Source organism: Pezoporus occidentalis, unplaced genomic scaffold, assembly GCF_034315485.1.
Source record: "Pezoporus occidentalis ecotype Australia unplaced genomic scaffold, CSIRO_AGI_Poc_V1 ctg16, whole genome shotgun sequence".
Taxonomy (NCBI): Eukaryota; Metazoa; Chordata; class Aves; order Psittaciformes; family Psittacidae; genus Pezoporus; species Pezoporus occidentalis.
Window position 1 is genome coordinate 5,142,898 of NW_026913425.1, and position 143,422 is coordinate 5,286,319.

The 143,422-nt window shown below is 41.3% G+C and overlaps 5 protein-coding genes across 5 annotated transcripts; 3 read left to right on the top strand and 2 right to left on the bottom strand.

The window, feature by feature from the left end:
• Positions 1-1,878: 1,878 nt before the first annotated feature.
• On the top strand, positions 1,879-41,287 carry FAM169A (family with sequence similarity 169 member A). The gene is made up of 13 exons (XM_062612437.1): positions 1,879-1,963; positions 17,715-17,852; positions 19,322-19,421; positions 23,176-23,261; positions 26,052-26,223; positions 27,509-27,688; positions 32,528-32,656; positions 32,902-33,011; positions 36,010-36,064; positions 36,439-36,568; positions 38,562-38,727; positions 39,666-39,869; positions 40,374-41,287. Exons 1-13 carry the CDS (start codon positions 1,943-1,945, stop codon positions 40,911-40,913), a joined length of 2,031 nt encoding a protein of 676 aa, XP_062468421.1. The 5' UTR covers positions 1,879-1,942; the 3' UTR covers positions 40,914-41,287.
• Positions 41,288-46,818: 5,531 nt separating this feature from the next.
• Positions 46,819-51,738, bottom strand: NSA2 (NSA2 ribosome biogenesis factor). Its single transcript, XM_062612276.1, has 6 exons — positions 51,158-51,738; positions 50,744-51,091; positions 49,532-49,682; positions 49,054-49,233; positions 47,696-47,888; positions 46,819-47,100 (listed from the first exon to the last, which is right to left on the bottom strand). Exons 1-6 carry the CDS (start codon positions 51,736-51,738, stop codon positions 47,033-47,035), a joined length of 1,521 nt encoding a protein of 506 aa, XP_062468260.1. The 3' UTR covers positions 46,819-47,032.
• GFM2 (GTP dependent ribosome recycling factor mitochondrial 2) lies at positions 51,618-68,290 on the top strand. Its single transcript, XM_062612398.1, has 22 exons — positions 51,618-51,713; positions 52,438-52,531; positions 52,840-52,929; positions 53,451-53,535; positions 55,672-55,717; positions 56,501-56,598; positions 57,797-57,922; positions 58,311-58,399; positions 59,594-59,682; positions 59,910-59,970; positions 60,066-60,251; positions 61,551-61,631; positions 62,379-62,527; positions 63,036-63,176; positions 63,259-63,358; positions 64,184-64,373; positions 65,040-65,116; positions 65,598-65,736; positions 65,902-66,087; positions 67,098-67,213; positions 67,467-67,649; positions 68,110-68,290. The coding sequence occupies exons 3-22, from the start codon at positions 52,867-52,869 to the stop codon at positions 68,236-68,238; spliced, it is 2,334 nt and encodes a 777-aa protein (XP_062468382.1). The 5' UTR covers positions 51,618-51,713; positions 52,438-52,531; positions 52,840-52,866; the 3' UTR covers positions 68,239-68,290.
• A 925-nt stretch (positions 68,291-69,215) lies between these two features.
• HEXB (hexosaminidase subunit beta) lies at positions 69,216-97,169 on the bottom strand. The gene is given in 17 exon segments (XM_062612278.1): positions 69,216-69,299; positions 69,334-69,455; positions 71,725-71,829; positions 72,045-72,135; positions 72,956-73,130; positions 73,760-73,832; positions 74,413-74,499; positions 75,592-75,772; positions 77,663-77,792; positions 79,386-79,487; positions 81,828-81,938; positions 82,137-82,183; positions 82,952-83,017; positions 88,570-88,727; positions 88,821-89,142; positions 89,145-89,303; positions 97,124-97,169. Coding segments are annotated over 16 exon segments (1,914 nt in total). The 3' UTR covers positions 69,216-69,299; positions 69,334-69,394.
• Positions 97,170-119,689: 22,520 nt separating this feature from the next.
• ENC1 (ectodermal-neural cortex 1) lies at positions 119,690-131,546 on the top strand. The gene is made up of 3 exons (XM_062612399.1): positions 119,690-119,968; positions 124,686-126,498; positions 130,205-131,546. The coding sequence occupies exon 2, from the start codon at positions 124,698-124,700 to the stop codon at positions 126,465-126,467; it is 1,770 nt and encodes a 589-aa protein (XP_062468383.1). The 5' UTR covers positions 119,690-119,968; positions 124,686-124,697; the 3' UTR covers positions 126,468-126,498; positions 130,205-131,546.
• The last annotated feature ends 11,876 nt before the right edge of the window (positions 131,547-143,422 follow it).

Genomic DNA, 143,422 nt, shown 5'->3' on the forward strand with positions numbered 1-143,422 from the left:
AGTTACATTATTTCAGACATGCATGTCATCATTATTAAGATCCTGAATCCCTGCTCCCCTGGATCTGGAGTGACAAACCTGCCTTTGGCAGAGAGCACTGAGAAGTCCATGTAATGACTGCTGTCCCCCTTGTGGGCAGTGACACCATTTTGTGCCAGCCTCCTCATTCCCACCAATATCACCACAGCTATATACCTAGTACTTTCCTGGCTCAGAGCAAAGGTTGATGTAGAGGCACATGGACAATAAGAGGGTGAATGATGACAGCCAACATGGCTTCACCAAGGGCAAGTCATACCTGAGAAATTTGGTGCCCTTCTATGATGAGGCTATGGCATGCATGGATAAGGGAAGAGTGACTGATGTCATCTGCCTGGATGTGCAAGGCGTTTGACACTATCCTGCACAACATCCTTGTCTCTAAATTGGAGAGGCATGGATTTGACAGATGGACCACCCAGTGGATAAGGAATTGGCTGGATGGTCGCACTCTTAAGAGTTGTGGTCAATGACCCAATGACCAAGTGGAGATCAGTGAGAAGTGGCGTTCCTCAGGGGTCAGTATTGGGATCGGTGCTGTTCAACATCTTTGTTAGTAACATGGACAGTGGGATCGAGTGCCCTCAGCAAGTTTGTGGACAACACTAAGCTGTGTGGTGTGGTCAACATCCTGGAGGGGAGGGATGGGATCCAGAGGGACCTTGACGTGCTTGAGAGGTGGGCCAGTGCAAACCTCCTGAAGTTCAACAAAGCCCAGTGCAAGGTCCTGCACATGGTTTGGGGAAATCCCAAGCACAAATGCAGGCTGGGCACAGACTGGGTTGAGAGCAGCCCTGAGGAGAAGGACTTGGGGGTACTGGTTGACAAAAAGCTCAACATGAGCTGGCAGTGTGCGCTCAGAGCCCAGAAAGCCAGTGTATGCTGGGCTGTGGCAAAAGGTGCGTGACCAGCAGCTCAAGGGAGTTGACCCTGCCCCTCTACTCTGCTCTCATGAGACCCCACCTGCAGTGCTGCATCCAGCTCTGAGGCACCCAACACAAAGGACATGTACATGCTCGAGTGAGTCCAGAGGAGGGCCAGGAAGATGATCAGAGACCTGGATCATGTCTGCTATGGAGACATGCTGAGAGAGCTGGGTTTGTTACACCTGGAGAAGGCACCGGGGAGACCTTAGAGCAGCTTCCAATACCTAAAGGGGCCTACAAGAAATGTGCAGAGGGACTTTATACAATGGCATGTAGGGATGGGATAACTGGTAATGTCTTTAAACTGAAAGAGGGGAGATAGCTATAAATTAGATGACAGAAAGTTCTTGACTGTGAGGGTGGTGATACACTCATAGAGGTTGCCCGGAGAAGCTGTGGCTGCCGCATCCCTCGCAGCGTTCAAGGACAGGTTGGACAGGCCTTTGCTCAACCTGGTCTCGGGGAAAGTTTCCCTGGCCATGGCAGAGGGGTTGAAACTGGATGATCTCTAAGGTCCTTTCTGACCCACAGCATTCCATGACGCTATGATATCCTGAAACTGGCACCAGGGCTGCTGCCGTGGTGAGCGATGGCAGCGCGGGCACCACTCTAGCTGCCACGGAGGGGAGCGATGGTGCAGGTACCCCACGTCAGCCGCCCGCAGTGCGCGATCGCGCAGCTACCGCACTCCTTGCCATGTCGGAGAGTGATATCACGGAGCTCCCGATAGCCGCCGTGGCGAGCGATGCAGAGCGAGCGGCGGCGAATCGAGGCACAGCGGCTAGAGTGCGTCAGCGGCGAGAGGCGGGGCGGCCGCCGCGAGATAAGATATCAGGCGCCGGCAGCCGAGCCGAGCTAAGCTGGAGCTGAGCTACTAAGCTGTGTGGTAGCTGCTAGGGAGCTCGGACGCCGCCTCGTTGTTGTCCTCCTTCTCTTCCATTCATTCTCGCCTGCTGCTCGCTGCCTGCCGCCGCGGTATGGCTGCCCGGCTGGCTGAGGTGAGCGGGGCACCGTGTGAGGGGTAACCTGGTGAGGCAGGCGGACGGAGTGACGGGGAGCCCAGCTGCAGCGGCCGGGGTCAGGGTGGCAGGCCCGGGCGGGCCCGGGGCGCGCTGCCCAGCAGGAGGCGGGTGGGCGGGCCGGGGTGCCTGCGGCGAGTGCAGAGCCGCGGGAGGGGGGAGGCAGGCGGGGGCGGCTCTGTCAAGCGGTGGTGCTGGGCAGGCTCCCGCGGCGAGGGGCTGCTTTGCTCGGCCTTCCCTCGGGCGGGCCCGCTACCCTTCGCGTGGCCTGGCCTCGCCTCGCCTCCCCGGGGTCCACCTGGGGTTAGAGTGGTATCAAGTTAGGTATGAGTTTTGGTCCAGACCACTCTGTGTTGCCTAGGGCCAGCCATTTTTTTGTGGGGGTATCTACTGTAGCTTTGTAATTTACGGGTTACAGCCACATACGTATGAAAAGATCCATATACATGCGTACACTTTTATGCATATCTATGGAAGTGATTTTGGCAATGCTACAGTACTCCCCTCCAAGATGGCTCTGTGCTTGCAAGTATGTGCAGATAAATGAGTACATGCACAGTGACACACACATACTCTTCTGTTTTCCTGTATGTGGTATGTGAGGTATTCTGAATTTTATTTTGAGGTGGGGTTGTTTCTTCCCTCTTAAAACAAGGGGAAACGCCATGTCTAAGATATCTGTTGACATAGCATTACTATCCTGCTTACAGAGTGTTAATTCCAGCCTGAGAAAGTGGGTTACTCTGTGAGCTAGAGCAAAAGATTTTACTAGCATCAATGGAAACCAAAATATACGATGTCGTTTATTTTATATACATATTAATGTACTTTTTAGAGGAAACCATTAAAGAGTGATCTTTAAGCTCCTCTGGGCTGTGGAGTTTTCAGTATTAATAGTGAGAAATTTGGAAAACTAGCCTGTGGTGTGAAGACAGTCTCCAGCTGATAGTAGTTTTCTTTTGTATGTGTGTGCAGGAGAAAGGAGGGAACTATTCTGCTTAAGTGCAGCTGCTTTTTTTTTGTGTGTGTGTTCGGCTGCACCACTGGTCATAGTCTGGGATATAACCCTCCAGATTTTAAGGGGAATAAGTATTGTGACAGCATGATCAGTATAGTAAAATCAGTGCTGCCTCATTGGAGGACCTATAAAAGATTGCTGTAGATGATTCATCACCGTCTCACTTCTCCTTCACACTCCTCTTGTACTGCATCTTCTCTCTGTTTTGTTAACTGCACTGGCACCTTTCTTGTTAAATTGACCTCTGATTGACTTAGATACTGAAGAACTTCTTATTCCTTGCCTTAATGATGGCTACCAAGAAAACATTTCTATTTCATAGAGGGGAAGGAAGCATTAGAGCAGAGAATGGTTTATCCTTTAAATGTTAAAATTCAGGTGATGTTAACCTCAATCATCTTCTCAATTTCGGTACTATTTTATGAACGAAAAGCTGCTGAGAGCTGTGTTATAGCAGATGGGTGTTGCTTACCCTTACCTTGAATCTTGCTTCACATCTGCTCTGTGACAAAACATGCCTTTCCTTACTCTTGTGGAAGATACATAATTAAAATGGGATTCTTCTGTACTTTTCCAATATACTCTCTCCAGTACTGTGTGATCAAGACACACAGTGCAAAGTCTTTCTGGAGTGTTTCATAACAAGCTTCTTTACAAAGAGGCATTACTCTGAGAATTTACTTGGAAAATACTTGTAATTTCTTCTGTATGCATATTTGGGTAAATAAAGTCTCTTCAATGTAATAATTAAAACCATGTCTTTTTGTGGGGGCTTTTTTTTTTTTTTAATTAGTATTGTGAAGATAACGCAACTCAGAATGGACTTTAAATTCTCCTTATTTACCTAAACATCCTATCTGTGCATTTTGCTTTAAATAGCTACCTATGTGTAACAGGGTAACAGGTAACTGCATACCTATTGCAGTGCAGAATCTTTGCCAGTGAAAGATGGAAATTCACTTCAGTGTTCAGGCTGACACTTACTGGTGCTTTTGTTTTCATGTTTAAATCTGAAAAGTGAAAATGTTTGATAAGAAATCACTGAAAGAAGAACATGGAAATTTGGGCTGTTAGAGAAACTCTTCGGAGTAGAAGAGCCTTGCTTACACTCTTAGCATTGTTATTAATCTCATCTCCTACCAATCAGTGAGTATCTAGTAGTAATCATTTAAAGGTGTTACCAATTATGATTCTAAACTTCAAATAAAAACATGACATTACAGCTGAAATAATGCATGCTTAGACTTATTTTCACATTGCTATTCCTGAAATATTTCTCTATTCAAGTTACTAGCTTCTCATTTCCTAAGCAGATAAATACCTTTCTCAGGACTTGCAAGGTTGTAACCTTGTCATTAAATTGTACCAGCTATATATTCTAGACAGCCATAATCATCCTTTGATTTGTGAAATGTAAAGTTTGGGGCAACAATGTTAGAGGTGCATGATTTCTTTGGAACTGCTTTCATCATTGAATGTCTCTTGAGTAATCATTTCATAGATTGTTTAGAAACAAAAAACCTTTTTCATACAGTAGAAACAGGTTCTGGAAAAAAAAAATTGGTCAAACAAAATTCACCCCTTCTCTCAAATGCTTGCTTTCTGCTGTTACAGCAGATTAAACAATCCTGAGTGGAAAAGCCTGTTTTCCCTCTATTGCATTGTTTTAAATAGGACTGAAATGGCACGTGCAGGGTCTTCTTAGATCTGCTCTGGCATTCCCGCATTTTATTTTTTTTTTGTCAGCTTCTGCTGAATTTAAAAAAAAAATAAAAAATTTGTACAATAGGATGTGACAGTGTGTATTTATATATATTTAGTTGGTGTTCTCCAGTGAGCCTCTGATTTCAAATAAATTTTTAAATACCTCTGTAAAATGTGTAAAAGAACCCTGTTCCAAAAGAGTGATGAGCTTTCAAATCTTCCCTAAAATTTCACTAGAATTAGTGAGAATAGTCAGGATTAATGTAACTTTGTTTTCAAAGTTAGCTGGAAAACTTATTAGTGTTTTAAATATATATGTGTATGTACTAAATGATTCTTTGGATTGAAAATCTAGGAAGATGTATTTGTCTGAATTGTGTACTGAACTGTGTGTTAGCTATTCAAAGTAACATTTTAGGCTTTTTTATTCCTTTTCAAATATTAGGTGTGCCTCTCTTGGTCTTATACTTCGTTTTGTTGTAAGGTAACATTTTATGAGCTTATTATAAACTGTAGAACAGGGGACCTGCGTATTTACAGTGCATTTAACCTTCTGCTCATGGTTATAAATTGTCTATAGGCCAGGATGAGTTGAATTCATTGTTACCCTTTCTTCTAGGCTTCATCAAAACAAGTAAGTTGGTTAGATAGGTTTCTTTAATTCTATGGATCATTGAAGAGAACAAATAATTGGAAAAGACATGGTCTCTGTCTAATCTTTAGCCCCTGAGGCAGTCCTGAAGATTGCACCCTGTTCAGAAGTTTTGAGTGTAGCAGTGGTTGTGAGCCGGCTGCTGCATCAGCCTTTCCCAAGCACTGAGTACTAATAAGCTTTGAATTGTATGGAATGTTGCATTAACCCTACCTGACTTTATACTTCTAATACACCAGCTATAAAAATAAGAAACATGTTCAGGTTAGCAAACGTATTGCTAAAAGACCAATCTTTTATTTAGCTATTCTGCAGGTAGCAAATCCTGCAATTGTAAAGGCTTTCTAGCTTGGATAATGTTTGTCACAGCTGTTGTAGAATTAGCCAACAATAGACATAACTTTGGGGAATTTGAATGATTTGCGAGTTGATAATGATATTGGGAATGTTAACAATAACAATGTAAATGTTATTACAGTGCAGCACAGACAACTTAAAAGGGTTTTAAAATGTTGGAGTATTTCTTTTGAAATCTTTGCAGCAGTGGGAGTTTGTTGTCAACCTTTACTCTGAAGCCGCAGAACGGAGTTAGAAGAAATGGGAGGAAACAAACTGATGCCTGCAACTGAGGCTTAAAGCTGAACACTAATTTAGGGCTAGTAGAACTAATTGGCAATGTTAATGCTGTTCCAGGTTTTTTTATACGGTAGTGTATGGTGATCTGTCCAGAGGTATGACTCGCTTATCTTTTTTTGCTAAACCCACTCCTAACAAGCAAGTAATGTCTGTTTTTCTGGAAGAGATTAGTTATTGAAGCTTTTAATGCACTTCTGGAAAAAAAATAATTAAGTACATCTGTAATAGGATATCTTAGGTACTTGGTGGTGTAGCTTAGAAGTCTGAAACTTGCGTATTATGTACATATTACAGTGAGAAGCAAGGGAGATGTGGTCCATTTACAGAAATGTGTAAGGTGGTTTTCAAAGGATGTCAAGATGGTTGATGATGGCTATAAGGACAGGATGACACCAGGGAGGTGTTTGTGTGTGAATTCCTTTCCACTACTAGACACATTCTTGTTAACATTCTCAGACATAGAACTTTAGACCTGTAGTAACATGTTTATTTATAGCTAGCGAATGCATGCTACCAAATGTTTGGGGCTTTCTCGTAATGCAACTGGGAAAGGTTGAACTAAACGAGCAGTGGCTGTATGCAGACAGCTGTGAGGAGCAATGAACCATCTGCAAGTACAAAACTGCTGAAGGCAAAGGCAAATGCAGAGCTGCTCAGGAATGTGCTCTCTCTACTAAGGATTTTGCTAAGTATTTGTTCTGACAGGAGTAAGTTTTGACAGTGGGGAAGGTGGTATGCTCTGAGCTGCTGCTTATGGTGTGATCCTGTTGGAAAGCTTAGAGAAGAGGGATGTAAGTCATCTGATGTCTAAACAGATTCTCGAGGGCTCTGAGCAATGAAATACTCTTTTGATGTTTTAGTCTTCCTTTCTTTTGCAAACAGGACTTCTACATAAACAAGAAATACCAGACCTTGATACTTGCTTTTTTCTTCTAGCTGGAATAGCCTACAAGATGCCAAACATTTTCTTAGCTTCTTGGGGGTCTTGATGTTAAGTTTGAATTTGTGGTTCTTAAATGCTTTGTTTTTTCAGAGGATGGAGTTTACTTCTAGTTTTGCAGTTTTAGTTCACCTGTGCTTTTTTTCTATCCTTCTGAAGATGGGATGAGGAAGGCAAATGTACTGCTGAGTCCAGTTGTGAGCTAGATTGGGGTAGTCTGTCTGTGTGGCCTTTGTAAAAGTAAGGAAGTAGCAGTGCTGTTTTGCGTAGACATACAGAAATGCTTACACCTACCCACTGTATTTGTGGGACTGGGATGGTAGCTTGAAATATCTCTTCACAAAGTGATCGGGCTCAGACTGACGCTCAGTAATGACTTCTTCATCATGTCTGTGGCCCAAGGATGGTGTCTGAAAGCTCTAATTACTTCATTTGAACAGTGTTTTTGATGTCTGTGGCATTCTTGTCATCTGAATTTTACCCTACCTTTCCCTTAAGAAATGTGACATAAAGGTCTTTGTGGTTACCTGTATACCTCGCTCCTCTGGTGTTCTTTGATCCCAGCCTGTGTTTGTAAGTCCACGAACTGCATTGCCTGGGAAGTTCATAATTTGGTTGTGCATTGTCAAGCCTTCAGCAGTGTGCAGGTGAAAGAAGCTGCTACTGTAGAACTCCTGATTGCAAATAGCAGGTAAAATTCAGAATTCATTTTTATTAAACATTATCATCTTCTGAAGATTATCTTAATATCTTCAAGATACAGGAGTTGGATCAGGAAGTTGGAGAAAGCTGCTTAGTCCCTTTTTGGAAAAAATGCAATTCTTAATCTACAATAAGATGTTCTTACTATAAAGAATTCTTTAAATTCTCACTGCTCCAAATACATTATACTTAATGTAGCACTGATTTCAGGATTCTGATCCTCAAGCTAGTGTAAATGGGGTGTAGGGCCATATAGTGAGATTCTGAAACTTCTCAGTTTTGTGTGCCTGCTGGTCTGCAAGCATTAGGGTTGATTGCCAGGCATCTATTTTTGCAGTCATCCTTATTTGTTTTCCCAGCTTCAGCTCTATGACTTCCTCCTGCTCCTGGGAAGATCCCGTGTTGGTTTCTATCCCTCTTTCTGCATTTTCATTTGAATCCCCCACAAAGCCAAGGCAACTGCTACTTTCTTAGTTATAGGTCTGCTGCTGCAAATGTTGTTTTTTTTTTTTAAAGGAAAAAACAGCTTGAATGCTACTTAACTCTTGAATTTCCTACAGCTTCTCTGCTGAAAGGTGTGATATCCACAGATTTCATGTGGCATAGTTGTAGCTCAGGCAACTGTTTTAGCAACTCCTTGGGTATGGAGGGTATGATTGCAAAATTTAATGATCTACTCACCATTTGTAACCATGGTCACCATCACATTTGAATGTGCATGTGGAAATTCCCGAAGCAGCCCTAAAGAGAGTTGCTGTTGTTTTGCTGATGAGCACTAACTCATTAGTCTGTGCTAATGTGTCACAATGGTCACAATGCCAGTCTCACTGTTTAGATAGTCCCCCATCTGTCTAACCATAGAAAAGCTTGCTTTATTGTTCTTATGTCTGACATTACTAGATCTTTTTGAGGTGGCCCTTCCAAACCGAAGGGATGACTTTAGAGGAAGGTACAAAGGTTTGAAAACTGAACCAGTTGCCAAGAAACATGAGTGCCAAGAGAGAGTAGGTGGTGGTCTGCTGATACCAAGTGGGAAATAAAGCTGCAGAAAATCAGAGAGGGGGCATCTCTTGTCACCTTGTTGAAGAGGTGGCTGGAGAAGCTGGAGGCAAACTTAGGGGTGCAGAGTTGTGGAAGATGAGCAGGGGCAAGAGCAGCATGGCTGGTTATGCCCTGAGTGGCCAGCTGGCCAGACACCTGAGGAGGGAGGCTGAGTGTGGACTACAAGTGCTGTGTGCAAAGAAGGCCTTTAAGATCTTTAAGAGCAGATGCTGTGGGTTATGAAGTGTAGGAGCAAAACTGGAGGGAACTGAGGATAGGGCTGAAGAACTGCAAACCAGCTGCTCTCAATGCTGAGGCATGGAAGGGAGAAAGAACAGTGAGCAGAGAGGAAAGGTGGGTTGTTGGGGTATCTGTGTGGGGTTTATCGGCGTTATTTTTCAAGAGTAAACAGTTCTGTCTTGTGTAATGAAGGGGAGATAGAAGAAACTGGGTATTAGAAGAGTGAGTGCTGAGCATAGGAGAGATCAGATACATGTCAAAGAGGCAGACTGAGGAAGAAGTAATCACAGTATTATATTTGTCTTTTAGATGTTAATTACTTTCAAGCACAACTGGAATGGATTTAATTTTGTGATATTGAATCTGAGAAGCTGAAAGAGAAGGCATGAATCCTTTAAGAAAAACTTTTTTTTTTCCTCCAGATTTATTAATTGTGGCTATTTTGGGTGGTCTCAAATACAAAATTTTAATTTAGTAAAGCTATAGTATGCTTTCCTTATAGGAAAGGCTTCTCATTAATTTCCCAAAACTCTCTGTTGGAGAAAGTGCTCTTCAAGAAACCAGATTATAATATCGTTAAAATGTGAGACTGTAGGAAAAATGTAAATACCATGTTAGTAGTTTGTATACCTAAGAACTTGGCCTTTAATTAAATAGGCTATCTAATCAAATACATAGTTAATCACTTGAGCAAAATGCTAGTTGTGGTACACAGGTGATGAATTGTGTATATGCTTAACAACCTCACCTACCTAAGATGGGTTGGAGTGTGAGGTTGCATAGTGTGTCTTTCTAATACTACTCTGTCACAGCCAGTTTTATAACTGGCTAGTTTTTTGTTCTGTTTTCATTAAAGGCATAGGTTTGTAGTTGTTAATAGAGATTGTTTTCTGCAAATCTAACTACCAGTTGATTAAAAGCACTCTTTAGTGTTTTTGCTAGTACTTGTATTAATAATGTGCAAATACTTTTTCTGTTTTTGTGTGGAGGATGTTTTCCTTTCCTGTTACATGTTTCATTCGACTGGAGATTGTTTGAACTCAGTACATAGACCTTTCTGCAATAATTGTTGCTGATCTCCACAGCAGTTATGTTTCATACTAGGACTGGGGAGTTTGGTCCTTTATGTAGATTTCATAATTGTGTTGTACAGCTAAAGTTAAATTAGGGTGGATAATTAATGAATGCAAAGGATTGATTATTTTTGTTTGTTTATTTGCATTCAAATTGGCAGCTTTGCTTTGCATCTCTGACAGAAAATCAAAGCTGCATAAGCTGATTCATGTAGATTACGGATAATGTGGTTGGCAGGTTAATCCAGAGCCCTTGGTGGATGTTTACAACGATTTTTTGGTCACTGGCCTGTGTTTCCTTAAGAACTTTCTATTTAGAATTTTATTAGGGTATGAGTAGATGTTATTTGGGATCCTATACTCCTTTTTTTTTTTCTTTCTTTTACAAAAAAAAACCAACTTTTTCCTTTTAGGAAAAAACCCTAAATTTATCTGAGTTGACAAGAACTTGTATTTAGGATGGATATGTCTATATTCTTTAAAAGTGTGAGCAAAAGCCAGACTGAAGGGAAATCTTATTTATGTGCCTTAGTGGTATGGTGTAGGTAATGGTTTGAAGACTAGTTAGGAGTATACAAAACCAAGCTTTTAATTAAAACCCAAGAAAATCTCCTTACTAAGTAGTTGTGAAAGAACAGTTAGAGTTGATCAAATAGTATATTATTGTAGCTTTCTCAAACCTTCAAGAAACATTAATATATACTCTATTATTTAGAAAAAATAACTTCCCTTTCATAAAATGCCTTTCTCTTCCTGCAGTAGACATACATCACATTGCAAATTAAAATGATTTTTTTTTAAGAATTGGGGATATTCATAAAACATAAAAGCTGTATTTTAGGCCACAGTAGTGGTTTAAATATGTAATTATGGGGCAGGTTTTCTCTATGTATTTCAAATTAAAAACCTCATAATAAGTCAGATGGTACTTTTATATGTATTTTAGAATAGGTTTAAAATCTGTTAATTTCTATACTGGAGAAGGATGAACAACCTTTTTACTTATTTAAATGTTTCAGATTATATTTGGATACAAACAAGATAAAACAACATTTAAAAACAACCCCTCCCAATTTAATGTATTTGTGAATAAAGAAGAAATAAAAGCAATGAAAATGTTTTGCATATAGGACAGCTGGTAGTCTAAGCAAAGAAACATTTACGTAATCTGCTGTTAATAGAATTACTGCTAGTAGATTTTAACAATTTTAGAAGTAGCAGATGTGATGCCTTTCTTGTAGTTGAGAAGACTGAAAATACTATTTCTAAATTTTTTAAATTTCTTTTTTCTTCCAGCTTTTATGTAGTTTCACAGTAAACCAGCAACTGCACATTGCAAGATGGTAAACTAATGTAAAAAAAAAAGGAAATTATGTTCCTGCAGCTCTGATTGAGAAGCTGGTATGGTGCATCATTAGATCTGTTCTGGAGCATGGTTTGGCACTTCTGCAGTCCTGGCTTTATTTTCTCTGGAACATCAGCAGCTAGTGTGTATATGGGGTATATATTTAATTCATGTGATTGTCTCATGATGTTACCCCAGATGTACCTTATGGCTAGTATGGGAGATCATGGTAGGATTATATTTTTAAAATAGAACTTGGTTCAAGGTCCATGATGAATAATAAATACCTGACAATCATTTAGGAGTTCTGTGAGCTGACATACTGCAGGCTGGGGCTGGATTGGTTGTCCTGGTTTAGCGGAAGAGTTCTGAAGATCATAGTTGAACAGCTCAGTGTCTGGTCTCTAAACTTCAAATTATAGTAAGAAAAAATAAAAAAGCCCAAACAAAAGCACAAAACAAACCCTGCACAAAAAAACCCTGCTCAAAACCACCCAACAAAAACCCAAACAAAACCCCTAGCCAAACAAAAACCAAAACAAACTAACCAACTAAAATTAAAAAAAAACCAAACAAACCTCAAACCCTGACTAATTAAATTACTACTATTTATTGTTAAACACAATCTGAAGATTGCTCACCTGCTTTAGTTTTGCACATATTTGTTATGCCAGACATGTTTATCCGTCCCAGTTATTTTAGGTTGAAAAGTCCTTGGTGGATTGGTTGTGATTCCTTTTTTTAAAAGGAAAATTATCAACACAGTGAGGTTGTGCTGTGTAAGTCTTCATCTGTTCCAGTACTGGACAAGGTTTGATACAACTTGTGTTTAAGTATCTCAATCTCTGTGAAGTATTTTTCATACTGGTGTCTCTGGAATAATTATTAGTGTTTTGTAGATGAGGAGTTTGGGCAGATCAGTCATATGACATCTGTGCTAGAGCTGGGAGTTCATCTTGATTGCTCTAAATCCTTGGCTGACAGCTTAGACTTCAGTTCCCTTAAGATAAAGGCACCTAGAAGGAGTTTTAAAATGTATTTAAGCCCTCTGAAATGGTGTAAGAAACAACATAGCTTTGGCTTCTTTTCTTTCTGCTATTTCATGGCACTCAGTGTTGCGGGTCTGCAAGGGGATGAAGAGATCTCTTGATTCCTCCTGAAATCCAAGTGTGGGCTGGAAGCTGCATGTATTGTGCATCTCTCCTTCACAGTATCACAGTATGCTAGAGATTGGAAGGGACCTCGAAAGATCATCTAGTCCAATCCCCCTGCCGGAGCAGGAACACCTAGATAATGTTACACAGGAATGTGTCCAGGCGGGTTTTGAATGTCTCCAGGGAAGGAGACTCCACAACCTCCCTGGGCAGCCTGTTCCAGTGTTCCGTCACCCTCACTGAGAAGAAGTTTCTTCTCAAGTTTAAGTGGAACCTCTTGTGTTCCAGTTTGTACCCATTACCCCTTGTCCTATCATTGTTTGCCACTGAGTAGAGCCTGGCTCCATCCTCCAGTCCTTCATGCACTTCTAAGATGAAATAGAGGTTGCAGCTATAATTTGTAATTAAATCAATTTTCAACATTGCACACTTACTCTACGTTTAATTGTTTTGGTTTTTTTTTAACCTTAATATGCTTATGGTAATAAAGACTTCATGAATAAGGAGCTACCTCAGTTGCACAGGAACGTGTTCACTCATCCTGTTAAATGTGGGGTTTGTTGGTGTTCCTTGAATTGATGTCTGTTACCCTCTGGTGCTGCAGGTGTTCCTAAAAAAGATGTGCCATTTTTTGCATAATAGTTTGCACAATGCTGGCAAGGGGGAAAGTCATATGATTCCTCATTAAAGCAAATGTTGCATATGTGAGTTTAATACATACAATCTTTAAGACTACTATGTGAAATGATACAGTTATGAAGAGTGTAAGATTTATTTTCTTTCACTTGAAACATGAAAAACATAATTTTCCTCATTTAATAAAATAGATTTTACTCCCCCTTTTCAAACACACGTCAATGCCTTCTGTAGAAACAGTCATGATGACTTTGGTTGCTTAAGGCTACATCACATGCACTCGGTCAACCTGACCGTCCTAACCAATTGGAGTGGTACCTCATGAACAGAGCAGAAAATCCCAGGGTGTGACAAGGATTTGACCTGACAGTTTTACAGTTGTGCAATGCATGGAGGCTTAGAGCAACAAGAAGGAGGCATGAGTAACTGTGGCAGAGACTTGTGTTGTTCTTGAAGAGACAATGCTCTTGTCAAGAAAAATTGAAAACCTGTATTCTCATTTTCTTCTTTTCCTCTCCTGCATTATATGACACTGGCTGGATGTGGGGCCATCTGTATTTCTGTCCTGGGTTCAGCAGTAGCAGTCATGTTTCTCCTTCTTGGTAGCTGGTGCAGTGCAGTGTTTTGACTTTTGGCTTGGCAACAGAGCTGATAACAAGGATGTTTTGGTTTGGCCAAGGACCTTGTGAGCCTCATGCTCTGCCAGGGAGGAGGGGAAGCCAGGAGGAAGCAGACAGGACACCTGACCCAAACTGACCAAAGAGGTATTCCATACCACAGCACGTCATGCCCAGGAGGTAACTGCGAGTTACCCAGAAGGGCTGGGAGACTGCAGGGTTGGAGGAGGTATCGGTCGGAGCTTGGTCGAGCTGGGGGGGGCGAGTTATCAGTCGGTTGGTGGTGAAGTGTTGTATTCTTTTCCCTTGTTATTTCCTTTATCATTGTTATTATTGGTGGTAGCAGTAGTGATTTGTGTTATACCTTAGTTACTAAACTGTTCTTATCTCAACCTGTGGGAGTTGAATTCTTTTCGATTCTCCTCTCCATCCCTCTGGGAGTAGGGGGAGGGAAAGAAGGAGGGAAGTGAGTGAACGAGTTACCTGACTGGGTTTAAACCACGACAATTTTTTACTTTAAAGACGCTGGCAAAACAGTTGTGGTTTTGTGAGGAAAATGTATTAATTCATTGCTATTGAAAGCCATTTGGTTTGTCTTTGGTAGGTTACTTTGCCTTTCAAAATGATGATTGCATTTTGGACTGTTGAATTACTTCCTTAATGCTTGGCTGTAGATTGGCATGTAACAGTCTCTTTTCATCACCTGTTTAATGCTTTTAATGTAACTTGATAACTTTGTGTATAGTTCCTAATTTCTTCAGGGATCTAATGAGATTACATGTGAAGTATTTCTGATCTTATCAACACTCAGATAAATTGTGTCACACAAGTGTTTGAGAGCTTGTGGTTTTACATACTTGGTCACTAGTCTGCTGCATGGTACAAATTAAGATATTAGCAGGGATGCCGAGTAGACTTTTTTGGTTCAGTCTTGATCTGTATTGGTTTTTGGGATGGTTTGTTGTTTTTTTTTTTCCTATGTAAACCATTCTCTGTAAGTGCTGTAAGATGAAAAGTCAAAAGTAAGTAACAGAAGTGAGTTGGGAGTGGATAAAATCAAAGTATGCTATATGAAAGTGTTGAGTAACTCAAACAGCTAAACAGAAAGGAGGTCTTTGATTTTGAGGGTAATTCAAAGAATTTCTTAATTAGCAGAATAGACATTTTTGTGTTCAGGTGTTCTGTTTCGCTTATAAAGCGAAGATAAGGTTGACGCTTTTATTTTTGTAGCGGTGCAGTAGATGGAATTCGGATGATCTGCTGAACTTTTGTGTGTTTTCTGCTCCAGTTCTACATTATTTTATTAAAAAAATGTCAGGAATTATTACCTAGGCTTCTAGTTATAGCTTGTGGCTTGTTTGTCATGTAGTAACAAAAGCTCAGCTCAATTTGCCTGTTATTTTCAGTTTTCGAAGTGCTTAGGAATTTCTTTAGTAGTGGAGGGGTTTTTCCCCCTTCTGCCAGCAAACAGAAAATAAAACTTAATGTTTTTCATGTGTCTGTATTCCATTATTCCAGAATTTACCTGGCCTGTTGCAGCTAAATGGATGCTAAAGCCTCACCTTCTTGTAGAAGCAGTGACATGTAGTATCACACTTTACCTCTTACTATGCCTCTTGCAATATACTTTTATCAGGCTAGTCCATTTACATCTACTACAGTGTTGCTGTTGTGTTTCAGAACTGTAAATGGGTGGATAAACCCTATCTGCTCAAGGTAAGTAGGCCAGCATTGGATGAATTTCTTCCTGGCAGCAGCTCCTCTTGCTGCTGTGCATTGTTGCTGGATTTGAAGACATACATGCTTCACCTTTGGCTCCTGAAGTCCTTTTGCTTGCAAGCTGTAGGAGCAAATGGAGCTGGCTGGTATCAGGTGTCTGTTGCCTGCTTCTGCCCTGTTAGCAAGGGCAGCATCTAGAAGGTGAGAAGAAACAGGTGGAACATTAAGAGATGCTGTTAAGTATATCTGAAAGAGATGAGCAATAACAGAAGGAATGTGAGAGACTGGAGGGGAAGGCAAGAGGAAATCGAAATAGTGTAAGGGGGAGGAATGAGCTGAATTCAAAAGGCTGTGTGGAATGTGTGTCTGATAAAAGGAAGGAATGAGCTGAATTTGAGAAGAAATGGCTGCGGGGAATGTGTGTATGTCTAAATAACATTCACAGAAAGCAGTAGTGTCTTCATCAGCAAAAGCAATGAAAGTAGCGGTTGTAAATTTCAGTGAAGTCATGTCGAAGTTTTTATATTTTAACAGAAAAAAAGCCCCACTTCTGTAGAAGGAGCTTGCTCAGCTGTTCAAGTACCTTAATAGTAATACATTATTGCTGTCAAAACAATTTTTAAATGCAGACTTTTTAACTGTTACTGAGTTAGTCAAAATAAAAAGTTCCTTTGCATTTGATTTACCTGTGTCAGTAGAACACTGGTGTATTAAAGGGGGGGACTGGATATAAAGGAAAAAAAATCCTAAACATTGGAAAATAATATTTAAAATTAAAAAAAAAAAAAGACTCTGTAGGGGAAACTAGGAACCATAGATTCCCTGTGAAAAGCTTTGCCATTATGAGAGTTGGGTGATACTCTGCTCTTGTGAGACCTCACCTGGAGTATTGTGTACAGTTCTGGTGTCCTCAACATAAAAAGGACATGGAACTGTTGGAACAAGTCCAGAGAAGGGCCACGAGGATGATCAGGGGACTGGAGCACCTCCCGGATGAAGACAGGCTGAGAAAGTTGGGGCTGTTCAGCCTGGAGAAGAGAAGGCTGCGTGGAGACCTCATAGTATCTGAAGGGGGCCTATAGGGATGCTGGAGAGGGACTCTTCATTAGAGACTGTAGTGACAGGACAAGGGGTAACGGGTTAAAACTTAAATAGGGGAAGTTTAGGTTGGATATAAGAAGGAAATTCTTTCCTGTTAGGGTGGTGAGGCACTGGAATGGGTTGCCCAGGGAGGTTGTGAATGCTCCATCCCTGGCAGTGTTCAAGGCCAGGTTGGACGAGGCCTTGGGTGATATGACTTAGCGTAAGGTGTCCCTGCCCATGGCAGGTGGGTTGGAACTAGATGATCTTAAGGTCCTTTCCAGCCCTAACGATTCTATGGTTCTATGTGTTCCTGGGAGCTGAGACGGATAAAGAGATTGCTGTGTTCCTCCAGAACATGGTCTTGTGGTACTTTATGCTTGTAGTTTGAAAGAAGCTGAGGGGTCTGTTTTGTGTATGGTTTTATAGACCTGGAAGAGCCTTAGCTGAAGAGCACACAGTGGATTCCAGGAGCTCTTGTTCATCTTAATTTTTATACCTCTTTGACAATGAAAATTTGAATCTAAGAGCTTTCAAATGAGCTGTTGCCACTAGGGTTGATCTTCAGTGCTTTAATTTGTCCTCTCACCTCCTCGAAGTGTCTATTTAGTCTATTGTGGTCTCTCTTTTTAACAAGCTTGTATAATCTTTTTCATAGTTGACATGCTTTTTGAAACAAACAGCTGGTAGGCACACTGGCCAGTCCTTGAGAAAAGTTTGAACATTGCTGTGGCTTCTTCGGAGATGGATTTAAATGCAGTCTCCAAAATAAATCAACTTCTTTTTTGTGACGTTTCACGCTGTTTATTTGACTGGACACTTATTGCCTAATATCAGCTGGGAGGGAGATAACTTGGCCTGCCACCTCAAGAGAGGATGTGATCTACTGTAGGTGTTCTGCAAACAGGGATTTGTATGTTGGAAGGCTGTCATGTTAGGGTCTAGGGGGAATCTATGGACTAAACCATTCTTTTCTGCTTATAAAAACAGGCTGGGTTCAGGGTTTTGTTTTGCTTTACAGACAGGGTATTAATCCTAATATAATGCTTGGAGTGTTTCTCCTTTCTGGTTTGGATATAAAGGGCTCTAGAAATTAGTAGAGGGGAATATGTGATAAAATGTGCATCATATCTCTCAAATTACCTACAGTAATAATCTTGTTTATTTCTCAAGAGGGTGTCATTCCCTGTGGATATATTGGTTAACTCTAGTCATGAAGACTTGAAGAACTCAGCAGACAAGTACTTGTCTAACCTGCGGTCTGCAAGTCCATACTGTCCTGAATTCTTGTCGCTGCCAGCCCACGGCAAAGTAAGAACCAGCCAATACCTTGCTCCCAGTTTTCTTGATATACCTGTAGATTTAAAAGATTTAAAATACCCAGTTCACAGCTATTGACTGACATAATTATTTTAGCAAAGCTTTTGTATTTTACAAATTCCTGTTTATTTTAAGCTATACCTTTTTTCATTCTGTAATTGGACTTAAATCTGGGCATTTAATCTGACACATTGTATCAGTGACTATTCGCTGCTTCTAGGCAATGGATCTCTGTGCATTAAGAAAAAAAAAAAAAAAACAAAAAACCCAACAAAAACCAACACTATCACCACCAGAAAAAGCCCAAAACCTTTTCAACTAATGATTCATTCTTTCCTAAAAGTCACAAAAATCTATTGTGAACTAATGAGTTCATGAGTTACTGAAGCTAACTGGCTGTTTTTGTGTATCAGTCCTTTGTGTTCTTCATGGTTGAGTTCAGTTCTTGATCAGCAAGTTTCACTAATTTCAGAAATGATTCTTTTCTTTTCATGTGAAATATTCTGTGACACTTTTTATCACTTGTGTGGTGAGTTGGTCAGTGCTGGTTTTGTCTTAATGAGCATTTCTATTAGAACTAGTACACTAGAATGGTGTATAGCATTAATGAGAAGTAACCTGAGAGGATTCTCTGTGGGAAAAGAGGGTCACTGCTGCAGATTCTGTGGCAGACACAGAGTCTTGAGTCCTTTCCTGCATTTCTGCAGGTGCTGTATGCCTAAATACTTATTATTGACATCCTAGTTTGTGGCATAGCATATCATAACCTTCTTAAACTGGGTAAGCAAGTTTATTTACCACACCGTCAATGTCTCTCTAGTCTTTATGCAGTAATTATATGTAGAAAAACATGTGAATTTAAATATCAGAATGCATTTCCACAAAGAAACTCCTGAAAGATGGATTGATTTGACCCTTCTCATGTTGTTCTTGAGGGGAAATCAAGCAGACAACTTTGGAATTTCTAAAATGTGTGCAGTTTAAGGGAAGAAGACCCTTTTGAATCCAGCCTTCCCACCGTAGCACATTAGGGGTAGTATTAACAAACAGTAGTTTTGCTGTGGCAGTTTGTTTCTGTGTTTGGCTGCCTTCTTCATTCTCCTGTTGGCTTCGACAGCTTGCATAGCTGGGACAGTTGAAGTGGAGATACTGCTGGCTTTTTGTACAACTTATTTCGGTTGTGCACATAAATGCAAACTGCTGACAGCAGAGAGCTGTAACAGTATAAATTGCTGTAGCTAACTGCAAGAGCTTGAGAGCCAGAGATCTTTATAATTTAGTCTGTCTTTAGGAAGAAATGTCTAAAGTGAGGCATGCAGGAATGCATGTCATTTACAGTTAACTTGTTAAGCAGTCTGGTTTTAACATTTGTCATGCTTATCCTGCTAAACAATCTGTGTGTGTTTTACTAATGTTGTTTTAGCAAGAGTCTATTGAAGTGTTGTATGCTTTTGTTTCAGGTTCCTATTAAGTTGTCAACTGTGGGCTTTGTTCCTCTTTATGGTGAAGAGCAGACACACAAAGTTCTTGCTTTGTTTTCACCAGGGGACTCAATCACAGGTTTCATTTTAAGATTTTAATCTGTGTTGCTGTTTATTTTTCTGTGACAGATAACCAAGTCCTTGTTCATTCCATGCTAGTGTAGTTCATAACTTTGCCGCTGTTGCATATGGTGTTCACTGTGTTCTTGTTCCCATACTATTATTTTTGCTGTGGATTTATATACACAAGTGATAGAACTTTGTATGCTAATGAGAGTAGAGGTGGACCCATTGAATTCAGAAGGTATGTAGCAAAATAGCATGGTGCTTGTCTGAATTCTAGTACAATGTGTATCTCTTGGTGTTTTTGTGTACATCTCATGTCTCCAAAAGGAATTTATTAAGCACTCATAGAATCTGTTAATTCTCTCATAAATTTAGAGGCACTTTATTAGCAGTTATTGGTCAGCATGAAGTATAAAATTGTCTTTAGCATTAGGCCATAACATAGCTTTAGCTAAGGGGGTCTGCTGCAGGCCATCTGATCAGGAAGACTGAGTGGATGAGGCCCTCTAGACAGATAGCCTCATGTTCACAAGCCCTGGTCCTCATGAGGGACTTCAACCACCCTGACATTCTGCTGGAGGGTCAAAACAGCAGGGCATAAGCAGTCCAGGACGTTCCTGAAACATGTTGACAATAATTTCTTTCTACAAGAACCAGTGAGGAGACAGGCTATGCTGGGTCTCGCCCTCACCAACAGGGAGGGGCTGGTGGAGAATGTGAAGGTCAACTGCAGCCTTGGCTGCAATGACCATGAAATGCTGGAGTTTGAGATCCTTAGGGTGGTGAGGAGTGTGCACAGCAAGCTCACTACCGTGAACTTCAGGAGAGCAGCCTTTGGCCTCTTCAGGGATCTGCTTGGTGGAGTGCCATGGGGTAAAGCCCAGGAGGGAAGAGGAGCCCAAGCAAGGATCACCTCTTCCAGACTCCGGAGCAGTGCATCCCAACAGAGAGAAAGTCTGGCAGAAACATGAGGAGGCTTGTGTGGATGAACAAGGAGCTCCTGAACAAACTCCAGTGTAAAAAGTAGGCCTACAGATAGTAGAAGCAAGGGCAGTTAGCCTGGGAGGAATAAAGAGAAATAGCCAGGGATTAGGTTAGGAAAGCTAAAGACCTGGTAGAATTAAATCTGACCAAGGACATCAATCAAGAGGCAACAAGAAAAATTTCTATAGGTACACTGTGGATAAAAGGAAGGAAAATTTTGGGGAAAAATTCCTTCACTTCGGAAAAATTTCTTCCTGGGAGAGTTATCAGGTATTGGAATAGGCTTCCCAGGGAAGTGATGGAATGCTTGTCCCTGGAAGTGTTCAAAAACTGTGTACATGAGGCCCTCAATGATATGGTTTAGTGGTGGTCTAGACAATCCTGGGGTAATGGTTGAACTTGATGATCTTAAAGGTATTTTCCAAACTAGTTGGTTCGGTGAAAAAGGAAAATGCGGGCCCTCTCTGGAAGGAAATGGGAGACCTGGTTACCTGAAATGTGGAGAAGGTTGAAGTACTCAGTAAAGTTTTTGCCTCGGTGTGCCAGTCTTTGCTGGCACACTGCCCATGTTGCAGAAAGCAAAGGCAGGGACTGGGAGAATGAAGAACTGCCTGCTGTAGGAGAAGATCAGGTTCAAGATGATTTAAAGAACCTGAAAGTGCACAAGTCTGTGGGACCTGATGAGATGCATCTGCAGGTCCTGAGGGAACTGGGAGCTGAAGTTGCCAGAACATTGTCATGTTTGAGAAACTGTGGCAGTCTGGTGAAGTTTCTGCTGACTGGAAAAGGGGAAATATAACCCTGCATCTTTAAAAAGGGAAAAAAGGGATACCCAGGGAACTGTCGACGGTTCAGTCTCATGTTGATTGGCAAGATCATGGAGCAGATCATCCTGGAAACTATGCTAAGGCATGTGAACAATAAGCAGATGATTGGTGATGGTCAGTGGGGCTTCATGAAGAGCAAACTGTGCTGGCCACAGTGGTGGTGAATAAGGGAAGAGAGGCTGAGGTCATCTACCTGGATGTGCAAAGCATTTGACACTGTCCCGGCACAACACCCTTGTCTCTAAATTGGAGAGGCATGGATTTGACAGATGGACCACCCAGTGGATAAGGAATTGGCTGGATGGTCACACTCAAAGAATTGTGGTGGCTGGCTCAATGTCCAAGTGGAGATCAGTGACAAGTGGTGTTCCTCAGGGGTTGGTATTGGGACTGAAGCTGTTCAACGTCTTTGTTGGCAACATGGACGGTGGGATTGAGTGCCCTCAGCAAGTTTGTGGACAACACTAAGCTGTGTGGTGTGGTCAACATCCTGGAGGGGAGGGATGGGATCCAGAGGGACCTTGACGTGCTTGAGAGGTGGGTCAGTGCAAACCTCCTGAAGTTCAACAAAGCCCAGTGCAAGGTCCTGCACATGGTTTGGGGAAATCCCAAGCACAAATGCAGGCTGGGCACAGACTGGGTTGAGAGCAGCCCTGAGGAGAAGGACTTGGGGGTACTGGTTGACAAAAAGCTCAACATGAGCTGGCAGTGTGCGCTCAGAGCCCAGAAAGCCAGTGTATGCTGGGCTGCAGCAAAAAGTGTGTGACCAGCAGGTCAAGGAAGGTGATTCTGCCTCTGTACTCTGCCCTTGTGAGACCCCACCTGCAGTGCTGCATCCAGCTCTGGGGCTCCAACACAAAGAAGGACATGTACATGCTCGAGTGAGTCCAGAGGAGGGCCAGGAAGATGATCAGAGACCTGGATCATGTCTGCTATGGAGACAGGCTGAGAGGGCTGGGCTTGTTCAGTCTGGAGAAGAGAAGGCTCCAGGGAGACCTTAGAGCAGTTTCCAGTACCTAAAGGCAGCCTGTAAGAAATGTGGAGAGAGACTTTTTACAAGGGCATGTAGGGTTGGGACAAGGGGGAATGGCTTTAAACTGAAAGAAGGTAGATTTGAGGCCCTGGCACAGGTTGCCCAGAGGAGCTGTGACTGCCCTACCCTTGAAGTGTTCAAGGCAAGGTTGGATGGGGCTTTGAGCAACTTAGTCTAGTGGAGAAGGCATTCCTGCATGTGGCAGGAGGGTTGGAACTGGATGATCTTTCAGGTCTCTTTCAACCAAAAGCATTCTATGATTCTGTGACATCTCATGGGTTTGGGTTTTTTTGTGTGTTTTTTTTTTAATTTTGTTTTGGGTTTTTTTCTCCCTTTCTTCCTTACCTTCCAGTCCTTCATGTTTCCTTTCTTTCCTATTTAGTGCTATGTGCAAATTTTTCATGATTGCTAATCACAATGCCAACAGCCTTTTTACATTCATCTGACTCCCTAAAACTTACACTGTTTCAATAACAGTATCTATTAGCAACCCAAAACTAAAATACATGTGTGAATGATACTCCTCTTGGCAGGCCCAAGTTCTAGTCTGAGGATGTGCTAGAGCACAGTCATGAAGAATAGTTCCTATGTCTGAAAAACAGGATTTCGTATGTCATACTGCAAAAATCTGTATTTGCTTTTATTGTTCTCAGTTTTCAAATGAGTTTTGGACTGGGGAGTATTGCATATGGGGGGTATATATAACAACATTTGTTGTGTTAGTGTAGTAAGAGCTGCATTAATGTAGTGTCAGCTAGAAGATGATCATTGTATACTTCATGGTTACTTTATGGCTACTGAACAATACTGTAGTAATGCCTGGTTACTACAGTGTTATTCTTAACTGTTTAGCAGCTTTAATGAGCGTTTCTCTTGGTATGGTAAGAATCACTAACTTTTTATTTCCCCTTGTTTCTTTCAAGCTATAGCCCTGTATCTTGCTGACAAGTGGTGGTCAATTGATGACATTGTGAGAACATCTGTCTCTGCTAGACAGGGGCTTCATCAGGTAAAGTGCTCCAGCATGCACCTCGTAATTATTCTTACCTTTCAAGGTAGTGAAAAGTAATGGCAAATAGCTACTGTGTGGGAGATTACATATTTTCATTTCATTTAAAAATGAGTTGGCTGGCTGAAGTCAAAAGCAAGGTCAGTGGGAATGGGAGAACAGGTAGTAGGGGGAAGGGAACTTGGTTGTGAAGATAGTGTCTAAAGCAGAAGTGCTTCATATACAGTAAATTCACATGTAGGCTATTTAGATGTTAATGATAAACAGGTTTTTTTCTTTACTTTTTAGAACACTGTGTATGTGGCTGTATTGAAACCTCTTAGGGTGATGCACTGTACAATAGTAGTACCTGTTGGTCTTAATGGGAGACTAGTAAGCTAAAAGTATTATTGGGAATGTAGTTGATAGAGGCGAGCTGGAGCTGGTGTCTTGCAGTGGCAATATATGAGGTTTGTAAAAGTAAGTTCCCTGGTATCTGCTTTATTGCTTGTCATTGACCTTTGTTACCATTACTGGCACTTATGTAGCATGGAGTTTTGAGGTTTGGTTTTGTTTGTTGATTTTTATTTTTTTTTTCCTGAAACTGGATATCTGTATTTTTCCAAGAGTGTCATTTATATCTGCTCATGGAATCTGGGCACTTGTCTGATTTGTTTGTTTTTTTTTTTAATTTAGTCTAGAGGTTTTCACAATCAGCCTTGTTTTCACAATCAGCCTTGTTTTCCATGTGCTTCTTAATGGTAGCATGGTGATTAAATCAGGAAAGCTGAATCCTTTACAGGTAGGGTAGCTGAGACTGAACATTAGGAAGAAAGCATGGTTCCTCCATTCTTCCTTCACAGTGGTGAACTTAAATTTCATGTGTAAGAGGAACCCTGCAGGACAGAGAAAAGGATATTGAGGTACGAAATAAGGAACTCAAACTTGTAATTAGCTTTTTAACTGCATCGTGTCCTTTTGTCTGCCATTCTATTGGCAGTGATTGAGTGTGCCAAGTCCTGCTATGTCATGGGACTCATCCTGCTTTGTGGGACTCCAGTTAACTGCTAGCCTAGGAAGTCTGAGGCTAGTGTACTGCTATTGTGTTTGTTGAATGTTCCTTAAAGCCAAAATTTTTTTTTGCATTGAAATCAGAACATTCCCCCCCACCATCACACTCCTATCACTTCTCTCAGCATTACCCATTCTTCTGTTACCTTAGGATCAGCATGGCCAAGTCAGATATGGCAATGCACTCTCTGAGCCTTTCCCAATAACCAGTGGCGTGAAACAACGTTGCGTTCTCGCAACTTTATTCACAGCCTTCTTCAGCATGATGCTCCAAAGGGCTATGGTAGACCTCGACGAACAAAATGGCATTTATATTTGACATCATACCGATGGGAACCTGTTCGATCTAAGGTGACTGAAGGCCCACACTAAGACCCTAAATCATCTTGTCCGTGAACTGCTTTTTGCTGACTATGCTGCCATTGTTGCCCACACAGAAGCAGCTCTGCAGCGTTTAACATCTTGCTTTGCAGAGGTGGCTAAAGTTTTTGGCCTGGAAGTCAGCTTGAAGAAGACAGTAGTTCTCTACCAACCTGCACGACAAGAAGATTATCATCATCCCAACATTACCATTGGCGAGTCAGAGCTTAAGTCAGTTCAGCTATCTGGGAATCGTATTTCCTCGGATGCCACAATTGACAAAGAGATAGACAACAGAATAGCAAAGGCATATAGAGCCTTCGGAAAACTCCGTAGAAGAGTCTGGTGCAATAAACACCTGAAGAAAAGTACAAAGATTAGTGTCTATAGAACCATTATACGGTCTACTCTTTTATATGGGTCTGAATCATGGGTTACCTACCGCCATCACCTGCGACTCCTCGAACGCTTTCATCAGCACTGCCTCCGTACAACCCTAAACATCCATTGAACTGACTATGTGTCAAATGTTACTGTTCTTGAACAGGCAGGGGTCACCAGTATCGAGGCCATATTGCTGAACTCGCAGCTGCGCTGGGCAGGGCACATATCTAGGATGAAGGATCACCACCTCCCTAAGATTGTGTTTTATGGTGAACTCACCACTGGTTGCCTCAAGAGAAGTGCCCCAAAGAAGAGATATAAGAGATATAAGGACTCCCTTGGCCATATTGACTATCATCAGTGGTCTACCTTGGCCTCCATTGGGAGACTTGAGACGCACCATACCTAACGCTGTTGTCTCCTTTGAGAACACATGCAGAATTAGTCTCGAGGAGAAAAGACAACATAGAAAGAATTGTGCCCCGCCTATACCACCCAAGGAGACCTTTCGCTGTGCTTTTTGCAACCAGATTTGCCTATCCCACATTGGCCTTTTTAGTTATCAGCGTGTTTGTAGTAAGCGTGGGTAAAGCACTTCCCAAATCTTCGTTTGTGAAGTCAAGCCATCGTGATGATGATGACTGCGTTTGGTGAATGTTTCTTAAATCCAGATTTTTTTGTTTGCATTGAAATCAGAACATTCCCCCCACCATCACACTCCCAGCACTTCTCTCAGCTTTACCCATTGTATTAGGAGTGATGTTGAAGTTGTGAAATATCCTCTGTCTGTGGTAGTCCTTTTACTTGACCTGTTGCTATGGCTTCCAAGCATCTTTGTGCCTTCAGAAAAACCCCAGAGCTTCATCCTGCTTTAGCACTTACAGCTTTTCTTGACTCCATCTGCAACAGTGCTAAGTGGAAGCTTTGAAAAATAAGGTCCTTGATATGCAAGTGTTAACTGATCTGACTACTCTTCTGTATGTTCTGTTTCCTTAGGTTAAGTCTGTTGGAGAGAGGATTGTTCTCTATGTTTTGAATCGAATTATCTATCGGACACAAGAAATGGAAAAAAATGAGATCCCATTTCTCTGTCATCGTAGCAATGAATATGCTAAGATCATGTGGAAAGGAGGAGAGGCTATTGGGTTCTATTCTGTTAAGCCTACAGGTAAAATGGTTGAGTATTGTGGGATTTGAAGGGGCTAAAGGGGAGGAGATAGCTTATTTGGAGAATATTGTATTTAGTAGACTTTGTAAGCCTTGCAGGCCTAATGAATTGGTGTTTTCCTGAAATCATAAGTGTTCAGGCAAACATCAGAATTTTTAACATCAAAATTTTGATGTTAAAATTTCTATCTTAAATGTTTACATGCTTTAGCAATCTTCACATTATACAAGATAAAACTGTAGGGGTTATGGATTAGGTAGATCAGAAAGATTTTTTTTTTTTTTTTTGTCTTCTTTCTGTAGAACAGTTGCTTGCAGTTGGCTTGGGCTGTGCTTGGTGTTTTCACAGTATCACAGTATGCTAGAGATTGGAAGGGACCTCGAAAGATCATCTAGCCCAATCCCCCTGCCGGAGCAGGAACACCTAGATAATGTTACACAGGAATGTGTCCAGGCGGGTTTTGAATGTCTCCAGGGAAGGAGACTTTGTTTTTTGGTTTGTTTGGGTTAGCTTTTCTTTGGATCTAGATCCAGATTGCAGAGATTTTCTTCCTAGTAGCTGGTGCAGTGCAATGACTATGTTGTATAGACAACTGTATGCTTCTCTTTGGCCTTGTTAGAGGAAAGGGCAAATGAGGTCCTGAAAATGGATTGAATAGTTGATGGGCTATCTTAGTGATGTTATGTGTCATCATCCCTTTGTCACCACTGAGTCCATAGCTACCTTTTGAATGCTGTGATACTGAAGTGCCTCTGTGTTATGACAGTCTGTTTCATCTTTTTTTGATTATGGATGTGTTGTTTATGGGAGAATTTCAGTGTAGTGTTGTAGGATTATTATTTTTTTTATTTAAAAAATTGGAATTACTGTTTCAGAGCTGAATTATGATCTTCATATTTGTCTTGATCTACATAAATTCAATATTTTTGTCTCCTTTTTCCTCCTCTGTCAGCTTCATTTTTATTAGTTTTCCTGTGGAATTGTGTAGTTAGATTTACAAAGTGAGCCTTTCCCCTGCTATTCTTTTCTGGTACTACAGATTTTTTCTAGCATATTAATCTATTGATGTATCTTGGCAAAACTATGAAGCTTGCCCAAAGAACCAGTAAAAGGCTGATAGCAATTACTTATTTTTAAGAGAAGACACAGATTTTTATCATTTTATATGACTAACAATTATATAGTTTGGTATAATTTTTATAAATGATGAAAGTCTGTATTTGAATATGCTAAAATCTGTGCTGCAGCATGCCAATGGATATTTTTCACTCTCTTGTTATTTCAGGAAGTATTTGTAGCTCTCATTGTGATAAGAATTATAAGCTGCCAGTGCTAGACACAGCATTTGTAAGACGCAGACATCGTGAGAGAGATTCTGGGCTAATCATTTTGGAAGACTTTGTGGATTCCTTCACTGAAAAATGTCTTGGCCTACGATACCCGCTGTCATCTTTCATGTACACAGGCAAGCTCTTTAATTTATTCTTTTGATCTTTGTGCTTTCTTTACATGTCCAAATGAGTGCTGTCATTCAAGTTCCATGTTTGTGGCTTCATCCTCATTTTCTGTATTAAATGTTCTGACCACTTGATCATGAAGTTCTGAGAAAGCATGAATTAAATGTACATACTAGGGTATGTTTTAACTTGGGTATAAGAAGGTACAGTTCTAATGTACAAGGGAAACATGGCTTTTCCATTAGCAACCCAAGAGGGCTGTGTCACCTAGGAAGTGATACACAGTTCTGGAAACAATGTGAGCTGGGGCTGTGTTCAGGCAAGGAGCATGATTCTTTGTCCTGTTTCTCAAGGCTACTCCTATTCTTAGGCCATCTGCCAGTCTTCCTTCTGTGAACATTTTCATCTGACTGCCTTAGCCACTGGAAATTTTCTGCTTTTTCAGGTACTGCTGTCTGTTGTCAGATCTCACTAGGCCTGTTAGGCTTAAACCAGCAAACTGTACTGCGCAGAAATTAATGACTAATCCATTTCCCTAGTCAAGGAATGATATGGCAGGGATCTTGTCCACTGAGATTATGCATCACTGCTGAGTTGAGTGAAAAATTGTCCTGGGTTCAGCAGTAGCAGTCATTTTTCTCCTTCCTAGTAGCTGCTGCAGTACTGTGTTTTTGATTTTTCAGCCTGGGAACAGCTCTGATAACACCAATGTTTTCAGTTGTTGCTAAGTAATGTGTACTCTGACCAAGGACTTTCTGAGTCTCATGCTCTGCCAGGGAGGATGGGAAGCCAGGAGGAAGCAGAGACAGGACACCTGACCCAAACTAACCAAAGGGGTATTCCATGCCACAGCACATCATGCCCAGTATAGAAATGGTGGGGAGTTACCTGGAAGGCCCAGATCACTGCTTGGGTCGGGCTGGGTATCGATCAGTGGGTGGTGAACAATTGTGATGTGCATCAGTTGTGTTTATTTTTTTCTTTACCCCTTTTAGTTTTATATACTCTCCCCTTGTTATTTCCTGTTACTGGTTTTAGCAGTAGTAGTTTTGTGTTATACCTTAGTTACTGGGCTGTTCTTAATCTCAGCCCATGGGATTTACATTCACAGTATCACACAGTATCACAGTATGCTGGAGATTGGAAGGGACCTCAAAAGATCATCTAGTCCAATCCCCCTGCCAGAGCAGGAACACCTAGATAACATTACACAGGAATGTGTCCAGGCGGGCTTTGAATGTCTCCAGGGAAGGAGACTCCACAACCTCCCTGGGCAGCCTGTTCCAGTGTTCCGTCACCCTCACTGAGAAGAAGTTCCTTCTCAAGTTTAAGTGGAACCTCTTGTGTTCCAGTTTGCACCCATTACCCCTTGTCCTATCATTGTTTGCCACTGAGTAGAGCCTGGCTCCATCCTCGTGACACTCCCCCTTTATATATTTATAGACGCTTATAAGGTCACCCCTCAGTCTCCTCTAAACTATAAAGACCCAGCTCCCTCAGTCTTTCCTCATAAGGGAGATGCTCCACTCCCTTAATCATCTTGGTTGCCCTGCGCTGGACTCTCTCCAGCAGCTCCCTGTCCTTCTTGAACTAAGGGGCCCAGAACTGGACACAATATTCCAGATGGGGTCTCACCAGGGCAGAGTAGAGGGGAAGGAGGACCTCTCTCGACCTACTAACCACCGCCCTTCTAATACATCCCAGGATGCCATTGGCCTTCTTAGCCACAAGGGCACAGTGTTGGCTCATGGTCATCCTGTTGTCCACTAGGACCCCCAGGTCCCTCTCCCCTACACTGCTCTCTAGCAGGTCGTTCCCCAACCTATACTGGAACCTGGGGTTGTTCCTGCCCAGATGCAGGACTCTACACTTCCCCTTGTTATATTTCATCCCGTTATTCCCTGCCCAACTCTCCAGCCTGTCCAGGTCTCGCTGGATGGCAGCACAGCCTTTTGGCGTGTCAGCCACTCCTCCCAGCTTAGTGTCATCAGCAAACTTGCTGATAGTACACTCAATTCCCTCATCTAAATCATTGATGAATATATTAAATAATACTGGTCCCAGTACTGACCCTTGAGGCACTCCACTAGTTACAGGCCTCCAACTAGACTCAGCCCCATAGACTACAACTCTCTGGCTTCTCTCCTTCAGCCAGTTCGCAGTCCACCTCACTACCTGGTCATCCAGTCCACACTTCCTCAATTTAGCCGTGAGGATGCTGTGGGAGACTGTGTCAAAGGCTTTGCTGAAGTCAAGGTAGACCACATCCACCGCTCTGCCATCATCCATCCACCGTGTTATTTCCTCATAAAAGGCTAAGAGATTGGTCAAACATGATTTCCCCCTGGTGAAGCCATGTTGACTGCCCCTCATAACCCTCTTATCCTTGATATGCTTTAAGATGGCACCAAGGACAAGGTGTTCCATCACTTTCCCAGGGATGGAGGTGAGGCTGACCGGTCTATAGTTACCCGGGTCCTCCTTCTTGCCCTTTTTGAAGACTGGAGTGACATTTGCCTTCCTCCAGTCCTCAGGCACCTCTCCCGTTTCCCAGGACTTGGTAAAGATGATGGCGAGTGGTCTAGCAATGACTTCCGCCAGTTCCCTCAGCACCCGCGGGTGCATCCCATCTGGACCCATGGATTTATGGATGTCCAGATTGCTCAACTGGTCTCTAACCCATTCCTCATCGACTAAGGCAAGTCGCTCCGTCGACCTGACTTCATCTAAGGTCTCAGGGGTATAGGGCTCTTCAGGACTGCCTGCAGCAGAGTAGACAGAGACAAAGAAGGCATTCAGTAACTCTGCCATCTCTGCATCTTCTGTCACCAGGGCACCCATCCCGTTCATCAGTGGGCCTACATTGCCTCTGGTGTTAGTTTTGTCTGCCATGTACTTGAAAAAGCTCTTTTTGCTGTCCTTGACCCTTCTTGCCAGGTTTAATTCTAAGGAAGCCTTAGTCCTCCTAGCTGCCTTCCTACATCCCCTAGCAGCAGCCTTATATTCCTCCCAAGTGGCCAGCCCCTCCTTCCATGACCTGTAAACTCTCCTCTTCCACTTGAGCATACCCAGCAATTCCCTATTTAGCCACACAGGTCTCTTGGCCCTCTTCCTTGACTTCCTACGTGTCGGGATGCTCCGATCTTGAGCACGGAAAAAGCAGTCCTTGAATGTCAACCAACTATCTTGGGCCCCTTTTCCTTCAAGCAGCCTTGCCCATGGGATTTCCCCTAGCAATTGCTTGAAAAGGCCAAAGTTTGCCCTGCTAAAGTCCAGGGTTGCAATTCTACTTGGTATTCTACTAGTCCTACCACACAAGATCCTGAACTTCACCATCTTGTGGTCGCTGCAACCAAGGCAGCCCTCTACCCTTACTGCTTCAACCAGACCCTCCTTGTTAGTGAGGATGAGATCCAGCAGCGCTCCTCTCCTGGTCGGCTCATCCACCATTTGCAGGAGGAAGTTATCATCCACACACTGGAGGAACCTCCTGCACTGCGGCTGGGTTGCCGAGTGGTCCTTCCAGCAAACATCAGGGAAGTTAAAGTCCCCCATGACGACCACGGCCTGTGACTGTGAGGCCTCTCTCAGCTGCCTGTAGAAGGCCTCGTCAACTTCCTCACCCTGATCCGGTGGTCTGTAACAGACACCTACAACAGTATCGCCCCTGCCAGCCTGCCCCTTAATTCTCACCCACAGACTCTCAACTCGCTCGTCATCTGTCCCCAGACAGAACTCGGTGCATTGTAGTTCCTCCCGCACATAAAGAGCAACCCCACCACCCTTCCTGGCTGGCCTGTCTTTCCTAAAAAGGACATAGCCCTCCATGACTATATTCCAGTCATGTGAGCTGTCCCACCACGTCTCTGTAATTGCCACCAGATCATAGTCTCCTGACTTAACACAGGTTTCCAACTCCTCCTGTTTATTTCCCATGCTGCGCGCATTGGTGTACAGACATTTCAGGGAGCGAGCTGAGCACACCGATTTCACCCTAGGATTATAGGAGGCCTCCCAGTCTTCATTAATTCTGGAGCGCTGCCCCACTGGGGCAAGCCCAGCAACAACCCCAGCAACAACATTCCTTTGATTCTCTTCCCCATCCCTCCAGGAGCAGGGGTGGTAGGGAAGAAGTGGGGGAATGAGCGGGAGATGCATGGTTCTGAGTTACTAGCTGGGCTTAAACCAAGACAAAAATGGTAGTTTTCCTGGTTGCTGCCACAGAAAAATGTTAAAGCACGCCTCTCCATGTGTATGGTTAATATGTGTATTTGAGAGAAAAAAGGTGGAAGGACAGCAGGGAAGAAAAAAATTCCAGCAGTGAACAGTGAGTAGATGATAAACCATGCAATGAGAACATGCGTACATTCCCAAAGAATGCTTTTCATGAGTGCCTATAATAATATGGGGTGACAAAACTCACTTGACTTAACCTGCCAAAGAGCTCCATTCCATTCTTGGCTGGGTCTTGTGGTTTGCATGGGCAGTGACCAGTAAAGTTGTAAAACTCTGAAGTGGATGCCTAGAGAAGAGGCATTTCTGTCTGGAGTTTAGGATAATAATAGAAAGTGTTTAAACCTGAAGAAAGGATTTACTGAGAATGATGAGTAGGGTAAAACAATATTATGTTTATTTCATCGAATCACAGAATAATTTGGGTTGGAAGGGACCTTCAAAGTTCATCTAATCTAACCCTTACTTCAGACCCCCCTTTTTGTTGAACAGTTCTTTCTGTGTTGGCTTATGGATATGATGGAAGATTGCAAATTGTTTATTTCAGATAAACTTGAAGAACTGAAGTACAGTCAAGTACATGTAATAGGGTGGGTTTTCTTATATTTGTTTAGCTTGTAAGCAGTATCTTCAGAAGTACCCTTCAGATGAAAGCCTTCTTTATGAAGTGAATGGACCAGGATATTGGTTCCAGAGAACATGTGTTGCAACTAGAGTGCAAAGGGAAAGGCTCCAATTTGCAGGTATGGATGCTTTGATTTGTTTTCTGGCAAGTGTCTCTGAGAAATGTTGCAAATGTTGAACGAACACTACAAGAACAACAGTGAATTCTGTGAACCCTGCCCATGGAAACTAGCAGAAAGATTTTTTTATTTATTTTTTTTTTTAACGTGTCCTGAGGTCTGTTACATTGTATCTGCAATGGTTAATTGATCTGTTAAGGTACTATAATTTTCTGTTTCCCATTTCCTCTTTCAAATCTCAACAGCAGAGGCTTCACAGATAGAAAAGAGCTGCCAAGCAAAGATTCATTTTCTGGAGTCTGCAGCAGTGTCTGAAGCAGGTGGACAGAAGACTGAGCTACAAACACAGTTAAGTGTAGGTACACAGACTATGACCTTTTTTTTTTTTTCTTTGATTACATTATTACTGAAAACCAGAGAAATGCTTTTGTCTGCCTCTAATTGGTTCAAGTACACACTATATATAAAATACAGATGCTTTTGTTACTTCTTTTGGGTGAATGTTATGTTTCCCATTGATTTAACACTGATGGGGTTAAAAAGACTGGATTGGGTTTTTTGGGGGGGCTGGGTTTGTGTTTTGTTTGTTTTGTTTTGTTGTTTTTTTTTTTTTCCCCAGTATTTCCAATAATGGGGTGTCCCCATGAATGTAGAAGGTCTGTGCCACAACTGTCAGGGTCTATAATTTGAACTGTTTGCTAGCAGATAAGAGAAGGGAGAGTACTTCAACTAGCTCTGAGATTTAACTGTCTAGAACAATAGAGTCTGGAACAAGAGAGTCATTCTCAACAGTAGAGAGGATGAAGAAAAGTGTTCATAAAAGTGCATATTTGCACCACATTTCAATACAATGGAGTGTTTGGTTGGCGTTCAGAGTTAAATATTGTCCATGGAGGAGGAATGCAGCTTTCTTTCTACAAATTATTATTTTTTTATTTCTACTTATTTGAAATATCAGTCAGATTTCAGCTACAGATGGATATGCGGTCATGAATATGTCTGTATCTTTTGAATATTATGAAGCTGTTCCTCTCACTCATTTGTGTTCTGAGGCCACACAGAATTCCCTTGCAAATAATCTGTGTGCTTTAAGACTGTCTGTAGTACTGACATGAGTATGCTCCTGTAGACCTCAGTGCTTTAATTAAAAATAGGAAATAATGGCTGTATCAGTACTCCCAGCTAATTGATATCTAAACTTCAGATTTTAAATGTAACTCCAGTGTCACTTTTCCTAGTTGAGAAAATTAGCATTTCCCAAAGCAAAACTGACAGCAAAGTAGTGGTGTTTTTAGTCTCTCTAAATGACCAGAAGAAACAACTCTTAGTTGTCTGTCTTTTGTAACAGTGTCTTGACCATCATTACTGACTTCTCGATTTGGATTCCAATAATGATCAGATTGGCAAAATGATCTAAAACATGTTGTGGTTTAAGCCCAGCTGGTAACTCGGCATCATGCAGCCACTTGCTCACCCCCTCTTCCCTTCCACCCTGGGTGGGATGGTAAGGAGAATTGAAAGAATGTAAAACCCACGGGTTGAGATAAGAACAGTTTTAATAACTAAAGTACAATATAATACTAATAATGATAAGGGAAATAACAAAGGGAGAAAATATAACACTAAAAGAAGAAAGGGGAAAAAAGCCCAAATAAACACAAATGATGCATGATACAATTGCTAACCAGCTGCTGAGTGATATCCAGCTTGACCCGAGCAGCAATCTGCCCTTCTGGGTAGCTCCTCCTGCCATTTATATACTGGACATGATGTGCTGTGGTATGGAATCCCCTTTGGCTAGTTTGGGTCAGGTTCCTGTCTCTGCTTCCTCCTGGCTTCCTGTGCCCCTCCTCACTGACAGAACATGAGAGACTGAGAAGTCCTTGATCAGGGTAAGCACTGCTTAACAAGAACTAAAACATTGGTGTGTTACCAGCATTCTTCTTGGACTAAAGCCAAAACACAGCACTGCACCAGCTGCTGGGAAGAAAATTAATGCTATCCCAGCCAAAGCCAGGACAAACATGCATGTTTTGGTTGTAGATAACTGATATACTTGGAGAAGATAGCAGAAGAACAGTAGTTCTTAGGAATTTTGTTGCTGTGAGTTAGGAACTCTAGCCCTGTCTCTACCTTCTTCCAGAAGAGAAAGAAGGTAGATTCCAAAGTGCTTCAACTCCTCATAGTTTGGTAGAATTGCTGACAGCTCTCTTGTTGGCATCTTCACTGTCTACCAGCAGTTCTGCAATGCTTTGAAAACTGTTGGACCGCCAAACAAAAAATACCCTACTTTCTCATGCACCAGGAAAAAATACTCTATTCTCCAGCTTTCATTTTTGCTCTTTACTTAGTGTTTCTTATTTTATGTGTTTTGATGCTAGAATAACTTGTCATTGGTCTACAAATTCTTACATATTTAAAACCCACTTGAAACTACTTCAAGCAGCAGAATGTAGATGCGGCTGTTTCCTGCTGGCCTCCTTGGGTGGCACTGGAAGTGAGGCTGGAAATGCAGCAGCATTATGGGTGCTGATTGTTGCCAGTTCTAGACTACTTCCAGCAGCTGAGAGCAACGTGCATATCATTATGTAAATGTGTAAAGCTTGTATCCACTTTAGAGTATGAAGTGCTTGACCACTGAGTCCTCAGCTACTTGCAGGAAAAAAATTGCAGCATTGGGAGGGTGGGGAAGAACAAGAGGCAAAAGAACTCTAGGGAGAGGGAACTCTGAAATAAACAGTGTCTTGTGCTGGCTGTGCATATAACCTGCAGTACTGCTGATTCACCCAGTTCTGTAGGTTGTTTCTCTGTTTGGTTTGTTGTGGTTTTGTTTTTGCTGTTTGTTCTTTATTTATGTATGAACTGTTGTATTCTGTTGCATGCCACAGTAAAAAATAGAGTACAAATGTAAAAAGTAAACTTTCCTGCTATATTTTGTCAAATACTGTAGTGTATGCCCTTGTGTTTATACTGAAAGGGGAAACAAAAAAAAAGACTTCTAGCATTTAATTACGTGGGCACCTGCTATAAATAGAATGGTTAGGAAAAAAAGTTTGGCATCATTGTTTATAATGGGATGTTACTTTGGAGTCTTGACTTATGTGTTGAGGCCAGAAGTAAAATGCAGAAAAAAACCATCATCCTTGTAATAAAGGTAATTAAAAAAAAAAAAAATCTCTTGAGATAAAATAAATACATGGAAGTATTTTAAATTATGAATGCTTGTAGCTGCTCTTCCATAGGATCTTTACTACAAAATAGTGCTTTAGAAAGATGCAGATAGAGAGATGAAGGTATTTCAGTCAGTTCCGGAAGTTTTGGAGTAACATTAGTTTTTATTTTTTTTTTCACAGTCTGCATCTCAAAAAGGTAAAGAATCAACAGATGTCTATGCAAGCACATCTGAAGGTAAAAATAACCTTGATTACCAGTATTGTGATTACTGTGGATTAATAGGTTAGCAGGCTCTTTTACTGCTTTCAATCTCCACATAATCATCTGCAAAATGTATAAAAACATACTTTCCTCCAAGGTTCTGGGGCTCAACTCAAACCTTTCAGAGGACTTTGGATAAAATTGTTATGAGTCTTGGTAAAGACACTACGCATGCGTATTCAGAAAAGAAGTACTACAATGAAATGCTGTTCTACTTGCACTCAGCTTTAATGAAGTACTCGGGGGAAGAATTATATGCAGATCTTATACTGCATTGTTCACTAGCATTTATTTTGGTGTTTTATTTTGGTGGTGTTTTTGTTTGTGGTTTTTTTTTTCTTCCAAAGACCCTAACACAGCTCCTGGTTCCATTCGAACTCGAAGCAGTCATTTAAAACGTCCCAGGATAGGAAAGATGAGACAGGAATCTGGAACTTCCCAAGGAAACGAGGAAAACGCTTTTGTGTCAGAAAGCAGGTAGAGAAGCCTGTACTTTACTGATTTCTTACTTCGTTGCTTGGGCCATCATAAGCTACATCAGTGTCTCACAGTGGACTACTTAATATTTCTCCTTTCTTCTTAACTGTCCTTGCTTGATTTTAAAATAACTAAAAATAATGCATGATGTGGGAAAGAAAATAGAGATACTACTTGAAGAGTGATTGTCCCAAACTGTATGTCTGAAAGCTCAGCAAATACTGGAAATAATAACAGTGAAGGTTGAGGGTGTTCTGTTAGAACTTAGTTTGCATGAAGGTAAAAATATCTGTATTCATGCAGCATAGTCTCTTGTGATAATATAACTGAACAGGTATCCACAGTGCTATGTGTGATCTTTGGAGACATGTCCAACTGTTTAGTCTGGGAGCTGGTTACTGCATGTCACTTAGTAACAAAAGTTACAGGAAGCCACCTGTCTTCAAAGTAAAGCCCTTTTACACAAATTCTGATTTTTAAAACCATCCTATCCAAACTTACATCAGGGTACTGGGGAAGTCATCTCCAGTTATCCTGTGCAATATGGTCAGCTGGGGATATGAAGAATTATACTGCTTGCATGCAACAATTCATACAAGACAGGGCCTGAAGTACTAATTTGTGATGTCTTCCAGAAAGCAGAACTTTGGCTATTGTAAATAAATTACTGCTTCTTTCCTGTGTGAGTATGTACTCTTCATAGACATTTACGGTTATCCTCACTGTGTGTGTGCCTCTCAGCCTTTGTTGTTCACTTGCAAAAAAAAAAACCAAAACTCAACACTAAAAGCCTCTTTTGAAGAACTGAAGATAACATAATTATTTTCTAGGAAATCCCTCAAACTTGTTCACTTAGCCTTCTTCAACTAAAAGTAGTTGTGGGTTTGGGTGGGGTTTTTTGTGTGAAGCTGTCTTCAGCTAGATACAGCCTAATTTTTGTGCTTGAATTCCTCTGTGGATCTGCAAAGATACAGCACTGATGTCCTACACTTGTCAGTGTGCTGCCCAAAGCTGGTTCAGACAGGCCAAATGGCATGGTTTGATACTGCCACAGCCTGAAAAATCCTTTGTCCTATTACTACTATTTTGCTAGTTGATATTTGAGATTGTTTGTTGTTGAATGTTAGTATTTTGGGACTTGCAAAATGAAGCCAATGAGGTGCCCCAGCTCCTTTGAGTAAGATACGTAACACTGTGTTTATGAGCAGATCTAAGGGAAATCCTGATGGTAACAAGGCAGGATATCAGCTTGGTTCTCTCCTTTCATGCATGTTAGCAAATACAGCAGGGTTTTACGTCAGGGACTTTCTCCTGTAAAGTGCCTTCATCTCAAGACTGACATCTGATATAAAACCCTCCAATACTGCCTTTACTATGAAATGGTAAAGTAGCCTCCTGCAAGTCTTTTGCTTGTATGTAATACTAAATGTAAGTTTTATGTTGAGATGGTATTACTACCTATCACGTGCATCAGCTCTTCATCTTCAGCTATTTGCTAATTCAGTCTCAGGCTCGTTAAATCTTCAGACATGATATATTTATTGCCTTAAATCTTTTCTGGTCATGCTCTTTGTAATATTCAATAATTATACAAACATATTTGCTTTTATAACTCCATAATTTTCAATTATTTCTACAGTGGGGGTGGGAAAAGTTGCTTTCTTTCTCACCCTTTTGTGGCTTCCAAATATGCAGTGGATTACTGCTTTCTAACTTTAAAATAACAAATTTCAGACTTTCATCTTATTCACAGGCATGAGATAGAAGTCTTCATTTTTTAATTGGCAAAGCAATTTTTCCTAGTGGCTGTTTTTTTTTTTCCCTAATGAGTTAGTCATTTTTAGATGCATTTAGTTTTCTGGGCTCTTATTTTGAATGGCAAGCATGTGATACAGCGTTTCATCATTGGTCATGAAAGAATTTCCCTGCTGAGATCACTAAAATCATGTATTAATATAAAAGATTAAAAGCTGTATCTTAATACCTGCTGCAGGCTGGAACCTCCTGCCCACACATCTGAAAGCTCTGAAGGTTTAGTAGAAGTATCTGAGGAGAATACTGTTGAGAAGAATGAGGAAAAGACTGATGAAAATGAGGGCCAGTCTTTATCACAGGCGGAACTGCATTTATCAAACCCTGAGAAGCGGAGTGAGGAGGAGGTGAGCTTGGATGTCATAGTGATAGCAGATAAGTTTGCAATACAGCTACAGTTTCTGTTAAATATGGCGCTTGCTGCCTTGATCCATGTGACTGTCAACTCCTTGATTTTCATATTGATGTTATGTTGAGAAAGATAGCTGAGAAACTGAGGCTAATACGGAATTAGTTTTAAGGAATATTCCATTATATTTATTTTGAAAAATAGAGCTCATAGGATCCTCATAAAGAGAATTTCTAGCTTGTCTACCAACATAATTTCTTCATTGATTTTCCTGCTTGCATATTCCAGAGAACTGGAGTAAGGTCAAGATCTGATCCAGTATTTCTGATTTATTAAAAAAAAAAATATGTCTTTGAAAAAGCCAGTAGCTGATATGCTTTGGTTACTACTGTTGGCTCTTCTTACTACTTCACATAGAGCTTGACTCCTTTGCTGTTTAAATGCAACTTTTATCTGCACCTTGTTAACAGCTTGAATTTAAATCCAAGTACCCTTTGTGCATAGTGATGCCTCTAGGGCATGTTCTTTCTGATGGATGAGAAAGTGAATCTTACACTGTATTGGGTTCAAGGAATGACTGCAGTAGGTGTACTTGTGGGATGCTTAAAAACTGCTTGGCTTGGCTCCTAATGCTATAACCTATGGTTAGAAATTTAGTGCAGGTGACACCACCAGATTAATAAACTGGTTACATTTGCTACTCTGCTCTAAACTCTGCCTTCTTTGTACACATATCTAGGTATCTGAGCTATCTGCTTCTCACATTAATTCTCTACAAATTTAGATCACAGATACATCCACTGTATTTGGGGAACAATGGCTGACTGTAATCTTGACATAGAAATGGTGGGTGGTTGTGGTTGTTTTTTTTTGTGGTTTTTTTTGTTGTTGTTGGTTGGGTTTTTTTTGGTGTGTGTTTGTTTTTTTTTTTTTTAGGAAACTCTATCAGAGCCTCTAAATGGTGAAATAACAGAAGAAACTCGTAAGACTTTTCCTGTGGTTGAAGAGGAAACAGCAAATGAAGATCGAAATAGTGAATCAAAATTGCAGTCTGAGAGTCAAGAAGAACCCTTAATGCTGTTTGTTCCGTTAATCCTTGAGTCTGCAGCAAAGCCTTCAGAAGACACTATATCGGAGAAGGTGAGAAAATTGAAACAAAATCTGAAGTAATTTTTCTTTCAGAGTAGCCCCCACCGTCATATGAAATTCTTGGAAAAAGTAATTATTAGACCAGATGATGTGAATCTTTGAACAGAATAGACTAACGTTTGTTTTGATATGCAGAAGTGGGTCAAATATCCATGTGATACCAAAAAGAAGGACATGTTGCTCCAGTTTGCCTTGACAGTAATGAAACAGCTTTCTCACTAAAATATTAGTTAGATATGAGTGAAAAGCCACATCCTTATTTTGTCTAGCAATTTCACCCTGAAGTGTGCAAGCAGTTAATAGTAAAATACCCTTCTAGAAAGAGATTTTATTGGGTTTTGCTTATAGTGCAAAAGCAGATTATTATATACTACCAAAATCATAACTGTATATGTCCAAAATAAAAACTGCCTTCCCACCCACACCCTGGGATTAATTTCAGAATGTTTTTATTGTACCTGAGTAATCCTTTGAATAATTTGAATTTGAAAACAGGGAGCAACTGTGGGTGATTCAGAAATGCTGACTGAAGAAAGTACATCGAAAGAGGAGGGCACTGAAGAACAGCAAGAACCTGAAAAGGCTGCCACTGAAAATACAGCTGCTTCAGCATCAAAGGAAGAGCCCTCTGACAGTGGCCTGCCCAACTCCATGGTAACTGAAGCAGCAGAAGAGTCTGTTTCTGAAAATGTCTCTCCCAAAACAGCTTCCTCATTGGAAGATCAAAATGAGGAAGCAGGGCACAACTCACAGGAGGCCCCTGTTGCCCTGAGTCAGAGTTCTTTGATAATGGTTGAACTTGATGGGGTTTCTTTTCAGCAGCCTTCTGGACAGGAAGCACAGAAGAGCCAGCTGGAAGAGCAGTCGGAAGAGACTGAGCAGGTGGATCACTACATGCAGACAGGAGCAGAGCGGGCTGCTGACAGCAGCTCTGAGGAAGCAGAAATTGAGGTACCTGTTGTAGATCGGAGAAGCTTGCGAAGAAAGGTGAAAAGCTACAAAGGTCCACCCAAGAAAAAAGGAAAGCCACTTTAGAAACGGAATACTGATTGTCATCTATTTATAAGAAAGTTGTTTTGTGTAAAACACTAGGGCTTAACTAAACCATATGGGACATGGGACACACGTTTAAAATTCAGGGTTGGACATCCTTTGGGGATTTATCAACTTTCATGAAGTTTTCTTGAATTTTTAAATACTAGACATTGAGCTTCAGATTATGGAAGTAAACAGCCTGTTTCCTCCTTTCATAAAGGATACATGCTGAATACAGTTGTGCTAGCAAAGGGAACAATTGGCTTATTTGAGGTAGTAGTCGTGCAAGAAAAAATGTAGCCTGAAATCCTGGCCCTGTTGAGGTTCCCTAAATTCCACGAGGCCAGAGATCACTCTAGCATTTATTATGTTTAAGTAACATAAGGAAACATCCCATTCCTCTGGGAGGAAGCAGAAAAAGAAAATCCTTCCTTGCTGTTTGTTCCCTCCCCCCAGACTTTCTCACAAGAGTTTGAAAGAAAAATATTCTGTAAATCTAGGTCTCAAAATACATAAGAAGGTAAAACTCAGTAGATAAAAACAACATAAGCAGCATGTGTCTTTTGTGAGAATTGCTTGAAACAGCTGTGTCAGTAGAGGCATGGTCAGCGCAGTGTCCGATAATGAAATTTTTTCACTTGGGGATTAAGAGATGCCTACACAGTAAATTACTGGTAGGTTCCAAAGCAAGCATCTGAGTAAGTCTAAGGCTTTTTTCAGAGTGTGTGGAGTGTAGGCTCCAGTACATACATTACCTTCCTAACTATTTGCATGTGTTGAGTGGATACTTGAATACTGGTTACATTACAGGAAGAGTATGACAACTTTTGATTTCTTTTTTGTCTGAACAGAAGCAGTGCTTTGTTTTCCAAATAGTTGGCTGGTCCTGTGGGATAACTATTAATGTATTGTCTGCCAAGTGTGACTTCTGTGAACGCTGGCATATCAGGTGGTTGTGACATTCATTGGTGTGAATATTGGTGTTTTCAGCAAATGCTGGCTTGCCACACTTCTATGCCTTTAAGAGTTAGCAGAAGATTGCTTCTGAATACTTCTGATTCCCACTTCCTTTTTCTAACTTGGGTGTAATCCCTGAAATGGTAGCTTTTCAGTTCACAGCTTTCCTTAACAGCAGCAACCAAACTTTGCTGTAAGCAAACAGAAATATAAACAGGCTTTTCATGCATGTTCCCCTTGAGAGATTCTCCTGGCAAACCATGTACTTAACTTGTCACACCTAGAGTAAGTTTACTACTTAGCAGGCAAAGTCCTTCTTTCAGTAAAGGAAGCTCCTATTGTTTCCTGTTGAGAGAACAGGAAATCACAGCACTATTTGTCATGCTATATGTCTTTGCTAAGAGGGGTGAACTAGTCTCCCACAGTGTCTCAAGACCAGAGGTGTCTAGAAATTGCTGTTCAGGACTTATGAGTACAGGGTTCACTTGAATAGTTGCAATGCTGTCTTAACTGTTATCCCTCTGAATCTAATCCAAGAACCTGGTTTTGGTTTTTATGCTTATACAGTTTAACTGTATTTATAAGATATTTTAACTGTATAAGATAGATTCATACTATTTCTTTCAGCTGGTGAAGTAGTGTGCCCCTTTTTAATCTGGTAAGAGCAGCTTGTAGGGGAAAAAAAATTGGTTTTTTTTAAATATGTAAACTGTAGATTCAGGGGGTGCATGAGTTAAATCTGGGTTTCTTTAACTATTGCATGTAGCTGTAACTTCCTATCAATGTACATACAGGTATTCCTTATGAAGCCAGTGACTGATAAATGTTCAAGATCTTTCATGATCGTAAACATATTCAAGTGAACCTTAATTATTTCTAAAATCCAGCATTTTCTATAAAACACGTAAGACAAAAGTTCTGTTGTATGGGTTTTCTTTTACTGCCAAGATGTATTGTATTAAAAAAAAAAAAAAAAAACAAAAAACCCACAAACAAAAAAAAACAAACATAAAACCAAAAACTGAACAGACGGTGGCAAATGTATTGCATTGTGAAGAATTCGTCAATTGTGAGGGCTGGTGGCTTAAAGTGTGGTTGTATACAGTGTATTGTGACTTATCGTCCATTTTTAGAGCAGACTTCACTAAAGATTGATCTGCCACATAGTTCAATTGCAAATGTATCCACTTTCAAAAAGTTAATGATTCTTTCGTTTATGAAAAGTGAGTCCTAGTTATTTCAATTACTCCTAGGTAACGATACATACATTTATTGATTGTGTTCTCTGAGGTTGGAAAACTGTTCATGAGAAGGTAATGTCACTCACCTGGCTTTTACTTTTCACAGCTAAGTTGGAGCCGATTTCAGTTATCTTTAAGATATTTGCATCTTGAAGACACAAATACTATAACAGGATCATCAGGTTAGGTCAGTCTTGGTTTCTAGTATGAGCAGTCAGCTTTCTGATTGCATTTCAGTGAGTCAGTTTTAAGTACTGAACTTAAATTCACATCTCCAGGTATACTCTTGAGTAGGTATCTTTGTAGATCTGGGGTACCTGAAATCGTAGCTGATGGCCAGACTGTCACATATGGAATGTAGGCAGTTGGGTGCAATTAGCAATTTATGTAACTAGTACAGTCTTGAAAACTGGACATTTGTTCTAACTGTGGTAGCAACCATACTTTGAACTAAAGGGTGCAGTTTGTAACAACTTCTTTGGCATCAGTCATGCAGTAAATGCAGTAGCAAAATCAGAATACTGACTTTAAATAAGTTTTTATTTCTGTATTGACTGTCTCATTGGAACAGTAGTTTAATAGTATATAATTTGTTCCATTAATACAAGGGAACATACCTGACCACCGTACTGACTGAAGCACGTTACCTTGGGGAAAAAATGTTTTTTAGGCTTGGAGGATTTCTTTCTTTGATCCATTAACTGTCTTGCTGCCATCAAACTCACAGAATTTAAGATCTTATTGCACCAGCAACCAATGTTTAAAACATCAATTTTATACAAGTTTGTACCAAATGAGATTACAACATGCTGTGGAACTACATGTGTACAGTGAAAGCAAGGAGGATTATTTTTGAGCTTTATTTAGCCTAGGAATAGAGTTTAAAGAATTTGTGACTTCAGCCTTGAACTTAAATGGTAAATGGTCTGGATTTGAATCCAAGAGTTTTTTCAAATGTCTTTTACTGCTTGTTAACAGGATTTACTTTTCTTTTCTCATTATTATCTTTTGGTCTATTTTCATTTCATGTAGGGTTCTTGTTTGCTGTTCTTATGTTTCATAGCCCTTTATGTGGAAGCGTATACATGCCTTATTTCAAGTCTTATTTCAAAAGTACTTAAGTAATTTGAAGTTACGTCTGACCTTTGTTTTGCTCCTTATACAGCATCATTTGCAGAAGTAATCAAATTGGTCATTTACCATGTCATGAATGCTACTTAGTTAAACATCGCAACAGATAGGCCCAAGTTGCAGCTTCTCTGCTTTAAGTGATCATTATGAAACTTTCCAAAAGGATACACTTCCAAGTGGTGGTAGATGTTTTCTAAACTAGTGATATGCTGTTTATGAATCTTAAGAAAGCTGTATTACTATTCTGGAGTATTGTACTGAAGTCTTGTTACTGTCAGTTTTTCCTTTAGTACTGTCTTGGCAGCTTTTGAAATGTTTTGAAGTAGTAATTAAACTTATATTTTGTGATTACTTTTTGCTTGGTTTATAGTAAGAGTCCTTTCTCCTATACAGGAGGCATTTTTGAAGTGGTTCGATTTTCTTAGAATGGCCATGATTTTGCAATCTGCCTGCTACCAAGGAGCTTTAAAAGCTTAAAAGATTATTAATTGAAATGTATTCTATCAATTAAAACAATTCCCTGTACCTAGTTAGCTTATCGATCACTTTTTTTTTTAATAAAAGCTGTAGAATAGGCTGTTCTGAAGTTTACAGTGTATGTTCTGCTGTTTATACCAGCTGTGCAAGATGACATAAACAGCAGTTGTTAAGGTAGTTTGCTATATACAAGCCGACTAGAAATGCTGTTAATGCACTGCCCCAGCATGGTAGATTAAAATGTCTTAAGTGCAGCAATGTTTATTCAGCCAAGAAGTCACATATTTATAGCACAAATGTAGTAACGTTCTTGAGACAGCTGTACAAAATGGAAGTATTCTGTTCATGTGACTTGTTAATGTGCAGTAAAGGCTAAAGTAACAAGAACTTCAGTGGAGGCTTATGTTTCCACAAATGCCCTCTCTCCAAGCAAATGACTTACTGGCTTGCAGCCTTCTCTTAGTTTCAAATCTCTTGTCACTACAAAGAAATAAAAATCATAGCAAGTTATTAAGTTTATACTAGGGTAACTTGTCAAACAAAATTGCCTGTTAAGAGGAGAAGGTGGTGAGGTATAGCTAAAGTACTGCCTCTATATAATGTAAGAGAAGTTAAGAAAGCTGGTTCAAAAGCACCTATCTTGACTTACTGGCCAGAGTTTGAAATTTGAAACATTATCTGAGATTTGAAACATCATGAAGATGATTAGGGGATTGGAGTATGTGTCATACAGGAGGCTGAGAGCTGCAATTGTTCAGACTGGCGAAGAGAAAGCTCGGGAGGATTGATCTTTGTGTACAAATACCAGGTGGGGGAGAGGAGGTGGTGGAGTGTATAAAGAAGGTGGACGAAGACTCTTGGTGGTGCCCATTTACAGGACAACCTAGAATATAGGTTTTACTTAAACATAAAATGTCTTAAACTGCAAAAGTGGTCGTACACTGGATCAGGCTGAAAACATCAGAGAAGTGGTGGAGTACCCATTCTTGGAGATACTCAAAACCTGACTGGATATGGCCCTGACACCCTGCTCTAGCAGACTCTGCTTTAAGCAGGGGGCTTGCACTACACCATCTTTTAAGATTCCTTCCAGTCTTAACTACTCTGTGATTCTATAATCTGTCACTCAATTTACTTATTGCAAGTGTGACCACCTCTAACCTTGAACTCATGTTAATACAAAAATCCCCAATGCCAATGTATTCATAGTCTGGCTTCTGAAGTATCTTGAAAGTTTTCTTTGAAAGTTTCCTTCTTACAATATTAAGAGGTTGGAGTGCCCTCATAAACTAGAGAAAGACTGTAAGGCTTTAATTTGATGTGGAATTTGTGTTAAAAAGCTCCTTGGCATGAAGTACTATTTAAGAGTCGGAGTATTAAGTAGGCAAGTATGTTTATTTGTAGTCACAGATTGTGCTGAATTTGTCTGCTACCAAATTGTTGACACGAATATTACTGATGCAGTTACATAAATCACCAAAAGCTTCCAGTTTAGAAGCAGCTTTTGTTTCTTGTATTTCAAAGACACAAGCTAAACATATATTGATCAGTTGATGCTTGTGATCTTTAGTTTTTCTTGAATGCCACCAAAATAGCTACAAGTAGGATCAGGACTGTCATACCTTTCTCAAATTTCACATCTTAAAACCCCTTCAACTTCATATATTTAAACTTATGAAACTGTTCTCCTCTTACCTAGAACTACAGTTCTGAACTCTCAAGCCCTTATTCTTTCCATTAATGCAGCCATGGAGGCAGAGGGGAGAAAGATGTTGAGATAATGATGGAGTAGGAAATAGCCCATGCTTCCATAAAGGCAAGTATCAAACTGCGTGTTTAATTTCTGATGTCAGACTGCAGGAAGATTCTAGCTGCATTCTTCCAGCTCTTCTGCTTTCCCAGAAGCAGAGTACAAGTTAATATATTCTTCTATACCTTCAGCTATTACAGTAGGACATCATGTGAGACAGTGGTTGTATTTCCCATCACTAGAAATGTAAGCTGAATTAAGAATTTATACAATATATCTAAGCCAGGAAACTGCTACTGTAAAAACACCACTAAAGTTCAGATCAAATCCATACTACATTAGCAAAACATGAAAATTGCATCCTTTTATTTGGACAGCATTCAGCTGAACAAACATACTAAATACAAAAACCCGAGCAGTTGTTTCTGGCATCTTTAAGTTCTTTACCAGCTGGTGGTGGTCAACATTCTTGAATGGTTGAAGGTTCCAGAGATCTTGCAAACTTGTTGAAACTCCACTGATTTTGCAGGAGCCCATGTCCAATGTTTAGTATCAAACACAACTTAAACAAGCAGAACTGCATTAATGCAGCCATCGTTTTCTGGATTGTTTGTTACCTGTGCATATTTCCCTGGAGAGAAAAGGGAATTAAATGTCCATGTTTGCAAGTGCAGTCCATGTGTCTCTTTTAAGGGAATTCCTGTTACAAACCTGAAATGCATTTTGAAAGCTAAATCTTATCTTTGCTGAGCTGCAAACTGAGGTTCCCAAAATATTTTATTTAGGCTGTTTCTTATGAATGGATCATTTAGAGTTCTGGGTAGATGGGGCGGGGACGGTAAACCAACACAGGTTCTGCTACTGTCCAAGTCAACCTCTCTGCTGACCCTTCACAGCCTGGTCCTATGAAGATGCTTCTACCTGGAACTTCCATTGAAAACGTTATAATTGTTCATAGTTACAAGGTTACATCTTTACACACTTGCAGCATTGCTTAGTGTGAGACACAGGCAAACAAGCTGAATATTTATTCTGAACTTCCCTTAATTTGAAAGTGTGAATGGAAAGCCTAAGATTAACACTTAAAGCTTGCATTTTTAGAGCTGCATAGGTTTGGGCTGTAGCTGAAACAACTGCTAACACCTAGCAAAGATCATATGACTATAGGCTGTGGGCTCAATGATACACCAGGCAACAAAGACCTAAAAACATACAAAAGTACTTACCCCATATAACTTTGCCCCCTTGTGTCACGAGGCCCAGCTCACTCACGTTCACCTCAATGATGGTACCCTTGGTAATTACACCAAGTGTGGTATACAAAGGAGAAGAAGGATTCTTTTTTACACCAAGGATAGGTAGGCAAAAAGTAGCTTTAAGTTCAGGATGCGTCACGTGTGCCTTCTTGAAACGTAAGCCCTGTTGCATAAGGAATGTTAGAATGAGTTATTATTTGTTTTAAGGCCTCATGACTAATCTTAGTTTAATTTCAGCATTATATTCTCAGTTTCCTATGTTTTGAGATACTGGTAAGAATGAAATGATTTAGTACATAGAATGCTGTCTGCTTACTATGTAAGACCAGATTTACTCAAAAAACGGATCAATAACAAGATAAAGTTATCCACATATGTTTTCAGAATGACCATTTTCAGTCGTAGTATAAGAATAATGCTTGCTATCTCAGATGGCTTCTGTTCCATTAAGAAATGAGGTAGTTATGGTAATGCATTTAAGAGTGCTACAGGGTTTTAAGACTAAAAATTTTTTCCTTCTTATAAAGCTGAAAAATCTTTTTCACATGCTGTAAAATATGAAATGCCCATCTCTTATAACACTATCTAGTGACCTGTGCTTTGTGAAGGGTACTTCACCATTAAATATCAGAAAATCTTTCATGACATTAAAAATCTAGTCTTCCATGTAAGACCATCAAAATAGTAATGAGGTATGATCCAACAGGCAGCCTGCATAGTGATTCTGTTGATTCCTGTGAGAAAACAGGAACAGGTACTTTAGAAGACCTTTAGAAGACAGTGTCTTGGTGATTCAGGTTTTTTTTTCTCCTGTACACCACCAGGCTGCTAGAGCCCCGGCACTGTTCTGCAGGTGTGTAAGAAAAGGTCAGGCTGGAGACACAGCATTTCCCTTGTGTACAGTCACGACTGTGCTTCAAGCTTACTTAACAAGCCAAACTGAAGGAATTCTGGAATCCTAGAAGAGAGATGGCTTTTACAGCTGACAGAACCATAGCAGCTTGAAAAAGAAGCCTCCAACTTTAAAAGCTATTCAGTGTGTCTTTGCTAACGGCCTTCTGTGCTAATTTGAGAGCTTGCAGCTTTGACTTACTGGCATCACCTGAGTTAGGGGAGTATGAGCAGAGGTATTTCAGCACAGGCTGTGGCTGCAGGGGCATCTCCCTACCCTCAGGTTATCAGAAGTTTAGATTTCTGCAAGGGAACTAATAGAAGTGTTCTACATCAACAGTAATCAAGTGCATTATCATAGAAGAAAGCTTCCTCCCACAGGAACTCAAAGCAGTAAGTCAAAGAATTGAACATGCTTTAAGGCTCAAGGACATTACCATTGGTCGAATGAATCGCTCATATTTAGGAGGCTTCCTGGTAAAGCCATCTCCAACAAAGCAAACTTTTGTGACCATTCTCTTCCAGGCCTTCTTCTTTCTCTTTCCTGTACGAATCACTTTTAAAACTTCAGTTTCTCCTTGTGCACGGACCTTTGGGACAGGAACTTCCCATTTCCCCTAGAACAGTCAACAGTCTTAGGTTGCTAAATGAAGGAATAACCAAAGAATTAAAAAAACCAACCCTAAAGCGTAGTGGTAGACCAGACTTTTTATACAACTCATAGCCAACTTATTTTAATCAGCATTTAAAGTTATTAATGTTGTGATACTGCATACGCTTACTTTTCAGTTGCTCAATGTTTCAGGTTTTACTTAGACATTTCTTATAGGCTGTAAGTCACCTGAGTATCAGCCACTCAAAGTGGTCACTGTCACAAGTAATTCTAAGTATCTGAATTTTAATACAGTTACTTACGGCTTTTTCTTTTCTTTTCTGTTTGATCATGTTAGATAGAACCTTAGCCCGGGATTGGCCCTCTCTGTCCAGCAGGTATGCTGGTACAGCTCCTTTAGGTGTTTTTTCATCATTCTTTTTCTTTGCATTTCTCTTTTCGTGCATTTTAATGCTGCAATGAAAGAAAAACAGTATCAAAATAGGGAAAAAAACCACACTTATTTTTAGATATAAATTTAGCTTGTGCCAGATGAAAATTTCAAGAGACATTTGTAAAGAAGTGCGTATGTATACTTAAGGAATAATCCTAAATTCTTTTCATGGTAAAAGAGTAATTTCATGTAATGTAACAACTGACAGGCTCCACAGTGCATAAAAGCCTGTCTATTCCTGTTAAGACTGAAACACAAGATACGCATTTTATGAAGGAATTTCTGAATCACTTAAAGCAAGCAGCCAAGTACTTTGAGAGATTACAGCCTTCCTCTCCAACAAAAAATAACAAATTGCTCCTCAGATTGGATAGCAATGCTTGCAAATCTGAGGCATATATGTGCGTAGGAGTTGTGTTTTTTCATTTTGAGGCCATGTGGGGAGGGGGGAGAAGATGTACAAACTAGTTAACAAATCCAACACCTTTACAAATAGCAGAGGAAAATTACTGTTTACACTTGGAAAACTAGCAAAGCAACATGGTGGATAGTTACTGAGTTCATTAGAAATAATTAATATTGCTAACAGCTTAAATTTCAGTTTCTAATAACAGTTAATAATTTTTCAGGAAAATGCATCTGTTTATCTATGCCTGATACTGTAGTTTATCCTGTAAAACCAGCGTCATGTTCTGATCAAATACTGTCCGTGTTACTGTATGTTTTGTATTAACACTGCTAAAAAACGGCCTGCTGCCTATTGCTGTAGTAATGTACAGCACTTGATATAAACCCAAGTAAATGCATTCATATTTTTGTCTTAACTACATTAGTCAGTGCTATTGCTATTTAACACCTATCTTAAAGAATGCTTTTACGAGCAGAACTGTTAACATCCACTGACAAGAGTGGAAACCTGAAATGTCTTCAATGTGGCAAAACCCACTCTCTTCTACAACTTGAGCACTATTTAAAAATACACCAAGTAACAGGTACTAGTTCTTAGTTATGATATTACTGTCCCGCCTCATCCTTCAAATGCCAGGATGCCCGTACGGCGCCATGAGAGGCTGGTACTCACGTTTTCTTCATCTGTATCTTCTCGGCATGCCGCTGCTTGTGGTAGAGCTTGGCCTTCAGCCCAATCATCTTCTTGGCCTTCCGGGACCGCTCGTGAGCCTCGCGGCCCTCCTTCTTCCTCCTCTTCTCGTGGTAGTCCAGGCGGTACCCATACCGCTTGCGGTGCAGCTCGATGTACTCGTTCTGCGGCTGTGGGCACAAGGCAGCGCGGTGAGCGAAGACCGGGCGGCCGAGCTGATCCCGCACCCTCGCCGAGACCCGGCGCCGCTGCGACACGCGGAGGAGCCCGAGGAGGCTGCGGCCCGGCGGCGGCACCCTCAGCGCGGGGCGGCGGAGCCAGCTCGGCCACCTTCACCCCTGGCCCGTCGCGCCCGGTGGCCGCCGTCCCTCCCCACCCAGCCGCCCCGGCTCCCACCATGGCTCTGTCCCCCCCGCCACGCCGAGCTCTCCGTCCGGCGGCTTCCTCCGCAGCGGAAAGGCCGGGCCGGAGGGGAAGCGGCCCCGGCTGGAAACGCTCCTCAGCGGAGCTTTGGTTCCTCCTGGCGGAAAAGCGGCTTGCGGCCCCCGAGGGCTAAGAGCCCGAGTTGTCAGGGCCAGAGGAGAGGGAAATGGAGCGGCGGAGGCCGGAGCAGCGCTGTCTGCAGATTGGGCCTGTCGGGTCAGGGCAGGAGGACGGAACCGTGGGAGGGCGGTTGGGTGGCGGGGAAAGGAAAGAGGAGCGCGCCTTCCGTCGGTATGGAGGCTGTTTCCGGCAAGCCCAGCCCTGGCCGTGTTAAGGCGCTTCGGCCGGAGGCAGGGCCCTGCGGACTGACGCGGCCGGGAGCGACTTGTCGGTGTGCGGAGCGCAGCGGGGCAGCGGCCGCCCGGCTCGGCGGCGGGCGAGGGGCGGCTTGGGGGCACGGCTGCCGCCCGGCCCCGCGGGTCAGCGCCCTGCGGCTCTGGCTCTGGAGGTCGAGTGTGTGGCTCGTAAGGTAAGGTGGGGGTGCAACTGGACATGGTACTAGGATAGACTCCACAACTCGTTAAAGTCGTAAAGTAGGCATGCTTTTATTCAGCGCTGAGGTGCATGGGGAATAGCTCCTCCAAAGGCATGAGCATCGTTTCCCCTTTGCGTTTATCCTCTGAAGTTAGACATAGGCATGAGGTTGCACAACACGCCTATACATATTCATGTCCTATCCCCGCTTCGTATTATAATGAGCTAAGAAGTCCTTTGCGCCTGCGCAGTGCCTCCTAGTAATCGGGGGTGATGGTCTCAAGATGAAGTAAATGAGTCTTTCTCGACCCTGAACTTTTCATCTCCAGTCGTTACGTATGCTCCCCGGAGGCTTGGTCATTGTCCAAAGCGCAGAGCCAATTTCAGCAGGCCTGGGCGTCCAAAGGATGGGAACCAAGTCACGGTCCCTGTCTCTTAACAATAGCCATGTCCTTACGTCTTGTTCTAGTATACACGGCGAGTACAGTAAGCGTGAACGAGCAGTAACATTGTCAGGCAAGTGGCTTAATCCTAACCCCCCTGTATGTTGGTTAACCCTTTGCATCGGATATTGGTGTTTTCCAAAATAAGCAGCAGCCAGCTAGGAATGCGGCTGAAGCTGCTGGTTTTGGGCTCTGTGTCACAGTGGTTTGGGCAATGTTTAAAAACTCATGGTGGTTAATATTTGGCTTTTTTTTTTTTTTTAATGTCCCAAATAGGTCGTTTTCCTTGCCCATCCTCTGTCCCTTCCAGATCAGAAGAGCTGTTTGCACTTCACAGATTTGTAACCCATACTCTGGAGCTTATGTGAGTGTGAACTCTTGATGTTAATTTTTCTGCTTTACTGTTTGCTAATTTCTTTATGACACGTATTTAGTGTTGGTGGACATGCTTTTATACTGCATTTTTAAGGCTTAATGATGTAGATCAATAATTACTTAAAGTCTGTTAGACTTTTACAGATGATAACACCTGTTTAATCTGCAGAGCAGTAACCTGAAGAACAGTAACATGATACAACTTAAAAAACAGTTAAATTTCATATTTGATATATATGGAAGTAATACAGTTACCGATTTCTTGTCATAAACATTTTGTATAATGTTTACTTATCTTGGCAGGGAACAGCTTTAGAAACAGGAGCCAGGATGTTAAGAATTACAAGGAAATTTTCAGTGAACACATTGAAGTCATCAAGTTTATGCAGTGAGGTAAACTTTTTTCCCAAATTTTGATGTTTAGCCTGTGAGCAAACAAAATACTTAGGTTAGTCTGAGTAAACTGCAAACAGAATGCATAATTTCATGTTGGAATTAGGTGTGACAGAAGTCAGAGGGTGGAAGTTGAATTTGTAACTTTTCTGTAAACTTTTCTAGTTATCTGTGATTTTGACTACCTCACATTTGTCATTGTTAAGTTTATATTATTTACATAAATAATTAGACCTATTTAAAATATTGTGGCTACCAGCATGTTTTGATGCTATCATAGATTTTTACTAGACTTGCAAAATAATATTGGGATTGGACTTGGTTTAAATCTCAGTGCTACTGCCTTCATGCTTCTGCTTCCAAATATCTGGTATTTTAAGCTTATCTAAGTAGCCAGCAAGAGTATCCAATCCTTTAGATGTTTAGGGTTTTTTAGTTTATTTTTCTACAGGCAAATATGTAGCTATGAAGTAATATTTATAATGATAAATATTCTGTATGATTTTTTTCTCTCTTTTAAGCACACATATTTCAGGAACACAAAAATGGGAGTCATAAGTATGGTACAGCAAAACTGCTGTCTAAGAAGCTACAGTTCTCCACCAGGTATAAGTTTAAATTATTTTCTTAATAATAAGTGTTACTCAACAAATGAGTAAGAATACTTTCTGTATTGTGTTTTATTGAATTCTTCCGGTCATTATCTATAGAATTTGGTGTATGAAGCACAATGAAAGCAGTTAAAAGGTTTAAGGACTGAAGTGTTTTGTATTGCTACTCTTTTCTCAGATGTATGGTATAAAGCTTTTAGAAAATAATAATACGGAAAGATACAGATATATAAGAAGTCAGGTCAGTTTTGAAGTGTGATGGAACTCCTGTCCAGTTGCCTGAAGTACTAATCAGTTATCAAGTAACTGATGATAACCAGCATCTTGGGCAAGGGGACAAAGACAGGAACCTGATTAAATGGAATTTTTACGTTATCATTAATGTATTTTCTTTTCAGGATAAAAGAGAGTAAAAAGAATAAGATACTTGGAAAACAAAAATTCAGTTAAAAGGGATTTTTTCTATTTTTTGAGTAACTACACTGAGAATGAATGGAAATGAATTGATAGAAGCTAGTGTTAGAGTAAGGGGCTTCTTTTTCCGCACTTTCTTTACATCAAGGTGGAGATGGGAAGAAAATATTGGTTACTGGTGGGTAACCAGCTTATTTAAAAACAAAATGTTAATGAATTCAGCACTGTGTATCTTAGCAAAAGCTTTTAACCTACAGTCACAGACCTGAGAAGACTTACTCTTAATAGCTAATGTCAGCACAGTCTCAGTTGCCATGTATTGCTGTTTCTCTATAGTTGTTTCTGCAATGTCATTGGTGCCTACTGTATTTATGTTCTGTTTTGCTGTGCTGAGTATCTCAGTGTGTCACATGGAGGCAGCGCTTCATTCCATACACAAGAAGGTATCATGATTTAGGCAAGCAAGAAATGTGCAATGTACTAATGTGTTATTTTATGGGCTATTTTAGAAACTGGAGGGAAAAAGGAAGTGTTATTTGCAGGTTTTATTTAGGGTGGTGGTAGGTGTTGGTGAATTTCCAGCCTGATACCATGCTTCTCCTAAGATCAGTCTTTCTCCTCATCAAAGTGTTAACCTTTAAGATGCTTTGTTAATGTCTCTCTGGTAAGAGGGATGATCTATTGTATATGGTGAAGGAATGTTAGTTTAAATACTGTTGAGTTCAGTTTGATGTACTAAAGATAAAGTAGCAGGACACCTTTCTGAAACGCCACTTAAATGATTTAAGTCACTGAATTATGGATTAGTCTCATAAAAATATAGCCTGGCTGTGACGTTTCAAAGACAGACTCCAGTTCTGGTGAAATCTGAAGACCTTTATTTCGCATCTCGCATCCCTTTTATAGTCTACTAAGTGCTAAGCAATAACTTTCCACTCTTTTACTCCCTTATCATCCCAATTTAGCAAAACTGCTGTTTGGTCTGTCTTTGAGATGCACATCCTGCTTTATCTTGCAAACCACCTGCTTTGTTTTGCTAACTGATCTTTACTCTTCATTGTTCTCTTTACAGTTCCCAAGGTTTAGGCCAGACCAAGGCATTAACACCTGGTGTTTTCTTCACTGTTCCCTAGGCTTAAGCTGGACCAGGGCGATAACGCCTGGATCCATTTTGTTAGCTATTTCTATCCCACCACCCACATCTGACAGCTTATTTTCCAACTAAATAGTGTGTGAGAGAGGAAATACATTTTAAGAAAACAATAACGTAAAACGCACTCCCATGTTTTCTTAGCGTAGGTCAGTTTGTGTTTTCTTCTGAAGGATTATGCTGTCTAGCTTCAGCGTTTGAAGGAGAAATGACTTTTGAAATTTGCTTATAGCTGGTTCAGATGAATGTCAGCATTACAGTTGTTGAACTGTGGTAAGTTTTGTTACTGCTCCTGCAGAGTAAGATTTTGCTGTGCTGGTGGTACTGTTAGGTGTTGGCTTTTTCCTATTGTTTCTGAATTACAACTGTTTTGAAGAGTTTTGTTGTTTTGTGTTTTTTTTTGTAAGAGCAAGAGAGCAATTTGTTGAAAATATGTATCTGTAGAAATTTGAATCTGAATCTTTGTTTTAGTAAGTTTTTAGGAGCTTTCTTAAATATATTTAATTTTGTTAGAATGATTTCTGCATTGAGATAAATCTTAAAAATTGTTGTCTTATTTGTCTCTAGGAGATGTTAAGTCCCTGCGTTCTGTTATTAATCCTCATATATCCAGGTACGTCAAGCTAGCTTCTTTTTTGGGTGTAACTGGCAGTCAGAGCAATTGATGTGATGAAAACTCATAGGTTGTTGCTATGCCCATCACCTGCATAGTTCAAGTGCATGTTCTACATTGAAGTTAGTATTTATTTACCTTACTCTTCTGACATTTCAACACGGAGTGGTTGTTGGTGTCAAAGGGGTCTTGGACTGTCTCTTTTTTACATCATCAGAACCAGAACTGGGCTCTTAGGGAAGCTCCAAATCCATGATGGGTGCAGGAAGCTGAACAAGGGGTAAGGGATGTTGGGGGATCTAGACAATGGCTGTGGGCAGGGAACTTTGTGTTCATGGGATCACTCAGCTGTGTTAGATGAGGGCCTTAGTAAGGAGGCCAAGGTAATTAGAGGGTGAGCTGCCAAAGGAATGGCTTGGGGGTGAATTTCTCTTAGAAGACTATTACTGTCCTAAAGGCGAATTCAGCTAGCATTAACAGTGATTATGGGGGCTGATGGCAAGCCTGTGATGGAGGGAAGTAGTGAAGGAACTTTGGAAGTTGCTGGTGAGTAAAGGGTGTGTATATGATGGATTGTTTCAGGCATCAAGGGTTAGTGGTTGGAATAGAGGAGATGGTGGAGGGGCTGCTTCTATTTCAGAAAGTACACTGTCTCAAATATGCAGCAGAAGAAAAATGTTAATCTGATGTGCTATTCTAAGTGAATATTAATTGCTTATGCAGATAACAATATCACGGAATAAAAAATTGCCACAGTAAAAGCAATGTTTTTGCTTTATGCAGAATCCGAAACATTGGCATTATGGCCCACATTGATGCAGGGAAGACTACCACAACAGAGAGAATGCTGTATTATTCTGGATACATAAGAACCCTTGGAGGTTAGAAATACTTTCTGAATGTCATTTAATAGTATACAGTAACTTGCAGTGCAGTTAGAGGTTACTGGTAAGAGTATGTTCCAGAGTTGTGCTGGAATATAATGAGATGCTAATACACATTTCATTATGTTCAAAGGCAGTTGTACTTTGAGAGATCATAGGTTCATATTTTACTTTTGTTGGACTGTGTTTTATTCAACATATAATTAGAGGATCTCCTTGTTTTACTTGATGCTCATCACCTGTTCTGGTAAGCTGTTTTTTCAGTTCTGGTTTGACTTGTAAAGAAACTAGACTAACAAAAAGTAGCCATTCCTGTTGAAAGCCACAGCACAGGAAGAATTCCTTGCATCAGCAATTCTCACAAAGTTCTTCAAGATTGGAAGAGTCACACAAGTCTCCATGTGTGCTACATTTTGGCCTTTTAAATATAATTCCCCATTTTCTACTGTGTATGGGAATGGTAGATGTTAGGCTTATGGAGCAGTTGAACTTGGTGGTCTGTTTCCTGCTTGTTTAAAAATGTGGAACTGCTTCTTTTTTATAAAAAATCCCAAAACAACCCCTTCCACACACACAAAAAAAAACCACCAAAAAAAAAAAACCAAAAACAACACAACCACAACCTCCTCTTTGTTCTGGGTGTCGTGGGAGGGCGGAATTCCAGTTAAATTTAGTTTTAACTTAATTACCTTTTAATTAATAAATTCTAAAATGTAAGTCACATTCCATACAATGAGTGCAGCTGGTTTGGGTTGTTTTTTTTTTTGTTTGGTTTGTTTGTTTGTCTGGGTTTTTTTTGTTGGTTTTTTTTTGGTGTGTGTTTGTTTTGTTTGGGTTTTTTGTTTGTTTGTTTGTTTGTTTTTTGGTGGGTTTTTTGGTTTGGGTTGTTTGGGGGTTTTTTAGCTGTAGTTTGTTCATGTTTTTGGATTTCACTTTAGTGTGGTGTTACTAGGATTAAGAACAATGAAAACGTTGCTGGAATTGCTTGCCTTTAACTTAGAGAGCGTTTGTTCCCTGGGAAGGGAGCCTGCTTAAATTAGCTGACATGACCGTTTTTTGGAAAAGGCTAGTTTTCATCATTTGTACATATATAAAAGGGATAGCATTTCCAAATCTCTCTTGGCATCTGATCAGATGACAATTTCAGGTTTTGGATTATTTATCTACCAGCTATAATCCTGCTTTCTGTTCATAGATGTTGATGATGGGGATACAGTGACAGATTTTATGGTACAGGAGCGAGAACGTGGTATTACCATTCAGTCTGCTGCTGTTACGTTCGACTGGAAGGACTACAGAATCAACTTGATTGACACCCCAGGTACTGCACTTCAGCAGTACACGTATTATTAGGGAAGAGTAGATTAGGTGGGTTGTTGTAGAGTGTCTTAGTTTTAAATATGGTGCAATATTTAATTGGTTTGATTGCATCAGTAAAAAGGTCTATACTGAGCTCCATTCAGCTTTGGCTAATTATTGTTTAATGGTGCCTAATCGAGCTTCTTCAAGGTGAGGTCAGACATTTCCACATTAAATTGCTCTCAGTTCTGAGATTGCAATGTAACAGTCTTGTGTCTTTCAAGGACTGATGGTAGATTTCTCTGCAAATGAAGACAGGGCTGTTTTGATATGATTAAATTGAAAATGTAATCACCTGTTGATGTTACCAGTTTGAATTATGATGGTATAAAAGGAAGTTTGTTTATTAGGTCATGTGGACTTTACAGTGGAAGTTGAACGTTGTTTAAGAGTGCTGGATGGAGCAGTAGCGGTATTTGATGCTTCAGCTGGTGTTGAGGTAAAAATAATCCGTTTTTGTTTGTTTGTTTTTTCTAATGATTTAGACCGAAATAATAATAATAGTACACAGATGTTGCTCTGCATTATCTCTTTTGATGCTTTGATCAAAGTTCAGCTTCAGGAAGCTGTGCTTTTTATTTAAAGTCCTTCAGTGTAGCGGTATTTCCATGTTAATAAGGGACAACTAAATGGAATTTGCATTAATACCTGGTGAGGTGGTTATTTTGTTGCTGTGCTATGCAGACATTGAGGTGAATGCTTCTTGCTAACTCCACCAGTGGAAAGAAATTAATACCTGTTCATTTCTCATTTTCAGTTGTCATGTAGAAAATAAAATTATTTTCATAGAGAATTTCTCACTCCCCAGTGGCCTATTTAACATGCCCTTTGAGGTGTAGTACGGAAAGGGTGGAGACAGGCTGGAATTTGACATTATAGCATGGGAGGTTTGAGTAGTTCAGTCCTATACATAAGTTACGTGTTGTAAAATTGCTGTGTTCCATGGGAGATGCCTTTTTTCTTGATGAGGGAACTCTTCTTGATCAGTGTGAATCACATGGTTTAACTTGCTATTGGAAAGCATTTAGGTGCCATCATATGTGAGCCTGAGCTGCGTAACAGCACCTGCACCCAACAACAAACCAATTAGATCTGCTGTGTTTTTTCTGAAACTGTGTAGGAAATTCTTGCACAATTTCCATGTATTGGTAAGAGACTATTTCTGAATCTGAACTGATTTTCATATATGCCTGTTTTGACTTTAAAACAAAAGTGTGTATCATAAATAGCTCAGCAGTACACAAATTACTAGCCAAAACCACAGCAGTTTTTACTGTTGTTTGTGTAGCCACAGAAATGCTTGTCTGTGTATGCTTAAGTAGCTTATCAATAAAGCCTTAGTCTCTACATTACTGAGTTCTTTCCATATTTATCCGTTGTAAGGCTTAGTTTCTCTCCATGTTCCTTTCCCATATGCCTGTGTGCCCTTAGCAAGGGAGGGGGAGTAGTGATAGCTGAGAGATAAGATGAGACAAAGCTGCTTGTGGAGTTCATCTGTGCTGCTGGATGTGGGGTTGTTGAAGCACTTTCAGCACAGTTTCCTCCTGTACTCTGAATTTAGCCCCTCAGCCATACTGGCGAGTGTATAGTTCAGCTGTCAGCACTAATGTTTCCATTTTGCCTTTTGCTTTAGGCCCAAACTCTGACAGTGTGGAGACAAGCAGATAAACATCAGATACCACGAATATGCTTTTTGAACAAGATGGACAAAAGCAGGGCAAGGTATTTGGACAGTTACTTTAATCATTGCTAAAAATCTTGTAAGAGAATGCATCTAATCCAGTTAAAGTTTTTCTGTTAAACATAGAATAAGGCAATTATATTTACTATATGTATCTTTGGTTACACAGATGCATATTTTTATGGTCATTTTTGCAGTAAATAAGGAATGATAAACTGATTTTTCTATGTTTTGTGTAACTTAGTATCTTTTTTTTTTTTTTACGTAGTTTTACATATGCTGTTGAGAGTATCAAACAAAAGTTGAAGACAAAACCTTTGCTTTTACAGGTAAGCTTAGATATTAAATGCTTACTTGCTATCTTTTGAATAGGCTTCCTTTCTTAGTGCTTTGCAGCTGTCTAAAATCTCTACTCTATTTGCAGTTGCCCATTGGGGAAGCCAAGACCTTCAGAGGACTGGTTGATGTGGTCACTAAGGAACAAATAATTTGGAAACCTACTTCTGATTTGGATGATGGAAAAAATTTTGAGCAAAAGCTGCTGCTGGAATCTGATGATCCCAACCTGTTCCAAGAAGTCCAGGATGCCAGAAATACTTTAATAGAACAAGTAAAGTTCTAAAGTAAATGCGTAATATATTTACACCCGTTATTTAGACCAGTAACAAAAATAGCGTAGAAGGGACCTTTGGAGGTGTCTCCTGACCTGGTCAAAGCAGGCCTAACTTCAGTGCTAGATCAGGTTTCTCAGGTCTTCTTGAGTTGAGTTTTCACATCCCTAAGGATGATCATTGCAAGCTGTCTAAGCAGCCTTCCCCGTGCTTGATCATTCTTGTAGTAGAACATCATTTCTTTTTATCCAGTGGGAATTTACCATGTTGCAACCTGTGACAGTGACACTTGTCTTTTCCTTGTGTACATGTGAGAAGACTCTGGCTCTGTTTTTCTGGCCCACCACCCCACCATTACAAGTAGTAAGAGGCAGCATTTGCATCCTGCCTTAGCCTCTCCAAGTTAGAGAGACCCATCTCTCTGGGCTTCTGGCTGCAATCCAGCCACCTGAGTGCTTTTCCACTGGACTTGCTGCAGTTTGTCAGTCTCTTTTGTGCTGGGGACCCTAAAAGCTGACAATGTTTCAGATGCAGCTTCACAAGTGCATGGTAGAGGGTACTAACCTTTTGCCCTGATCCACTGGCCATGCTTTTGGTGCTGCAGCCTGGTGGTCAGTTAGCCTTTGTCACTGAAAGGGGATGCTGCTGCCTCATGCTCACTTGTCCATCAGGACCTTCTGGTTGACTTCTGCAGAGCTGTTTCCTAGTTGATCCCTGCTGTGTATCAATACAGTATTTGATCAATTGCTGTCGTAGCCACTAGAGGGGGCAAAATGCCTTCCTATATGTAGCTTGTCCTTGGCCTATGGCACTGCAAAGGAGTAGTTTTATTTGTCAGCCTTGGCGGTACAGTTTGAAAACACAGTTGAGCTCTTAGACCTACAAGCCTTTGATATGAGGGGTGTTAAAATGCCCTGAAAGCTTGTCTCTTTTTGTCCAGCTCACAGAGGTTACTTGCTGCTTACTTCAGACTGCCCTGTTTGCAGATGTGAAATACATTCAGTTGTACCTTGCATAGCTGTCACTGTATGGCTGCAGGTTTTTCTCGGTTTCAGGGAGAACAAATATTCTCTCTCCCACTGATGTTTTGCCTGACAGCAGCTTTATAAATTCATTCCCCCATCCCCATACTTTCTTGGAACCTTCATTCCCATATTTTTCTATGGTTTGAGTATATGATCTATGATGTCTTTAAAGGCTTCGTTCCTGCTCTTTTTAGCTATATATACTGAACAACTGAGATTTGTGACTTGTCTGTGAGACTGCTGTATGCCAAATAAAGAACTATTCTGTTGAAGGTTGCAGATCTGGATGATGAATTTGCTGAACTGGTTCTAGGAGAATACAGTGAAAATTTGGACTTAATACCAGCTGATAAGGTAATTTTCACATTATTTACATTATTCATAAAAAAGTTTTTGCTGGTTCTTATCCTGAAGGGCTTTTTTTTTAATTCCTCTGGTACATGCAGCTGATGATTTTGCAGATGTGCATTTTTATCAACAACAAAAAAAATCACATCAGCTTTTGTAGTGAATTTACAGCACTGAATTTAGGAAAATACAGTCAAGCTTACTACTTTAATTTTTTACAGTAATGCAATAACTATGATTCTTAGACATGCTAGGCACAATGTTAAAAATAGGGTACCTTTGTTCAGGAGTGGTGGCTGCTTGGTTGTGTGGTTATTTTGTCTGTTGTTTTTTTTTTAAAGTTAGGCTGCTGCAAAAGAGTTTAGGGAAAGGTGAATGGAATTTCCAGGTGGACTCAGTGCAGTACATGTCTGAGCTGGTGACTTTTACTAACAAAAGTAGCATCTTGGCTTCTGTGAATGGTTAGATCTTCAGACACTGCATGTTGAAAGTGGTGAGGTACAACATTCTGAATTAAAAGGACTGTTAGAACAGGAACAGGTGCAGATCTGCATGAAATGTTCAGAAACCTGAACAATTTGGTTTGTGGTTTGCAGCTCATTAAAAGCAGTAACAGGAGTTTGGATGAGTGCTGTTGTATTTGCAGGCACGGTTTTTAACTTTTGGGGATTTGTTAGCAATATCTGATAGCTGTAATGTAGTTTAAGGGTAAACTGTAGTTCATGTTAACAGAAACTAATTCTTTTTTTGCAGTTACAGTCTGCTATCCGCAGAGTCACGCTAGCTCAGAAAGCAGTACCTGTACTCTGTGGCAGTGCACTGAAGAACAAAGGAGTGCAGCCGTTACTGGATGCTGTTACTATGTACCTGCCTGCACCTAATGAGCGTTCATATGAGTTTCTGTAAGTAGAGGGAGGAAAGGAGGGTCAGGAAAAAGCATAAATAGCATAGTAGGAAAGCATAAAAGGAGAAAATGAAAAATATTAACAAAGCATCCATATCTTTAAAAATGTTTACTGGTCTGTTTATTAAATAACAGTAGAGATGTGCAGATATAAAAAACACACCTGACTACTGACCCTTCTTTGCTCAATTTTACTGGAATTGTGTGCATTTATCTCCAGTTATCAAACTTGCACTTTGGAGTTCTAAAGTCTATTTTTAATCTCAGTATACTGCCATTTTACGAAACTGGGGTCTAGGAATCATCTTTAGTACTGGCTGAGCCACATGATATTTTGTGTATCCTGCTGGAGCTGAAATTGCTTAGGTTAATGTTTTTTAGTATAAATTATGTTTTTTTTATTAATTCTGCCTCTGTTACAGTAAGAAACCTGTTGCTTCTTAAATGAGTGGAAATATAGGTAAATGTGAGTTTGAGTGGATTAATCCTACTTTTTTATGTTGCAGACAATGGTACAAGGATGACCTATGTGCCCTAGCATTTAAAGTTCTCCATGATAAATGTCGTGGACCGCTAGTTTTCATTCGTGTTTACTCAGGTTCACTGAAACCTCAGTCAGCTGTTTATAATATTAACAAGAGTTGCACGTGAGTAAGACAGAGGTGTGACTTAATGTAGCCTTAGAACGTCTGTTAGAAGTCCCATGTAATACAAGAATTTCATTTTCAGGGAGAGAATGAGCCGGCTGCTCCTCCCTTTTGCTGATCAGCAAATTGAAATACCATCACTAATGCCTGGCAACATTGCCCTTACTGTTGGGTTGAAACAGGTAATGGAAAATACTGATTATGTTAAGGGAGCTTGTTTCACTAGTGTCCTTTCTGCTTCTGTGGTGGTTTATCTCAGAAGTGTTCTTGATTATTGTGACTTATGTAAACTTGCTTTATTTGAAGTACTTGTACATGTACTTCCCCCCAAAATGTAATATTACAATGTACAAATGTCAGTACCTCAGAGATGCAGTACTGATTATGTGGAATGAAAACTCAAGTTGTGTTTTAATGGGGTTCTGATCTTCGATGTATATTGTAGCTCTTCAAATACATTGTAATGCCATGGAGAGATCTCTGGGGAAGGAGGGTGATGTTAAAATAAGTCACTCAAAAGCAACAGTTTGAGTTCAAGCAAGTTTGTTTCAGGGTTGCTTCTGTTAGTTTAGCAATTCGGTGTTTTGTTGTCTGAACAGGCTGCATAGATCTCATCTGCACAGATTTTTTTTAAATGTAATCAACTTTGTCATGCGTAAGCAGATTTTAATTTAGCAGTGCTGTTCTTTGTGGCTTTGTATCTTGACTGGTAAGTTAGACTTTAAAGTGCAGTGAACTGTGCAAGGATAGGTTAGTCTAAATTTGATCACAGATTTTCCTCTTCCAGATTATTTTAGTTATTTGAAGAGTAATTGTTTACAATAATTGTTCATTAATAAGTGTATAAGTGGAGTTTAGCACAAGTGGTTTTGAGGAAGAGAAATGGTCAGGGTTTGTGGTTTTAGTTTGTGGGGGAGGGGTGTTGTTTGGGAGGTTTTGTTTTGTTTTTGCATATTCCCTCCTCTCCCCATCCTGTGTCTTTTGGGTGACTGAGCGTTGATCTGTAGAGTGCCACTGGAGATACCATAGTGTCATCAAAGGCTTCAGCGGTAGCTGCAGCACGCCAAGCTGAAAGGGATGCTGGGGGAGAGAAAAGATCTAGCAGTAACATAGAGAGCCTTCTGCTGGCAGGCGTGGAGATCCCTGACCCCGTCTTCTTCTGTACAATTGAACCTCCTTCAATGGCCAAACAACAAGGTACAACATAGCTACCTAGGAATATGATAAGATATTCTACAAATGAGGTACTCGAGCATAACCATATTCTCACCTGCTTGACATGAATGGGTTGCACAAATTTATCAGTCTGTGATCCAGTAAGGCCCTGTTTGGTGTTCTGCACAGATGGTATATTTTAGATCATGGTTGTCCATATCCTGGACATGTCCATATACTATTGCCATGTCAAGCAGTACTAGTACTTTTCTAGATTTTGTGTCTAGAAAAATAGTAGTTCTTCATTCTGATAGAAGAGATTGAAGCACTTTCATTTCCTACTGTCGTGCTTAGTTAGTTGACAATTTTTCTTATCTGTAAATAGGGAGCAGTACTTTTTACTGACTTGATCAAGCACAGGCTCCATTCTTTCTTCATACAAGTACAAAATACCACTCCAAAAATAGCATTTTTAATGGTCAAATGAAAGTACTCCTTAGCATGCAATTAATTTGTTGGGAGAGAATCAGAATTTGCAAGTTGTTTGTAATTTGAGCTGACTTTGCCAAAATCTATGCTTCTCTAGTGTCCTTTGGATTTTTTCTGAGAATAAGATTTGACCTTATGAGAAAGTGATGTTTATACATTCATTGTGATTCTCAAATTACTGAAGTCTCTGTAGACATAATGTTTGATATTTATGTACAGATTTGGATAATGCATTGAGCTGCCTTCAGCGTGAAGATCCAAGCTTAAAAGTGAAGCTAGATCCTGACACAGGACAAGTAAGATGAAACTTCTATTGCCTGCCTTTAACCAAGCTTTATTTTGGAACTGTCAAGACTGCTCTTCAGTTAGTTCATTTACATACTGAGGTTTTCTTGAATAGAAAGGACTTGCTGTTCATAACATGTATTTACAAAGTTCTGTGCATCAGACTAAAATGGAGCCTTGTCCACTCGTCCTTTACAGAGAAGAGGAAGTCATCCTGTGCTCTGCGTGTTTGTGACAGCTCTGTATTTTAAAAAAGCATGAATTACTATTGAATAACCTTTTTTGTAGTGGTCACAGTAGTGGTAATAACTCTGTCACTTACGTGGTGTTTATGTCAGATGATCTAAAGCAGTCCTGTTTTCTCTGTAGGCACCTTGGCATTTGAAATATTTCTGAGAGACTATTACCAGCATGCAAGTCCTTGTGTAAAGAGTTTATATTAAAACCTGAGTTTTGCATGGTTTTCCTCTACTCTCTTAACTCTCTTATTAGACTGTTCTTTGTGGCATGGGAGAACTGCACATAGAGATCATTCATGACCGAATCAAACGTGAATATGGAATTGAGACTTATTTGGGACCTCTTCAAATAGCATACAGAGAAACAATCCTAAATGCTGCCCAGGCTACAGGTAAAACAAGTGAATGGAAGGAACATCTTGTTTCTGGTTCTGGCACTTTATGCCATACTTTACATGCTCTTATGAGTAACTGTCAGATGAATTTTATGTATTAGTGTTGTTTCCAAATGGCTGTTTCATGGGTTTTTTTCTTTCTTCTCCCCCCAACGCTCCCAGATGTATTGGACAAAACAGTAGGAGATAAACGACATTTTGTAACTGCAGAGTTAGAGGTGAGGCCTAGGTTAGGGGAGAGAGCAACCACAAAACCTGCCATTGAGTATGCTGTGGGTGTCATTGAAGAACTGCCCAAAGAAGTCCAGGGAGCTATAGAAAACGGAATCACAAATTCATGCATTCAAGGTAAAGAAAGTTTTATGACAGCTATATTGGTCTGACATTTCTGTAAGAAGCAATTTATTACGTTTCTAGGAGGAAAGACTCCTTGGTAGCTTGAAAACTAACAGGTAGTAGCACTAGATGGAAGGGAAAACTGGTATTTCCTTTACTACAAATGTTGCCAAACATTTTTTTCCCTGTGCCAGGAACGGAAGACAGCATGCCTTCGGTTTTATGGTTGATTTCTTCTCAGTCACTCAACACTGAATTTGGGGTTCTTTTGGTTTGCTTTTTAATCTGGTGTAAGAGATAAGGTGTTTACTTTATGATATCATGTAAACCACAGTGATGTAACAGAAATAGTTTGAGATCAACATGTACATACCACAATTTAATAAAATTACTTATTTATTTTTTTTTTAATTTTCAAATATGTTAAATCTGGTACAATAAAAAGCCTTACCTAATTGCAAAGTATAGGTTTTCTAGAGGACTAAAAGCATCCTTTATGTTTTATTAAAAATAGAAAGTATTTAAGAAATTGTGGCCAAAGAACTCTCCCTTATAGCAAAATTACTATGCAGTGAATTGATAAACAAGAATGCCTCTATAAGAAGCGGCATGAGGAGGTTTTTTCCAGTATTGCTGTGTTGAGTTGGAAAGCATGTCTCATCTCTGGTTGTAGAATGATTCTTGACTGTGTGCTTTTTTTGTGCTTCCTGAAGACACTTCAGGATTGTGCCATCTCCAGCCTAAAATTCATGCCATTAAGTACTTAAAAAGCCCATAAATAAATAAAATAGATCTGGCCATGTTCTCTGTAGGGAAAAAACTCTTATGCTTTTTCTCAGATGTGGTTCAGGCCTCCCATCCAGTCTAATACAGGTTTTTGGTGTGGTTGAGAGTCCTGGGCTGGAGGGAGATAACCTACTCTGTGATTTATCCCTTATAATTGAGTTAACCCTGCAGTTAAAAAAATGTTTTTTTCTTTCTTGTGATCCCTACCCCCCCCCCTCCTTTTTTTTTTTCCCTAGGTCCTTTGCTTGGATTCCCAGTTCAGGATATAGATGTGACAGTGCAATCACTGACACTGCATCCCGACACCTCCCATACAATGCTATCAGCCTGTGTCTCCCGTTGCATGCAAAAGGTACAGTGAAACTGTAAGCTGCTGCAGAAGATGCCACATGCCATCTGTACGATGCTGCAGCATGATATACTACTGGGAAAATATGTATCTGGTAATTGTTGTTCTTTGACAGTGAAATGCCCTCACCAGTGCCTTCACAGCTTTTGAAAGTGGGAGGCAGTGTTAGCTCTAGTTATGCAAGTACTTATTTAAAAAAAAAAAAAATCAAACTACCACAAACGGCTTCAATGTAACTCTCCTTCTGTCCATGTAGGCTTTGAAAAAAGCTGGTATTCAAATACTGGAGCCCTTAATGAACCTAGAAATCACAGTAAGTGAAGATCACCTCAGTGCAGCACTTGCTGACCTTGCACAACGGAGAGGTAGTGTTCAGGAAATCCAGAGTCGTCAGGATAATAGAGTTGTGGTTGCTACTGTTCCACTAGCAGAAATGATGGTATGTAATTTTCTTACTAAAGGTAAAACACAAATCTGGTCTTTTTTTATATTCTTAAAAATAATTAGGATTCAGTTCACTATTCCTGTTGTTATGGGTGAAGAAGTTTGAAATGTTTTTTAAAGTAAAGTATTTTAGTTACTGAAGGTCTGAAGCAAGCGCCCACAAATCGAGTACTGTTTTTGTGCCTGATTCAGGTTGTTAAACCAGCACGTTTTCAATTGTAAGTCAGAGAATTAGTAAATACTACTGAAACAGGTTTTACAGAGAACAGTTTTTTTTGTAAGTGTATTAGATTGACTCATTAATATACTGCACTTTTAATACACTAATATTAAACAAATTAACTTACTAGTATGTTGCAGTATACTTCTGTCTTTCTCTCACCTAAGCATCTTTTGTGCTAACTTACCTTCCCATTATCCTAACCTGAGCGATGTATATTCTCCATTTTGTCCAGGGCTACTCAACAGTTTTGCGTTCTCTAACATCAGGCTCAGCAACCTTCACTTTGGAGCTTGCCAGTTACCAGGCCCTGAACAGTCAAGAACAAAGTGCACTGCTTCAGAGGAGGATGGGGTTGGTGTGACTGCTTTACTCTGTAGAACAATAAAGGTATTTTCTGTCCTCCCTCTTAAATATTTTCAGAAGCCTATTTATATACTCCAGTATGTTCTTGTGGGACCAGCTGGTTGTGGTGAATGATGAATTAGCAGCCTTGTGAACAGACTGTGCTTTTAAATGTCCAAGGAAGGTTTCAAAAGACTATGTTCTTCTAGTACAGCCTTGTAATTGCAAAGCAGCTGAACCAGATATGCAACCACAGTTTGCTGCTTTGCAGATTCTTATCTTGCAGATACCTGTAATGAGAAGTGATGCAAATCCTTTTCACAGAAGTGAGCACTAAGTGCACCTTAATATGCCATTAGGACTGTGTATTTACTGGAGTTAAGTAAAGCTCCTGAAGTTTACTTACTTCAGTGTAAGTCTCAAGTCATACCCCTGTAAGTGAAATAACTACAGTTTTGGCAGTCTGTATCTTGACTTGTCTTCAGTTGAAAAAAATACCATTAAAAAGCATTTTAAACTGTACAACTGTAAGTGCTGCTTCCTATATTGTTAGAAACAAATTTGAACCAGAGTTCAGGACTGGGTGTAACTTCTACCCAAGTTTGCTTTAGCAAGTAAATGGAAAGGGTGTTTCTGCAAATTCAGTAACACCTGTGCAAAAAAATACAAGAAAGGCAGAGTTCTCCTAGGACAGTGATCCCTACCTTCTGCCTTCAATTTTTTTTGTTGACCTTTAGAAATAAGTGATTTAAGCTGTAATGGCTCTGAATTGCTATGTGTAAAAAATTCTGATTTACAATTATCTTGTTACATAGAAAAGTGGCAAATGATAAGATACTTTGAAATAAAAAGACAGTTTGCTTTTTATTTAAATAACATAATAGTGTCATAGCTTTATTTTCCCTCAGGTTTAGAATGTAAAGAAACTGGTAACTCCGTGGTTTCAGTATTTCACAGTGAACAATCCCCATTTCTAATGAAAGCTAAAAACCATAATTTTAACTCCAACAAGAATGTCATGTAGCTTTATTCTAAAAGTGAAAATCTTAAGTCTTGGTTCAAATACCAAACTGCATGTACATATATATATATATATATATATATATATATATATATATATATATTCATACCCCAGAGGCACTTCAGGCTCTAACAAGAAGTCTTTGCAGCAGTTACTATCCCCTTGCTTCGTGGGCACAATATCCAACAAACACAGGTTCAGCTGATATCCCACGGCTGTTAAAATAAAGTGGAATATGTATTATTATATTCAAACAACTGGCTGATTGTGTAGGAAGGAAGAGAGATACTGGCACTCTATTTTAATCTTTGTATAAACAAAACTACTTCCAAGAAATAACAGATGGCCTATTTAGAGCATGAAAAAGGGCCCTATTCTACTGTTTATTGTACTTCACTTATGTACAGTTCTGTTTCAATCATATGTACCAGGACATTAGAAAACAGGTTGAAAAGCTTAAATTCAGCAGCTAGTTGTGTCTGTGTTCTGCAAAGTGTATTGATTTCACTGAGAAGTCATAAGAATGTGAAAATATGAATTCAGTGACATTTGAACTTTCTGCAGACCCTACCTATAATGTTTTCTTCATATGTGGCTCTAATTACATAATTTGCATTCATTTTCAGAGGGAGGCAGTTTTGGTGAACATCATTTTTTCCAGCTACATTATCATAAATTATTCTGTTCTTATGTAGCCTTAAAGAGTAAACAAAAAACCCTGTAGCTTGTGATGGTGCAGTAAAATAGTATAGTGAAAGAACAGGTTTCACAGTTACAGTAACTGTAGTTGAAATTCTAATGAGCTAGACCCTAACTGCTACAGTGTAGGATAATATATGCTGGTGTTTAAATTGCACTTAAGAGTTGCAATGAAAGAAACTGAATAATGAAACAGCTCAGCCTAACAGTTGCTTGCCCAAGGCAAAACACTCTCAGTAAAAGACAAGGTTGTTGCCTAGGCCTCCAGCATGCAAGTCTGCCTTTTTGTTTCCCTTCTCCCATCATCATTTCTCTGCAATTTGGGTTGTTGTCTCCTACAGGAAGCTGAGTTTAGATCAGAATACTGTGAAAACAGTAGCTGGTATTGTTTCAACAGCAGTGGCTTCAGACTTGGATAGGCAGAGCTACTGTTCTTCCTGTGACCATGATCTAGCTGTTACAAAAGTTCCACCTACCCATTCTCTCAGTCCCTGGTCTGCAGCTGCAGAGCAAGACAGAGTTGTTTCTTTCTCTTTTTCAAAGATTCTTTGGACTGCTGCAGTTGCCACAGTCTTTACATGCTGTGTATGAAAATGTCAGTAGAGACACAGTCCTTTGCTCATGCTCTAAGGCTACAACAGCCTGATTAAATAAGCTTTTGAGTTCACACAGTGCTAAGGAAGCCCCATATATATGAAAGGCAACAGAATTGTGGCTCCAAGGAATGCTCATTTCATTGGGGAAAGCAAATGGTTTCTCTAGTGTTTTTCTGGTTCAAAGCCAATATAGAATGAATCCTTTTCAGGAGGACATGTCCTTTTATTAACATAGTCTGTTTATAACAGGAATTGTTCACTGCCAGCAAAGCAGTTTTAGCACCAGGAAGTAGTTTAAGGCAAAAGTATGCAACAAGTACAAGGAGTAGTCCTCAGTCTGCCTCCCCATTCTGCATCTCTCATGCTAGCACTACCAGGGCAGCTACAGTCACCTGTATAAGCTTCCTATACAGCAATACCAGTGAAGAAGATGGAGATGCAGCAGTAGTTAACCAGGTCCAGGGACAGTATGGTTTATTTCACTTTAAAATCCTAATCCTAGAGGTACAGCCACCATATACTTCACTGTTCAGCTGGATCAGTGTTTTCTCTAAGCCCCATCAAGACATGCACCATCCTGGTAAGCGGAGTCAGATTTGGACTTAAGACTTAGAAATCACTTCTTTCTACAACTGCACGCATACGAAGACAGCACTAGCAATTATTAAGCAGTAACCTGTCTAGGTACTTTTGGGAAAGAACTACAGAGAAGAGTATGTTGTGAACTGACTTTTTGAAAAAAAAAGAATTTTATCAGGGGCTCCTTCTCCACCCTTTTCAGTCCCTTATATATAGCAGTACCTGAAAGAATAGCTCTCCTGTCTTGTGTACTCCTCCCACATACCCTTTAATATAATTTTTGAAAAAAAACCCACAACAAAACAACAAAACCCTAATCCCAATTATGGTGGTGTTTTTCCTTGAAGGAGACAGAGATGGATTCTAGAATTTCACTGAAGAAAAGGTTCTGAAAATGTTAGTTATGTTAAAACAGGCGCTCTAGACTGTTTTGCATCTGTTCTTCCTCTTCTGTGGATACAAAACCCCCTATGGGATGACATTTACCTAGCTAGATTAGACTGCTAGCTCTCCTCCCTTCCTTTCCAAGCCAGTAGTTTAGGCTTGTACTTGAACTCCATTTTACCTATAAGGTGTGAGAACCAAGCTTTACTATAGCTAGCAATCTTACCGGAGCATGCGGCATCGATGATTAGTCAGTCTTTTATAGGCATCTTCTAAGTCAGTTATATTACTGCTGCTCCAGAGTCTTTCTCCTACAGCACTTGCTCGAGGCCTGTAAAGATATACTAAGGTTCAGAGTAGGTATGGTCTGCAACCAAGAATGGGTTAAAGTTCTTAATACCAGGTCTTGTATATACAGAAGCATCAATATTCATATCTGCTCAGGTTCAGCACAGAGCACTGTTATCACTAACATACAGTCCTGCTGGATTAATTAACATTTCCTGTAGCTGTCTTTATAAAATCTAATGATAAAGCAGTTCATACCATAATCTTGGTGTGAGGTTAGTTGCATCCACGAATTCCCCCCATAGGCAGGCTTCTCCACCTATTAAAAGCTTTTTCTGTTTTTCAGATCCTGAATTCAAAAGCAGAAAGTTATCATAACATTAGGCATATATCAACAATTTCATTTTCCAATACTGAGAGAGGATTAATGTTCACTTACTTGTTTTATCATATAAAATATCTATCCTGAGCACTAACTTGATGTTCCGGTAGTCTTGTTACTGAATGCAAGAACTACTGGGCCATTTGTCCAGAGAATCAGTTTACATTGTTTGTTGGAAAGGATTTTACCCTTTATCCTCTGAATACATTCCTCAGCTTTCTGACATTCTTCAGAGATTTCAGTCTTGATTTAAACTGTTCATTCTATCACACACAGCACATTCCTTGAAAAAGCTAAGAAGTCAGGTGCTCTTCCTAATCTGCTTTGAAAGCCTACCTTGCACAAAATGAAACCCCCAGGAAAAGCGTTAAGATGTTTGTATCAGCTTTAGCCAGAGGGGGAGAACACGTCTTTTTCTAGAACAGCCTGAGACTCCAGGAGCTTGCTAACTCAGGAATTCACTGTCTGTCTACCAGCCATTTTGCACAACTCTGCCCCTAATGCATGATGCATCTGGCCAACTAGACCCATTTCCTGCCTCATACAAGCACCAGTGCCAGATTCTTGAGGAAGGTAACACTCCTGTGTTGAGTGGAAATGGAGAGTTGCAGTTTTCATTTTTATTTGAGAATTTTCCAGAGTTCTAGCTGACTTTAAGGTCCTCTGATGACAGTGTATCAGATTATAGTGACTGCACAACCACTCTAATTAGCCTTACTCTTTCCATTTACACCTTACCAAAGACTTTCATTCATAGAACTTGTATATAAAAAAAAAAGTAACAAACCAGGGAAGTTAAGTGGTTCGACGCTGTAGTATTTCTTCCAGTCTTGCCCATAACTAATGTAGTCTAAGTACCAGGGAGCTGCCAGGATAGCAGTGAACCCAGCTCCAGTAACACTGCTCAGTTCATGAGCATAGTTGTTTTCCATCCACACTTGAACTACAGTGTCTGGTTTTAGCTAAAAGGTGAAAAAAAAAAACAAAAACAAACAACAAAACCCCAAAACATTAACGACAATCCTAATTGCTGTTATCAGGGAAAAGGATGATGGATTTCAAAACTCCGTATTTTGTTTTGGAGAGGAATATTTTGGAAGTTCCTTTTGTCATTTCTGCCCCCTCCCCCAGTCTAAAGCTGATTAACTCTTTGCTGGTTTTAAATAGAGTTCGCACTAGAGTGAGGCCTAGGTTATACTATAAACAGTTAATGCCCTAAGAGGGTTCCTACATGGACCAGTTATATGATCAGCTCTGAAAAGCTGAGCACCTGATGTTGCTAGTGCAGATGCAGAATTACATGAGGAGGGAAAGAAAAAACAGCTCATAGAAACTTCCCTACCTTTTAGTTTGATGCTCTAAAGCATATTGTGCTACCTCTGTCTACCTTTAAAGCTGGTGTTCCTGTTCTACCTATTTCACATGTTCAATAAATAATTTTAAGGTAGGCCCCACACCTGGGGACACTTGCTACAGTCAGTAGACTTGCTTTAACTCTAACAGACACAACCATAACTACTTAATAGTCTGCTTCAGAAGCCTCTGACAATATATTGCTGTTATGCAAGAGTATCTTATCTTCCCATCTTACCTGTGCTTTGTTATCAAACACTTCTTGCCAGACTATGTATCCTTTGTTATAGGAGGAAACAATGTCCAAAATCCTAGAATTTAGAAATAAGATCACGTTTGCGAACTTCAATGAAACCGGTACAGGCACACAAAGTAGCAATATATCCTACCCTAAAGTACATCAGGCCTTTTCCAGCACTGTATAGGGGACCAAGAAAAAAGATTTTTTTTCTGGTTTTGGCTTTCTGTGCTCTGCCTCAAAAAGCATGTGGCCCCATGCATAAGGAGAGTCTGTACAGTAACACAAACCGATGTTCAGAACTACCAGCAACTCATACACATGTCTAAATACATGTTATTTAAGACCAAGAGAATTAAATGGCTGCAAAAAACTTAGGACTTTTCCTCCCCAATGTACCAACATTACAGCAGATACAGTCTGAGACATCCAATACATCCAGAGTGTGCACAGAACTAGCTTACCTATCCTTGTTGTGTCCCACATTTTAAAGCTGTTAAATTTACACTCAGTGTATTAAAATACGAGAAAGTGGCATAGGAATTTTTGAAAACAATATAGGCTAACCTATGTCAGCTTCAGTATCTGCACCTCAACACCACCCTCAAACAGTGGCTGTAAAAAGCTGAGCAAAAATTAAAAAAACAACATACTTCTGAATATAGTAAGATTCCAGTTTAGCATAGTCAATGCCAAATCCTTGCTTCTTCATGAACTCTTTCACATCAGGGTTAGATTTCCTTAAATAACAAAACAAAACTAATTAATTAAAACCAGACAGAATCATTTTGTTTCGTTTTAAACCAGATTTCCCAGCCCTTTCCACCTACATACAGCACACTAGCTGATGCCTTAGGCGCACCATTGCCTGGATTGCACAATAGAGCAGCAGGCTGACATGATTTAGGTTTTTTTTTTTTTTGAAACAGTTTCATCTTCATCTGAAATACATCCAACAGTCCTCCTTCTCTGGTAGAACTGCTGGAGTGCATGTGCTGAAGCAGCCTCTGGCAGGCTGCTTCAAACTCCTAAGAGCTCTGGGGTTCCTGGTTTCTCTGTGACTTTTTGTGAAGATTGCCAGCAGGTCTAGGAACTGAGCAGCTATAGATAGTACCAGGGGATCTGAGGGGGTTACATAAAGCATTTGGGAAAATGCCCCCAAAAGCAAACCTTTTCTGATAAAGCATTTGTCAGCAATTTTCTTTTTAAAAATTAAAGCAATTCCTTAGTGTTCAGATTTGATGTTTCAAGAGAATATACAAATATTAACAAGATCAATTTGAATACTCATCTAATTAGATCTGCTCCAAATTCTATATTATTAGTTACTCTAGCAGAGAGACTCTACAATATTCAAACTATGATCACAATAGTAAAAATCTACAACCAATTGAAAAACCCTATTACTATATGCCATACTACTTATACAAGCACACAAGAGTCAGTACTGTAATACTTAATGTTAGCAGATTTTCTGGAAGGCAGAACTCAATGGAAAGAACTGCTTTTCCTCTAAAACAAAGCATTTAAATGTTAGTTATATAGTATTTTTCTATGATGATAGTTCTCTTTCCTGCCAAGTTAATTTTCATAAAGAAATCCTTTGGAGTACCTGAACCTTTGTGAAGCTACTAGCCAAAGCGAAATTCTGCACAACATCCTTGCTTGTTGAGGATCACAAGTACTCTGCCTGTAAATACTTACAGAACTAGGAGTGGGGATCTTTGGGTAAAGCGGTGAAAACTGTTTCACACAACTGAGTTCCACAATTGGTCCATTTAGGCAGGTTTAAGAGGCACTATATATATTTACTCTTTGAACTGTCACCGTACCAACAACTGAAGTTCACTTCATCTCCTCCCAAATGAATGTATGCATCTGGAAATACACTGCTGATCTCTTTGAAGAATTTAGTCATGAAGTCATAAGTTGTATTCAAAATCGGATTTACAGGTCCAAAGGACCCAGTTGGCTGTTCTTCATTGTAACAAGGAGTGAGAAGATCTTTTTGACCTAATAGAAACAATTAATAGAGGATATTCAGTTCCATTCAGTACTTTGTATGCTAACTTTGCTAGCAGGAAGAGGCAGCTACCTATATTTAAAAGGTTACTATTCATGACTTAAGTGCTCACCTATTCTAAGTATAATCAGTAGAGGTCGGATGAAATAACCTGACAAAAGTTGAAGAACCCTTTAACTTGAAATCAAGACTCCGACTTTCAGATCTGTGATTTAACACACATTAACTTATGGAGCATGTCATTAAACAAAGCTTCTGGATGACTACTTGAATAAAAAACCTTTAATGTATCAGGAAGGAAGCCAATTAGAAGGAAGCCAAATAAAATGAGAATGCTCCAGAGGCCTCTCCTCTTTTTATTACTCTGCTTTGTTAACACCTAAGTAGGTGGGAGCTATATGGCTTGAGACAGATGTGCTACCCTGGTCTGCCAGGAATTTACACAAGAAAGGAAGGTTAGGCAGAGATCAAAACTAAGCACTAACTCTTGAGTCAGGATATGTGAAGCAACATGAGCCAGGATAACAAAATAGGAAAAAGTTTATTATATGTAGGTTGGAGATTCCCAAGTCCAATTTATTTGGTAAACTGTGGTTCCAGCAGCAGCACTTTCCTGGCTGCTTGTTTCCTACTCTGAGCACGTTTTCCCCAAACAGGGCCCTAGTGGTAGATTGCTTCAACTACCATCCTCACATGCCTTAAGACTTCTCAGTAATAACTTGAATTTAAACGTAGGCAAAGCATAGTTACCCAGGTTCATAGGCAAAACCAAGCCTGGCTCCTGTGCAACATGTTAAAAAAGCTATTCTACAAGAAGCTATCAGGAACAATTGATTTTAGGCAAGGGAGCTGAACCGTACTCTCAATATGAATGTAGAATCTCATGTATCACCAGGCAAGCTGCTGACTTTTCTTAGTGCTCTATAATAGCAAAGACCACATGAGATGAAGTCTTAGAAAGAATGTTCAGCAAATTTAGTTTTTGCCTTGTACCTTTCTTTCTCATTTTAAATTCGTGAGAAAGAGCCTGAGGCATCTTCCAACATTGTAGCCACATCCCCACTGGATGAGCACAAGATTTACCCCATGGTTAAAGCTAAAGCTATCAAGTGCTAGAAAAATCATTATTTTCAGTTTGGTCAAAACCGTCTTATATTAACTGCAGTGAAATCACAGTCAGTGTGCTTTGAATTAAGGCAAAAAAGTGCTTGGTCCTTGAGTGCACTTAAACACCACCACTTTCAGGATTCAGTTCTCTATCAAAAGAAGTATTACTCTGAAACCCAGAAGACAGAGTGAAGAGGCATCCAACTTTGCTGTGTTTTTTACACTGGCAGATTACCAGGTTACTAGTAATAGTAACATCAATACTAGAAACATCATAGAATATATGATAGAATATATGATAATATAGATCTTATATATGCTGTACATCATATATATGATATATGATTAATATATGATAATATGATCATATAGAATATATGATAATAGAAACAACTAGTACTAGAAACATCAACCACTTCGAAAGAACCTTTCCAAAGCAGAAATCTCTATACTAGAGACAGCAACTCAGTATTTCTAGCCACTGCCTTATTACTCTAGAGTACTGGATGGGGAAGAACAACAGGAAGTCTAAGGCAGACAGGATATTATCCGTGCATCACACACACATCCAGCACAAGAAGCGTCCGTCAGCTTTCTCCACTCACCTTAGTTCTTCTAACACGTAAATATCATGACCATCACCAAGTCTGGCCCTTGCTTGCCTCTTATCCAGGGCCTTCGAAGCACTTAAAAGGCTGGTTTTCAACATTTTATTTGCTTGCAACACCCCACTTACCACAATCTCTTAACCATTAATACTTTTTTGGACATACCTTTTCCCCAAGATTGCGTGTGTCCTGGGGTATCAAACTCTGGGATAACTCTAATGCCTCTTAACCGGGCATACTCAATCACGAGACGGACATCAGAAGGAGTATAAATGTGATTATAGGAGTATGCTCCCTGTAAACACATTTAGAGGCAGTTTACAGAATGTTATACCAGCAGTTCATAAAATTGGGATTGAAGTGTTATAATTTAGACAACAGAGCGGTTTTACAAGTTGTCCTTTTCTGGTTTATCACACGTGCAACTGCACTTGACAGAACTTTCCAGTTTACTAGTGAGAAAAACAAAACACAAGCATTAAAGTTAACCCCTTTTCCCACACTAAACCAAATCTCCTGAGGAGGCCATCCTATCCTCCTTTGCTCACAGTTACTGAAGAAAACAGAAAAGCTAGTTTCTATTCCATCAGACTTTTTGAAAGACATTTTTCAGTTCTTCTGTACTGAGACAAATTAGTTTTCCCTTCTACCTCCGCATCATCAATTCTGAAATGTGGGGCCCTTGCTACATGACATGCAAGACTAATGGAAAAATTCCGCCGAGTTGGAAAGAATAGTGTCTTCTTCCAACACCTCTGCTTGTCAGGTTTGATACAGTGACCAATTTAGCATCAGGGCACGTTTGTTTTGTGACTCTGAATTTGAGCATTATTCCATTCCTGTGCAGCCAACAAATGTGACAAATGAGCCACTCTGCTACAGTTTGGTGAAACAGATGCTTGCCAAAGAGCCAAACTACATCATGACTCCTCATGATTAATAGCATCTTAAGCTTCCATTTATCTGGAAACAGTTTCTACAGCTGAGTTACTCAAAAAAGATAACGGTAAACAAGAAGCCTTTCAAGAGACTATTAAGACAAAGGCCACCTCCCTCTCCAGCTGTCAGTGGGGAAAAGGACAGAGCTCCACAGCCCTGTACTAGGAAAAACAATGTGCCTGTACCATGCAACATTTCCAATTTCAACTTATAAAATTATTCATGGCATCTGCTCAAGCATTACCTACGTAATTTTCATGAGGGTCAGACTCCTGCAAGAGTTTTAAAACAGAATCACAAATCTTGTGCTTAGACTCAGTATACTTAATTATTCATGCTTGATCTGGCTACTATTGTACCATGACTGAACAAGAACCTCATGATAGCTTTCAGTAATTAACAAAATCTGCTGTGAATCTGAAAATACAGAGATACATCGCACTGTAAATGTTTTAGAAAACAATCTCTCACTTTTGGACTTTTTGTAGACATGTTTTGTAAAGTTAACTAGATCTCAGACAGGGCAAAAGTACTAATACTGCAGTGGTTCTAAACCTAGAGCTGACAGGAAAATCTCTTACATTTGTTTGAGTGGCAGGAAGTCTACCAGTTAAATAAAAGAACAGAAATCCAAGCAGTGTTCACCACAGCAACTTACTTGCACACCACTACTGCTTGAAGACCTGCAAACACCAAGGATCACTGTCACCAGCAGATTTGCACAAGAAGAGTCAGGAAGGTCATTTACCATGCACCCACCAAGGGAGAGTTGAACACAGTCCAGCAGACACTCGGGCAGGATCTTAAACTTGGATTTGCTGGTTACTGATCCTCTGGTACTGCTTCATTATCAGCCAAAGCACATGTATTCTGGTAGGCTCTGCATTTTATTTTGATGAAACGTGCCTGATTTCTGCCCTCCCACCCTGCTCCAATGATGTTTACTCACCTTGTCACTTAACTCAGGGAAATAAATGCTCTGGTAAGGGAATGACTGATCATCTACTATATGCCAGTGGAGAACATTGAACTTGTTAAAAGCCATGGCATCCTGTAACAAATAATACAACACAGTCTAGTTAAACACCTCACTCTCACAGAAAACCTACATGAAAATGGTGGTCTTGTCCCAGTATATCCTGCATGCTTAAAGCAACAACAAAAAACCCCAACAAACAAACAAAACCAAAACAAAACCCAAAGAAAAAGCATACCATGTTTCACAAATCCTAGAAGCATACACCAAAATACATGAGCCTGTTTATACTACTCTGGCTCCATTCCTCTGCCGTCTATTTGCACCACTCCTGTCAACAATCATGCTACACTGGCTGGTAGAAGGGGATCTGCTACAAATGCTTATTAATTTTTTTCCACTTCAGAACATATCTGGGTAATTCTCTTTGCACCATTTCAACTTACAGAAAAACTTACACTTTTCTACCTAAAAACTTTGAAACTTGAAAACTAAACAGCATGAGAGAGTTTCCTACTATTTGGTACATCCCTACCCGTTACTGGCTTCTGCAGAATCCATTTCAAATGCATGCAAAATAAAACATGCATTTTCCCTGCAGAAGATAGCATTCCCCTTGTATTTTCAGTCAGACACTGTCAGTACTACCCTTTTTTGAACTTGAAGATAAATGTTAACACACTTATTTTAGAATTATGACTCCAGATGGACAGTTACACATACCCTGATTCATGCAGGTTTATTAGTTATCGCAAGTATTGTGTGCTGCATGCAGACAAAAGTAAGTTCTCTACATTGCTCATGACTGAGTAATTGGAACACAGTTGCTTCCAATCCCTTGCCACAAAACAATTACTTTTCACCCCTACTCATTTTTTTTCACCAAACTGGGTTTAAAGAAGTGACAAATCTCTACAAGAACCCCCATCAAATCCAAACAAAGACTTCTATTTTGTCCATTCCCCCAAAATTATCTTGTCTGTTTTATGAGACAGCATAAGTTTAATTACCAGATGTCTTCATGCATTTCTATCAAATACCATCTTTCCACATAGAAAATTGTATCTCCTAACCTTCACCTCAGCCACACCTTCCTCAAGGACAATGCCCTTCCTGGAAATACAGTACAACAGCTGAACACAAACAAGAAATATACTTGAACTGCTGCCTTAAGCATCTAATTACTACATGTAGTGAAGGGATTACTTCTACTTTTTATTAGGATGGTCTGGATTCAACCAGGTACAGGTTCAGAACACACACTTGTTCTGAAATCAGCAAAATGACATGAAGTGTAACTCTGGAAAAGTATTAAGTGTCACAGACATAATTTAAGGAAACAAAACAGTAACAACAGTTACAGAAACACAGCAGTGGTTGGTAGTCTCGACACAAGTAACTACTTGACGCTTTGAAGCACCCCCCCCTGCAAATGGAACACTAGGCAAAACACTACCTGCTGAACAGGAGCTGATCTTAAAGGAAAATACAAGTGGTAAACACCCATGGAGGGCCAAGTTCTGAGCATAGTTCAAGGACCTCAGAAATGAAGACTGGTTTTACTTGCACTCTCTTTCTGCCCATCTTAAGCCTGCCCTGTAGAGTTCTGCAACACGAAAGGGAAATTTCTGACACTATTTCATCTTGGAAGAGACATGACAAGAAATTGCATATTCCAACACTCAAAGGTTTCTTCATTTCAACCCACCAAATAAGCCCTGCAACAAGGGTTTCAACAGCAGAAAAGGGGAATAAAAAACAAAAAGCCCCAAAGCTATGATGACACAAATTTATCACCTTCCCATCAAAGTGGGACCATGCAGTTCTCAGTGTGCTTACTTAAGCTCTTTTTATTTGGGTTTTTGTTTGTCTGTCTGTTGCTTGGTTGTGGTTTTTTTTTTTCTTTTTGAAGGGACGCAGTGAAAGAAAGCAGTAGCTTTCAGTGAACATTTCCAACTTTCCCCCTCGCTCTGTACTACTGAACTACTGGCTTGATCTTAGCAGTCTAAGAAAGGACTACCAAAACCTGGTTATTGAAAAGACTGGAATTTTCCTGCAGCCACTGGCGCTGAAGCTAGGGCTTGCAAGGTCTCCCATGTATTGCTTGGTGATAAGTCAGATGTCTCAAAACATGCTCCCAGGAAATATCTGAGCTGGTTTAGGCAACAGAAAATAAAGAAAGTCCAAGGTACCACAAATCCCAGCCTCCTTTACAGATTTACTAATCCTGAGTCTGCACACCCAACTGCTCTCCAGTGTATGTTCTGACCTTCACTTAGCAAAGTTCAAGCTGTCCTTTTAGAAGTCAGCCAGAGGAGACAGGTTCTGCTTTCATACCAGCTCCAGCTGCTTTCAATGGGCAAAACACAACAACAAAAAGCATTTATTATTAATGATATAAAATCACCCACTTACCAGGTTTGTGAGAATAGATTTCACTGGTAAATAATGTCTTGAAGAGTCTAGTAAGATTCCTCTATGAGCAAATCTTGGGAAATCGTCGATTTCAGATTCATTGACAAGAAACTACGAGAACAAGATTTAAAAATTAGAACTCCCATTTTATTTTCATCATACTTAATTTTCAGCCTGTTAACAGCTTTCCAAAGTTAATTTTCTGAAAAAAAATATTTAATGAACCTAGTAGCTATGCTGTTTCTAGAAAAGCACCTAATAAGGAATGTGGTTGTCTTATCAGGACTGTGGTTTAATAGCTATACTTACACTTCCATAGTCATCTTCATGAACCAACTGACTGAACGTTTCCAAACCTGGGAAATAAGAAAACCAAGAAAGGGATCTGGAGTATAACCCAGTACTTGTCCTTCAAGTTTTAGTTAAAAACAGGACCATAACTATTTACAGGCATTCAAGCAGCTAGAAAGAATGTAGCTGAGTTTGTTTCTCTTCAGCAGTTTCCTTAATTGCTCAAGCACCACAGTTAAATTCTGAAGGGAGAACCATTCAAACTCTACCTTATACACAAATACTGAATATTAGCATTATAGCTCAGATGTACCAAATCAACACTTGAACAGTATGGAAGTTACTGAGTGTAAGGCAGGAATCTCTGGTGTTGTCAGCATCTATTCCTGTCATCTCTGCAACTGTTGAAGTTTCTAATTGAGCACGAAAAATCTGCTAATTTGGACTAACATTCCAGTAAGCACAGAAGACTGAAACTTCAGAGTTATGGTCTTCTTGGTGACGTGTCCACCATGTTCAATCGTCATGTGATGTCAAGAATAATTTTTTCACACTGTAGATCAGAGAGCTTTTTAGCACCCATGATTTAATTGGTCTGACTGATTTCAGGCACAGCAAGTGCCTGATAGTGTGCCACTGGATCTGAGATGCCAAGCACACAGACTGAAGGTGTGACCAACACATGTATGTGCACCCTTCCAGCCTCTCTGCCCAAGCATACTTCCCATGAAGGACTGAATGAGGGCAAGGCTCAGTGGTCAGCTGGGTCTTGTCCACCGTGGAGTTTGTATAAACCCAAAACAAATAGCTCTATAGGAAAAGTATCATCTTACCTCTTAAAGCACCCCATACCTCATCTGCTTTCAGTGTAGCCACAGGCTCAGTTACAGTTAAATGATCTAAAGAAAAGAAAGAAGTTATTCCTCGAGAAAGCACAGACTGACAGGATGATGCTAACAGGCATTAGAAATCCTTCAAGTGCCACATCTCCATTTACTTTTGAAATTCTAATCAATGCTGTTTTTAACGGTGATACTGTGCAGCTGTTTTTATGTGCTCCTGAAATAATGCAAGCTACTAGTCAAAGAGAGTCAAGAGTTAATCAGTAAAATGATAAAACAAATATGGTGCTTAATAATGGCAATGTCAATGGCACACAGGCCAGAATTCCAGCCAAGTTTAACCTAACTGTCAGTGGTGAGACTGCCACACTGGAGGGAAGGGATGCCATCCAGAGAGACCTCAACAGCCTCAAGAGGTGGGGCAGTGCAAACCTCAAGGAGTTGGGGTGGAGCTTTGAGCAACCTGGTCTAGGTGAAGGTGATCTTGCCCGTAGCAGGGGGGTTGGAGCCAGATGATCTCTTAAAGTCCCTTCCAACCCAAAATATTCTGTTATTCAATGGAAGCACAGCAGGTAATAGTTTTGCATTTAAGACGTAGGTGATAAGGGTTGGGTAACTAAGCCAGACCTAATGCAAAGTTTACTTCCTTTACCTTCCTTTTATATGGATTCTGCTTACATAATTTTTTAGAGATATAGCTTGTCATGTAATATTGTTAGGTGCTTTGTATAATGGTCTAATTACAAAGAGGAAAAAAACCCAAACAAAGCCCAAAACAGACCCTACAATCTAACGAGCATATATACAGGGCAGCAAGATAAGGTATGTTAAAAGTAAGGTATGTTAAAAGAAGAATGCTATCTGAAGGTGTCCGTAACAGTCCTCCTTTAAGTTCGAGTACTGAAGTACAGTACAAAGGACTGTATGAAAAAAAAAAAAAACAAACAACAAAACAACACCAAAACCCAAACCCAAAATGTTTTGGTTTTCCATTTAAAGTAATTCAGTAAATTTTAGAATTTTAGTGAAGAAAGAAATAACTTCTAAATCCATTCTTTTTAAATTACATACATATATATAAAAAAATAAATTCTATCTACAAATCTATAGGTTTAGATTATTATTTAAACATCAAAGCAATAATAAACAGACCAGAGTTGCACTCAAAGTGGCAGAGAAAAAAAATAAGGATTAAATTGATGTTCAGTGATTTATTTGGTCTGCCTCAGAATGAAAGAACAGCTAGATAAGTTATACAGTTAAAACATTTGTCTCAGTTACCAGACAAAAGCCATTCAGGGACATGAAGAAAGTACCTCAAGTTTCCATTTTAACCTAAGCACAGATTGCTTATACTGGAATTTCTGGGTGAGAAAGAAAAGAGAACTTAGAAGACTACTGGAATCTCCACAGGTCTTTCTGTGCTGATTTGTAGTTCAATCAGGATTTATTTCTGAGACAGCAGGCTTTTTTTCTGTACCTATAACATATACCTTAAATGAGTGCGGAACAAGTTTTTTAATGACTACTTGAAACTTTTTACATAAACAGGCAAGAAGACAGCAGGGAGAAGGGCAGATAACTTGTACTTTGGTTACATATCCAATATTCTTGCTATAGGATACAGTCACTGGCTCATCCATGCCATCTCTATTAAGAAAAGGAGTCACACACACAGTATCACAGTATGCTAGAGATTGGAAGGGACCTCAAAAGATCATCTAGTCCAATCCCCCTGCCGGAGCAGGAACACCTAGATAATGTTACACAGGAATGTGTCCAGGCGGGTTTTGAATGTCTCCAGGGAAGGAGACTCCACAACCTCCCTGGGCAGCCTGTTCCAGTGTTCCGTCACCCTCACTGAGAAGTGGAACCTCTTGTGTTCCAGTTTGTACCCATTACCCCTTGTCCTATCATTGTCTGCCACTGAGTAGAGCCTGGCTCCATCCTCGTGACACTCCCCCTTTATATATTTATAGACACTTATAAGGTCACCCCTCAGTCTCCTCTTCTCTAAACTATAGAGACCCAGCTCCCTCAGTCTTTCCTCATAAGGAAGATGCTCCACTCCCTTAATCATCTTCGTTGCCCTGCGCTGGACTCTCTCCAGCAGCTCCCTGTCCTTCTTGAACTGAGGGGCCCAGAACTGAACACAATATTCCAGATGGGGTCTCACCAGGGCAGAGTAAAGGGGAAGGAGGACCTCTCTCGACCTACTAACCACCGCCCTTCTAATACACCCCAGGATGCCATTGGCCTTCTTGGCCACAAGGGCACAGTGTTGGCTCATGGTCAGCCTGTCGTCCACTAGGACCCCCAGGTCCCTCTCCCCTACACTACTCTCTTAACAGTCGTTCCCCAACCTATACTGGAACCTGGGGTTGTTCCTGCCCAGATGCAGGACTCTACACTTTCCCTTGTTATATTTCATCCCGTTATTCCCTGCCCAACTCTCCAGCCTGTCCAGGTCTCGCTGGATGGCAGCACAGCCTTCTGGCGTGTCAGCCACTCCTCCCAGCTTAGTGTCATCAGCAAACTTGCTGATAGTACACTCAATTCCCTCATCTAAATCGTTGATGAATATATTAAATAATACCGGTCCCAGTACTGACCCTTGAGGCACTCCACTAGTTACAGGCCTCCAACTAGACTCAGCCCCATAGACTACAACTCTCTGGCTTCTCTCCTTCAGCCAGTTCACAGTCCACCTCACTACCTGATCATCCAGTCCACACTTCCTCAATTTAGCTGTGAGGATGCTGTGGGAGACTGTGTCAAATGCTTTGCTGAAGTCAAGGTAGACCACATCCACCGCTCTGCCATCATCCATCCACCGTGTTATTTCCTCATAAAAGGCTAAGAGATTGGTCAAACATGATTTCCCCCTGGTGAAGCCATGTTGACTGCCCCTCATAACCCTCTTATCCTTGATATGCTTTAAGATGGCACCAAGGATAAGGTGTTCCATCACTTTCCCAGGGATGGAGGTGAGGCTGACCAGTCTATAGTTACCCGGGTCCTCCTTCTTGCCCTTTTTGAAGACCGGAGTGACATTTGCTTTCCTCCAGTCCTCAGGCACCTCTCCCGTTTCCCAGGACTTGGTAAAGATGATGGCGAGTGGTCTAGCAATGACTTCCGCCAGTTCCCTCAGCACCCGCAGGTGCATCCCATCTGGACCCATGGATTTATGGATGTCCAGATTGCTCAACTGATCTCTAACCCATTCCTCATCGACTAAGGCAAGCCGCTCCGTCGACCTGACTTCATCTAAGGTCTCAGGGGTACAGGGCTCTTCAGGACTGCCTGCAGCAGAGTAGACAGAGACAAAGAAGGCATTCAGTAACTCTGCCATCTCTGCATCTTCTGTCACCAGGGCACCCATCCCGTTCATCAGTGGGCCTACATTGCCTCTGGTGTTAGTTTTGTCTGCCGTGTATTTGAAAAAGCTCTTTTTGCTGTCCTTGACCCTTCTCGCCAGGTTTAATTCTAAGGATGCCTTAGTCCTCCTAGCTGCCTTCCTACATCCTCTAGCAGCAGCCTTTATTCCTCCCGTGGCCAGCCCCTCCTTCCATGACCTGTAAACTCTCCTCTTCCACTTGAGCATACCCAGCAATTCCCTATTTAGCCACGCAGGTCTCTTGGCCCTCTTCCTTGACTTCCTACGTGTCGGGATGCTCCAATCTTGAGCTCGGAAAAAGCAATCCTTGAATGCCAACCAACTATCTTGGGCCCCTTTACCTTCAAGCAGCCTTGCCCATGGGATTTCCCCTAGCAATTGCTTGAAAAGGCCAAAGTTTGCCCTGCTAAAGTCCAGGGTTGCAATTCTACTTGCTATTCTACTAGTCCTACCACACAAGATCCTGAACTCCACCATCTCGTGGTCGCTGCAACCAAGGCAGCCCTCAACCCTTACTGCTTCGACCAGACCCTCCTTGTTAGTGAGGATGAGATCCAGCAGCGCTCCTCTCCTGGTCGGCTCATCCACCATTTGCAGGAGGAAGTTATCATCCATACACTGGAGGAACCTCCTGGACTGCGGCTGGGTTGCCGAGTGGTCCTTCCAGCAAACATCAGGGAAGATAAAATCCCCCACAACGACCACAGCCTGTGACTGTGAGGCCGCTCTCAGCTGCCTGTAGAAGGCCTCGTCAACTTCCTCACCCTGATCCGGTGGTCTGTAACAGACACCCACAACAGTATCTCCCCTGCCAGCCTGCCCCTTAATTCTCACCCACAGACTCTCAACTCTCTCAATCCAGCAAATGACTAATAACTGCGTATTTCAGCATATGTCCTCTGAGCAAACAGAAAACTAAAACCTTGCTGAAGTCTGGAGAGCTGATCTTACTACATGAAGAAAACTCTTATGTTATTTGTAACAGAAAACTCCTTTTCTACAGCAGAGGGAAAAACTGAGTGTTCCGAAGAGTGGAACCTAAAAATCACAGGATCTGACAGATTCTCTAACAGATGAGAAGAACCAGTTTTGCTTAAAGTTCACAAACCTGTTTGAAATTCAACTAGTAGTAAATATAACCAGTATAATAACCAGTGGCAGAAAAATTCTAAAGTGTTAGCAGTTTTGCTGATCTACCTCATTTGCATTGAAATGCACAACAAACTTGCACACAAAACCCAACAACTTGGTTAAATGGACTAAAAAAGATTTAGTAAATTTAAAATCAATACATTCTATTACAAGTCTAGTGGAATTAATCCTGCTACAGATGTATGACCTTAAGATTAAAAGGATTTTTTTTCTACAGATCTGTATCCTGGATACTAAACAACTACCTTGTACAGTACAGAAGATTATCCCAGGACAGAACTAGATGAGTTGAATACATTGATTTCTGAGCTAACCTGCCCAGACCAAAAGAAATACTCAATTTATCCTTATTTCTGTCAAACTTCTTTGGTGTCTAGGACTTGATTTTACAGTACTTCTCCAGCCTGGAATTCAGCCACAGAACTAAAGAAGCAGAGCAGAACAAATCCAATATAACTGCCCTGTTTTAAATCCTTTCTTATATCTGCTGATAGAAAGTGTATTTATAACACTATGAATATAAAGTTCAACAAGTATTTTCCGGTTTTCCTGACATAACAGAAATACCATGTACATGAGCCATTGTAGTAGCTTTCAAATATAGTTATTTCTAAGGACAGCAGATTAATAAGTAAATCCGGCCTTCAACACCCTGTACTGAGAGAAGGGATGGTCTCCTGACTACAAATAGATCTCACCATACGTAACTGGGCAGCGCATGGCAAAATACCTCTGATTCTTAATGACAGCTACTAGGAAGGGTAGCAGCAGGTAAATGAACTGAATCCTAGTTAAACTGCAGAAATCACAGGCTACCCTTCTAACCAGCTTTATGATTCACTGCGGGCTGAGACTCCCACAGCATTAAGAGCAAGACCTGTCTTCCGGTCGGTACTATTGTTAAACGCTCCTGAACGCCACCGTGAGCCTGTGGTTTGCAGTTCCTTAAAAACACCCCATCTGCTGGCTTCTACACCGGACACGACTGGGGCACAAGCGCTGACGGGGCGAGCAGTGGAAGGAGATCGACACGCGGCGTCCTGCTGTGCGGGGTACTCACAGGCCTCGCTGGAGCCGAGGTGCGGGTAACTGTGACAGCCGGAGTGCTGGGACTCGATCACCACCTGCAGCTGCAACAGCTCGGGCTCCGCTCGGCCGCCCAGCGGCCCGCGGCTCCGCTTCCGCCAGCGGGACTGTCCGAACATGTACTCGTAGTACCTGCCGGGGAAGCACAGGCGCCGCGGGAAACCCGAGGTAACAGCTCCCGCCGCCGGACCGCCGCCGGCAGCCCCGCATCCCGCCGCCACTCACCTGCGGAAGGCATCCTGCAGCAGACCGCAGGCCGGCCCCGCCGAGGAGCCGGCGCCGTGCAGCAGCTGGAAGCGGTCTGGGGCCAGCTGCAGCTGACGGCGCGAGGTGCGGACCCACTGCGGAAGCGGCCACAGCGAGTCCTCGGGGCCAGCGCCCGAAGCGTCCCCCCACTCGGCCGCTTCTAGCCCGGGCTCGGCCCGCGGGCCGCCGTGGCGAAGGCTGGTACTCACCAGCACTGCGGACACGAGGAAGAGCCCCATCAACAGCCCGGCCAAACCCATGGCTCTGCCCATAGCACCACAGCAGCAGCGGCTCCTCCAGCAGCGGCCACCGGCTCTAAAGGAAGCTCGGCCCCTCCTCCGCCAGCACGGGGCAGAAGGGGGCGGGCTTTGCGAGCGCGACTCAGCGCCCGCCCGCGGCCACGGCTGCCCCCGGAGAAGTAGCTGCCGCCGGAGCGGGGCCGCCCCTCGGGGCGTCTCGTCGCTCAGGGACACGGTTCGGTCCTCGCGTGAAACCGCCCGGGGAACAGCGAGAGGGCGGCGCTGGGCCCGAAATTCTGAGCGGTTTCATTTCTGTGTGGAGAGGTCGCTACGCTCTTGTGAAGGGGAAATCAACACATCTCTTGTACCGATACAAATTCAGTCTCGGGAGAAATCACTTCTTAACAGGCTGCAGACTGTGTTATAAGCTATAGCATGAATAAACAGAAGTCTGAGTTGCAGTGAAGTATTTCCGACTTTAACCAAGCAAACTAGGTGTTTTGATATCTCAATTCAAATTTTGGAAAGCTATTGTGAAGTGTTCAGAAGGCAAATCGAGCTTTTGAAAGCTAGAAGGCACAGTGGGGAGGAATTCAGGCTTTAGGCCAGCTCTAACTGAACGATTAATGCAAACTCTGAGGTGTCACGGCTGTGGCTTTGGCTGATGCACCAGTTCAACCCCTAGAGATGGGGGAGCTGAAACCTGCATGCTGTTAACTGCAGTGTGACTGAGGAGCTGGTCAGCCATCGTTCCCTGGGCAATGTAGAAGGGTAACTCTATAGTCACATGGTCTAGGTTACAAAATAGCCTCTTAAAAAAAAAAAACAACAAAAAAAAACCAAAATAACTAGAGTGTCTCCATAATGAAGTTTCCATCTGTTTGCAAAGAACACTCCTTGCTGCAGAATTACGAAAAAGCAGTAGGTAGGGTTTGTCCTCTTTCAGCCTATGTCCCTTTGAGAGTTTGTGGGAGCAGCTCTTATTTCCTCCAGGAAGGCTCCCTGGGAGACGCTGGTAGTTTGCTCACTAGTGAATCACTGCAGGGCTGGGCTGCACAGCCGTTTAAGAGGTGAGTCCCGGCTGTCCCCAGCGCTGCTCTTGGTCACACAATCAGATTTATGTGATCCAGATCCTGGACTCAGCGGCCAAAAAAAAAGTGATGGCACACTAGGAACAGGGGGAATAAACTGCAGGATGAGAGGATGGTTGGGACTATGCCAGGCTTGTTTAGACCCATGAACTGCACCTGAAGGAATGAATCAAAACACACTGGTTTTGTTAGTGGCTGTGTAAGCTAAAATGCTAACTTGTAAATTGAAACTGCTCTGTTAATTGTAAGCTAAGATGTCAACTGAGACTGCTCTGGTGAGAGCAAGATGGGCAGGTGCTGCCTTGGGTATGTATAAAACAAGGATAGCCTTTGAAAATAAGAAGTAACCAAGACAGATGGGGCCAGTTCACCCCTCTGTAGTCAGCCAGGTGTGAAGATAAGAAAGGAGTGACCAAGATAGACGGGGCCAGTTCTTCAAGATAAGGAACAAATCAGAACAAAGTGACCTGAAACACGGACACAGTTATTAAGTAATTCACAAGAATCTGTTGCACATGTACAAGCACAGATGTCAATCAGTTGACACAGTGAGGAAGACTACAGGTAACCACCAGAGACCCCTTGAGACCACCACTCAGCAAGAAAGTGCATATGTAATCAAACTGTAAATATTACAATTAGCTCCAAGAAATCTAGTGAATATGTAAAGCATTTCCCAGAAAAGTTGTAGATATGCGTAAGTTTGTTGTATATATGGATGCTGCTTGTAGACTCCAGGAATGCTCACCTTTGCAAAATGATTCTTGTGTGTGCCCAGTGCTGTAATAAGAAATGCTTGCTTTATAAAACTACAAATCGAGTCCTACAGAGTTTCTTCAACTGTCTTTTGTGGTAACAGCTGGATGTGCCCATCCATCAAGCTGTCTGGTGCAGGCTATACATAGCAGAATGTTACTTAATCTTGTCATGCTATAAGTAAAAAAGCAGTTCTGTATTACGTGATACCAACCAGGCACACCGCACATAATGCCTGCATATATGCACTCCTGCACACCAGCATGCTATGAGATATGTAGAAATGGCAGTGCAGTCTTTTCTGGCCCTCTGAGGGGCCAGGCTGCACTGTGTGAACTGGCCCCGTCTTGGTTACTCCACCCTTATCTTCAAAGATTACCCTTGTTTTATACATACCCCAAGGCTGCACCAGCCCATCTTGCTCTCAACAGAGCAGTCCCAATTCATAAACTAACATCTTAACTTACAATTTTCAGAGTGGTTTTAATTTACAGGTTAGCAGTTTAGCTTACACAGTGACTAACAAAACCAGGGTGTTTTGATTCATTCCCTTCAGCTGCTACACTTTGCTGTTCAAGTAGTGGCAGAGGGTTTTGCCTGTTAACACACACCCTTCCCATTGCATGGTGTGACTGTCTTCTTAACTGTGCTTACTCAACTGTTCACGTTGCCTTCTTCTAGTCATCCTTTTAGGCATATTTAGAAAATCGGGATTATTTCATAGTTTTTTTCAGCACAAATGAGAGATCAACAAACTCTGCTGGGGAAGTAGAAGGCAAAGATGAGTGACCAAAGTTGCTGGGAGCTGTAAGATACTAAAGTCTGCTGTTTACAAATAAGTGTTAACCAGCCTGGCCATCACACTTGATGGTGGCTGTAGATGCACTAAGGATTTTTGCTTTGAGTTCTCTTTTTAGTGGTTGTAGCTTTGATAGAGCAAGGCTATTCTATACCAGTTAAGTACACCTATTTATTAGTTACCTAATAAATACCTATTTATTATTGACAGTCTTTAAATAAGCTATTCTGTGCACATTAAACTCATTAAGTAATTTCTGCATTTGTTTTTCCTTCTCTAGGTAGATTTTCTGATGATGAATAAAGAGAGCAGGTAGTCTTTCCTTGTGTAAGTCCATGAATATAGTTTCTTTTACCCACTTGTATACCGGACAAACTTGTGGAACTTAGTATCTCTGAGACAGCTACCTCTCAGGCAGTTTTGCTTGAGCCTTTTCACTGGGATTTAAATGTTTCAGGGCGGAAAGGTGGAGTAGACAGGCATGAATGTGCTATCCTCATTTTCTGAGGAAACCTAATGGTGGTCTTTAATAACCACAATCAATCTGAGTTTGCATTAGTATTTTTAGACACTATTATGTAACCCAGTTTTATATTGTATCTAGGGCCTGGTTCTAAGCTCACAGGGAAGAAGCAGAGGATAAGCAGGGAGCTTTAGAACTGAAGAAAATCTGATTGCAGACTGCAGTCCTCTAGTATGTAATCTTCAGAGGCCTGCTTATTTCAGTGGGATTTTCACTGTGCATGGCAGACTGATGAAACAGCAGAGCTGGGACTGTAATTGTTTCCATGTGTGCACAAGGAGAGGAAACATCAATGTGATTAATGTTCTTTAAAAATAAATAATTAAATTTTAAAAGCTTTAGTTGATCCAAGAGGCATATCAAGGGGAAGTTCAAAAGCAACAAAGAGGCTGGACTAGCATTGCAGAGAGGTGGAATGGAGTCTGAGGTTAGACAGCAACAGGCTGATGTTTGTGCTTTTCCTCTGAACTTTCTCATTAGGGAATGAACGCAAAGCCTGGAAGATCCCAAGCACACACAGGTGATGTGTGATAGCCACACTTAAATTATTATTAAACGCAAGAAAATGACAGGCTCCATGGCCAGACAGCATGTTGTAGTTACCTTGTCTCCTATGCACCCCACAACCACACCCCATGACCACCCAAAGAGCTTTCTTACATTTCCCCCTCCCCAAACAAACACAGCATGCCCCCTCTGCCATGTGAATGAAAACCCTTGTGTCAGTGATAGAAACACATCCATGTGCCCTGGAAGAGGAAATGGTTCCTTATGTTCTCAGAGGACAGTAGAACACCAATGGAATGTATTTTATGTGGTTGTTACTTCCTATTAGTTTGTGGGGAGGTGTCCGAAAGATAAGGCCTTTCTTAGTGTAAGTTATTAGTAGAACATGTAAGTGGCAGGATGTGGCATGGTCATTTCCTTCTCCTGAAGAATATGCACTGTGGGATTTAATTCTTGAATAATTTTTCTGTCTTTTACAGAATTACTAGTTGTCTCTAGCTTGCCTTTTTTAGAGAATCAGATACGGATTTTGGCAGTGGAGGAGAGAGGCGAGATCATACGTAATAGAATAAATGTGGATGAAGCAGGAGTCTGGGAAGCAAGGAGTCTTTTGCAGCTATCTGTAGAAATAAGGAAATAAGGCCATAACAGCTAGGAACAGTGGCAGAGAAAACACTTCAGCTGAGACATTTTTACCTCACTTGTGTAAGGAGGCTTTTACAATGGAAGTACATTTCAGGTAAGAGGTACACCGTGTTTTACATGCTCATTATAGTGGGACAAAGTGTCATTATTTTGCTTGGTTTTCTTTTTTAAATTATAGGTAGGCTGGTACATCAAGTGATAGCTAAGACTTTAGTGATAACAGGTACCATTATGTTTCTACACTGTACTGTGATTAGCAAATGCTGTTTTAAAGTATCTGTGAATTGTTTATGACTTTATACCCTTAACTCATAGGACAACCTAGGAAACCAATGACAGTATTTCTCAAAGATCACTATGCTCCAGGACCAACTTAATGTCTTGAATGTGAAAATCTATCATTCTTTTTACTTGGCCTGTCCTATAAGTTTGATTTCATGCTTCTGAGAGGAATGGATTTTGATTCTTTTTTGTTGTGGACTTTTGGCTTAGCTTGTAAACTGTGTAGAATGGGAATACATTCTTATCTATGCCTGTAAAGACTTACACAGCTTCATAGCTTATGAAATGACAAAGTTGTGCTTCTACTAGAAGCCTAGTGAATAAGTGCTAGAAGTAGTATTATGCGTTTTTATAGACATTTTTAAAAACTCTTAAGTGGAAACATGAATCATTATTCAGATAAGGAACCTGCATCCCCTGGTTCTATCAGAGTGGCTTTTCCATTCTCTAAGGTTAAAGTTAAGTGTCCATTAGTTACAGCCTAACCCTCTCTTCTGAGTGTTCTAAAGAAGGGATAAAAAGTGCTACAGTGAAAAATAAAACGTGCTATGGCTATAGCTGAACTTGGCTTTTGCAACAGAACTGTACAGATTCCTTCACACATCCCTATGTTAAATAGGAGGAAAAAAACTCCAAAAGCAGTTTCAGACATTAAGGCATCCCAAAGGTTCATCTTGCTAAATAAAAGGGTGGAATAGGGCTTGACAGCAGTGTCTTATAGGAGGAAGTGGTAAAGCTGGTCTCAGTTGTTCCAATTCTGCTGTGGCTATAGCAATCACTTCAAAGTGACTGGAGATCTCTCAGGATTATTTCCAGGTATGCAAAGAACTGTACTATGTATTCTCTGCAGCTAACTCTCCTTTGTACTTGGGAAATAACAAAGCAGTAGCGAGGAAATAGCAACTTACTATTAGCCAAGTAACATTCTGTGACCACTGCAGTCTGGTCAACATATGGGGATATTACTGGCCCCTAAACTAAGGTGTGAATTGACACCAGACTGGGAATTCCACATTAGTGTCTCTTGAAGACATCTTTAGAGTAAGTACAAGGCCAGTACATTAATTTTTGAATGAAATTTATCATGTTTAACAGAGTGTGGTTTTCCCAGTATATGGAAACCACGTGACAATTTACCCACTTCACACCCAAGCTAAGCTAAACCAAATTCATAAGTTAGCTGAAACTGACTTAACTTACAAGTAAATGTTTTCACCGATGTTGTAAGCAGTTCATCTGCTCCACTATGTGAGTAGCAGAACATACAATTTAAGTATGAGTAGTATATATATCCTTTGCAGATGAGCCTGTATCTTTACATGCAGTAGCTTGCTTTGTAGGTAAATGGCATGGGTACGTCAGCGGGGGTACCTTGACTACAAGGAGGTTTGTGACTGAATAAGGTAGGATGACAATTTCATACTAAAGTAGCTGCTCACATTAATTTCCTATAGGGGAAATTTGTGAAGATTATGCAGTTTGGAAATAGAATAAACTTCTAGCAGGGACTCTTTTGCTGCACTGTAAATTCCCAATCTGTTTTACACATGATCTTCTGTATGGTGATTGTATGTCCAGATTTTGCCAGACGTACCTTCTGTTTTATCCTGGCCACTTTGTACAGATTTATTTTAAGAACACCCTGTATATATCAGGGGTGTTCAGGCACCAATTAGATCTAGAAATCTGGAAAACCTTTACAGCCCAGAAATCCTGTGTGTGACCAGAGAGTGGCTGAATTATGGGTATAGAACTGTTTGACTTCAAGTATGTTTGTTGTTTGGAGAGAATTTCAAAATGGAAGAAGATTAAACAGGAGCTGTGTGTGAGCTACACACTGAGAATGCTGGTACTGATGTTGACACACATAGGTAATTAGGGATGAGAACTAACCAAAACAGGATGTTTAACTGATGTAACTTGAAGAAAACTCACAAGCCAAAGCTGCTTCAAACAATAGCAAGTACAGAATGGATGCACATGCCAGGCACATGATGAGTGTAAGTATGTGAACCAGCTACAAAGCAAACTGTGGACACAGTATACATAATATATACATATTGCTTTGTAAAGGGAATTGTGGTTTAGGATGCCAGCCTCACTGTGTGTTACTGTCTGATTAATGTTTTGGTGTTTGCTATGTTATTTGAATACAAGAAAATCTGAATGATTCTGATACTGAGGCAAGTCTGTGGCTTCAGTATCTACGCCCCTATAAAGTGTGAAGAACATGACGGGCGAAAGCGCCAGCATATGCCAGATACAGAAATGTCTACTGGCTAGCTATAAAACCTCTTGTGCTCTTCTGTTGATTTGTCTGTTTGCTTCACAGCTGTCTATGAAATGTGAGATTTGGAGCGATGCTGACTCCAGGTTTGGGGATGTCAGACTGATGGATTCTCTTGTTCTGGTGAGGAGCTGCTGCTTCCAAGTAGATTGCTCCGGGATCTTTAGTTTTATCAATCCTGGTTCTGTCTGCAGTGATTGCAATAGGATATCAGAAGGAGAAAAGACTGAAGCGAGTAAGGGCTGTTGTACAGTCTGAGTAATGATCTGTGCCTGATCATTACTTGCTGGTTTCTCGGACCGCTGTCCATCACTGCGCACACAGTTTGGCAGGGTAGGACATGGTAGAGCAGTCCTGGGTTAGAAGCAAGGTAGTCAGCAAATGAGTCACTATTTTGAACACAGAGCAATATTGGCTGTTCATGCAGAAGGAGAGTTTCTTATGCTTCTGGGGCCACTTCCCTGAAGATTTCCAGATTTTTCACTACTACGGCCCAAACATTCAAGTATTTCTGGCCTTCTGCTAAGTAAAGTTGTCCTGTTTCTGCTGCTCCTTCCTCCTCAGGGGGAGGACTCCTCACACTCTTCCCTTGCTCCAGTGTGGGGTCCCTCTCACAGGACAGTACTCCATGAACTTCTCCAATGTGAGTCCTTCCCATGGGCTGCAGTTCTTCACAAACTCTCCAGCATCGGTCTCTTCCACAAGATGCAGTCCTTCAGGAACAGACTGCTCCAGTGTGGGTCTCTTCCATGGGGTGCAGTCCTTCAGGAACAGACTCCTCCAGCGTGTGTCCCCAGCAGGGTCACAAGTCCTGCAGCAAACCTGCTCTAGCACAGACTTCCCGTGGAGTCACAGCCTTATTCGGGCAACCCCTGTTCTGTCGTCACGTCCTCCACGGGCTGCAGGTGGAGATCTGCTCCATCATGGACCTCTATGGGCCGAAGGGGGATCACCATTGCCTGCACCACAGGCTGCAGGGAAATCTCTGCTCCAGCGCCTGGAGCATCTCCTCATCATCTTCTTCACGGGCCTTGATTCTGCAGAGTTGTTGCTTTTGTATATCCTCACTCCTCTCTGTGGCTGCAATTGGCATTACACAGTTTTGTTATTTTTTTTTTAGCCCTTCTTAAATCTGTTATTGCAGAGACACTACCACTGCTGCTGATGGGCTTGGCCTTGGCCAGCGGTGGTGCATCCATCTTGGAGCTGGCTTGCACTGGCTCTGTCAGACATTGGGGAAGCTTCTAGCAGCTTCTCACAGAAGCCACCCCTGTATCCCCCCTATACCAACCCCTTGCCATGTAAACCCAATACACCCAGCTGCACAGCAGCAGTTTTTCAGAGAGGTGAGATCAGGCTTCTAAGATCCTGAAAGAGCATAGCGCATCCACAAGAGCAGGCTGGTGAATCAGGAAGAGGTGCGGTACAGGAAGGCACCTGCTAATGTATTATGAACCAAAGGCAGACCCACACAAATATAATTACAGTACATTTGTCTGAGGTTAAATTACTGTCGGAGCACCTTAGTCACTTATCTGTTGCATCACTGTAATAAAAACCACATTGAAAACACAGATCCTTCTACTTCCTTTGCTTTACACTAGGCAAAACTGCCTGTGTGTATAAGCTCTAAAAGGGATTTGTTTTCTAGAAAAGCGCCTTGTTAGCACTGAATATAAACATGACAGAATAACTGAAATGGCTAAGAAACACACAACATCTGAGTTTTAAAACCCTTGCAAGTTTTATATGTAGGAGAATTCATTAATAATCGAAGAGCTGATACAGAGAGCTTTTCTCGCTTTCCTTTTTAAAATTAACTCTAGCAATATTACAGAGGAAGAGGGCAAAAGCTTTTCCTCCGTTCTGAATCCTTATCTTTGGCAGCAGGTGGTGCTATGCTCTCACTGAATCACCGTTTGGCTCTCATCCCCAGGGACATAACCCTGAAAGTGGAGCTACAGGCGTGATACAACAGCAGGTAGTCTCGTCTGCACCTTTTGTTAGCTGATTAGAGAAGCCGAGCTCCTCCATGCTGTGCGTATATGGCAAGGTAAATACTGTTTTGTCACTGAAGAAATCCATGCAAATCAGATGCCGACTTAATGATTTCTTGTATTCGGAGTACTTAACATTCTTAACATTCAAATTTACTGATTACAGATTACAGGATAATAGTAAACTGTGTTCCAGCTTCTGAGTCTGGGCAAAATTCAGTGCGCAGGGGTAAGCCCATGTGCTTCAAGGTCACTGAAAGAATTTTCCAGTAGCAAAAAAGCTAACCTAGGTATGTTTAGAGAGGCAGGAAAGAGAATTATTATTTCTCAGGACCTGAGTGGATCTTGTTTTCTTCCTGCCTTCCTTCTTGCTTAAACTTTGGATGAGTTCAATTGCTGGGTACTTAGATGTTTGATCTCTTTCTCCTAATGATTTTACTCTGTGCTAGGTCCCCAGTAAACACAGTGGTTTCAGGTGCAGTTGCAGTTCTCTAGGGAGGGCTATGCCATGCCTGTTGTGATGAGATGTCCAATTGCTGGACAGTATAATTTATTAGGAGAGGATGACAGGCCTATAGGCAGAACTCAGTTCAGAGAGACTCCAAGAAATTCAAGGATCAGACTAACAGAAAACTCATGATGAGAAGTGTGCAGGGATAAAATAGTCTTGTGCATCAGTACAGGCTGGTAGCTTTGGAGCAGCAGAGGGACACACGGGAAAGGCTACAGTGTTTCATCCATAGGGGCTTTTGAGCTTGGCCAGGTAAAGCTGTGGCTGACCTCACCTGGTGTTGGTGTTAGTCCACCCTGTGCAAAAGTCCTTTCCTGCCAACATTCTGATGAATGCTGCTGAGACATAATGCCAGCTGCAGCAGATCTGTTATACACTACAATGAAATTAAGTATATGCAGTGATTAAGATGTAAATGTGTGTGACATCAAAGTGATTGCACACAATACCTAATGATACTGTCTTCTGCCCTCCTTGGACACCCTTAACTAGGTTTAGCTGTGTCTCTCTGCTGCTTCATTGTGGCTCTGTCTTGGCGTACCGGGGTAAGTAGCATGCAAGAAAAGCTCACCTGGACATGGAGAAGACCTATTGCTGTGTTTATGTGGTGCCAGACAGGCAGTAAGTCTTGTAGGGAAAGTAAAAGAGAAGAAAAAGGTTGTGTCACTCAGTGGTCCATTGAGGTTAAGTCCTGTAAGTCAAGTGCTGGCTCAACAACAGTCAGATCACCTACCAAGAAAGGGATTAGCAAAAGGGGAAAGGCAGAGGTGTTCTGAAAATGTTTGAGGCTGCTTGTGTTATGACATCTATTTGGTACCAGGAGATCCAAAAGATCATATAGTGTTCCCCACTAATGTGTTCTAGTGTGTTCCCAAACTACATTTGGTGCATTGTTCACTGCAGGCAAATTTTTACAGATTTGCTGTTATTTTAAAACAGGACTGTGATCCTGAAAAGCAGCAAACTGCACGCAGGGTAGTCTATTAAGAAGAAAATAATTTAAAGCCTTTTTTTTGCAATGTCAAATAGAGCCTCCTTAATGCCGGGTGGAGTGGATAGGGGATATGGCAGAAGGATATATAAATTAACCTCCTTAGGCTAATTTAATTTTTATCATGAACTTTGATTACAGAAGAGTCATGCTTTAAGGAGCAGTAAAGAAGCCAGTAGATACAAACTCTTTCACTGGTCCTTCTGAAATGAAACAAGAACATGTGTTAGGATTACAGCATGTATGCAAACAGGACCCAGGGTACATATAAGACAAACACATTTCCTGGTCCAAAAAATATCCGATAGATGATATCCTTTTCTCCTTGGATTTCATGAGAACTGAAAAAGGAATACCCTGTTTTAGACAGTAATATGGGTAACTGTATATTGAAAGATCCCCAGAGGGATGAACTTTAAGGATACTGTTTTGTTTTTAACAACACTCGTCTTTCTCTTGGACAATAAAGCACTGGAGTGAGAGCTTGCAGATGCTTTCAATAAAAATTGATAGTGGGACATGGGTGAATGAATTACTCTGAAGACTGAGGATGAGGCAAGTTCTACCTGCCATATAATTTGCAGCTGTTCTGGTTTAGCTTGGGATTGTTCTATCTTTGTGAATTTGTTAGCATGTCTTTGGCTAGCATGTTATATTTGGAGAGCTGTGTCTCCTTTGCAAAGTATTTGGAGACCTCCTAACATAAACACTACTGTTAGTATCTATAGTCCTTATGTCCTTAGCTTTGGAAAAAAAAATCATTCTGAGCATAGAAGTGTAAGTCTTGTGAAGTTTGTAACAAGCTGCTTGTTTTGAATTCTCTAATTCTCTAATATGTGTTTATATTGCTGTACTCAGTCAAGTTTAATTTAATTCTGTTAGATATGCTATAGACATATTCTAAATGACACATTTGATCCCTAAAGATGTCAAGATATTTAGCAGGAGTTATGCAGTCTATTAATTTAAGCAGTGCTTCTTTGTGGGATCCAAAAAAGAAAAATTCACTTACATAGAATCATAGCATCAACTACGTTGGTAAAAACCTTTAAGATCTTTAAGTCCAACCTTTACCCATTTCCAACACAGAAACATTGCAGAGAACGTACAGGATATTTTTTTTCCATTTTCTTCCACAGCATTGCACAAGTGCATTGTCTCTCTCTTCTTGGTGGTGTTTTTACACAGAACATTTCTGAGTGTTCTGTCCTCCTTTGTACAAGCAAGCATGCTCTCTATCCAGGTTGTTTTCCATTTACTATGAGAGAATGAAGAGTTTGAAAGAGGGGAGGGAATGCCTTAGTGATTAGACTGATGCAATCAGTGAGAATTATTAATTACCTCGTTAGTCTTATCAAAGCTATCTCAATCATTATACGCAATCATTTTGAGAAGGGATATAAGAACCCTCCTGGCTTTGGCCCCAGACCACAATGAGAAGCCACTCAGCTGGCTGTTCACTTCCACCAAGGGGTCTTGTATTTACAAGGGATAATCTCCTGTGCTGTGCCACTCAATCTGTAATTCTAGATGTCCTGGTCTTGTAGTTGTCAGTGCACTAAACCACACGTTTTCTGACTAGCTTGAGGGGCCTGCTGAAATGCTTGTCAATAAGGCATATCGATTAGCATATGGAGTGAGCATATGACAGCTCACTGGAGCTGTCTTCAGAGAAGAGGGCTAATGGCTGCAGCAGGACAGGCCTTAACCTGAGATGTAGGGTGTGTTACTGATCACAGAATCATAGAACAGTTTAGGTTGGAAAGGACCTTAAGATCATCTAGTTCCAACCCACCTGCCATGGGCAGGGACGCCTCACACTAAACCATGTCACCTAAGGCTTTGTCCAACCTGGTCTTGAACACTGCCAGGGATGGAGCACTCACAACTTCCTTGGGCAACCCATTCCAGTGCCTCACCACCCTAACAGGAAAGAATTTCCTTCTTATATCCAACCTAAACTTCCCCTGTTTAAGTTTTAACCTGTTACCCCTTGTCCTATCACTACAGTCCCTAATGAAGAGTCCCTCTCCAGCATCCTTGTAGGCCCCCCTTCAGATACTGGAAGGCTGCTATGAGGTCTCCACACAACCTTCTCTTCTCCAGGCTGAACAGCCCCAACTTTCTCAGCCGATCTTCATACAGGAGGTGTTCCAGTCCCCTGATCATCCTCGTGGCCTCCTCTGGACTTGTTCCAACAGTTCCATGTCCTTTTTATGTTGAGGACATAGACCTGTACATGATACTCCAAGTGAGGTCTCACGAGAGCAGAGTAGAGGGGCAGGATCACCTCCTTTGACCTGCTGGTCACGCTCCTTTTGATGCAGCCCAGGATACAGTCAGCTTTCTGGGCTGCAAGCGCACACTGCAGCTGGCTCATGTTCATTTTCTCATCAGCCAACACTCCCAATTCCTTCTCCGCAGGGCTGCTCTGAATCTCTTCTCTGCCCAACCTGTAGCTGTGCCTGGGATTGCTCCAACCCAGGTGCAGGACCTTGCACTTGTCATGGTTAAACTTCATGAGGTTGGCATCAGCCCACCTCACAAGTGTGTCAAGGTCCCTCTGGATGGCATTCCTTCCCTCCAGCCTATCAACCGAACCACACAGCTTGGTGTCATCGGCAAACTTGCTGAGGGCGCACTCAATCCCACTGTCCATGTCACCGACAAAAATGTTGAACAAGACCGGTCCCAACACTGATCCCTGAGGGACACCACTCGTTACTGGTCTTCAGCCGGACACTGAGCCATTGACCACAACTCTTTGCGTGCGGCCATCCAGCCAGTTCTTTATCCACCGAGTGGTCCACCTATCAAATTGATGTCTCTCCAATTTAGAGACAAGGATGTTGTGTGGGACAGTGTCAAATGCTTTGCACAAGTCCAGGTAGATGACAGGTTGATGATCATACTAACTTGATTTCTGAGGAATTCAAGTAATAGTGGAGTAGCCATCATATTTTTCATGGACAGCATGATGAATATTTTCCTATTTTTTGAGTCATATCTAAGGGTTGTTTATAGTTGGGTTGTTTATAGTCTATTTTCAGTTTAAGGTAAGTACAAGTTATGGGGTTGGGGTGCTCATAAGAATGAAATTCATTTTACCCTCCTAGCCATTACGTAACTCAGTTTGGAAATGTTTTCTAGGGTTTTAGTAAATATAGTGTCAACCTGTTTTAAATTCTGGTATTTAGTAAATCTGATTAATCTGTTTAATCAGTTAACTGCGAAGTCCACCTTAGAATCATTGACTATAGTCGCCAGGTTTTTCTGAGAAACAGTTAGGACTGCTCTCCTTTACTTGCTCATTGAGTTGTTAGGGATTTTTTTTAAATGGATGTGGTCCTGCTTGGGGTTTACTGAAAAAGAAGGTAAGGTGTGAGAAGTAGTATGTAATCTGAAACAGGACTCACAGTAAATTGAGGAAAGGAACTTTGAGGTTTTCAGTGACAGTATAGGAAGTATTTCAGGACAGAAAAGAGTCTGGGGTTGTTACTTCTGAAGTTACGAGATCACATTATGATGCCATTTTGAATGGGATCGTAAAGTAATCTTACTATAGTCATTCTATGTTTTTTTCAGGGATAAAATCAAAAAAGTCACATTAATACACTGAATATTCTAAAAATCAGTGTGTTTCCATTTGGTGACCTTCACATCTCTGTATAGCTTGTTCTCCACCACACCAAATCCTGTGTTTAATAAAATGTACTTTCTTTACATGGAAAACTAGTGGATACTGTCCAAACCTTATGTTAGTGCCTACTTCCTAGTGGCATTCTTAAAATTGCTTCATTTCTACCTTGCTGTGCTCAAACTAAACCTAGTTCAGTCTCTTCTGACATCTTGGTGAAACAACATTTTCATGACATAATGTCTGCTGCTTTTCCTTCTTTTATGCGCTCACCTCCACGCCTTTTTATCCCTCACATTTTAACTATTCCACTAGAAACCTTGCTTCTGTGGGTGACCCAAACAAGTTTTTTAGATGCCATATGGCTCCTTGAGAACTGTCATTATAATTTCAAATAATGTTTGAAAACACATTTCTGTTCTTTGCGGAGAAAAAAACAAACTAAAAAGCAAACCAAAACAAAAAACACTGAGAAAAATCCCACAGCCCAATTCCAAATTGGAGGATTAAAGGATATTAGTTTTCAACATATTCAGAATTTTTAGCTAACTGCTTGATATGTTTTTGGATATGGTTATAGTTACCTGCAACTTTTGCACTAATGGTTTCCATTACATTTCCATTAGTTGCTTGCTCTGGTTTTTGTAAATATTACCTGCAATTATGTGCCATTTACTGCTGGAAGAATAAGTAAGTGCGTATTTAAAATGCAGTCATCTGAAATTTTAGTCTGCAATTGAATTTTTAAGTGCATCTCTTTAAACATGATAGCACTGATGATTCAGTCACATGACTTGCCATTAACTGTATCACAAACATTTCCTGTAGCTTAACTTACTACCCCTGTCCCTTGCACTCTTGAAATAAATGGACTTCCAGCAACAGTTTTGACAATACTCTTGTCTACAAGTAATAAAACATCTGGAAATTAGACTAGATGGATAAAACAGCTCCATGTAATAATACGTATCTGGCATTCATACAACCTCTGTATAATGCATGTTTTTTATGGACCAGATGTGGTATTTACGTATTATGAGGAACAGAGGCATGTTCAGTCATGGTTTTTATTGCATTTAAATGCAAGGTATATTTTAATAACTCTCAAAGGGAATTGTCTCCTATTGATTAGAAACTGTCAGTGTGTTAGACATAAACCTGAAAAAGCAAATGAATCTGTCAGAAAACCGTAGATGTAATTTAAGTTGACATTAAGCTGTATACATATTGTGAACCGGCTTAAAAAAAAAAAAAAAAAAAGGTAGCTAATAAATTTCTACTTATTCCTCCAGTGAAGGTGATCTATGAATCTTTTGATCTAAGAGTTGTTTATTTCTTCTCTAGGACTGTGTTCTGTTACATTTACAGGTCTATGAAATAATTATTCTTTTACGTTTATTCTTCTTTAGCCTTTCACATTTTCTCATTAAGACAACAGCTTTGCATAAAAGCCAGCTGCACGGTCTCCATTTTTACAGTCTTGCATGGCATTTTCAAGTAAGGTGAACTGTTATTTTCAAGTAAGGTGAACTTACTTGAAAATCCCAATACCTCCATGCGAAGTGGGAAAGGGATTCCACTGAACCCTGTCCACCTTCCTTTCATCATCATCACTTTCCAACTAGCCCTGAGAAATAAGTAACTGAGCTGCTTTCTCCTCTCCACCCTTTGTCAATTTTTTTACTATTTTCAGCCTGAACTATGACTGCCTTTTCAAGAATGGCACCCATGATTTTCTTTCATTACCATTCCCATTTCTGTTGAGCCCATTGAGCTTTGTCTACACAAGATGATCCTGTAATACTCTGCATTTGCTATAGTCCTCCTGTTCCATGCTCCTTAGAAGAGCTGTCAATGTCAAACCTCTCACACAGGTTTGTTTTTTGGTGGTTTTTTTTTTCTATGCAGTATCTCTTCAGACAAATAAATCCTCTACATGTGTATTTCTAAATATACGTTATAGGTTGGTTTAGAGCAAGTGCACTGAGGACAGCCTTGACAGGTGTCAGAACCAGAATACCACCATAGTTCTTCCACTGCATCCCTCCTCCACTTAACTTTTATTGAAAGGAGGGGAAAGCCTGCAAAAGACTCTTTGGCAGCTATGAAATCTTACATTTTTTTTTCAAACTTTGTAAGAGGACTACAACACTCCAACTAATGCAACAATTTGCTTAATTATCTTCTGCAGTAGTGAAGGCTGAATATCTTGACGCCATCCTTGAGCCTGAACTGATTTTTAAGTCTGTCATCCTCCTTACAGTTTGCTTGTGTGTCACTGACCTCTCACAATCTCCACAGCACAGCAAGGCATCTTCCTTGCTTCAGTCCTGGGTCTGCTGAAATTCTTATTCACTCTTGAATCATTTCCTGTCTCAACTATTTCAGCTTGCTTTTATATTTCTTCTAAATCCCTATACTCTTAAGCTTCAGGAGACCCAGAATAAAGTGCTTAAGATTACTTTTTCATGTGTATTCTCCATCCATCCATCCCTCCCACCAGGCATCTTTGAATTCAGGTTCAACATTAAGATTCTGCTTTCCATAATTCTCACTGGATTTGTATCTCCTCTGATTTTGAGTCTCCAATAAAGAGTGGCTGTATATGCTTTGTTCAGTAACAAGACTGAGGAAAGCAAAAGGAAACCATGGCTTAGATAAAAAGGACTGACATTCAAGATCAAGATTCTAAGTGTTTCTGTCAACCCCTTGATTGTAGTAGTAAGCAAACTGTCACATATGGATTTACTTATAATTTATAGCCCTGACAGAGAGGGACTAAGGCACTAGTATGTCTCAGCCTTAATGTGTAATTCAGATATGAGGGACAACACAAAGTGGTTCTGTACAATATTAGTGTGCTTTCAAAGCCCAGATTGCAACCATTATTTTTTTAAATTCACCCCAACTCTGTTTTAAAGCAGACTCAACCTGCTTGTGCCTGACATCTTTATTGGCCAATAAGATTATCGCAACACGCAAGTCATATAAGAGGCAGCGCAGGAAACCATCATGGTCAAACAAAGACCATCTGACTGAGATCAAACACAAAAAAGAGGTGTCTGGGAAGTACAGGATATACTACCAAGAAGGTGTATAGAAGCATCACTTGGGCATGGTATAGAAGCATCACTTGGGCATGCAGGGATAGAATTAGCAGACCAAAGTTTGGCTGGTATTGAGTGATCTGGACGCAGGAGTTGAATGCACCATTAGTAAGTTTGCTGATGAGGGGGGTGCTATTGACTCTCTTGAGGGACAAGAGGCCTTGCTGAAGGATCTAGATAAACTGTGCCATTAGGCAATCATCACTGGCATGACATTTAACAAGAACGAATACTGCATTCTGCACCTGGGACAGGGAAATGCTGGACAAAAGTATACACTAGGAGAGTGTGGCTGGGGACGAGCCCTGCAGAAAGGGATCTTGCAGTGCTGGTCAACAGCAGGCTCAATACGAGTCAGCAGGGTGCCCGGGCAGCCAGGAGGACAAACTGCATTCTGGTGCGCATCAAACATAGCATGACCAGGTGGCCAAGAGAGGTGATTCTCCCCCTGTATTCAGCACTGGTGTGGCCTCACCTGGAGTATTGTGTGCAGTTCTGGGCCTCACTATTTAAGAAGGATGTCAAGGTCCTTGAATGTATCTGGAGGGGGGCAACAACACTGGTTAAAGGGATGGAAAGAATATCCTATGACATATTCATGCTAAGGACTTTGGGTTTGTCTAGTTTGGAGAAAAGGAGGCTAAGGGGCAATTTCATTGCTCTCCACAGCTTCCTGAGGAGGACAGGTGGTAAAGAGGGAGGTCCTGATCTCTTTTTTTGGCTATTCAGTGACAGGATGCACAGGAATGATTCACAGTTGCAACCAGGGAGGGGTTAGACTGGACATTAGGAAGCATTTCTTTGCTGAGAGGGTGGTCAAACACTGGAACGGGCTTCCTAGAGAGGTGATAGACACCCTGAGCCTGTTGATGTCTTAAGAGGCATTTGTACAATGCCTTTAATAACATGCTGCAACTACTGGTCAGCCCTGAATTGGTCAGGCAGTTGGATTTACCTGATCATTGTACGTCCCTTCCAATTGGAACTGTTCTGTTCTATTCTATTCTGTTCTAATAAGGTTTCTCCGACTACCAACAAAGTTTGGAGGACAGAGACACTTCCCATAGTACAGGAGGATCAAATTAGGAAATACTTACATAAGCTGTATGTATAGAAACCCATGGAGCCTTGAAGCCACGGAACAAGCAGAAACAATTTCAACATCAACTATGAAGTCCTCTACTCAGGGCAGAAAACCCCCATGCATTGGTACAAGCTGGTTATTGACTTGTGAGAGACCAGCTTTACAGAAAAGAACTGTGTCTGTTGGTAGACAGCAGGTTAAACCTGCATCACCAGTGTGACCTTACAGTGACACGGGTGGAAAGCATCCTGGGCAGTATACGCTTGACCCTCTTCGGTGGGTTGAGGAAAGTGAGTATCTTCCATTCTTGGAGATTTCTCAGAATTTGCCTGGAGATTTTCAAAGGACCATTATCACTCTGATCTAACTTGCTGATTTGAGCAAAAGGTTGGACTAGACCTTTTCCAGCCAATATTCTATGATTTTGACACAATCAAGAAGATAGTATGATATAGTTTATAATGATATAATAGATATACTTTAGTTAGATGAGGGATCTCAGCTCTCAAATTTAATCTAATCAGTTAATGGGGAAGTACAGAGTAAATTCTATGAAATTTATGGAGTTTATATTTAAAAGTGCTTTTACACACGGAAAATGTTAGATTTTAAATATTTTAAACTTTCTGTGTATTCCTGAAATGAATGATAAATCCTTTAATGCATAAGCAGCGTAGTTATCAATACACACAATTCCACAAGCCCCTAATCGTTCTGTGAACATTTAATTTATTGTGATAATTTAATTTAGAATTATGGTGTGGAGGCTGAGAGTGATCTGAAAGCTATGCATATGGAGAGTCTCAGTGTGACTAATCACTGTTCATGATCCAGAGAGCTAGCACAATATAACCAAAAGGCATTTGTAAGTAGTATTGCTCAGTATACTAAGACCTGTTGAAAAGAATGTCAAGATTTATTGTGAAATATTTTGGAGAAAAGCTTTTTTAAGCAATAAAGAAAACCTTACAAAATATCAAGTTTCAAAAAAACCACCAAACAATACGTTTGAAGTGAACTGTGAATTGTAAGAACTGCTGAATGGCTCTGATTGCAGTTAAACAGTAATATTTTCTTTGCACAGACCCCAATAACAGGTAACTGCCTTTTTTTTTTTTTTTTTGACAGTCTGTAAGTAATCGTTTTTATTCACTGAGCTCTAAGGCTTGTGTATTGTATTTGCAGTTTAGTTTGTCAGAAGAAGTGCTCAGATCAGGTTATTTAACTCCTGCTTCTTGTGATCATTAGTTACTTGTATTACCTGGAATGCTTTGTGTAAATGTTCTTCATAGTACTGCTATGAATAAATGGTATCAGAAATAGACTATGCTAATCTAGAACATCTTTTCAACATCAATATTCAACACTGTGTTTGGCCAACTGAAGAGTTAGTGGAAAACCAGCTTCGTTCAAATCAATTGTGTGGATAGGGGGAATGTGCAGTTCAATGGCACCCTGTGCTTAGAACTGCCGCTAATGATGCCGACAGTGCAAAATGGCTTTAAAGCAAACCCCTGGATGGTGGAGACTTGAACTACTCACATTTTGTGTTCTTAGACTAGCACACACGTGCTGCTATTCTTTTTGCCTTCCTTCCCTGAAGGCTATTGAACATAAACACTGTGAAAGGAAGCTTGGAGGTGGCTTTTTACCTTGTCTGTAGCTGGAACTGAAGAAAGGGAAACAAAGACAGCAAGACAATTTAAAGCCGTATATCTCTAGTCCTTTCAGCTCTGCCAAGAGCTGCTGTGCCAACGTGCCAGTATTTTAGGAAGATTGCCTAATACCATTAACCATATATTTTGTCATATGTAGATTTTCTCAAACAATCAGATGGAAAGACACCTCAGTCAAAAATACATACCTCTAGGCAAAGATTCTGAAGTGATAACTACACATTTTTATAATGCTCAAGTTGCTTTTCTGATGAAAAATGCGAAGCGTTTTTTCCTTTTTTATTTTGCTTTCTTGACACTTCATATTATTTGTACAGAATGATATAACAGAGTCTACCAATGTCTAGTATACAGGCTTTGCTATTCAGAAGGAAATGGGTACATAATTAGGTCCTGAAAGAGAGAAAGTCAGAAAATACACTTGCAGACAGGTGTCTGATACTACATATGTGTGATGGCATAACGTTTTCGTTTTTCAGTTCAGAAGTCAGAATGATTTGAATTCAGAACGGTTTGAACTCATTTAGAGTTGTGTCTTCCAACAAAAGAAACATGTAGAGAATTTAGTGGTTTGCTGAAGGCACCTGATTTTGTTGCCAGCAAAGGCAAAGGATAACTTGTCTCCACTGAGAGACATGATTGGATGCCTAATAAAATTACTGTGTAATACAGCATGATTGGCAGTTCCTGTTTAAGAAGCCAAGGAATAAAATAGCAGGGGCGTTGACGTTCACTGGCATAACTCCCATTAACTTCACAGGAGCTGGGTTTTAGTCTTAAATGAATAATGTTGAGAAAACGTGCTTCAGAAACTCTTGAGTTAATCTGTTGGTTCAGATCAGGGTAGAATGGGCAACTACGCCTGCAGGCATTAACAGGTCAGACCCATCTTTCCATGGTTGTGGGATTTACTGAAGTAAGTGGATCAGATAGGGGGTGTGGTACCAAAACCTGGTGGAATCTGTGCAATCCTTCCAAAATCAGTCCATTACCAGGGTGTGACTGAGTATATTTTGGCTGTGCAATTGGCAGGCTTCCCTCTCTCCAGCTCCTTTTACCTTTATGGGCAAATACTGCTAAACTAGGAGAGCAGCTAAGAGTATGTTAATACATAGGACACAGCCTGAATAGAGCAAGACAAGCATCTGCAAAAAGAAATAAATATACATGCAAAAAACAAGACAGGAAATAAATACCATTGCCATGAGTTCCTTTGGAATGTGTTTATCTATAAAGAATAAGTAATTGTACCACAAGTAAGAATAAAAGAGAAATGTATTTAAAGAGGAAAGGGTGGAGTTAGTTTGACATTTGTGAGCCTTGGCATTATAAATGCATGTCTGTTTCACTAAACATAATTGCCTAGCTCTGTAATAATTAGTGAGACAAAACCACATCTCCGATCATCTGTCTACTGTCTTCAACAAAGCCAGGATTCACCCAATCCCTTTTCAAATGTCTAATGTTTGTTCATGATAAGGGGTTGCCTAAACAGTGAGTTTAACATAAAACCCCATGAGCTTCGTGCAGTTTCTTGGCTTGCCTGGCGCCATGTGCTTGTATCCCAGTCAGACAGGGTGTGTCTTCATGTCCCACCCTGCCTGCAGAGATGCTGATTTGGGGCTGGGGCCTGCCTCACTGCAAGGGAGAATGAGGACACATGGCTGCAGAATTCAGCCCAGACTTGACAACTGTCTTGGTTTAAAAAGAGGTGTCTAAAGCATTGCCCCCTGCAAGGAATCAGTCAAATGTGATGCTAATTCCATGGTAGTAGTTGTTGTGTAACTATAACACTAGAAAAAGAATAAAGATTTGAAGAGATTTTATCTTCTTACGAACCTTGTTGTAATAATAAATGATTAAAGGATTTTTTTTCTTTTGGTCCCTTAAAACAATAGACCGGATTTTTATTTATTATTTTTATTTTTATTCTGTTTAGCCTATTTTTCATACAGGACTATATGTAGAACATTTAGGATTCACTAGGAGGAAGAAAATGACAAGTAGTCTAAAGACGCCTTGTTTAAACGTGCTCCGAAGATCATGGACAAAATTTAATGTTTTATATTTGGATGGGCTGGTAGCCCTGTGTTTAAATGTATTTTCATTTCTATAGTCTGTTTATTGAGATGCATTAGCATGAAAAAGTTAAACCACACTGGATTACTTCATGCACATTTTAGAAGCTCACACATTAATATTATTTGGTGGGAAATAAGAAGTAGCAACTCTAGAAAATTTAAAACTGTTCTGCCCTTAGACAACACAGCTCTCCTGCAAAACCATGTCTTCATTGGACCTGCTCAGAGCAGCAGTATAAAATAATTTTATTTATTGCTTTTATAGAAACTGTATGGAATCTGCCATGTCAATGGTAAAGGAGAATTCAAAACCCCCCAGCAGTTCTTGAAATGTTCTTGAGCAAAAAAAGAAACAGGTCTTTACGAAGTACCTTAGTCATAGGATTTCACTTTATCCTGTAGGCAAATTTTAGGATTCTGCTGAATATGCACACGGCTTTCATTTGCCTGATAATCTGGCAGTTGATTAACACTTACTGAGGATTTTACCTATTTTCAATAATCATATGAATAACTGACATGTACAATTTGCTTTAGAAATTTTTAAAGGCAAATTTCCAAATCTGATGAATTTTCATATAGTCATCTGTTAAGTTTCATTTTTATATTTCTAGCTGAGAAATGACACTACTGATGTAGAAACACAGGTTCTGTCTAGGCTTGTGCACGATAGGTTGGACTTGTGTGTATGTGTGTGTGTGTGTGCATGCCGTAAGCATACTGGCCTTTCGTGCAAGCTACTGAGTATACAGAAATATCTGCTTAGATATTTTGGTAAACTATTACTTCCAAATTAAAAAAAAAAAAACATTTATGTGTGCTTGACAACTGCTATGTGAAACACTGTCCCAAGGCTGCCAGCCCCTGCCCCTATCTGTTTATTGTGACATGACGAAGTTTGCAAGTATTTTTCTGTCCAGAATACTTGTGATATGTGCATATGAAATTGTGGTTATTTATGGCAATAAACCATCAATTTAAAAAGATGTCTAGAGAACTGTAATAGTGGAAATCTTCTACTCTTTTAGCCAGCATAGGCAAAGATTGCTTCTACAACTGAATCTCCATTAGTCCTTTAAGGAAAATCCAGTGATTCTTCCAGTCATTTGGATGTGGTCTGTCAGGAGGCTTTGTAATTCTATCTGAGCAAAATTCTAAGTTTACATACAGATGAAAGCAGATTCTGAAAAGGAAATTGCCTGTTAACTAAAGCCTTAAATACATTTCTTTAAGAAAGCCCAAGTGATCAGTTAGCTATCTTCCAACTATGCACTTCAAATTCTTTCTAATTTAATGTATTATCTCTTTTACATCTTAACACATGGACTTGTTACAAAAGACAGAAGCTGTCTTTTGTATTTCCAAACTACTGTCTTTTCTTTAAGTCAAAATATACATACGTTGACATGCCAAGTGGCTCCTTCTTCAGGTAGGAAGGCAAAACCATGTTCAGACATGCCCTGGAGGTTGGGAAAATCGCCAGAAAATGTTTAGCTCAAATAAATCATCAACAGTTTCATTTTTACTACTTTCAGCAGCAATCAGATCTCTAATTAAACTCTATTAGACTAAAATAATGCTGAGCTTTGAAGATGCAAATCAATAACCAGAGTAAATGCAACACTGACTGCAGCAAGAAAGTTTTGAAGCTTTGCCCACACTACACATTCTTCCAAGTTCAAGCCCTTCAACTTCACTTGGGCTTAACCAAATCGTTCAAATCAACATCTTGAGCAGAGAAGCAACAGGCTTTTTTGAAATACAGGTCACCTAAGAAATCTGTTTTCCCCTCACTGTTGAATGTGAAACTTGCAAGGCCTTGCCTATTATCATGTGACACCTTTTCACTCACAAACTGTTTTCTCTTTTTAAAAAACTGGCTGCAGATGTAAATGCACCAGGCACTACACCAACAGTGAATTCATCTTCTACAAAGGTTTGCTCCTAAAAAAAGATTAAAAAATTCAAACCAACACCATGAAGGATTTAAATCTTTGTATAATACACGGGGTCTGTGGCAGGATCCAACTCACTGATTTCCTTTGTACACAAGAACAATAAAGTCTCAGATAGAAATTCTGAGAGAGTACATAAGCAAGTCTTTTAAAACAAGCAAATGTGTCCTTTTAGGTTATTCTCATCAAATGGATGTAGGATGATGAGGATACTGAGGCTACTTGTGCATATAAGAATGCCTGGGAAACAACACCTGCTGTAGGCATCATGTTCAAAAGTTGTATCTAAACCACAGAAACACCAACTCCATAGGACACATGTAATTATGTTAAAATGTCTGGAATGAGATTACCTAGACCTTACAATCATCAAGCTTCACAGAATAAGACTAGGTAACTGTGAGCCTGTTTTAACTTTCTCATGTTCTGCCAAGAGTCTTCAAAAGTGTTCTTTTCTTAAACATCTGTTAAAAATGCTATTCAAGAACATCCAGAATTAATGTGGACTCAAAACTACTAATAATGTTGTTCCAGATGCTTGTGGTGAATTGTTGAGCAGGCAAATTAATAAAGCTATACTAACACAAAACAAGCTTGCCTTAAAATACATGTCTGGATCTGCCCTAAACCCATAAAAATACAAAAAATGTGTACTCTGTCTCTTTAAAGCAGTAGTCTCTAACAAACAATGTTCAGCTTCCAAATTTCTCATGCGTTCTTACCAAACTTTTTTGAATTGGAAACTATAGTTTACCTAGGTTGTGTGGGCCACTTCCTATGACCACATGGCCTGTAGTTTGGAATCTTGTGCTCTAAGATACATGTATATGATAACGGAAAGCATGACTACAAGACACCTGTTGGTTCTCACTTTAACTTGGCACAGTGGATGATAGTAGCATTGAGACATAGATTTGTGGCAGGTAGGCAACCTGGACTTACACCCAACGTCCTCATCTACTTACATATCCGTAAGGACAGATTAGCTCACTGTCCCTGGAGCACTGACAAACAGAAGGAACAAAAGAAGTTTTTCACTTATGTTTGCTCTTACTCACCTGAAGAACTCCAAAGCTCTGTTAAGATGTGATACAGTCAGGGCATTCAGCTCCTATGCATTGCTGCCTTCTTCTGCCATCTGTCAGTGTGTTGCTTGACTCTTCAGCAGGCCTGAAGAGGTGAAAAGCTAGTTCCCTTCTGACTTGAGGGCAAAACAGCATCTAACTGAGGGGAACAGTGTAACAAGTCCCCAAGCTAAAATGTAAATTTCATTTCAGACATACACGTCTGTTTTCAGACTTGAATGACTCAAAGTTGCATTACTTTGAAAGTATGTTTATTCCCTTGTCACTCAAAAATCGTTTTTAAATGTATTGAATAAAAGTCTTTAAATAGTCCTTAAGAATTAAAAGTCCTTAAATACCTTGTATTTAAATGGGTAATGTTACTCATGAATTTAAGAATACCTACTTTGATGTGTATTGCTGTCCTTACAAAGCCACAGCTATCCATTTGCATTATGCATTTTTGTCTTCCTGCCTTACTAACACCCTTACTAACATACTTCCTGCTAATACTAACATAAAAGATGAAGACAGGTAAAAATCTTATTAATTTAGAGGTCTCCCTACCTGACACACTGCTCCCTGTTTAAATGACCTCGTCCCTTCTTAAAGACTAAACATGTAAATTAATAATAGCGGGTTCAGCCCTACTCTCAGAGGCTTATCGGTATTGGTGGGTTCCAAGCTTAGGTCTGTAAGGGGTCAGAGGGACTGGCCTATGGTCCTATGCAGAACTGGAAGGCGTGGGGAACTCACAAGTCCTTAGGCCAAGCTTCTGTCACAGCATGGAGACTTCTCAGTACAGTACGGAGTGGAAAAACTTGAAACGAGAAGCCAGCCTAGCTGTCACCACTGGGGGCCACTGCTACTTAGCAAGAGAGAAGCAAAGAGAAGTTGCTGCAAGGCCTGGAGTCTGCACTGACTGGAGATAGCTCTTGGAAAGGAGCAAGAAACTGCCCGTGTGGAGTCATGTTCTGTGATGGGAATAGCCAGCAGAGACATGCAGAGGGAACTGAAATCTCCTTACAATGAACATGTGAATGAGATGCTAAGACTTTTGCTGAATGTCACCATGAGTGATGGCAAAACTGCCAAGAGGCATTCTTTACAACAGTACTCCCAGTCTGTGCTGCCCCACATACCTGTGGGAAGTGGCTTGCATACCAGTAACAATTGGGACCCCTAGCTAATCAAACCTGGTCAAAAGTGGGCCATCACAACTGCTGTCTTCATTGACCAGGAGTGACTTTTCTTGCTAAGATGGAGAAGAGGCCATATGGAATAGGCACAAGTCTGGTAGCAGAGACTTTTTGGGCTTTTGGAGAGCAAGACAAATGGGAAGATAGTAAGATAGGCAGAGGAATTATGTCTGAGATATTTTTTGAGCTTTCTGTGTCAGCACATACTGCTGGAATACAGAGTTATTAATCATGTACTAGATACAATAATCATTTTTTTTTCCCTAATGAGTAAGAAACCTCAAGTGAAAATCTTTCTCACTCCAGACATCCATATCTATGATATTGTTTTACATACAAATTGACCCTTCTGGATATCTTCTGTACAAAACATATTCAGCCTTAAATGGAAACCAAGGCCTGACTTTTCCTATATCTTACGCATAAGATGATGGCATAACTCAGAGACTTCAAATGGGCTAGGGTTGATATAATTTACAGGTGACAAGGAACTCGCACCTCGCAACCATTTGCACTCTCATGCAATATAAATGTTTTGAAGAGGAGCAGTTACACGTTACATGCAGCAACATTTGTCCCTTAGCTCTGCAAGATTTGACAGCAACAGGTATTTTCAGTCTGAACTGCTGTGCCATGCAGCAATGACATCTAAGGGCCAGCCTAACTGAAAGTAATCCTTTTGAAAAATAAGCATACAGAGAGGTGAGAGATCAGAACACGTCAAAGATGGGTTTCTCCCCCCAGAACTAGTGTGCAAGGTGGTGTAATTGTTGGTAAGAATTGTTGAATGCTGATCCCCTACCAAACACTTTAACTACATCTCTGTCAGTAAAAAAGCATTGTACCACAATTGGCCCATATCAACCCAAACCTCTTCAGGCCAGGCTGCAGAAGCCCACTGAAGACAAATGATAAGAAAAGCAGGTGTGGGTCACTGAAGGCCCCATCCCCCAGGAGAGCTCTGGCACTGGTATTGCTATTGTACAGTGTTAATTAGATCACTTTAATTAATTCATTCAGAGCCTAAATTAGGAAGGAATGAAGATAAATTGCACTAATACATTTAACCCCATGCTGTTTATTTAGCAGTTGAACAAAATAATGTGGTTAAAAAGAGTCTAACAAGGAAAAAGCCCAAGACACAGCTGTTTAATAGCATTAAAAATGAGATCTCAGCCTGTGCTGCGGGCACATACTGCTTGTTTGCATTTAAAAGGGTTGCCAAGATAGCTATACTGGCAAACCCTGCTTGTGTAGATGCAGCTGATACTAACAAAACAAAAAGTGTATTTTCATCTCCTGAATGAAATAACCTGCACCGGTAAATGGATTATTTTGCTGGTAGAGCTCTGCCAGCATTAGAACTCTTGCTGGCATTGCAAGGGTAGTCTGGAAAATGTTTAGCTGCATGGGTATGCCTGCAAAACATTTAAGTGTCAATAAAGCCGTATTATAAAGTTTGCTATACATTCAAGGATCCAAGAACTTGTTTCAACACAGAAGCCAAACCAATTTAAATTAAGTGCGAGGTGAAACTCAGTTAAAACAGCAGTGCTCTCCTGCACAGCAAGCTGGATTTGAGTTGAACAAAGGAGTTCTTGCTACCGCATTTTTTTCAGAGTCCAGTGTGGCACTTACAATTCCAGGGATGAAAACTGAAAATATCTGAGTTGTTTTTTGTTTTTTTTTTTTTTTAATATGCTTTCTGTTCTTGAAGGCCACATTCCATTCCACAGTCATTCTTTCAGACTTCTTCTGAAAAAACAAACCAAACCAAAAACCCAAAATAAAAAACAACCCAAACATTATCAATTTCACACGACTCTAGAAGCTGGAGCTTTGAGAAAAGGGCCAATTATCTTGTGATTTGTGATAAAATCATGATATTTAGCAACACTTCAAAGATCCTATCTACCCCAGCATATGAATACTAGCAGAAACATGTTCAAACTAGTTCAGTGGGCATGTTAAACTATGTCCTGGGATAGGCTAGGCCAGCTTTGTTTTCAGCAGTGTCAAAATACAGATTGGCCCATCTACAAAACTGGCTTAACCGGCACTGTGTTTAAATGTGACCTGACTTAATTCTTAGACCAACATAAACCAAGCCAAAGATTTGCTTTGGACCAGGTTAATTTCTTAAGTGTTTTTTCCCCATGCTAGCCACGCACTCTTAATCTAAATGTGTTATAAGATGTACTCAGCCAGGGCTACCTAGTTTTAACTCCTGTGCAGAAAGGGGCAGAGGCCCTCTGGATGCTCTTTGACACCTGAGCACAAATAGGAGCTCCCGTGAGCATGTTCAAGAGAACTGATGTTGTGATTTGTAAGCTTTGCAGGTGTGGAATTATAGGCAGAAGATTATGGAGTTACTTTTTCGTTCTTCTCTGTTCCTACCAGCAGCACTGTTTTACACAGTGCGTATATGCTAAGCTACATGCACACAGAAAGGGCTATCTGGCTGTGTATTTGTTTCTCCAGCAGATGATGTATAGCTTCATCCAATCATTCTGCCCTGATTAACTTCAACAGGTTCCTTGTTTTATAGTAGACAAGGAAGACCAGTACTTCATCTGGTCACTCTCTTACATGATTATTGCATCATTCTGTTCATGCATAGTATCATCCAAATTATGTGCTGTGGGCACACAGATTTGCGGGCAGCTGTGTAAACCTCCGACTGTAGAGACTGCCTATTCCTCATAGCTATGCTCAAAATCAGTTCTACAGTTCAGGTGTTGCTGAGTGATTAGGAAACATTATTCTACCATTTCCATTTTTTCACTCATGGTGATAATTCTGCCTGTTTGAAATTTGTCCTCACACTGTACGAAGTAATGCATCCCTGTGTTTTTAATTGCATAGGATGGTACAATCTGACACCAGCCGATGGAATATTCACCAAAATGGAATTAGCCCTAAGGGGACAGGATTGGGGTGGAATTGCTGCAGGTTTTGTTGGGGGAAAATAGGAGAAAATAAATCTAGGCATTTTGTGAGAAACGTTATGATGAAAGGAAAAAACCACTCATAACATGTGCAATCCTACTTGCAACAAAAGCCGAACACTAACAGTCTGATCCAAAATCCTCTAGAGATACACGACTCAAGTGAGCACTGGTGTCCATGAATACCTCTTGCGTAAGGTCGTTTACAATTTCCAACAGCTTCTCACACCTAAACAGCTTTGAAACATACTTTATTACATACAGATGTGCAGCATTTTTAGCACTTGTTATCTGCAATACTTCATGTCATAATCAAACCATAATGTAAAAAGAAATAATCTATGAAATAAATTTCTCTTTCATCTGTTCCAGGTTCACTCAAGCTCTCAAGGCTCTCTGGAATTTCAGATGTGTCCTGCTGTACACTCTGTGTGCGCTCGTCTGCAGAGCCTGCAGTCCAGCAACAGGCATACAAATAACACTCTGAATGTTAGTGGATTGTTTGCGGGGCTTTTTTTAAGAGGAGAAATTTAGGTGACAGTTCATTATGAGGAATGGACGAATTCTCCAAACTACTGTAAGCAACCAGGAGTTTCCTGATGGTGGGAGTAAAATAATTGTAATTATCTTCCTTGAATCCTACTTAAGACTAATACCATTGCTTTCAATGGTATTAGCAAATAGTAAATCAGCAACATGAACAGTATTTACTATGGTATCTTGTGTTTTTCTTGTGCAGAACTTCACAGTACCATTATGTAAACACTGCTGCTACATCTAGACGTTTATTTTTGAAATCGGCCTTTTGCACAAGTGCGTTTTTCTCATACTCTTCTAATTGGGAAATAATTAAGGCCAGGCCTCGCGTGCGCTGCTATGAAGCTGTGAAAGCGTCGCGGGAGCGCAATGGAAGCGAGCTGCTGTGCGGCTCCGCGGCCGCGTGGAGGAGCCGCGCCCGGCCCCCCGCGATGCCCGGGCCTCCCCCGCGGCGCTGCGGAGGGGCTGCCGCAGGGCTGCTCTGCGCGCTCCTCTCAGCTCGTCCGCCGCGCGGACCTGGGGCAGCGCAGCCGCCGGCGCCGCAGCCCCCTGCGCGCCGCTCCGCGTGGCTGTCCCGTCCCGTGTGGTTGTGTCGCTGTCTGCAAAGCGGAGCGCACCCACTGCCCACTCGGAGCCCTCGCCTTGTGGCACGAGGGGCACGGACCGCGCACCTCGGCGCAAGGTCGCAGGGCTGGCCCGGCTACCCCCGCGGGGCCCCGTGCGGTGCGGGACAGCCGCTGCCGCGCTGTGCTGTGCTGTGCGGCAGCCCCCGGCGGGCCGGCGCGGGGTCACCTTTGCGCCTTCCCTGCCGCCGGCCGGGACAGCAAGTCTTGCGAGAGCGCCGGCCTCATCCTCCCGTCCCTCCCCTGCCTGTCACTCACCCGCTGTGTATAAACGCTCCTCCCGCCCCCAGCACATATACCCCTGCTCCGCGCCGCCGCGGAGGCAGAGCTGCGGCCGGCCGTGCCCGCAGCAGTTGGTGGTCTGCGCGTGTCTTTCCGTCCCTCTTTCCTACCTCCCGCCCTTCTTCCGCGGCCCGCCTCCCGTCAGCAACACCGCCTCCGCCCCGCGCTGCGCGGCTTCTGGCAGAGCAGCCTGCCCGGCTGCCTCTCTGCACACCGCCGAGCCAGGCAGCCGCGCTCCCCTCCATGCGCGGTGCTGCGCGCCCTCGGAAGCGCAGGGACTTTCGCACTTGCCCAGAAGCCGCTGCTGTAAGTCGGTGTCCGCGACCTGTTGTGCGTCGGATGAGGTGGGGAGACGGGTGGGCAGTGCGGGTCCGCAGAGCGGCGGGTCCAGGCCGGGGCAGACGTGCGGGACAGAGCTGCCGCATGCTTTGGGAGGGCACCGCGTGGGTCGGCGCTGCTGCAGGGCGGCGAAGTCCCTGCGCCGGGAGCCGGGCTGCCCTGCGCGTCCCAGGCATAGCCGGAGCCCAGCGCTCCTCTGCTCTGCCCGCAGCGCCGAGCACCGTCGCCCTGGAATTCTGCAGGCAGCGGGCGGGTGAACGTCCGCGGTAGCTGTTGTGTCCGGTGTGCGGCTGTGCTCGGAAGCTGCCGGCTTCTATTAGAAAGTGTGCTGGCTTCCCCGGGAGGCTGCAGCTTCCTCCTCGGGGCCCCGGGAGGTCCGGAGCATCATCCCGCGGCGGGCAGAGGTAGGGCAGGGGAAAGTGCGAACGCCTCGCTGCTCCCGGAGCCGGCTGCTGGTCGCCCCGTGCTGGCACAGAAATTTTCGCACGTGGTTATTGCTCTGTAAAGGAGCTCGAATGCATTTTGACTTCTCGTACTATTTATTTATCAGGTTGGGAAGAAACCCAGCAAGTTTCTTTTCAGAGGCGGAGTTGTTCAGGCGTTGTGATGTGGCGAACTGGGGGGAATTTAGACTTGGGTTTCTTTGTCTGCGTGTGATGAGCAGTAGTGCGTTTCTAGCAGGGGCAGCGTGTTCTGCTTTCCGTATCCCTGCAGGTCCTAGGAAGCAACAGAGTTTGTGTTAGAGGACTTTAGGTAGGGTTAGGATTTGGCTTTGCAAAACTGATAGTATCGCTGCACATTTAGCAGTTGAAAGTGATGTTAGTTAAATCGACGGGACGTTTAGCAGATTTCCTCCCCTTCAGCAGTTTTCACTGATTCTAAACAAAAACGCAACCACCACCACCATGTAATTACAGAGTCGTATTAAAATGAGCCTACATCAGGGATGCGTCAGTAATTTAGAAATACTTATATTTTCATTTTATTTAAGCTGAGACCCGCATACTGCGGAGCTGTTAAGAAGTAGGGCAGGGAGTCTGTTATTTAGTCTTAAAGTAGTGTTTACTACTTGACTGCTGTGACAAGTAGCCTGTTGAAGTGTAATTATAAATCAAAGTCTTGGTTCAACCTCCATTCCTAGATAAAATCTATATCGGTAATTTTCTGACCACTTCTTGCCTTTTACATAAAAATATTACTATTTTCTAAGGAAAAAAATGCCTGAAGGGAATTAGACTCATTATTCAAGATGAACATTTGTTCACTGACTGTAAATTGCTCCACTGAAGTTTTTGAGGCTTGCATAATTTCCAATACCAAATAGAGAATTCAGAGATGTCGTTTATACATTTTAATATTCTTGCAAGATTCTGGGCTGAGCTAATTGCCAGAAACTGCATAAGGACATGTTTACAGAAACACTGACTGTTAGTGAATTATGATAATTGCTTCTAAGGGTGTTTGTTTGACTAGTCCATGTGTGAACTCATTTCAGCGACCACAGTGAAGGAAAAAGATGTATAGATATGTATCTTTGTTCAGTTTGGGGAAATATGTTAGCTTATCTTAAATGTGCACTGGCATACTTTGAATTCTTCTCAGTAGATGACATTGTGATGATAAAAGCAACGTTACTGAACAGTTAAGGGCCAGCATATACGAAATCTGCAAGTGCTTTGTGAGAAAAGGTGTTGCTCTGTGAAAGACCAAATCTTTTATTTTAGTGTGGTGACAGGCTGAGCGCCCTATTCAGTAGCTGTTTGAGAGAGACTCTTACAGGGCTTTTTTGTTGTTTTTTTTTTTTTTTTTTTTTTACAGTGGTGTTTGTTACTATGGTTGTGAGTGGGATTGGGTAACACGCAGTGATCTGTTCCTCCCCTCTGCATGTAGTCGGTGGCTCATTAGCCTCCAATGTATGCATAACTGCAGGGTGGGGTTTTTTTATGTTTGCTTCTATTTTGTTGTGGTTTTGGTCTCATTCTGAATGATGCTGAGCCAGTGGCACTTGCAGGAATACAGAGCCCACTGAAAAATCTGAATGCCTGCACTGGCAGCCTCTGATGATGAACTTTACTGCCCTATTTCTGAACCCTGTGTACATGATAAAAGAAAATTTTCAGTGTCCTCTGAATCCCCCCAATATGTGGGGAGAAAGGAGAGGAACTGTGTTTTCATACAGATTCTGTTATGCCTAGACTGTTGTGTCTACTCATTCATTTACTCTGGGTGGAGAGCAGGGGGGCAGTGAGCATCTTCCGATCGTGGTGACTCTGTTGTCTCTGATCAGCGGGTGTTTAGCTTCTGTCCTGCTCTCTGGCAAGGAAACCTTGCAAGGGTAGGCTCTCGAGGTGAGGAAAGCCAGTCTGTAGAGAGCCACTGAATGCCATTTAAAATGGTAAAGTGACTGGAAAAGTTTGCTTTGTAAGTAAAGGGCTTCTCTTCCCATCTGTGTCTGAACTGTTTGTGTACCAGTTTTGAATCCGTGACCCTTCCTGCAATCCTTCAGTTCCAGCAGGTTTCAAAATGTATATGGTCAGTATAATCTTTTTGGCTATAGATTAAATGAGTAATTTTAGTGTGCGATTAGTACTCAGGATCCTTGAATACCATCTGAATCTTTATTTGCCAGACAGTACAATTGCATTAAAGGTAATTTATTTTTCCTTGTAAAAGGATTTGTGTTATGAAGACATGCCAGCCTCCTTAAGTTGTTCTGTGCTTAGTGTTAGTGCATTTAATAGGTTGGTCTGGGGAGCATTGGTAAGATACCATTCCAAACTTTTGCATGGTAGAGTGAGTTAGATATTCTAGCTGTGGCTCTGATGGAAGTTTTTCCTCTCTGTTTTGGAGGATTTTGGTTTCAGTACTGTATATTGAGCTGTGGTGTTTGTTCTTTTGAATCCCAGTTAATGATCTGAGAAGTCGTTTTTCAGGTTAAAGTAAATGGGCTGTGTTAGTTTTACAGTAAGGTGTCTCTTTTTTCCTTAACTGATATTGGTTTGATGGACTTTTTTGCTGTGACTGAAGGGAAAGGTATATAACAAGCTTGCTGTTGGATGTGACATATCAACTGTTCTGTACATTAGAATACCGAGCAAGAAGGATGGTGCTGGCTATGCTGCAATTAATCTGCATGTATTGCATATTCCATATACAGAGATGGCCCATTCTGAAATGGATTCTGCTGCCCAAATTAATCCTGTACGATTTTGATTCTGTTGAGGTTCTGGTCATATGAATCTGGAAAAATACATTAGTTATTAAAAAAAAAAACTGTTTTCTGAGGTTTTTAAAGCTCTTGGGTCATCTGGAGGCATGAAATGTGGGAATACTGTTGTACCGTTTTGCACTTATTAAACATGCTTAGGAATATGAAAATGTTGGAGTCTGTGAGAGAGGGAAGTATATCCACATTAAAACATCCACAAGTGGCCCCAGGTCATGCTCTGACTTTGAGCCTTGGGTGCTTCCCAGGTAGGCTTTGCCCTGTTCCTCATTTGAGAGTGCAGTAAAAGGAGCTCTGGGCATGTGAATATCATAGTCATTAGGGAATTTAGGTTCTCTACTTTTTCTTAAGGTTCCTTTGCAGTTTGGAGAGAGAGAAGTTGAAGTTATTACAGTAGTGGTCACAGCCACAACTTGCACTGGGCTCTGTATGCTTCGTCTCTTATTATCTGCACTGTGACTTTTTGGCCATTAGCTTTATATGGCTGCCAATATTCTTCCCTTTCCCTCTACGTCATACTGTATTGGCTTGACCCTTAATTAAATCTGGAAACTTGCTGCTGTAATCATACATAGACCTGTGTATCATGGCAGGTAACAGTAACATTCTACCTACAAGCAGGGACTGAACAGCATTGTTGTTTGTTAGGAATAGGGTAGGATAGGATGTGTCTTCTGGTTTATTCCTCCTCCAAACCTCGAAATGAACCAACGGCTTGTGCTCTGAGTACCTGGCTCAAGGTAGCTTCAGAGGTGATGCCTTGGCAACTTCAGTTGATAGTCAAAACACATTTTTCTTCTGACTCTGCCCATGTATGTGCTGTATTACTATAGCAGGTGGCTGCTGGCAGAGTTCAAAATGTAATCTCTAAAATTCACCCATCATATTTTTCTTGTGGTTTCACAAGTGTAAATTTATGGTTGTTGCTAGGTTTTTATTTCAAAGTTGCCTTTTTTTCTTTGTATGCTGTTGCATATGGAATCGTTACACCAAAGGGAAGCTTTCTAATGGGATTAGTAGGTTTTTGTTCTCTGTGCAGCTTTTGACATTCCTTAGGTATTCTGTCTGGTAGCTCTTCCTGCTATGATTCAGTACAGGAGAATGTTTCAAGCATGTGCATGTGTATGTATGTAATGAATCAGCTGGTCTAGGCTGGGGAAGGGTGAGAAAATCAGTCCTGGTTCTTTTTCCTTCACCTCCAACTTACTTGCTTACTGTATGAAAGTTGGAGATCAGGTTTCCCAAGATAAACCTGCTGTTGGGCAACAAGTTTAGAGTATGTCATTTATGAAACTCATCTTACAAAAAAGTAAACACATGCCAAATGTAGATGTAATTCTCTGTAAACTCATCTAGAAAGTAAGGGTTTTTTTCCATCTATAGTGCATAATAGTTACATTTTTTTTGCATGTAATGAATTTAACTGGCTCATTAATCTTATTAATTTTTGGTTTACAGGTGTGAAAGAAAATGTCAGTCAGCATGCATGAAAATCGCAAATCTAGGGCCAGTACTGGCTCCATAAACATATACTTGTTCCACAAGTCGTCCTACGCTGATAGTGTCCTCACTCACCTGAACCTTCTGCGTCAGCAGCGTCTCTTTACAGATGTACTTCTCCACGCTGGGAATAGGTCATTCCCCTGCCACAGAGCCGTCCTGGCTGCTTGTAGCCGCTATTTTGAAGCAATGTTCAGTGGAGGACTGAAAGAGAGCCAGGACAGTGAAGTCAACTTTCATAACTCAATTCACCCAGAAGTCTTGGAGCTTCTTCTGGACTATGCATATTCTTCCAGGGTTATCATCAATGAGGAGAATGCAGAATCGCTGCTGGAAGCCGGTGACATGTTGGAGTTTCAGGACATTCGGGATGCTTGTGCAGAATTTCTGGAGAAAAACCTTCATCCCACCAACTGTCTTGGCATGCTGCTGCTGTCGGATGCTCACCAGTGCACCAAGCTGTATGAGCTCTCTTGGAGGATGTGCCTTAGCAACTTCCAGAGTATCAGTAAAAGTGAAGACTTCCTCCAGCTGCCAAAAGACATGGTAGTGCAGCTCCTTTCCAGTGAAGAATTAGAAACTGAAGATGAAAGGCTGGTATATGAATCAGCTATCAACTGGGTCAACTATGACCTGAGTAAGCGCCACTCTTACCTGCCAGAGTTATTGCAGACGGTGAGATTGGCCCTCTTGCCTGCCATATACCTTATGGAGAATGTGGCCATGGAAGAACTCATCACCAAGCAAAGGAAAAGCAAAGAGATTGTAGAAGAATCAATAAGATGCAAGTTAAAAATCCTTCAGAATGATGGAGTGGTTACTAGTTTGTGTGCCAGACCCCGCAAAACTGGCCATTCACTTTTTCTTCTGGGTGGGCAAACCTTTATGTGTGACAAGCTGTACCTGGTGGACCAAAAGGCAAAGGAGATCATTCCAAAGGCTGACATACCAAGTCCACGGAAAGAGTTCAGTGCTTGTGCCATAGGCTGCAAAGTGTATATCACCGGGGGACGAGGGTCAGAAAATGGAGTCTCCAAAGACGTGTGGGTGTATGACACCCTTCACGAGGAGTGGTCAAAGGCTGCTCCCATGCTGGTAGCTAGGTTCGGGCATGGGTCTGCCGAACTCAAGCACTGTCTGTATGTAGTAGGAGGACACACCGCAGCAACTGGTTGCCTTCCAGCTTCCCCTTCAGTATCCTTGAAGCAAGTAGAACAGTACGACCCTGTGACCAACAAATGGACCATGGTTGCCCCACTGCGCGAGGGAGTGAGCAACGCAGCTGTAGTCAGTGCGAAGCTCAAGCTGTTTGCTTTCGGAGGTACCAGCGTTAGCCATGACAAGCTGCCCAAAGTTCAGTGCTACGATCAGTGTGAAAACAGATGGACAGTACCAGCCACCTGCCCCCAGCCCTGGCGCTACACGGCTGCAGCTGTTCTGGGAAACCAGATTTTTATTATGGGTGGAGACACCGAATTCTCCGCGTGCTCCGCTTACAAATTCAACAGTGAGGCGTACCAGTGGACAAAGGTGGGAGATGTGACAGCCAAGCGAATGAGCTGCCACGCAGTGGCGTCTGGAAACAAGTTGTATGTGGTTGGAGGTTACTTTGGCATTCAGAGGTGCAAGACGCTGGACTGCTACGATCCCACGTTAGATGTATGGAACAGCATAACAACTGTGCCCTATTCGTTGATTCCGACGGCATTCGTCAGCACATGGAAACACCTCCCCTCATAATTGTGTGTGTGTCCCTATTACAAATTATCAGGTAAGAAATAGCACCTTTGAATTCCACTGTAATAATGCTTTTCGCAAAGCTTTTCAGCAGCAGCTCTGAGGAGGGTGAGTATATTCAAAGCCAGTTTTGCAGCTGGAACAATTGAAATACACACATTCATGGGCTGTTTTAAGCCAGGCAACATGTCTGACAAAGCCAGATGCTGAAGTAGTTTGTCACATACCTTGCACCCACTTCTTTTTATGTGGCCTTTTCTGAATGATTTGGATGTAAAGGACTGAGCAAAAGTGACATTTTCAGCTTGTGGGGAAATGCAGGTAGTCTTTTGGAAATCGAGTCCTGCTCTGCTTTTAAATACTAAATATATGCTAAACAAGTTTCAATATCATCTTCCTGGTGACAGAGGCTAGGTCACACTATGTATCCAGTAACAGCAGCCAAAAAAAGATAATATAAATTCTGATCTGAAGCTTGATAGCAAATTCACTTGAATTTCCAGGCAGGCAGCATGCTTTCTCCATGCAGAGACAGCCTTTGGGGAAACTTGCTGTTTTATGAAAGGTGTTTTACAGGCACTTCAGGCCTGATTTTCCATCTCACCTAGACAGCATGGTTACACTTGCGTGAACTAAGGCTACATTTGGTTCATTGATACACTTTGAAATACATATATTTTTGAAATAGTTATGGTCATACATGTTGGACTACATACAGTGTCAGGAAGATGTATAATTAATAATGCTGGCTGAAATAATTACCCATCTATGGCACACACTGTTCCACAACAATTTAATTATACATAATGGGCCAAGCTCTTACCAGATGCAGCTTCAGCATTGTTATCTTCTCACAAGCAAGTCTGAATTTGGCCTTGCTTTTTTGGTTGTTGTGAATATCTGATTTTTAGGAGCAGGGGAGAAGAGGTTCATAAAAAAAAAAACCACTGAAAAATCTGGGTACCTACACGTATGCTAGTATTTTTCAGTCTGTTTTTTATAACTGCTCACTGTAACTTCAACTAATTTTTCCTTGTTTGTATCTTTTCTAGAGTTACATCACTTAAAATAAATTACTGACATTTTCCAGAACTATTAATCTGTGTATTTTGCAACAAATCTGGCAGACTCCTGTTAGATTTGTTTAGCTCTTTTCCCCCACACCCTCTTTGAAACTCCAGTACAGAATCACAGTTACCACCAGCCAACCAACCAAACACAGGGGCATGCTTAATCCTAAATATTCCATGCTCTGCGACTGGTAATTTCTTTTTGGATTTGAACAGTCTATAGTGTTACCATGAAAGGTGGGCAGTTTAGAAGAAACAGGGCAAATAAATACAGTGGTAGTAATTAGACAAGCTCTGCATTTGTGCTTAAGTTACCAGGAACTCCATACTGATGCATGTTCTCCAGAAAATAGGAAGAACAGATTGTGTGTAAGGACTTCCCTATCTTATTCCGTTTAGGTCTTTTGCAGCTGGAGACACTTGCCTCACTCTTGCAGTAAAGACAAAACCCAGATGTCTTTGAAGCAGTGAGATAGAAGTATACACCTAGAAATGTAGGGTAGTCATGAAATTCCTTTCTCTATGGTACATGAGGATTCATCTTGCAGTTGCCTTTCAGCAGACTGGAAGCTCTGATTGAGTAAAGAATACAAGGTTGGGCCTGTGCAAAGCAGCAGGTCAGCACAGAAAGGTGGTGTGAAGCTGGGCTGTGTCGTGCTGCTCCTCACTCAGGTGGCTGTTTGTCTTGAGGGCACTGCCCTCTCACCTCTCCTCACTTTGTTTTTTCCAGACTTACCCTTGGGGAGGAAGGGCAAACCCTTGAGCTTTACCAGGGCCTGGGAGTAATCACATCCCCAATAGCCAGCACATGAGAGCCCCCACGTGTGTGTGGTGGCTTCTTCCCTAGCAGGGAACAACATCTTGATGATTTCAGTTAATGTCTGTCATTACTGACTTTCAGCAGTTCCCAGCATTCAGAGCAGCAGTATCGAATGCCCAGGATCACGTCTGTGCCAAGAAAAATATTGACTTACTCTTCTGAGACTGACTTAATTGTTCTGAGGTTTACAGTACATGAGAGGGAGTGTTCTATTTTGAAAAAAAATATAACGGTGCAAAGAAACCTTTCCTTTGCTTAGCAGTGTCTTGTTAAAAGTCATTATTTTAGCTTCACTAGTGCACAAGATAACTGGCTGAACACAGCCCTAAACTGAAGTCTCTCCAATCCTGTGTGCTCATCCAATAAGTTTGGGTTTGGTTTTCTTTTTTCCCTACTGACTCCTGCTGCTCTGTCAGTGGGTGGGAGGGACAAAAAGGAAATTACTTCTGATTACCCTCTGTTTTCATGGCGCTGTGTGGCCCCAGTCTGACAGCTTTTAGGAAGACTTCAGTCTGCTTTGTCTTGTTCCTCAAACTCGGGGCTTTTGAGTAGGTTGGGGATATCTCCCCCCCCCCGACTTTGGGATTGTTTATATTTTTTCTTTTTTAAGTTCATTCCATGACAGGAAACATTGTTTTGGTTGTGTTGATAGTCTGTTTCAGTGGGAAGAACAGCATGCTGTGCTGAAAAATGTCTAGAAAAGACTAATCAACACTAAGTGCAGAGACCTTTTTCTCAGACATAATGGAAATAGTGTGTTTCAAGCCCACAGTTGCAAAGAGGCTTGATGCTCTGCACTATTACGTAGGCTGTGGTGTTTCCTCTGAGTGCTCCCTGTTGCTCTTAGGCATCACAGCTTGAGAGATGTAGTATGTTCAAATGAACTGTGAGTTCGCTAGAGTTCTTCTGTGTTGCAATGATGGAGGATTTGCCTCCTAAAATTCTGGCAGTGCTGTCAGAAATGACGAGCTGATGATGGTTTGGAAGCTGGCATTTTAATACAGCTTCATGGTGAAAAAGCAGAGTGCAGTCTTAGCATCCAAAGGCTGAATTTCTCATTGAATAATCAATTTTTATAAAGGACTCTAGGATGGAATTACTGATGCATGGTACATTGCTATGTGAAAAGAAATGAGGCAGACTTCTGCTCTAATGAATAGTAGATATGTTTTAAGTAAGGGGATTATACGACCCTTTCTATATTGTGAATAAATTCAATTCAGAATTCTTCACAGTGAATGGAAGCATTGGGGTGAGACACCTTCACCTCCCCTTCTGCTTAGCTCCAGCCAGGTTTGCTTTGGCCCAGGGATAGAAAACACTCCTTGCACTAAGTGTTCATGTAGGCTTTTATGGAAGAGAAGCTGCGCAAGGTTATGTTTGCTTAAATACACAAACCTTTAAGATATTGGGGGAACATAGAAATGTTGAAGTATGCAGGATGCAGAGCACATCACAGAACTGTATTGGGCCAGCTTGATTTAGGTTTCAAATGACTGAATTTATAGCAAAAAAAAAAATTAAAGTACTTCTGTGTCAGTAGGGTGGTTTGCAGAATAAGGCTAGTTGAATAATAAAGGCAGAATCTGACTCTAAATAATTGCGCTCTTGGCTGGCTTATTTATCAGAAGTTGGCTATTGCACAGGAAAAATTGGGGGGGGGGGGGGGTGGTTGGCTGGGAGGGTGGTGTTTGGGGAAGGAGGCGGGTAAGCCCATCAACTGGATTGTATCCTAAGCCTAGCTTTTAGATTGTCTTTGACATCTAACACAAACCTTATGGTACATTGTCTCAGCAAACCCTTTAAAGAATTCTGTCTTCTCTCTCCCCCTCCTCTTCCCATGCTTTTAGTTTACTCCTCTATTTGGAGAAGAGAATTGGAACCTCAGATCTGGAGAAATGGTTTTAATGAAGAAAGATCGTTCAGCGTCTCTTGCGTTTGAAGAAAATCATCTGCACCTTGTAAATTATCTAATCTACACATGAAGGAATGGGAGAAAAAAAACTGTCTTCAGTGCTTCAGCACATAGCTTAAATATGAATGGACAAACCTATGATCAGGTCCTTGTGCTAATAATTGTGGATTAATGCCAATATTCATCAGTCCTTCAAAGGAGAAAAAGAAGAGACAAACTTCTCTGAGCTGTGCAGCACACAGCACTTGATTTCCATGGACTCCACTGTTTGTATGTGAAATTTGAAATGGTTGTCACCTCTCTTTGTGGTGATTTGAAGTGCCAGCCCCAGTTGCGGGGAAAACAGGCCAGGTCTGAAACAGCGAGATGCCTCTGTGAATGAAGATACAGTGGTATTGCTGCTGAACTCTGCTAATCAGAGCATGCTTGTCTGTGGGCAGCGCCTACAGCATCTCTTAGATCCTGCATTGCATTGTCCTGTGTGCAGTGAGTGATCTTCTGCTTGATAAGGAGCAGCCCAATGGTGAAATGTTCTTGCAAGAGTGGGGGAAAAAAAACTACATCCCCTAAATGCTCCTTGTTCCTTTTCCTCCCTGTATTTATAAGTAGTTCAAACTGTCCCATTCCTGTTATATTACTTGTTGTAGATATAGTTATTTATTGTTCAGTGCTTGCATGCTGAAACAATGCCTGCAATTGTCTTCATGTTGCAAGGGCTTGTGTGAATTGTTGTATGTTTTGCACATTTTGTGATCGCTGACTTGCTCTGCTGCACAAAGAAAGAAAACTATTGGGTAACAGTTGGAGGTGGGAGGGAGGGGTGGCTTCCCAGTCAGAAATGGAAGGATTACAAGGCAGGATCTTAAATTACACATGTACTAGAGGAAGAAGCCATGGAGGTCACTTTCTCAGGCCACCAGCTCCCCAGGTTGCATGTAGTGTGACTTGTAGATGGTGTCCTTGCTACATTTCATTTGTTGGTCATGCCTTTCATTTTCTAATCTGGAAATAGCCAAAATCTCTTGCAGCTCTCTCTTTGTGCAGCTTCTTGATTGCAACACAAATACTGTGGAAGAGCTTCTGGATACCAAGCCCATATGAAGTCATTGTCCAAAGTTATTTATTTATTTATTGGGTCGGAGAAGGGGTACCTACAATATAGCCAGATTGACCTGAGTGAGTGGAATATGGTGATTCAAGAATAAAAACAAAAAAAAAACCTCAAGCTAGGTTAGTGATGAAGTCTTAAAAAAAAAAGAAAAAGAAAAAAAAAAGAAGAGAGCAGCAATTTTGCACTGACTGGCTTGCCTCGTGCATCTGGATTTCAGATGATCATCTGAGCAACCAGGTGTGAAAGACCCAAGTGCTCAAGCAAAATTCTTATGGGGATAGAAAATGAATGTTAAACCTCTTAATCTTAAAAATAGCCCTCAAATTCTGCTGCCTTTTATTTTCCTTAGTCAGGTGTGTCTTTAAACACTTGGTTGCTCAAAAGCATCAGCTACAATTGTGAGAAACCAAACTTTGATTTTTAAATAAATATCTTACCAGTCTCATCTTGAGACAGAGATGAAGCTACTCTTTTTATTCTGGATTTAAGAAGCTTATGTTTCACAGGTGCTTTCTTTGCCTGATCCTGTCATGAAGCTTGTATTGTGTTGTGTTTTTTCCTAAGTGTTTCTGGAGCCCAACTTAACTGGCACATTCAGTTCCATGGTTGGTGTGTACTGCAGTGTAAGTAAACAGCCGCATGCATGCATGCAAAACAAAAATAGTCACATTGGTGATGCTTTCCTTTGTGTAACAGTGATGTAGCTGTATTTGTGAAAGCTTTGTCATCTGAAAGTGTTTACACTGGTCACTGGAAGTTTCTCTGTGCTGCCTTACATTTGACTTGCTGTTTGGAGTAGACTCTTACATTTCAGAAATAGGTTATTTGGAATTCTGTGAATACTGAAAGAACATTGATTAATTAGCAAAGGCATTAGCAGTTTTTTAAAGGGTGAGGCCCACCTAGATGTGAACAGTTATAGTTCCTCTGGTTAAACTGATTTCTTGAAATGGTAGATTAAAGAAGTGTTTAAACCCACAGCCTTTTCTTCCACCTTCCCCTATGCCTCCCCTGACCCAGTGTTGGTTCTTTACTCTTAGATGGCTTTTAAGCAATAGGAAAACATCTTAGATAGGGTAGGTCTCCTTTCTATATCCCTGCACTTGCACAGATTGCCCCATTGAAGCAAGCAGCCTTGAGCTGGTGTTGCCTTTCATCTTGTGGATCACTCCTGGGTGTGCAAGGGAGCCATAAAATCAGACTTCCTGTGCTTTTCACATCCTCTCCCCAGGTGCTAGTGCCTGCGCAAGGTACAAGGAAGCAAAGAACTGGGTGCCCAGGGGCCCCCTTATTCAAACAAGGGCAGATAGGCTTGAGACATGTTTTTTTCCTAGAGTCCAGATGTGAAGCTGCCCTGCATCGAACCACTTAGCTTATGAAATCTGTTTTGTAGCGATGTGCAACTTCCGAAGCGGGATGGATTTTCTGCAGCTGTTTCCAACGTTGTGGTCTGCTTTCAAGTTCTTGATTAATTCCTGTGTGTAGGCTGAAGGAAGCTGAAGTCGGGGTGGGCCTCTGGCTCTGCAGGGAATGCGCTAGGCTCTTGCTCTTTGAATTGATGTGAGAATCCTGGCTAGCTACTTGACCATTCCAGTCTTGCAAAACAGCCCACACTTTGAAGCAAACGCAGTGCACAGTGGAGTGCACACAAAAACCCTGGTATAAGACGGGAAGGTTCCTCTTATTTTGTGGGGTCGTTGCTGTAGAAACATATAACAAAGGGCAGCCTTCCTCTTCTGGTATAATTGTGCAGCCCCTTTTCTCAAAGTCTGACACCTGTCTGAATAAGAGTGATTAGAGCAGAATAATGTTCCCTTTCCTCACTATTGAAAATGTGGTTCATGTGCTAAAAGAAAACTCTGCAAGTGAAGAAGTAAACTTGTCTAGGTTGTGTCTTTTTGTTTGCTACTACATCTTAAGGTTTTGTAAAACTTGCTTTTTTTTTTTTTTCACAATGTGAAACTGAAGGTCAATAAATTATTAGAGATTTTCTCTCCATGGAGCATTTATTTCAAGTGTTGTCTCTTCCCCCCCTGCCTCCGCAGCCTGAAATGCTTTGAAACCCTTATAATGTCCTTTTCATGTTCTCTTAATAAAAGCACATTGACAACATGCAGTTTACTGCTTTGGTTTAAGCTTCTGCTTCAGTTGCACTTCCCTCCTCTTTGTTCTGTTCTGCTGCTGTTATTATGATTGCTATCTCCAAGTTCAGAGCCTCAACACATTTAAGAACAGGAAATGCAAGTTCGTTGGTGCTTGCAGTATAGTTTAGCTAGTGCCTGATACGGCTTGGAAGCGGAATTAGGCATCTCTAATCATTCCTAATTATTTTCAAAGCAAAAAATGCTGGCTGTGCCTGAAACATGCCAGTTGTTGTAGATAATGCACATGTATAGCCAAACTCTTTGATCTTTTAAGCTTACTTGCATGTTCATTTGTATAGAGGGTGGTGGGGTTTGTGTTGGGGTTTGTTTGTTTTTTAATGCTATTGATTTTCTGCGTTGATTAACACTTCTGTGGCCATAAGGTGTTGCTGATGACTGTCCAGGTCTAAAATAACATCATGCAGAGGCATTCATGCGCACACCCTCGAGGTTCAGTTGCTCAGGTCTGCCAAGTACTGACCTGCTCTCCTGCCTAGAAGAGGATTTTCTTTAAGCATGCATCCACTGCTGTGGAGCAAAGGAACAGGGCCTTTCTTCTTTGCTTGGGCTGTTTCACTACCTACTGCCTTATATCTTTGCCTGTGCAGCTCTGAAGGAGGATGTAAAAGAGTAGGTATCCACAGGTCACAGCTTAGTGCAGCAAGGATGCTGATGCATCAGTTGCCATCAGTAGCCTGTACAGTGTAACTGAGCCCCAGGGTTCATGGTCCTGGAAATTAAATTGTAGTACTGGTTTAGCAGAGAGAGACAGGCAGTATCAGGAAGTACTGCTTTCTGCAAGAATTAACTTTTCTAAAATCTTCTAATCTATTAAAACTCCCAGAGCTATCTCCTGGAAGTCACGGGTTTCTTTGAGTGTTTATTTGCCTAAAAGATTCAGGGTCACAGTACCAAGTGACTTTCAGGCCTCAGCATTGATCACGTAACCTGTGCTTGAGGTATTTGCAGTCAGTCTTGGCTAGGGAGTAGGACAGTTACCTCAGTGCTCCTTGCAAGCACTTTGCTGGACAGTAACTGGGTGGGGGGGTTAGTTTGGTTTGGTTTTTGTTTGGATTTTACCAGGGCCTGGGATGCTTACAGCAGCACTGGGAATGAACAGACTGCTGCAGAGTGAATCACTGGTGTCATTTTAGGACATCAGGTTACTTATTGGAGAGCTTTTTTCTGGCCATGGATTCAAGCTTCTTTGCTTGGCTCTGAATGTGGAAGACTTACACTGGAGGTCTGATGTTTATGGTTAGAATTTAAAATGAACAATTACATTTAGATTTAAAACAGCTGATAGCCTGTGATATAGACACCTGCAAGGCATTGGCTCTGTTATGGTAAGTATGAATACTAAATGCCTTAAATTATTAGAAGGGAATCAGGTCATTAGCTTGGAGTATGGCTCCATCAGGCATAACTGGGTGATCAGCCCTGATCCTTGGGAAGTCTCAAAGGCTCTATCTATACATGGACATGCCTGGGAGTGGTCTCTGGCACTGAGGCCAGCCACCAGGAAGCAGCCAGGAGCTCCACAAGCAGCCCCTTGTCTTGGTGAGGCAGGGTGGCTGCACAGGAGCTGCTTGGAGTGGCTGCTGCAGCAGGCTGGCTCCTGAGCCTTGCCTGGGAGGGCTCCAGAGCAGTGCAAGTGGGACACAAACTTGCCAGGGCTGCTCAAACCATTTAGTACAACTGACAATTGCCTTCCAGTGTCTGGGAACGTTCCTGAGCGTGGATTAATACATTCGTGTCATCCCAGCCAGGAACGTCCTTAGGTCCTGGATAACTGGGTGGAAGTTGTCAGACCTGGCATTGGTGACCTAAATGCTGTTGAAGTGGAGGAAGGAATGCTGTCTCTGAGGGACCTGCATCATGGTAAGTAGGAAAGATGGGTCTTGAAGAGGTGAAGACACTGCTTGTTCAGAAGTCATGGTGCGATACTGTGAAAGTGCAGAAAGAAATGGGCAGTAGTGCTCATGTAGGTGCAGAGTGTTTGGTGTGCCAGAGGGCAGGAGGTGACAGTGCCCCGTGGGCTTTGCAGTGGCATAGAATCATAGAATAGTTAGGGTTGGAAAGGGCCTTAAGATCATCTAGTTCCAACCCCCCTGCTGTGGGCAGGGACACCTCACACTAAACCATGCCACCCAAGGCTCTGTCCAACCTGGCCTTGAACACTGCCAGGGATGGAGCATTCACAACTTCCTTGGGCAACCCATTCCAGTGCCTCACCACCCTAACAGGAAAGAATTTCCTTCTTATATCCAACCTAAACTTTCCCTGTTTAAGTCTGAACCCATTACCCCTTGTCCTGTCACTGCAGTCCCTGATGAAGAGTCCCTCGCCAGCATCCCTATAGGGCCCCCTTCAGATACTGGGAGGCTGCTATGAGGTCTCCACGCAGCCTTCTCTTCTCCAGGCTGAACAGCCCCAACTTTCACAGCCTGTCTTCATACAGGAGGGCATCATGGTGTCTTCTCTGGTTTCAAAAGAAGAAAATGGAGTAGAGCTTTGTCACATGTGGAAGTGTCTACGTGGGAGCTCAAGTGTCCATGCGGGAGTGCAGACATGTGCCCATACCCCTGGCTGGCAAATACCAAATGAGCCAAAGTTAAGCCTCTCTTGATTTAAAGGATCACTAGTCCTCAGCCTGATCGGCACATCCTCACTTTTGGCCCTCACACCTCTGTAAGACCTACATAATTTACTCCCCTCTGCTGTGTGAGAGGCTGTGATTTGAACTGGTAATCTGGTCTATCATCTCTGTAGTGTATGCACATAAACCCTACAGGAACATACATATCACAGGAAAACTGTTCATTCAAATCTTTACATTTATGTGTGGGTGTGGCATGGAGCCAAGTACAACTCCCTCAGTGGTAGCATATGCACATACACAACAGAACCATCTGTCCTCTATGTGTCTTTAATGATGGTCTGTGAATTTAGAAGTGTCACTATTTGTTACAAACCGTACATTTAAATATCAGAATTACCCTTGAAACTAAAAATGGCCGTAAGGCATGACTGTGAATTGAAACGAGTGGCTAAATCAATTACAAGTCTTTTCACAATCATGGTTTAGGCTACACTTCTGGCCCCACAATGCTCTGACAGGAAACTGAACTAGACAGTGTGTCCATTTTCTTGTGTGTGTGTGTCTAGTTACCCTAGAAACCATAATCTTCATCTCTGAAGCAATGGGCAGCTGTGAAGGAGGCAAAGCCACTGGCGTTTCTGCCAGGACCCTTTCTAATTGTACTCTTATGTTATCAGACATTTAGTAAATTACTTAATGCTTGTGTGTTAGACTAAATTCATTAGATATTTTGTAATCACTGCAGCATTTGTCGGTCATAGCTCTGATTAAGACGTAAGATTTACGGTTGACCATGTTATTTAATTGCCACTATGTATTTATATAGGCCAGAGTCACAGATACAAGCTCAGATTTACGGATCTGCAGCTCTTCCCATGAGATTTCAGCATACTTTATCGTACCTTATCACATTTCATCCCCACAACAGCTCACTGGTGAGCAAAAATGTTAGTCTCAGCCTTGGGCTGGGATTTGTCTGTCACGGGATGCAACAGGACTCTCAGCAGATCCTCCTCAGGTCTCCCAGCACATTCTCCTGGAGCCACCGCATGCACTGTGCCGGTCAATAGGATGTCAGGCTGCTCACCAAGACTGGCTGTGAAAACTTGTAATTGCATTTGTGTTGTTAATTGACTTGAGAAGGGGTTAAACTATTTACAGAGATGTTGTCTCCCAGGACTAACAGAATATGGAGCACTTGCCACAAGTGAACACAAGCGAGCTGGGTTTTTATATGGCAGCGAGGGACAATAGTTCTTTCAGGCAGATAGTTACTCTTTAGCTAAAGAGTGAGGATAGGAAGAAGGCAGGTTTAGGGAGCTGCTGGTAGCAGAGTATTTACACAGACTTAAAATGTTAGCCTGCTCCTTGTCATCCCTCCCAGTATGGAAAGGTACAGAGCAAAAGGAGGATGCAGGTTCGACTTTTTATCTTGGAAGCAATGGGCCTTCTTTTCCATTCCAAAAATAGAAACATCTTGTTTTACAAATACTGGAAAGAGTATGTTAAAGCCTGGGTATCACTGTAGGGGAACTCAGAAAACTCAGACTTTCTCCTAGGGTGAATGGCTGGCTGGAGTGTCCTAGCTCAGGGCTTGGCAAGTGGCTGGGTGAGAGGAGGTCAGTAGGTTGGTGGAGGTGCCCCTGGGTACGCAGGATAGCACATCAGTTTTCATTTCCATGCCAAGTTAGCCCTTACTTTCCTTCACTCTTGTCTGCACTTTCAGCCCCATCCTGTGTCAGCTCCTGCTTGACCCATCGTCCCAGCCCACAGTTAGATGGTGGAACAGTGAATCTTGCAGACATTAGAAGGGAGGGAAGTGAAAAGCTTTTGATGGCGTTGGTTACATATTGCAGGTGAACGTGGTCCAGGAGCTGTATCCCATGGCGTGGTAATTCTGCAGAGGATCTGCCTTTGTCTCACTCTACCTGAATAGCAGAGCTTTAGCCCCTTTTTCACATGGCTCATGGCTATTAGCTATTTGGAGCTCTGTTTGGCAGAGGCCTGTATCTAGCTGTTTCTGGTTAACTTTGCAAAAACCCTGAAAATACTCATGTCATAAGGTAAGGTCCAATGTGTTGTGTTAGCTAGTGTTTTGTTAGCTTTAAAAGGGTTAGTCATCAGTGCTGATGTGTGTCCTTTTCTGTTTAGCTGAAACATGCCTTTCATCTTTGATCCTGTGAATGAGGTTCTGGAACAGTTGGGCACATGAGGATGCTCTTGCAGGGACCACCTCACCCTGCTTGTGGGAGTCCATTGTCTAAACAGTGGTGTGTGCATCAAAAAAAGAAAATGTATAAAATACTTCCCAGCAGCTTGCCAAGAACTGTGCTGGCAGAGAGGGAAATGGTGTGAATTTTCCTCTCTGGATAAATAGGAACAGGCTAGCGACTTCATGATCTTGACAGCCCAGTCTGAGAGTTCACAGTATGTGTGAAGAATTCGATGCAAAAGTTTTAAATCTATTTCTTTCTGTTCTCATGGCCATGGCAACTGGTGATCCACCCAGAGGTGCTGTTGAACACCAGCAGCACCTCTGATGATGGGCTCCAGCCAAAGAGAATTTTCTACGGAACATCCTTTGCAGATTCAAGATTCAGATTTACCTTTGCTCCCCGCTTCCATGAATTGTAGCCACAACATTTCACCTACTGGCTTTTTTTGTCTTCCATGGTTAAAAAATAACATTATTTTTAACCAAAAAGTTGCATTCCACTTGTTCAAGAGATCTGCCATTCAAAAAGCATGCTTAAGAAAGTCTTAGATGTTCACTTTTTTTCTCTTTGGATTAAAAAGACATCATCACAGTGATATAGGCAGTAGCTACAAAGGGATCAATGAGCTGTAGGAGTTGCTAGGTGTATCTGACCAGCGCATATCCAATCCTGCTTTCCTCTGATCATACACAATCTCTCTGCAGTCTTTCCAACAGGGTACCTTTTGTTCAAAAGCCCTGATTCAGGAACTGGAATCTTTCTGCCTCCAATGGAACAATCTCTAGGTTGCTGGTGACATTGAATTTGACATTTAAATAAATTAAAAATTGGTCTTTATTGGCTTTAGAAACTTGAAAACCTCTTATACAGCTATTTCTTCTCAAAAGGCATACTTTTTTAAAATTACGGGAGTGTCTGCACACTATAAAACTGTAGCATCATGCAAACTGTCTTTGGGGAGGCTCTTTTTAGCAGGACTTGTTTTGGCAGGACTGAGAGGTGATGCTTTTAAACTAAAAGGGGAGATTCAGGATGGCCATGAAGAAGAAATTCTTTACAATGAGGGTAGTAAAACACTGGCACAGGTTGCCCAGAGACATGGTGTATGCACCATCCCTGGAGGCATTCAAGGCCAGGCTGGATGTGGTTCTGGGCAACCTGATCTATTTCAAGATGTCCCTGCTCACTCATCTAGATGACCTTTGAAGGTGCCTTCCAACCCAGACTGTTCTATGATTCTATGAAACTCATGTTCTCTGGTCAGGACTTGTTCCTGATGCAAAGTCAATCAGATTTGAGGTCTGACTTTTATTGCTAAAAATTTTAAGTGTACATTCAGTAGAATCAAGTGAAAATGGTTCATTTTTTGTTATGAAGACTAAAAGAGTGGAAGCAACTCACTGTTCTTATCACATAAGCTCTAAAGGATAAGAAGTCTCTTCCACCTGAAGGCAACCATAATTCTATATAATTTAATCAAATTCTCTTGTCTTTATCATACTAGTGCCCTTAAATGTTAATTGTTAACAAAGTTACAGAGAATAAACCCCAGGCACTCCTCTGTGTTTCCAGGGAGAGGGAGTTACTTGGGAAATGCTAAATGATGGCTGAGTGTGTCCGGGAACTGAAATTCAGAGCTTAAGAGACCCTCACAAGGATATACAAATAGTTAGATGCAAAGATAACTTGAAAGTTCACACTGATACAGAAGCAAACAAAAGCCTAAAGAAGCCTTTTCATTTTCTTTGGACCTCTGTGTTTTACAGGCAATTTTCTGGAGTAGCCTTCACAAATATCTCCCGTTTTTTCAGCACAGCGAATTTACCTATGCCTCATACCTGTTCTTTCTGCATGCTGAAGACATGCTTACATGTTTTGAACAGGCTTGTGTCTTTTGTCCAAGTCATGACGGACTGTTGAATAGTGGTTAGTACTGCTTGACTGTACCTGCTGTCAGAGCTTGGGCTGTATGTGACTGCCACTGTGGGACATCATGGGGTTATGCAGAGGGGTGACAACTGTATGCCCTGCCCTGTGAATAATGGAAGAATGAAGTTTCATAGCTTTTTGACTGTTTTGGCCACCAAAAGGTGATGGAGAACTGTGATGCACTCCAAAGGGAAGGTGGGACTTTATTCAGCACTGCTGGGAAACATACTTTTTGGGAGAATCTGGGTGGTGCAAAGAGAAAATGCTGCTTGTTTCAACAGAAAGAAAGGGCAAAGTGGTGGGATGAGGAAACATTTGTGAAAGGTGGCCTTTGTCAGCAACTTTCACCTCTTGACTGATGCTGAGCGTTGGAGTGACTTACACAAACAGAGCAAGCTGCATGGCATTGTACTTTGTTGACTTTAAACACAGCAGGGTTTGCCTTTTGCAGTTTGTGATCAGTTTTTGATCAGTGAATTGAGACAGGTCATTCCGTGAATAGGTAAAACATCCTGTTACAAGAACAGAACCTGCTAATCAATCAATAATAGATATAGATAAGTAATATTTAGGAGAATGTGAATTTGCCCTGGCAGATAGTATGTCTAGACCTGTTGTAACAGTTAAGCACAACAGATTAGTGATTTAATTTACTGGCAAACGTGTAGCCCATGGGTTGTAGTTTACTCAGCCGTGGGAAAAGGCCAGGTTGTTAGTCCTTCTTCTTGCCAGAAGAGAAGTGATGACAGCTGAAGATTTTCTTGTCTGTCACACTTCCCTGCTATGGATAAGAAAGGAGTCCAAAGGGAGGATTAAATAAGCAGAATGACTGAAAGGAGATATGTAGGGAGGGCTGAGGAGGTTGGGGCAGAGCTTTCCAAAAGCTAACCTGACTGGTAGAGAAAGAAACTTCCTAACAGCCATGATTATACTGAGGGAGATGTTCAAGCCAGTGGGGATGTGTGACTATGCCTGCTGGAAAAGCAAATAGCTATGAGATGGCAATAGCCAGAAACAAGGCAGAGGGCCCTCTGAAGACCAGGAGTGTAGGTTTGGGCTGAATTCAGGACTGTGAGTGCAGCCAGCATAGGGAGCAATACTATATAAATGCCTCTGTCTCTGGAGACTTTTTATGCAGCCTCTATTCCAAAATTCTCAGCAAGATTTAAGCATATGAAGAAAAGACAGCCTCTTCAGGTACACAATGCAGATGGTTAAGATGTTTTTATACCTGATTTTATCCTGTTTTCATGCCTAACTGCTAAGCCATTACAGCGGTTGAAGGCTGTGTTCATAAAGTTGCAGTGTGGTCTATGACTTTGCTGTGCATGGTCACCAAGAGCTGCAGGTGCCAGCCTGGGGTCTGCATGGTGTTCACATCACTTCCACACAAGGTTAGGACTGCCTGGGCAGGAGATGAGACTTCAGTGGGAAGGGAAAACTGGGGTGCGTGAGGGAATAGGCAAGAAGAGTTTTTAGAAAACTGTGAAATTAACTTCCTTTGAATCAAAGACCCACTAAGTTGCCTTTATGCTCACGTTTCCTCAACTTCTCTAAATCAAAGAGTAGCAGCCTGTTTGTATACATGCGCGTATAAATTCAGGCATACATCTGCAGAACACCACTTGACCTCACACTCAGCACTCCTTTGCAATACACACATGCTCAGCACACTGCTTGAACTCAGTCTTATGCTGCTAAAGATGGTGTAAGGAGCTGCATAGGACAGAACAATGCATAAGACTGCACTGGAATGAAATAAATCTTTCTAATCCTGTTTGTGAGGTACAGAAGTATTATCAAATTAAATGTTATGTGGTAAACTGTGGCAAACATTCAGAGTTCTACATGTATGAGGGAGGCTGCTGGAGAATTTGTTTAACAACAAACTGGAGATAATTGGCAAGTTCCTACCATATACTCTGGCTAGGCAGTCACTTTTTCTCTTCACTGCCTGGACTGACAGAAAGTTGTGTGGGAGTAGGTAGCATTATTCTAAACTGAGGAATTAAGCCTTGTTGAGGGGTAAGAGTATATTAGCTGAAGCAGTAGTGGCTTGTGCTTGTACTGTACTAACCTGCACATAGTACTGCTTGTTGGCTTGGGGCAGGAAGAGGATTTGCTTCCGTCTGACTAAATGACACCCAGCAAACAATCCAGCAGTGGATTTGGAAGAACTTAAAACCTTTAACTGATGAGATGCATTAGCAAAATATTTTAAGATCTTGCCTTTGGAAAGTCTGATTTTGCAGTTTAGTGTTAGGATCTAAGAAGAGACCAAACATGTTCTTCTGGCTGATACACTTATTTTGTGTCCAGTGAAATGAATCCCAGAAACCAGATGGTTTCCAGTGTATTTGTCCTTATAACAGGTACTTGAGGGGAGGCTTCATGCTGTGCATTGGCAAAAAGAGACAGAGAGTCTTGTGTATGTGAGGTAATGTAACTGAGCAATCACTTCAGTACACGGAGTGACTGGAGTATAACCATGTAAGCTGTAATTTGTACTGTCTTGTGCTGTGCTAACAAAGGCTTACAAGAAGTTTCTGGCATGGGATAGAAAAAAATCCTGATCTTCCAGATCCTTACACAGCATCCAGACTGCTGGACCACATATCACATACAACTTTGCCCTTGATTGGTCTGACAGTCATGAGGTAGTGCTAATACCTGTGCTAATCTGTCCCTTATTGTCCTTCCACCTTTCTCGTACACCTGGAGGTGTCTCTTGACACCTATGGGTCCCTTGCAGCATTGGTAGCTCAGTTGTGCCCACAAAGCTGTTAAGAGACATGCACCTTCCTTCTTACCTTCAGCTGTATTGAAGGGAATAAGATATTTCAGAACACAGGCACGTATGAGCTAGTGGATAAATATAAATCCCTGCCTTTGGGTAGAGCCTAACCAATGAGTTCAGCCTTGCATTCTCACTCTCTTTTTTTAAAAAAAAAAGTCTGTTCTGAAAGGGCTTAGGAGCCAGCCTTTAACTAACCAGTAAACAGAGTCTCTTGCCACTGAGGAGGAGATTTAGAAGATCCCTTTAATTACTGAAACCAGATTTAAGTTTGATTGCAAATACCAGTTTGCTCCCTGTTCAAGTGAAGTGAGGTGCTGGTAAAGAGTTATGAAAAACTTTTATATGCATCATCTT

Bases quoted from the DNA above. Each gene is read 5' to 3' on its own strand.
- ENC1 (XM_062612399.1), top strand. From the start codon at position 124,698: ATGTCAGTCAGCATGCATGAAAATCGCAAATCTAGGGCCAGTACTGGC.
- FAM169A (XM_062612437.1), top strand. From the start codon at position 1,943: ATGGCTGCCCGGCTGGCTGAG. The intron at 33,012-36,009 runs GTAGGTACACAG...TTTTTTTCACAG, and splicing joins AGCTACAAACACAGTTAAGT to TCTGCATCTCAAAAAGGTAA. The intron at 39,870-40,373 runs GTGAGAAAATTG...ATTTGAAAACAG, and splicing joins AAGACACTATATCGGAGAAG to GGAGCAACTGTGGGTGATTC.
- GFM2 (XM_062612398.1), top strand. From the start codon at position 52,867: ATGTTAAGAATTACAAGGAAATTTTCAGTGAACACATTGAAGTCATCA. The intron at 61,632-62,378 runs GTAATTTTCACA...CTTTTTTTGCAG, and splicing joins ACTTAATACCAGCTGATAAG to TTACAGTCTGCTATCCGCAG. The intron at 65,117-65,597 runs GTAAGATGAAAC...CTCTCTTATTAG, and splicing joins TAGATCCTGACACAGGACAA to ACTGTTCTTTGTGGCATGGG.
- NSA2 (XM_062612276.1), bottom strand. From the start codon at position 51,738: ATGTCCAGTTGCACCCCCACCTTACCTTACGAGCCACACACTCGACCT. The intron at 51,092-51,157 runs GTGGGAGCCGGG...CCAGGGGTGAAG, and splicing joins GCGGGGGGGACAGAGCCATG to GTGGCCGAGCTGGCTCCGCC. The intron at 49,683-50,743 runs GTGAGTACCAGC...CTTTCATTGCAG, and splicing joins AAGATACAGATGAAGAAAAC to CATTAAAATGCACGAAAAGA.